The 144,179-nt window shown below is 37.1% G+C and overlaps 2 protein-coding genes and 2 pseudogenes across 8 annotated transcripts; 3 read left to right on the top strand and 1 right to left on the bottom strand.

Annotated features, from left to right (window-relative positions):
* Nucleotides 1–4,172: 4,172 nt before the first annotated feature.
* GJB7 (gap junction protein beta 7) lies at nt 4,173–9,082 on the top strand. Its single transcript, XM_045188540.2, is given in 4 exon segments — nt 4,173–4,874; nt 8,197–8,740; nt 8,742–8,867; nt 8,869–9,082. Coding segments are annotated over 3 exon segments (792 nt in total). The 5' UTR covers nt 4,173–4,874; nt 8,197–8,231; the 3' UTR covers nt 9,026–9,082.
* Nucleotides 9,083–29,300: 20,218 nt separating this feature from the next.
* ZNF292 (zinc finger protein 292) lies at nt 29,301–128,038 on the bottom strand. 7 transcript variants are annotated; one of them, XM_045188536.2, is made up of 9 exons: nt 127,951–128,038; nt 127,281–127,477; nt 71,729–71,883; nt 71,456–71,534; nt 69,086–69,221; nt 52,863–53,065; nt 48,963–49,099; nt 46,412–46,553; nt 29,301–37,366 (listed from the first exon to the last, which is right to left on the bottom strand). In XM_045188536.2, the coding sequence occupies exons 1-9, from the start codon at nt 127,952–127,954 to the stop codon at nt 30,230–30,232; spliced, it is 8,190 nt and encodes a 2,729-aa protein (XP_045044471.1). In that variant the 5' UTR covers nt 127,955–128,038; the 3' UTR covers nt 29,301–30,229. The 7 variants fall into 7 exon arrangements, with proteins under 7 accessions (XP_045044471.1, XP_045044472.1, XP_024407447.1 ...); XM_045188537.2 differs by lacking the exon at nt 127,951–128,038 and adding an exon at nt 83,599–83,671 and having other exon boundaries at nt 127,281–127,368; XM_024551679.4 differs by lacking the exon at nt 127,951–128,038 and having other exon boundaries at nt 127,281–127,550.
* On the top strand, nt 85,366–86,237 carry LOC112296933 (large ribosomal subunit protein uL30 pseudogene; annotated as a pseudogene).
* Nucleotides 95,519–101,557, top strand: LOC112296934 (non-histone chromosomal protein HMG-14 pseudogene; annotated as a pseudogene).
* Nucleotides 128,039–144,179: the final 16,141 nt, after the last annotated feature.

The following is a 144,179-nucleotide window of genomic DNA, read 5'->3' as shown; positions in this document are numbered from 1 at the left end:
GTGACTTGAGGACAACCTTTGCATGTTCCTGAGAAGTGATCCTCTAAAAATGACAATGCCTTTATTCAATAGGAAATTAAAATACCAGGCAAGTGGAATATGTGTACATGTTTCGGACTGTACGGGTATATTTTACTCAGCATTGCTCATGGAAACCTCAGTGTTGACAATTCATATTTTTAGTACACTTTTATTTACATGCATAAAACTTAAAATTAGGTGTAAAATCATTTTACATCTCTAGGCTAATCCTTAGGCTTATGGATCTTATGCAACCATACTTACAAAAGAAAAATCAAGCATCACAAAACCAATACAATGTAAAGTAACTAAAATTTAGTGAACAAAAAATGTTGCTTTGCTGAAATTCAATCACTACTTATTAAGAGAATAAGACACTGACTGCAGAAGCCCAGGTCCTTTGAGTTGGTCCTGCCTAGCCCACCGTGGCCTGGGTGATGACTTCTTCTTCCACCACTTGTCTCCACTCCAAGTACTTGCAACTTCATTCATGCTGCCCTCTCAACATGGCTTCACTTGGCTCTCTCATGAGCAGAGTCCATCATGTGTTGTTTCTCATCAGCCCACATAATTTAAGTTCTGCATCTGCAATGTGATTTTAAATATGATGTAACAATCAGAAGTCAACTGACATTTTCTGCAAAGGGTGAGATAGTAAATATTTTATGCTTTGAGAGCCATATGTACTATCTCTGTTACAACCATTCAACTCTGTTATTTTAGCATAAAAGCAGCCATATACATCAAGAAACACATGGGAATGGTTGTTTTACCCCCCAAAATCCTTATTTACAAAACAGGTGGTAAACTGAATTTGGCCTGAAGGCTGTGTATTTTTCCAAATTCATTTGAGATTTTTAATAAAATTATTAAATGGTTGAATCAATATTGATGTTAGTGATGAAAACTGTTGCTGTAAGTTCAACATTTGAATTATTTGAGTAAATAGGAATGAATGGATACTTCCTGTCCATATTAGATATGACAGCCAAGTAATATGAAAATTACTTTCCCTTCTCATATTTTTTAGCCGAATCTCTCAGTGTGGTTGATGGGAAGAGTAAAGGCCTTTGAAGACCGTATGAACAATTTATTCTACAGCAAAACCCACAGAAGTTGACACTGCATACTTCACCTGAGATTCATATTTGCTATATTCTAGGCTAAATGTAGCTAGTAGATATTTACTAAACAGCTACTTTATGCTAAGCACTTTGGAGGATACAAAACAAGTAGAAAACATGGTCTTCAACTCCAAGCAATATATAAGGTGGAGAAACAATCTATAAAAGACTAGTTAAGATGGTATATCATCAAATGCAAAAATATGTGCTAAGGCTTAGGGGCTACAAAATCTGAAGACAGAAAAGTCACAACTTGGAAGACTATGAAGAGGACGTAGGGCAGAAAAGAGGAAGGAGCAGTGCGAGCAAGTGCATGGAGATGGGAACCACTTGTGGGGTTGAGATGGGAGACGTGGGTAGGTAGAGTGGGGAGGATGAATCATTTGACCTAAGTGGGTGTTGGTGAATGTTGGTAGACAAGATGTTGGGGACATCTCCCACTTGCTTTTCTTGCAGAAATGGAACAGTATGGCCCAGACCCCAAGTCCAGCTAGGAGTTAAGGAAGTGGGGACCTCAGAACAGAAATGCTGAGTTTAGTAGAGAATGGAGTGACACAGTTCAGGTAGAAATAGAGAGGCTGGATATAAGGAGAGGCATGGCTGAGATTCCCAAATGTTTCTGGGGAAGTTTCTAAGATCTAAAGAGACTTAATCCCATTCATCTCTGAAGTTTGCACTGTTATGTAGGCACTGGGTGTGCAATAGTGGACAATCAAGGTACTTGCTTAAGTTGCCAGATAAAATATATGTATATTGCCCAGTTAAATTTAATTTCTGGTAAACAATGAATACTTGTTTAGTATAAGTATCTCAAATATTGGATGGCACACTTATACTAGAATTATATTCATTGTTTATCTGAAATACAAATTTAACTGGATATCCTACATTTTCATTAGCTCCATCTGGCAACACTAGTCCCTTCTCTCATAGACAGATATTGATCATATAAGTAAGTATGTGATTGTAAGTTATAAGAAGCATGAAGGATTGGTCATATAAGTAAGTATGTGATTGTAAGTTATAAGAAGCATGAAGAAAAAATAGCCAACATTGCAAACAAAGAAGACCAAATTTAGATTGGTAGGCTCAGGGAAGGCTTCTCTGATTCAGGTGAAGGAATGAGAGCACCACAGGTGGCAGGAACAAAGTAGAAGTAGGGTCTAAAGAAGGGAGTGAAAGAAAAGGAGTGTGCCTGGAATTCAGTGCACCTTGGACACATGCACAGTGAGGTGGGGCAGACAGGCAAGGGCACTGCTGTGCAGGGCTTTGTCATCCAGGGAAGTATTTGGCCTTTTTTTTCTATCTTAAATGCAATGGGAAGCCCTGTTAGGGTTTTAAGCAGAGAAATGAGACAATATAACCTCCATTAATCTGGTTATGGGATGGAGAATGAGTTGGAAGAGGCCAAGATAAGAAAAGGGTAGACAGATACCAGACAATGGATGAGGGAAGCTTGGATCGGAGTGGTGGCAGGGCAGATGAACAAAAAGTGAGAAGTTTTGGGCTGTATTTTTGAAGGTAGAAACTTTGGACTTGAACATAGATTGGATGTGGGGTTCGGGACAGAGAGGAGGTGAATGAAGAGGGGCAGCATTTTAGGGGGAGGTAGAAAATGGAGTAAGCAATAGCAAGAGTTCACTTCTGAACATTTGAAGTTTATGAGATGGCATCCTACATATGAGAAGGAAGCAGCTGGAGCTCAGAGATGAGCGGTCTGGATGGGAAACATAATTTGGGGAGTCGTTGACCTGTACATAAAGACAAGACAGATTGAAAATGGTTCAGCACACGATTTTCCTACATGGTAACCTTCCAGAAATATATTAATAGGATTGATTTGTATATGTTTATTCAATAAACAGACTTGCTTAACTGTTACAAAAACATACAGGCATAAAAGAGTGATAACTCTGATTTCTTAGCATTTTGTTTTTATTAAGTTTATTTTCTTCAGATCTGATTTTCTATGTTCTTTTTGTAAAAAACAATTATGGGCAACACAGAAAATCATGAACAAATAAAATCATATAAGAACTTTTTTGTCAATAAGCATTATTAATATTTTGTTATTCCTCCTTTTGTCCCTATTTCTATTCCCTATACAAACAGTTCTCCATAAACATTCAGATTATTTGAACTACTATTGTTCCCTTAAATTCTAAATAGGCTTCCTTCCACCCACATTTTTGGGGAACTTTTTTTGTAAAAAAAAAATATATATGTGTACATATATATATATATATTGGTAAAAATATAACAAAATTTAGCATTGCAATTATTTTATGTTCACATAAATTAATTACTACTATTTATTTTCAAAACTTTTTCAACCTTAAACAGAAACTCTGTAACTATTAAACAATAACTCCCCATTTTTAATTCCTTCCAGCCCCTCCTTGGTAATGCCTATTTTCTAGATGCTTCATATAAGTGGAATCTCACAATATTTGTGTGTCTTATTTCACTTACCAGAATGCCTTCAAGGTCCATCCTTGCTGTAGCATGTGGCATAACTTCCTTCCTTTTTCTGACCGAATGCATTTGTTTATCCATTCATCTGTTGATGTAACTTGAGTTGTTTCCACCTTTTGCCTATTGAAAATAATGCTGTAATGAACATTGGCATTCAAATATCTCTTTGAGTCCCTGTTTTTAATTTATTTTGGGGGGGTATATATCTAAAAGAGGAATTGCTGGGTCATATGGCGATTTCATGTTTAGATTTTTGAGGAAATGCCAAACTTTTTCACAGTGGCTGCATTTTACATTCCCACCAGCTTTGTACAAGGGTTCCAATTTCTCCAACATCCTTGCCAACACTTGTTTGTTTACTTTTTAAAAATTATACTCATTCTAGTAAGTGTGAAGTGGTATTTCATTGTAGTTTTGATTTGTACTTCCCTAACGACTAGTGATGTTGAAATCTTTCCATGTGTGCCCATGGACATGAACTAAAGGGGGTGGGAATGTGGGTGGGAGGGGGTATGCAGGGCAGAGGGGAATAAAGGGGGGGAAATGGGACAACTGTAACAGCATAATCGATAAAATATATTTAAAAAAAAAAGAAATCTTTCCATGTGTGGATTGGCCATTTGTATCTTCTTTGGAGAGATGTTTATTCAAGTTTGTGCCCATTTTTTGAGTTGTCTTTTGTTGTTGAGTTTTAGGAGCATATATATATATTCTGAATATTAAGACCTTACCAGATATATGACTTACAATTTTTTTTTCATTTTGTAGGTTGCTGTTTTTACTTTCCTGATAATATTCTGTGATGAACAAAAGTCTTTTAATTTTGATGAAGTTCAATTTATTATTTCCTTTTTGTTGCTCATGTTTTTGGTGTCATGTCTAAGAATCCATTACCAAACCCAAAATCATGAAGATTTACCACTATGTGTTCTTTTAAAAGTTTTATGGTATTAGCTGTTATTGATTCATTTTGAGTTATTGTTTTTAATGATATGAGGTAGGAACCCAACTGTATTCCTTTGCATGTGAAAATCTGGCTGTCCCAGCACCTTCTTCTCATTTCCACTTTTAATTTAGATCAAATGTTTGGTGGAATTTTGAAACTTTCCAAAATCATTCCTGATATTGAAAATATTGAATATTTACTTTCTAAAAGTATTAATTAATCAAATTTTCCATATTGAATTCCTGTGCAGTTAACTGGTACCTCTTAAGAGAAAGGAGAACAATCATAGACTTGCTTCATTAGAATTGGTAAGTGGAAACTCTTTAAAAATTGGGAGTAAACCTTGGTGATTTAATAAAAGGAATACATTAAAGGTCCTTATTAAAATAGGGCAACAACACAAACTATTAACATATAAAAATATTTAGCCCTGGCTGGTGTAGCTCAGTGGGTTGAACACTGGCCTGCAAATCAAAAGGTTACCAGTTCGATTCATGGTCAGGGCACAGGCCTGGGCTGTGGGCCAGGTCCCTAATTGAGGGTATGTGAGAGACAACTAATTGAAGTTTCTCTCACACATTGATGTTTCTCACCTTTGCTTTCTCCCTCCTTTCCTGTCTCTAAAAATAAGTAAATAAAATCTTTATATATATATATTAATATTAATATTAATATAAAATTTTAAGCTAATAACTTCACTGCTTTCATATGCTTCAAGGGCTGTTAAATGGAGATTCCAATTTTCCACTTTCACAGTAACAGAGCTAGAGAAAAAAATATATTTAACTTGCAACTAGAAGACTTTACTTTGAAATCAAGAAGAGGTTTTCATGACAAAGAAGAAAATAATAATAATAATAATACTTATTGAGCACCTACCATATGTCAGACTCTGTTTTGAGCTCCATGAGATAGGTACTATTATCACAGATAAACTTGGACTTGAACCCAAGTTCAATGCTGTGCCCAGGCTCCCCTACTATGCTAAACCAGCTCTATTAAAAGTGATATAACATTAGAACACTCCCCACCCTGAGAAAGACCATTGCCTCTCCATCAGCAGAGAATTTCAGAATAGGTTGAACATTTATCAGTCAAATGAAATTCATAATCCTGACACATTGGATGGCACCAGTCTTTGGATTATGTTCAAATGCCCCCCCCCCCGCCCTTTTAAAAGTGCTTTTATTTTAGCAAAACAGTCTGTATCTACTTTACCTTCCTCCCTTCTCTAAAATGCCCAACAGAGCACTTTAAAATGTTCTGTAACATCACATAAATACCTGCCCGGGTAACACGAACAGATGCCCAATGACACACGTCATACAGAAACATAACGCCTTTTATTCTTGTACAATCTTTGGGGCTTCATTTTAATAACTCATGGAGACATTAACCTTTCAGGTGGATCTGAGGCTCCTTTTTACTTAATAGAGTTTTGTTTGTGTTCTGAAACCAAGGACATTGGAGAATTTATTTCCTATTGAATACAGAGCATTGTGTATATGTATCTTTGTTTTCTCTAAAAATAGCTCTTAACCTTCACCCATCTACTCAGGGCTCTCATGTGTGGGCTTGCTACATACTCTTCCCTCAGGAAGAAATAATGTGATGTGCTCCAACAGGTGTCCTGTTATAACAATATCCCAATTTTCCTAACCTCCTGGTTCCCCTCACAGCCACTTCCATGATACTCTTTTGGCTGGGTCTATGAAGAGGCAATTATTTCTGTAATAGGAAATGGGACCTGAAATGGCAAGCTTTTCACGTGAGACATCACAAAGTATATTAATGGCAGACCTGGAGCTCCAACCCATATCTTCTGCTTAAGCAGTTTTCAACTGGAGAGATTTCACCTTATTTCTCCAGAGTACATTTAGAAATGTCTGGAAACATTGTTGGTTGTCACAAATGGGGGTGGGAGGTGATGATACAAGTATCTAGCTGGTAGCAGCCTGGGATGTTGCTAAACACCCTATAGTGCACAGGACAGCAGCAACAGAGAATGACCCAGCCCAAAATGTCAATGGTGCCACTGTCGAGAAACTCTGTTTTAAAATAGTGGAATTACTTTGTGAGGCATGTGATTGTCTGGCTACTGTGCTGTACACCTGTGCAATAGTGTTGAAGATGGACTGTGGTTTAAAAAGAAATGCACCACAGTTTGTCACTTCTACCTAGCCTTCATTTCTTCCTTCCCTGGGGTCAGACTTGCATCAAGGTCTGATGGTTTTCTGAACTTCTCCTGGCTTCCTTCCTGTTTCCTTTCACAGGCATTTTCCCTAATAAATTTCTTGTGCTTTTAACCAAAAATAATGGAAACTGGATTTGAACCCTGCTCAAAAACATTAAACAGAGAGTGGAAATCATATAATGGGCACAACTGACAAAAACTAGGGCCCAGCCCACAAAGTTCAATTATAAACAAGACAGAAGCAGAGAGTGCCAGAAAGACGATGTCACTGAAATGAAACAGAAAGTTCCCCAGGTTTTTATCAGCTTTTACAGGAAAGGAAAGCAAGAGATGGAGAGAAGTACAAGAGAATTAAGCAGAACTGAGTATGTACTAGGATGATAAGGGAAGAGATGATGAGAATTAAAATAGAAGTCTCATCATTTGTACTGTATAGGGGACGACTGTATAGGTGATAAAGGTTTCAGCAGTAACTTGGAGATAAATTTGAGAGATAATTAGGAGGAATCAGAAGAACTTGGTGAGCAATTACAAAAGGGTCGTGAGAGGAGTCCAGAATGAACATGAAATTTCTCGGTTGGGTGCTTGGATACTGGTGATGACCTCAACTAGGCAAGGAATGTGGGCAGATCAAGAATGAGATGTAGAGCTGGAATGATCATTTTGAGGCAAGAAGAGACTGACCTTTCCCTCCAAACTTGGTAAAAAAGGTAACAGGTATGGATGTAAGTAGGTCTGGAGGGATAAAGGAGCACAGCTTGAGAAAGTTGATATTGTAGAACCTCACTTTTCACTATCAGATTGTAGGCAAACTCAGCTGCTAGTATGGGACACCAAACATGGAAGGTGGTAGGGAATAACCTTGAAGGATGGGGGAGGGACATTGACAAATTAGAGAAAGTGAGTAGAGACTATGACTTCAGGAAGCTGGCATGTTTGAAAGTGGGTGTGTGGGGGGCGGGCAATGACCAACGAAATTCCCAATTACATTGGGCATGACATCAGTTACATCTGTGAACTAGTTGTAGCATCTCCTTGTATGAAAGCGAGCATGTCCTATGGCAGGGGTGTCAAACTCATTTTCACCAGGGGGCCAAATCAGCCTTGAGATTGCCTTCAAAGGGCGGAATGTAATTTTAGGACTGTATAAATGTAACTACTCCTTAACTAGGGGTAAGGAGCTCAGCACTGCTTCCGGGTAGAAACAAGGTGCTGGGTTGGATAAAACAAGGTTGAAGACTGGATTTGGCCCACGGGCCTTCTGTTTGCCACCTGTGTCCTATGGGATTCTTAAGAGAGCTGTCAACATCCAGGGTTGTGATAATGCAGAAATTTTCATATAGCTCCCATAACCCCATAATCAAGTAAGACAGTAGACATACATGGTCAGTGGAATAGAAATAGGTGAATCATGATGAAATTGTTTTCTTTTGTAGAATCTTGCCTTCTACAAAAGCCATGAGCCTAAGCCATGAGTTGGATGTTCCTCAGAGATCTCCTAAGTGGAGTGAATAAACACTCAACCAGGACTGGGCAGATTTGGCTAGCTGTTGTGTTCATCTTCTGCTTGCTGGTCTACATGGTGGCAGCAGAGCATGTGTGGAAAGATGAGCAGGAGTTTGAATGCAACATTAGACAGCCTGGTTGTGAAAATGTGTGTTTTGACTATTTCTTCCCCATCTCCCAGGTAAGACTTTGGGCCTTAAAACTGATCACGGTCTCCATGTCTTTGCTGCTCATTGTTCTACATGTAGCCTATCATGAGGGTAGAGAAAAAGCACAGAAACTATATGTTAGTATAGGTACAATGGATGGGGGCCTGTGGTACACCTACCTTATCAGCCTCGTTGTTAAAATTAGTTTTGAAATTGGCTTCCTGGTTTTATTTTACAAGCTGTATGATGGCTTTAGTGTTCCTTACCTTATAAAGTGTGATTTGAAGCCCTGTCCCAACACTGTGGACTGCTTCATGTCCAAACCCAGAGAAAACCATCTTCATCCTCTTCATGGTGATTACCTCATGCCTGTGCATTGTGTTGAATTTCACTGAAGTGAGCTTTTTGGTTCTCAAGTGCCTTATGAAGTGCTCTCTCCAAAAGTGCTCTAAAGGACTCAAGTTGTGTGTGTGAAGGCCCCAACCTTATATTGGTTGAACGTGGTGAGACAGGGGCCCCTCCACCACACCAGAATCACCGTTCAACCTCTGCCATTAGCACACCCCAGCCAAGTGAAACAGAGCTTCCTTGCAACACACAAGGAGGTTAAACAAAGAATATCTGCATCCCTCCTAAGCAAGACCTACTAGGCTGGGTTGGAAGATAGGTGGTGTCAGCTTTAATGTAATTTGGGAAGAATTTAAAAATTTTTTCAGTATGTGCTCAGTCATGTACACCAGACAGGGGTCTCATCATTTTGTTTCAGACTTCGTGTGGGTACATGAACGGTGTTTGAATAGTTGATTGTAAATTAGTCTGAAGAAACCCAACAGCATCTTTCTAAGGGGTTGGATCTCTCAAGTGGAAGGTATGAAAAGTGACATTTCTGACAAATGTGATGGCCTCCCAGCTACCATTGAGGCATTGGCAGTCTTTCCAGGGTGGCAGCCAAGGCTCCACTCACACAGCCCTACCCAATCTTTGCAGGGAAAGACTATGGTGAGGGTGGGGTGGCAGCTAATCAGGGGCATCCAGAAGCATATCCAGTGAGGAGGCCCAGCCTGGGGAAAAGACCAAAGAGCCCATGACTCTGCAGTTTGTGTGTCCCTGGATATAAATGGGTGAGGGGAGAGGGAAAAAAGAGCCATCATTTAGTGGTCTCCAAGTTAAAGACACACTTCACTGGGGGATACCCCACTGAAGCCTGAACAGACACCTGAAAGGGTCACCTTAGTGTCACGATGGGAGGCAGGCTCCACAGATAAAAGCACATTGATAGGGAGTGGGGGAGGACCCAGAAAGAGAATATGCCCATTTAACACTTCTCTTTAACCACAGAACTTTAAAATACTTTGTAAATTTCTGTACTATTGGACTGTTTTTATAATCAGGAATTCACAACGTATCACACTATTGCCAGTTTCCTTCAATTTACTAGTACATCCCCCCTACCTCTAAACTAGGTAATTGTGTACTATACAGTTACTCTCCTTTTGAAAATAACTCTTTGGATTTAATATTCTAACCTATGTACCTTTCTCCAGAATAAAATTGAAGTAGTTTTGCAGTGTCATTTGGCTATTAGATAGCTTTGCTTGGCTGCACTGAGTACGGTGATTCTGTGAAACTTGTTCTGACAAGTTCAGAACAGGATTTCATTATAATTCATGCATAATGAAGGTCATTTGTGTTATTATGTAGTCCGCAGACTGTGTCACCAACAGGGCTCATAATCTGCCCTCAAGACTGTGTCCTTGACAATGGGGAGGAAGGTTAACTTTGTAACTTTTTCCCTTCCTTCAGTGGCCCAGATCACTGCTGGACTCCTCGTAACCTTACATCCATACACTTTACCATTTTACAGGAAAACCTCTTGCCTTCACAAATGTAGGTAACCACTGAAGGACTTAAAGGATTATCTTTTTTTGACAGTGATAGGCAGTTAAAGAGGTTTAAGGATTTTGAAGCCATGATCATGACATGAAATCTAGAAAGTAGGATTTTAGTGCACAGAACTGGAATGTAGACAAGGGAATTTTTCAGTCTGGATGGGTTTCTGCCAAAAACATTCCTGGGAAGCTCAGCTTCTCCTCATTAGTGACCACAGTGAGCCTGGCTCAAGCCAAGATCAGATGGATATGTACATTCCCTGCTTTTCCACTTTGCACAGAGCGAAGACTGAAAGGTAATGGGAGTAAGGGCTGTGAATGAAGTTGTTTAGATAGAAAGGTTAATTTTCCCCTATAAGCTTAATTTACAAAAATGTGTTTTAAGAACTTTGAGGCTGTCTTGGTGTCAGTGAAAACCCAAAGTATTTCAAAGTTGGCAGTTAACTTTTGCCATATTAATTGTTTCTTATCAATACATTAATATTGAACCATGATTGAACGGAGTCACTGTTTCATGCACCTTTAGAGATACATGATTCTTGTCTCAAGAAGATTTCCACTTTCATTAAGGAGCATGGATGTGAAGATGGGGTGCAGCACCTTACATCTGTATCCTGTATTTATGTGGTTGCCTCACTTGACCTTCCTACGTCTTTCTGGAGCTCAGAAAGCAGAGAGTAACCTTAGAGATGAAGAAAATGAGATCCCAAAAGGCAGTCACTTTTTTCAGGAATGTGTATCTAGAAAAGCATATATCAATCAACCATTGATTGGTCTTCCTTAAACTATTTTTTCACTACATTAGGCTGCCTTAATCACTAAACAGACATCTTCCTAATTTCATTCATCTCTGATTTTCAGTTATTTTGACTCTCTGGCACTTGTCCCCCAAATCTTTCTGGTTACAGACTTTGCCCCTGGCCACAGTGTTTCTTCTAATTGGAGATGGAGGAAAATTTTTTTCAAGTGCTTGTACAAAAGAATCCCTAGGACTGCAAGTGATTACGGTTTCAGTCTTCCGGAGGAAATTAAGCCCATTTCCTTCAGACAGACAGACTGCAAAGATGAGAGGGGAGGGGAAAAGGCAGAGACCTGAAAGTGTTTGAATTCCTCAGTTGTGCGGTCCGACCCTGGCTCCATCCCCACCCTTTCTGCAGTTTAGTTACGTTCTTACTTCAGCTGGTTTAAATAGAGTTTCTGTGTCTTGCAACTGAGTCCTAATAAAATCATAGTCTTCATAAGTCTCTTTCTTGTATAATAGAAAAAAGGAGGTAGGACATTTCTCTCATACTGAGCCTTTCCTTTTTCGGCATTGAGCATACTTTTATAAGTATGTACATATAGAATGTTTGTGTAAATCAGGGAAAGATGTGGAAGGGTCTAGAGACTGATTGCAGTAAAAGAGGAAGAGATGAACTTTTTCTTTATAAATCTGTTCATTGTTTCACATGTTACTTTTGTTTTTAAAAATTTAATAAAGAAAAACCATTAAAAAGCCCAAAGCACCTCCTCTCCCTTTTCTAGCACATATCCCATCACATGCATGTAACAGTTTCCTTAAGTAGTGATGCCAGTTGATTTCTAGGTTACATTTTACTGTGTTTGCATGTTTAATACTATATAAGCCACAAGAGTAGGGATTTCACAGCTCTGTAGAAAGTTGGTGAGAAAAGCAAGCAGCAGCGGGGGAGCACATGGAGGCAAAAAATGCCAGCATTCAGTTGAACTTTATGACAAAAGCCCAAGGAAGGTGTTAGGAAAGAGGCCTTCCAGAAGCACTTTAATATAAAATTGGGTCTTTTTTCCAACATAAATCTTTCTCCGGCTGTGGAAGACATGGGAGATTGTAGGATATTTGAAAATTTCCCACAGACCTATCATGATTCCTCTATGTCAGGGTGTCTAATGAACAACGCTCCTATTCTGAGATCATGAACATTACCTGTTACAATACTATAACATACTAATATAGTATGCTATATTAGACTTCCAGTCAAGATGGTGGCATAGGTAATCATAGCGTGCTTCCTTGGACAACCACATCAAAATTACAACTAAATTATAGAACAACCATCACTCAGAACTGTCAGAAACCAAGTTGAATAGAAGTCCAACAACTACAGAATTAAAGAAACCACATCCATTCAGCCTGGTAGGAGGGGCAGAGACACGGAATGGGCTGGTCCCACAACCACATGTGGTGGATAAAAATTCTGGAGAGATATCTTGGGTGTGAGGAGTCCCAGCACCACAGCAGGTTCTCCAACCCAGGGTTCTAGTGCCAGAAATCTAAGTGTCCTCAACTTCTGGCTGAAAAAACCAGCAGGGATTGAGTCTGTCGAAGAAACAGCTGGAGTCAAAAGCAGTTCCTCTTAAACAACCCACACACAGACTTACTCAAAGACTCACTCCCAAGCTCCAGCACTGGCAGGCATAGCAGCTTGAAAGGCACCAGTGGCATACAGGGAGGAACTGGAGTGTCTAGCATGAAGGCAAGAGCTGAGGGACAGCTTTCTCCTAAACAGAAAGGCAGGCAGGGGCCACTGTCCCTTTTCTGAACCCTCCCCACAACAGAGCCACAGAGCCGGCAGGTGGGGGCCATATCTGAGACTCCATCAACCTGGCTAACACTGTTTGCCCCACCCTGGAGATCCCTTGAGACTGTCCCACACAAATTACAAGCCCACCCAAGCTGTTAACAGAGACATTTCCATATGAATGGCTGGTCTTGGGTCATGCTCCACAACTTCCTAAATCCTCTCAAACAAGCAACAGTTGGCCTCAGTGAGGCCCTGAACCTTGTACCTCTTGCTAAGTGGCCCCAGGCCTGGCATTAGCAGCAGCCAGCCTAGACTCACAGCTTGGCTTTGCTTGGGAATCTCCACACCCAGCACAAGTAGCAGCCATCTCAGACTGCTTTATAGCCAATGGCAGTGTGGCCCCTGGCAAAACACAGGTGGGGCTGACCTTGGCCCGCACAATCTGGGAAACTCAAGCCTGCACACCCAGTGGACAGCAATGGAGCACCACCACCACCCTGCCCCTGCATAGCTGATCCTCCATGGAGTGTGGCGGTTGGTTGTCAATGGTCACAGCCCTGGGTAAATCCCACCCACTGACCCACTAACAGCAATCAAGGCTCAACTACAAGAGCAGAGTGTACTCAGCCCATACAAAGAGCACACCTCAAGTACTCAGCTTGGGTGATAGGGGAGGCTGTGCCACTGGACCCTATAGGACACCTACTACATTAGGTCATGCTACCAAGATGGAGCCATAGCAGCTCTACCTAACACATAGAAACAGGCACAGGATGTTTCCAAAATGAAAAGACAAAGAAACATGGCTCAAATGAAAGAAGAAATCAAAACTCCAGAAAAAGAACTAAATGAAATGGAGATAGGCAATCTATCAGATGCAGAGTTCAAAATACTTCTTCTAAGGATGGTGAAGAAACTTAGTAAGAACCTCACAGCCTTAAAAAGATCCAGTCAAAAACCAAGGATATACTAATTGAAATAAAGAACAATTTACAGGGAATCAACAGTGGAATGGATGAAGCCAAGAACCAAGTCAATGATTTGGAACATAAGGAAGCAAAAAACAACCAATCAGAACAAGAAGAAAAAAGAATCCCAAAAAATGAGGATAGTGTAAGTAGCCTCTGGGACAACTTTTCACATCAATAGGGGTGCCAGAAGGAGGACACCAAGAACTTGGAAATCTATTTGAAAATATAATGAAAGAAAACTTCCCTAGTTTGGTGAAGGAAATAGACATGCAAGTCCAGGAAGCAGAGAGAGTCCCAAACAAGATGGATGCAAAGAGGCCCACTCCAAGACACATAATAATTAAAATGCCAAAAGTTAAAATGAGAATCTAAAAGCAGCAAGAGAAAAGCAGTTATTTACCTACAGGGGAGTTCCTGTAAGACTGCTAGCTGATTTCTCAAAAAAAAAAAAAAAACAAAAAAACCCCACAAACCCAAAACCAAAAACACAAAAAAACCAAACTGCAGGCAAGAAGGGATTGGCAAGAAATAATCAAAGTTATGAAAAGCAGGGACCTACAGCCAAGATTGCTCTACTCAATAAAGCTATCATTTAGGATCGAAGAGCAGAAAAAGAGCTTCTGAGATAAGAAAAAACTAAAGGAGTTCATTATTACTGAAGCATTATTATATGAAATGTTAAAGGGACTTATTTAAGAAAAAGATTAAAACTCTGAATAAAATGGCAAATAATACATATCTATCAACAATTGAATCTAAAAACAAACTAAGCAAACAAGAACAGAGACAGAATCATGGATATAGAGAGCATTTTGATGGTTGCCAGATGGGAGGGGTGTGTGGAGAACAGGTGAAGAGGTGAGGGGATTAAGAAGTACAAATAGGTAGTTAGAGAATAGCCATGGGGATGTAAAGTACAGTATAGGAAATAGAGTACAGGACTTAGATGCAACTCATGGATATGAACAATGGTGTGGGGACTGCCTGAGGGAGTGGGGTTGCTGGGTGCAGGGGGGATAAGGGGGGAAACTGAGAAAACTGTGATAGCATAATAAATAAAATGTAACTAAAAAAATACAATACCATAATGCACCATATATCCTGTTTGAAAGCAAAGTGAATGAGCTCTGGATGTTAACCAAATAGGTCAACATTCCCATCTACTTGGAGGTGAAGTATCAGACCCATCCCCTCTATGGAGATTTAATTTTTTATTAAAAAGGAAAAGAAAAATATTCAGGGAAAAGTAATATATGTAATTTGTTAATTTTTTAATCTTTTTTTCATAAATTAATGCCTCCCATCAGAGTTCATATACACAGAATTATATAGAAATAGTGGTGAACCTACTTGCCTATACAGAATAATAGAAAGTTGAAGACGTAGAATCTAGATTCCTATCCTTCAGTAAAAAGTCACTGTACAGCGGATTGTGTCCAGAGACAAATATTAAGCAATACAATTTCCATGTTTTGGCTATAAAAACGTCTTTATCTAAATTAATAATCATTAATCCCATTAATAAAAGGAATATTAATCACTAAGTTAACAAGTGCTTTCATTTATAGAGCATATAAATGAAAGTAAATGCAGTAACTTGAGACTTGACTTTCTGTGAAAGGTGAGCAAATGTGAGAAGATTGCCCCCAATTACATTAATTTGCTGACCACAATAAAGCTACTGACTGTGGCTACAGTTAAAGATCTTGTCTCATTCATATCTTTGTATCCTTGTATCCCCACAACTTAGGTCTCCGTACCTAGGAGCTCAATCTTTCTTGGAAAAAATATTTGTGTTCCTTTTGCCTCGTCAATCTTTTGTGTACCCAATATTTCCTCCTTTTCACCTAAAAGAATTCTGATTTTGTTGGGGTGGCAATGGGCTCAGCTATAAAAAGCCCATTTCCAAGTCTCCTTTGCATGTAAATAGTGTAATTACCTTCATATCAAACCCACGAGATTGATTCATACTTTGAGAAATGCATGAATCTCTTCATTTCTGCAGTGAACATCTACCATGAAGGGATTTTGAGGATGGAAGCTAGACCTTCTGAAGCAATAGAAACCCCCGGGGACATTGATGCTATTACGAAATTGCTATCAGCCCTGAACCACTGAGCTTCATGATTTTGTTTTGTTTATGTTAGAGAAAACTTAATTCTTACCCGATGAAGTCATTTGTTAGTCTCTTACTTGTAGCCAAAACCAGTTCCTGACTACATTCATGTTAGTGATTAGTAAGACATAGAAGACCTATCTACTAGAGACAAGAGAAATGACCAGGATTTTGGATGACAAACAAAACAGTGATTAAAAATCTCAGTAGAATTTTGTTCAGATCAAGTCAGGTAAAATGGAACAAGTAATCATTCTGCATCAATATTTAAAATCAGCCCTAGCTCGTGTAGCTCAGTGGATTGAATGCTGGACTGGGAACCAAAAGGTTGCCTGTTCGATTCCCAGTCAGGGCACATGCCTGGGTTGCAGGCCAGGAGGCCAGGTCCCCCATAGGGGGCCATGTGAGAGGCAACCACACATTGATGTTTTTCTCCTTTTCTCCCTCCCTTCCCCTCTCTCTAAAAATAAATAAAATCTTAAAAAAAAAGTTAAGATCAACATGAGACTAGGACTATTAATTCATGACGTAAAATCCTTGGGAGTTTTAGCTGTCCATCATCTTAACATGAGCAAAGTATAGTATGGAATTATTGGCCAAAAGTAATTAAATCCTGCTAGTGGACATCTGTGTGCAGACTTATAAGGAATGATTTCCACAATACTTGAAACACAAATAGCTTTTTGTTTTCCAAGGTTTCAGGAGTAAAACCAATAGCTGAAAATCAAAGAGATAAAAATCCTTACCTAATATAGAAATGGTCTATTAAATTGAACTGCCCCATAATAAAGTAATTGCTCAACAAAGTAGTGAGACCCCTTACACTGAAAGGGATAATCAAAGATATTCCTGGCTGACAGAGGGAAGGGGGTGGAGGGACTGGATGAAAGGTGAAGGGATTATTCAAAGTACATATATGATTGCATAACTCAGACACAGACTAGTGTGGTGATGGCCAGAGGGAAAGAATGGGGACATCTGCAATACAGTAAACAATAAAAATAAAGAAAAAAGTGATTATTTCTGGGTTATATGAGAGGTACAGCTAGAAGACCTCCAAATGTCCTTTTAACTCTTCAAGACCATATGGTTTTCACACCTAGAACATATATTGGGTAACAGTAAAGTAAGTCTTTGTATTGGCTATATCACTATATAAAACTGATACCACAGAAAGATCTGACAATAAAGAAGTACCTTTATAAAAAGAAATTTCATGTGCAATAGATAACAAAACACCTCATTACAATGATCAATTTAGGCAGTTTCACAGAACTGGTTACAGGATTTACCTTCTTTAAAATCATGACATTTTAGTAACATCAAAGGTCGAAGGAGAATGAGATTTCATTCTCCTTTTCTACACCTTGAGAAATTCTAATTTCATTTCAAGGCTTGGATCAAATATTTCTAATAGAGAGCAAACTTTTGATGTAAAATAGGCATAAGTAATACCTGTCCCATAGGTTTGTTAGAGATTAAATGAGATGATCCATGCAAAGCACTGGCACATAAAGTTTATCTAAAAATGTTAGCTATTGCCCTGGTTAGAGCTCAGCTGGTTAGAGCATCATCGTGATACGTCAAGGTTGCAGGTTTCATCTCAGGTCAAGGCACATACACAAATCAACCAATGAATGCACAATTAAGTGAAACAACAAATCAATGTTTCTCCCCTTCTAAAATCAATAAATAAGAACTAAAAAAGAAAACAAGATGTGGTCATCGCAAGGTAGTTTAAAGATGTTAGATATTGTAATTCATAATAGACTTCATTAGGTTGCTTATCCCCATATTTTTTGCTTATACATTTGTTTCACCCTCTAAATTATGAGCATCTTGAATGCAGGGAAGAGCCACATCCTTCATCATACCCTCAGGGCTCAGCCCACAACAGCTGCTCAGTAACAATGTATTCAGTCTTACAGCATAACTATGTTGTACTAAAGTCATACTGAAATTGGAAGAAGTCTTTAACATATTTATAAATCAGAAGACTACAACTCAGGATGATAAACTGACTTGTCAGTTTGAAATTCTGAATGTAATCTTCCAGAGATTTCCTGTACAAAATTGTTTTAAAGATCTTTGGAATACTGGTGCCCTGTAACAACCAACTGTGTTATATCCATTAAAAAGAATCCTTATTAGACAACTAGGTATTAACTGATTTTGGGGGGGATGGCAATGTGCCCAGCTAAAAATAACCAAGTGCCTCTTGCATGTAGAGGTCGCAGTGTGACTATCTTCTTGTCAAAACAAGATTTTTGATGGATGCTTTGGAAAAAGTTAAAAGTATGTGTAATTCATACAAAGTGCTCAAGTCTGCTTCCATTAGACAGTTGTTCAGTTGATACATGTAACCATGTATCACAGTCCTCTCCCAATTTTTAAAACTGTACTTCAGTAACTATTCAGGTAGGTTACAAGTATTCAAAAATATGAGACCACGACATATTAGCCCACACCCATCATAAATAAAAAATATAAAGGCACTTTCTCACCCAAATTCCAGGCCTCAGCTATACACACATTTGTAGTGTTAGCTTGCCACCGTGTGGCCTCTTATTCCTGTGCAGTTTGGCATCTGAGCACCACCTATGTGAAGGCCTATGAAACGGATGAGCTTTATACACACACACTCACATATCCACTTTTAAACTGATTTTATATGCAGCTGTGAGTTAATTGTGCATCTCCAATTTCACTCCCCGACCAACTTCCTTCCAGAAAAGGCTTACAAGCCTTAACTCATAAAGACAGATGGTGGCTAGCTACCACTGAATGACCTAATTTTAAAAACGAGCTCTGTGAGACAAAAAACCACCTGATTATTATTGAATAAAACATTTACACTTGTCTCCTGAAGAGTGGTGTACTTTTTTGCTGAAGCCAATGTAAACACAGCATCTTATAATGATGGGAAAGCAACATAACAGGATTGAAATACAGATTTTACTAAATCCAAATGGTGACATATTTCTTCCCACTCTGGCCAAGATTATGAATCTAGAACAATGTCTGCTTACTCTGCTGGAGGTATACACACACAGGGTACTGTGATGGTAAGTTTTCCTTCAAGCAGTGTTGTAGGGTTTGTTAGCCCAAGAACACACGGATTCCCCATATAATCCTGACACCCCCATCCTAACCCTGCTTTGAAATGGCAATACCTTCAACCAGCAGGGCAGCAGAGAAAGCCTTCTGAACCAGGAGTCCTGTAATGTAGGTTTGGTGGTGCCAACCCAGTTTCCTCATGTCGGTATTTTATCTATAAAATAGGGTTCCTAATTTTGCTATTCTCATGGTGCGTGGGTTAATTACATTTTAAATCGCAACACCCCACTGCCATGGGTTTATAATATTTCCTTTGAGGGCATGTATACTTCAGTGAAAACTTTGTATTCCAGTTTTAAATAGCCGTAAGTGGACTGAGTAAATACATCCAGATTCGTTTTAAAAATTTCAAATGTGATGAGTTTATCTAAGTAGTTTTTTTTTTAGGGTTAGAAGTTGCAAACAAGTACTACTAAAATGTCTTAGTTGTTTGAACATTTGGATTGTATCGATTTCAAGTGTATTGGAAATAAGAGGTTGACTGATACCTGGAATATTCCATCCCCCTTTCCATACTCGTCGTCTAGGTGTTAACATCCTGAAGTATCCATATAAAAGGGGCTACTTCTGTTTGGCAAAGGGCAAGGGGCAACCTCACCCTTAGGACAACTCATAGGTACCTGTTTCCAATGAAGAGTTTCCTGGTGTGATCTGCTCCTGAATAGTTGAAACTGTCCTTAAAGCCCAGTGACTTCTTGAACTCCTCACTTCTATAGAGGGGCTTGACACATGAGGGCTACTGTTATCACCGATGCCCATTCTTCTCCAACTTACCCGGGGGATAGGAGTATTTAAGGGATCCAGGTGTGGTAGCAATAAAGCATGTGTAAGTGCAGCTTCCTATGAACATTCTTTTGCCATGCCCATAGCTGTTTGGGGGAACACAAGCACCTGGTAGCTAAGATGGCAGCAAACAAAACTATAACTACAAGTTTCAATTATAGTGCTCCCAATACACAACTGACTAGCATGTGGAGAGCTGGTCTGAACCCATTCAATATCTCTGCATTTGCTTCTCAGTTCCTTTGCCCTTAGCAAAGGGCAAAGGTTTAAGAGGGTACTCTTTGGTTTAAGAGTACACAACTGCAGTGGATGTCTGCAGTAGTGAGCCCTTTGTGCATCTGTGCTCCCTACTTTCATCAACAGTCACCTCTTTCATGGCTCCAGAAGTTCAAATTGTGAAATCGATATTAATTAAACTGTTAACAAAACATATAAATGTGGGTCTTAAAAGTCATCTATAAATTATCTAATACTGTTTTCTAATTACCTGGGAAGAATTTGCTTCAGTAACCACTTTTTACAGCATCATTCCAGCTAAAGACACCAAGACATCCACTACCTCATTTGGCTGTCGCTCCCCAAATCAAGGCGTGTACAAGTGTTGATCCAGTTTACCTGGTTACAACTCTCAGCTGTCACATACCTTTCCTCATCTTACAACAAAAGTAAGAGTACCTAATTGTTAGAGTTGGTTTCAGAATATATGGAAACATACAACTGCACTCCAGGAAGACAAACAACCCAATTAAAAAATGGGCAAAGGACTTGGACACTTCTCCAAGGAAGACATACAGAGGGCCCAGAGACAAATGAAAAGATGCTCAGCATCACTAGCTATCAGAGAGATGCAAATTAAAACCACAATGAGGTACCATCTCACACCAGTCACAGTGGCCAACATAAACAAATCCACAAACAAATGTTGGAGAGGATGCAGAGAAAAGGGAACCCTAAGTGCATTGTTGGTGGGAATGCAGACTGGTGAGGCCACTGTGGAAAGCAGTATGGAATTTCCTCAGAAAACTAAAAATGGAAGTGCCCTTTGACCCAGCAATTCCGCTGCTGGGAGTATACCCTAAGAACCCTGAAATATCAATCCAAAAGGACCTATGCACCCCAATGTTCATAGCAGTACAATTTACAATAGCCAAGTACTGGAAGCAACCTAAGTGCCCATCAGCAAACGAGTGGAACCAAAAACTATGGTATATCTACACAATGGAATTCTACGCAGCAGAGAGAAAGGAGGAACTTATACCCTTTGCAACAGCATGGATGGAACTGGAGAGCATTATGCTAAGTGAAATAAGCCAGATGGTGAGGGACAAATACCATATGATCTCACCTTTAACTGGAACATAATCAACAGAAGAAAAAGGCAAACAAAATATAACCAGAGACATTCAAGTTAAGAACAATCTAACAATAGTCAGGGGGGAGTGGGGAGGGGACAGTGAGGAGAGGGGATTACAGGAACTACTATAAAGGACACATGGACAAAATCAAGGGGGAGGGTGGAGGAGGGAGGTGGGTTCAGCTGGGGTGGGGTGGAGGGATGGGGAGAAAAGGCAGACAACTGTAATTGAATAACAATAAAAATAAAAACAAATATATGGAAACATGTAGTTCTTAGCAGTGCCTATCACATAGTAGCAGCCAACAAGTATTAAAGGTTATAATCATTTGCATATTTGATACATGAGACATATGCCAGGAAAGCTAGATACAGCAGATTCCTGTTGGACTAGCTTTGGCCTTGAAAAGTATTCAAAGCTTATCTTTCCTCTTGGCCACAAAATACGACTTTCTACTACTTATAATTATTATGTTCTAATCTCTTCCCAACTTAATCTGTGGAAGCCTTCCAATCCTGCTCATTATGCTCCTTAAAAAGGGTTCCCATTTCTGCCTCACAAATTTATATTCTGCAACTTAATCTGAACCTAACCTGTATCTCCCAAGACTGTTGGGCCAAGCAGATACTCTGAAGCTTTCCCAAATTCTTTACATGCACCACACAGCCTGGAGGCACTCTCACACTTGGTCTTCTTAACCCAGTTTCTATTGAACCCATCTTCTGTGTACAGTCCAATATATTAAGACAAAAGTTCTTTAACTTTCTCAACTCCAACCACCTTTGTTTACATTTTAATTCAGCAATCTACTTCTATGGCTTCTATTCCCAGACACTACAAGCTGTATCACTCCTAAAATCTTAAATTTTGATGCTTTAGTCTTTCATGCCTATTTCTTGGCCTTATTTCCATTATACCCTCCCTCTGACACCGGTCCCTTGGCCACTCTTTTCTTGTTGGCTCTGTTCCCTAATCCTAACCAGACTCAATTCACTGACCCAAAACCCATACTAGGACTACGCAACCTCTTCCTCCTCAAGCCGAGGAACCCAACTGGGTTTCACATAATCATGCAGTGCCACATTATGCTGTCACAGCTCAAGTGAACCTTGAACACTCACCAGTAATTCCTGTATCTCTTCTACGTAGCTCCCCCTCCCATTCATCTCATGTCTTCACCAATTATACTTAAGATTTCCTAATATTCCAAGGCTTGCTGTTGGGCAGGATTTTATTTCATCACAAAGAGCCCACCGTTTCTACTTAACAGACTTAGTCTAAGAGAAATGTCCTATTTTGTAATGCTGATACTTCCACCTACCTATGTTCTGGGGACTGGTTTCTATCCACTACTCTATTTCAACTTTGAGCTCTTTAATGGGTGCCCCTCTAGAGTCCACAAACATTCAAGACTAACCTTAAATTAAAAGCCTCCAAATATGGTCAGGAACTAACACATTTCCTTTTCTTTAGAGCAAGATACTTAAGTAATTCTACTGCCTTCACTTCCTTGGTGAGCTCATTCATCACTCAACTGAACATAATTGGACAATAAACCCTATTTAACAGCCACTAAAACTTCTCTAAAGTGGCTACCAATGGTTAATTATACTAGCCTCTTTATTCTTAGTCTTACTTGATCTCCCTGGGGCATTTGGTATGTCCACCTACCCTTCACCATTCTCTCTTCTGGCTCCCATAATGCTCCATACCTTTACCTCCTTTCCTGATTCTCACCTAACCCTTTCTTCTTGAGTCTTCTTTGCTAATTTTTCCCCTGTCCACTAAGTGTTGGTGTTCCTTGGGGTTCTCTTCTTGCAATCCATCCTTCACTACATGCTTGCTTCTTCTTTCAATTCCAGCAAATGTATTAAGCTCTTACTATGGCTCAGATTCTGGGCTAAATGCTCAAGATAGAAAAAGAATGCTTGTCTTCAAGGGGTTTAAACTTCAGACTGTAGTTTCAGACCCCTATAAAAAACCTGATTACCATACCTCTCTGCTTTCATGACCCAGAAGTAACTCAAACTCAACACTAACCTTTACTTCAACCCCATTCCTTCTGTACTACCGTGGTAAACAGCACCACCATTCACAATTACCCAAACCAGAAACTGAAGTATTCTATAACACATGCTATTTCTCTCATCTTAACCCCTACCTACCAAATCCTTCTCATTGGCACTTGGATATGCTGTTTGCCTAAAATTTTAAAAACTGGTTATGATACCCCCAGAATCTATCTTCTCTCCTTTGCAACTTAATTATTTCAAAAATAGGTGTTTACACACTTGCTCTCTACACTCCTAAAAATGGCTTCCATTTAAACTAAGTAACTGCAAAGGTCCTGCTCACTTTCCTACCACTAAATCCAAAGGATACTTTACAATCCTTATTTTTGCATAATGTGACAGAATTAAACACACTTCCTTAAAATACTTCCATCCTGCTAGTCTCACAATTCCCCCCCACCCTACTTCTTTTAATGTATTTTAAAATATTGAGTTGCTCAGAGTTATGCCCTGGATCCTTATCTATAGACTCTTTCCCTAGGCAACCATCCATTCACAATACTGCTGCTCAGCCTCACCTGCCTGAATAAACAGGGTTTCTTCAACCATGGAAATATTCTGGACTTCCCCCCTCCCCTTATTCCATAATGACCATGTCTTGCCAAATATTCTAGAATCTCCCAAGGCTGTCCACGTTTCTCTCTCAGCCAGTACAACTCTACAGCCAGACAGTATCCACTACTCCCTGATGAGTTGGGACAGCCTTCCTAGTTGTTTCTGAACCCCCATTGGAATGCTGCCTCACCACGGTGAACTTTTAAACTGCCAAGTATTAAGAATCTCATTTTTTTTGCTTACAACTCAAATGTGAACCCTACATCTAAAATACTGTGTGACCTGGCTCTTGCTTACCTTTCCTCATTCACTCTAAACTGTCTCTTTGCCAGCTTTTAGCCATTTCCTCAAAAGCTATTCGTATCAGAACTTACTTTGGCCTAGAGTTTCCTCTGCCTCCCCAGACTCTCCTTAATTGCTTTCCTTCACCAGACTACACAGCATCATATTCTCATCCTATTATATATTCTTATAATCTTCATATTGATTGCGTAGACTCTTGAGCTCCATGAGTCAGAATCATGTTCACTCCACCTCCCATTTAAGCATTCAATACATTTTTAAAAGTAATACTTATATATCCAACGTACTGGACTAGGCTCTTGGCATAGAATGGTAGGTGACCTAACCAGAAAGGATTTTGCCCTCGTACAAACTATAGTTCAATAATTGGGGGTGGGAATTAAAAAAAAAAGCAGGGAGAAAAAGCAATTATAGCTTGTGATAAATGCTGCCTTTCAAAGTCAATTAATTCAGTCCTGTAATGGAGTAATCAGTCATGGAGCTAGAAGCCTAAGACCTGAAGAATGAGTAAGAAAATGGCATTCCAAGCAGAACACCTAGCACAAGGGACTTGAGATATGAAAGAGCTGGGCTGGTTTGAGGAAGTCAAAAGAAACCAATATGGCTAGAATACAATGGACAAAGGAGAGTAACACAATATGCTTAGGAAGGCAGCAATTACAGTAAAAAATCCAAACCATATTTTATTCAAGGGCAGTGTGAAGATAATGAGAGTTTTTCAGACCTGCAAACTCAGCCACAAATATTAGAAAAGAAATCAACCTAGCTCCCTGGTGGTGATATTCTAGAATAAACTCTGTAAGGGGAATGTTATAGTGGTCTTGGCAAGAAATGAACAGTGATTTGGATAAGACATGAAGAGAAAGGGCTCCTTTTACTTAGGATGTAGAAATAACTGTAATTGTGACCAAACATAGGGTAAGTACATGCATTGATTACTATGACAACAACACTAAAGAACATCGATTGAGAAACTCAGGTAGTGACTTCACTTATCCAGATAAAGAATATTGAGAGAGGAACAGACTGAAGGCAGGGTGGGAACAAAACAATGATCTGGATGTGATATGTTTAACTATGAGACAGACAGTTGAGTACAAGGCTGAACTATGAAAAGTGTGATCCTGGAGATAATACCAAACTCCATAGAAGAGACTAAGCCAACCAAAGAGAGGAGACATACAGAATGAGCCAAAGGTCAGGTACTGGGTGGAGCAGCCAAGAAGCATAATGGGAAAACTAAAAGAAAATGTCAAGAGAACCAAGACTATTTCAAAGAGGAAGTCATCGACCCTATTGACAGCTCCTCAGGCAGTGAGTAAAGGCAGAAAAAAGAAACAGCACCATGAAGAGACTGGTGATGCGGACAAGAGCAATTCCAGGGTAGCTGTAAGGGCATATAAAGTGGTAGCAAACCAGAAGTGAAGAAATGGGGTGTTCTGAGTAGGCAACCTAGATTAACTATGATGGGGACCAAATAAAAGGCAGCCCCTTCTTTCAAGAATAGTAGATACTACAGCATATTTATAAGCTTCTGGAAAGGATATAGTAAAAGGCTGATAAAACAAGAGAACTTAATTAAAAGTTTTGAGGTGAGGGGACACGGGATCCAGACCCCTTGAGGAAGAGCTGGTTTGTACTAAGTATAAGACAGTGCAGATATAGACTGGCTTGTAAATTTGGTGGTGGAAAAGTTGAGAAAATTCCTATCAAATTTTTGTGTTTTCTCAGCAAAATGTGATTTAAAGATATTTAGATGAAGGGAGTGGGAATATTGGGTGGAGTATATAAATCATTTAAGTTTGTAGAAATTAGTTACAGTATAATCACAGAAAAATTGTCATGCAGTTTTTAGATAAGCTTGCCTGGTGAAAAAATTTTTTCCCTTTCAATTGCTCAACAGTAGACAGGTTTTGAGATTTTTTTTCTAGATCATCACAGAGAGCAGCCTGCTTTCAGGATATTAGCAAAGGAGCGTGCATAAAAGTGGGATCTAGTTTTTAAGCTAAACAAGCTGAGGACAGGAGCTGACAAACAGTTGGCAAGTGGTAGGATTAACTGATTAGCTGGGATAAAGTGTAATTATTTTTTCAGTGGAAGTATCTCAAGATGAGCTGAAAAACATTTGTGATTAAAGAGGATCTTGAATACAAGAATTGGAAGAGGTTTTGATTACAAGGTATAGGGCTCCTATCTATGGGAAAAAGATCCTTGACAGGAGAAATACCTTGATTGAGGAAGGACATTAGAAATATTTTGTCCTTTGAATGGTAGTGTTGAATGGCACAGATAATAAACAAGTAAATATAGAAGTTAAAAACATTTATAAAGAATGGACGTGAGAAACTTTATTATAGAGCTACGTGGGTATCTCTCTGATGAGGTGACATCTAGGCTGAGTATTGATGGATAAGGAGTCAGCCATACAAATACAGGAATAAGCATTTCAAACCGAGGAGGCAATATGAGTAAAGGCCCTCAGATGGGGGAAAATAGCTTGGTGGGTGTTCAAAGAGATGGAAACATTGGGAAAAGGGGAAGTAGGTGTGTGCTTGGAGTAATAGACAGGGACTTTAAGGAGATTAGAATTTATTCAAGTGCACTTAGTTGGCATTCAATAAATATTTAAATGCAGTAAATGCAATAAAATACTCAAAACATCAACAATCAATACAGTCAATCAACTGGAATGAATAAACTGACCAGTCAGAATCACCATTTGTAAACAGGCAATGCAGCCACATTGGTGCACACCTGCTGATTATCAATCCTGGCTGAGTAAGTGCCATTTTAGTTCATTTCCCAAAAGTGTGTCTCTTAGAACACTAATTTAGCGGTATATACCTAAATATTTAAAAAATTTGACATAGACCTCACCTTCCAGCCCTCTGGTCTCAGTGCAATAAACATTTTGAAAAAAGGCTGCCTTACTGCTCCGCTTTTTAACATCTCTCACATCCATTAGTTTCTTTCTCAAGTCCATTAACATTCTTCTCGCTCCCATGATTTTTTGAGTAGACAATTTCAAGTCTCTCTGCTTTTAATCTCCAACTTACCCAATTTATTCTCTTTATACAGCTAATTAGCTTTCCAAAACTGGTAGGTACCAATTTTGATCAAATTGTTCAACTTAAATGAATTAAGTAACCACTAAAATAAAAACATAAATAAAATAAAAACAAGATAAGGACTAATATGGCACACACAAGAACCTTAAACACATGGCCCATCTGCCTCATCAGGTTTTCCAACTGCCTTTCCACATGGACCACTTGCAATACCACAAATGCACTATGTCCCTTCATTCCTCCACACCTAGAATTTCTTTCTCCCCTCTGACCTTGTGATGTCTACTCATTCATCTGCCAAGACCCATCTTATCTACAAGACTTTTGTAACTGCTACCCTTCCACCTACCAAAAAAGTAGCATTTTCCCTTTGATGTCTCTAGCTGTACTCTTCATGTACTTTTATCTTAACAGCTATAGCAACTGTATTCTCTAACCTAATAATCAAACTTGCCTTCTTAAAACTCTACCTCTGTCCAGCTCTTTAGAATAATTTAACAATGCTGAATTTAACACTGCTAAAAACTTCCCAAACTGTTATATTTCACTGAACCCAACAAATTTAAATAATTAACACATTCTGATCTGCAAGATTCAAATTTTAGGGGGTTTGGAAGAGGGAAAAACCACAAATTTTTAATAATGAAATCTCAGGCAAATTTAGGCTGGAGGAAAAACGTATCTCAACACAAATGACTGAGAAAAAGTATACCATGAAAAATATGTAACTTATGATTATTTTTTTAATACTTAGGCATTACATTCCATATCAAATTTTACCAACATGCTATTCTATAAATTCGTATTTATTTTATACCATAATTTGATTTCTCTGTTTCATGCTAAAAAGCCCACTCTTCCATAATAACTTTTAGCATACAGAACCCAAATATAAAAAGTTTAACTCAGTATCGGCAAACTCTTTTCCCTAACATATAGGAGAACAGTTACAAAAATGTCTAGTGGTCAATTGTATGTTAAATGAGCAAAGGAAAAGCCCCAGTACATTGGCATTTTCACTTAACAGTGGTTCATCACTAAATTCATCAGAAATAAACCTACTTGCTACTGCACTATATAGGGCAGTTTTGCCAAATGCCTACCTTTAAGAGCTAGATCAACTTTGAAGAAAACTGTACGAAAACATAAGTTGTCAACAAAAGTTTAATATTAAAATTACTCAAAGTTAAGTTATTGTTAATTTAGGGAAAAAAACATGTATTTATCACCCATAAGAACTTTTATTTTAATAAATAACAATGGATTTACCAAAGGATAGGGATTTTAATGTATCAAGTTTTATGCATATTGGTAATAAACCTTAAGGAGGTAAAAACAACTATTCAATATAACCAATTAGGCCCTAGAAATAAAACTATAAAATACTTGCTTATTTATTCAGAGTACCAGCAATTTCAGTTAATGTTAAGTGCTTCATTTTTCCTGCAAATATGATGTTGCACAGGGAATAAACACATTTTCATACCATCACAATCTCATCAATATCTCAGGCTAATAATATTGTGAATGCAACTGGTTTATAACAAACACAAAGCCAAAAATCAATTCTACCATTTATGGCAAACAAAAACAAGTCAATTTGAAAGGATGTTTTCTTTTGTTTCCAGTACTGATTTTAGTTGGACTTCAAATGAAGGTCATAAACGCTCCTGAAATAACTTCTATCTGTGGCTGTGAATCCACAGTATAAATATGGTGAATAAAGCTAAACTATAAGAACTAACTATATACTGAATAACCAAAATAATCAACTATAACAACTAATACTGCTCTGGAAGACCAATCTAATGAAAAAAGCATCATTAGATATGGTGGGAAAATACAGACAAATCTGTACAATCTAACATCTATAAACAGTAAAATCAAAAAATCCAACTTCCTTATAGAAAGTGTTTCATCTATGTAATTATAAATGTTAAGGACTCTTGCATTTTATAAACACAAGATGGGCTCAATTTGATGATACCAACTTTAAGGTTTATAAAAATGTTTAAAAAAATTTTTCCACAAAAGTTTATACAGTTTAAAGCTATACACCAATCTATAAATCTCAGAATACGGGAAAAAAAAAAAACCCTTTATAAGATCACATGTATAAAAGAAATGAAATGAAATGTGATTTTATTTAAGGCAATACTGGGCTACTTCACAAATCACCACCTCAAATATTTACACTGCTCCACACTACTAGTTTCTATCACATTCACAAAGGATTTTTTTTAAATACCAAATGTTTGTAATCTTTGATGTAAATTCTTTATTCACATTTTCATTATATTTCAGCGACTCATATTATGTTTATCCAATTAGAAGCACTGGGGGGAAAAACTATAACTATAGGAAACTGCTAAAGAACCTGCTTTAATTTCACATGAATACCACCCCAAAATCCTGGATGGCAAATTTACAAAGTAGAGCAAGGTGTTTCTGTAATGTGCCTACTTTGTGAAAAGTAATTTTGAGATCTTGTAAATATATGCTCTATGTAAAAATCAATGAACTATGGCAGAGTTTCTAGTTTTCAGTCAAAAATTCTTAATTTAAAACAATGAAAGTTTTAAAAACCTGATTAGTTAAAAATTAAAATTCCAAATATAAACGTGTCATTTAATAGTTTAGAATTACATACTGCTGGTGGCAGCAAATGATTTACAATAATAAATATATACAAAAAACGGTATCTACAAACAGAGTACTGTTATACATGAGCAGTGACCTGGTGAAACATATCAATCACACAGATAATTCATTTTAGTTCATAAAAAGGACAATTGGTTGATAAAAATTTGAGGTTAAGCTCAATATTTACATTAACTGAAGTTTTGATTCTGTTCTTCAAGTCCCATAGGGATAAAAAGAAGTTTTACATGACAAAATGCCATGTGTGGTTTTTTTTTTTTCCTTTTTTTTTTGGCCAGGTTAATTCATGTCTACAAAAAATAACAAAAAAGTTTCACAACTCTAGCATGCTTGATGACTTTCTATTTAAAATAAAATTGTAAATGATTTATAGTACATTAGTTATCAGTACTGCCCTCTCCCTGTGGCTTTACCGATTTCTTTCATAACAGACACATCTGGATCATTTGAATGTACTTCAAGTTTTTTCAGACTGACAGTAGGTTTCATTTCCTGAAGTTGCTTTAAGACAAGCTCAGTGCAATCTTTCAGAGTCTTGTCTAAAACAATTTTTACATTGTCACTGCACTGGAGCTGTGATGGATTGGCAAACTGTACAAAGGTTTCACTTTCTTTGCAAGAACATATATGATTTCCACTATTCACAGCAGTTTTGTCAGTATTTTTTCTTGAATTTGAATGGGATCCTTTTTTATTTCCACTATTTGGATGATCTTTGTCGGTATTTTTCTTCTGCTTCACTGCAGACTCCTCAAGAAACTTCAGAAATGATACTTCAAATCCCATTGGTTTAAATGAGCTCCAGTCGAAAGATGCAGGATGCTCCTCAGTGGTTTGAATTGCAACAGCAGTTTCTTCTTCTTTATGCACATTACTTAACTCAACTGCTGGTGCTGGTTCAGCTTTTTCAACTTTCCTCTTTTTATTTTGGGAGACATTTTTTTCTTTATTAACTCTCTTCAAATTACTTGCTTTCTGTTTTTCTGACTGGCAGGGATTATCTTCCTGAAAATCATTCCTTACATTTGAAGAGTTATGAGCTTGGGTCTCCACACTTGTGTTGTCTTCATTTATTAATTTTGTAATAAATAATTCTGTTAGCTCGTCCATTTCATCTTTTTCATTTTTTACAACTTCCTTCTGTGGAACTGTAGTTGTTCTTGAGTTAACATTGCTCTCCGATGCACATGTGTCAGATTCTTTCACATCGTTCTTATCAATTTCTTGCTGAGAAGTTTCCTTTAATTGTGAGTTGCAACACCGTTTGAAGACAATAAGAAGATTGCGGTGTTGTGATGTAAACGCCTTAGATAATTTATGGCATTTATAATGTCTAATTATATTGCTTTCACTTGTAACAACTGATGTACACCCCTTTATCATACATGGATACTGGGTTACAAATCTGCTTGTACATTCAGATAAGGCATCATTTCTAGCCTTTATAGAATAGACATGCTTTCCACGTTTCAGAGAATAAGGCTTATTTTCTTCAATTTGTACAATCTTTGCATTCTTGTTTTCTGTATTATTTTTTTTCTTTCGTTTGGTCTTAGGTATTTTGGTTACTTCCTTTCCAGATCTGTGTTTTGTCCCCCGATGTTTAGACTTTGTCTTTTCTTGGTTTGCTTTGCTTGATATATTTTCCTGACCAGGTGTTAATCTTCTTGGCCGAATCAAATGAGCTTTATGTTTGTCATTATGCTTATTAAAAATGTGTCGAAGGAGATTAGACCGAGTTGCATATATACGGTCACATCCTTCACAGTCACACTTGTATATGCCATCTTCTTCAGTTTTACTTCCCCTTATCCCAATTCCATGGTCTGCCTCAAGATGAACAACATAGTTCAAATATGTCGTAAATGAAGATTTACACTCTAACTGGTCACATGAAAATTTCCCAACATCCACAGAAGCAGTCATACCTTCAATTTCCTCAGGAGTCATTTCATGAAGTTTCATATAGTGTTGTATCAGGCCAGTAATTGCTTGGAAAATTCGAGAACAGTCACTCACCTGACATCGAAATTCTTTCACAGTTTGTTTAGTTTCAATTTCTTCACTTTCTTTACCAGCTTCGCTTTCCTCTTCAACCTCTGCAGAAAATGCAGGTAGATCTGATTTGTGTACAGCCTGATAATGCAGAATTAAGTTTTGTTGTATTGTAAAGGCAGCAAAGCAACCCTGATGAACACATCGGTAAGGTCTGTAGGGACTGTATCTTGTTGGGAACTCAAGGGACTGGGAAACTGGCTTCTTATGTTTTTTCTCCTCCTTTTCTTTTTTATGTCTCCTAATTTTCCGCCCTTTAGTTTGTATGTTTGTGAGAGAATTTGTGTTACATTGTTCTGAAATAACTGTAATCACTTGTGAAGAACTTTCTGTTTTTTCAGGACTTTTTTTTCCTACAAGTTGTTTTTCTGGAATCACTGCTGTATTACTGAAGGTATTTTCCTTGATTGTCCCTAATTCCATAGCAGACTGGAGTTCCCTTTTATTTTCCTCTGTCATAACAAGCTGTCTTTTTACTTGTGTTATTCGTGGGGCTGACAAATTTTCACTCTGAGATTTTCTTCCATAAGGTCTTTTTATTTTTAACTTTACCATTTCCTCTGTTGTAAAGTGATGCACCAACTGACAGTGTGCCCGGAGATTAGAATTTCTTGTAAATGTTTTTGTACATGTAGGTACTACACATTTAAATGGAGCAAATTTCAATTGATTCTTCTTAATTTCAAGAATCATCTCTGGAGTGTACTGATGAATTTTACCATAGTGCTTAAAAAGAGCATCCTTTGTCATAGCACTGTAATTACAGCCTTGGTTTTGACACACAAAGGGTTTATTAACTTTATCACTAAACTGAATATTATTTAGCATTTCAGAAACTGGCTGAACAACTGTAACATTTGGAATTGATTTAACAGGAGTAGGAGTCAGTGTCACTGATGTATTTATTAGTACACACTGGGATGCTGGAGTGGATAGGTCATTTTCTAATTTTAATTTCTGTAACCTTTCTAAAATTTCCTGCATTTGATCCTCCTTATGTAATACTTCAGATTGAGGAATGTTACTCTTTGCTGTCATGACACCTGTGAGAGAGGAAAACTGAGATGTACCAGGTAATTTGTTATTTTGTGCAGTGTTCACTGAAGGAAGTTGAATGGTATAATTTATTTGAGCATTCTGTGATGTTTCACCAACACCCTGAGATCCATTTTTTACCTCAAGTATTTGAGAATTCATAGCACTTTTAATAATTTCAAGAGTCTTTTCAAAATTTTGTATTACACTGTCTTCAGAAATCTGCAAATCAGAATTTACTGAAGTTGTGCATGAATTAAAAGCCATCATTTGGGAATCACCATTTTCAGTTTTTAATGATAAAGGAGCTAACACTGTATGAGACTCAACACTGGTTTTAAAGTTTTCTTTCACATCAGTCATAAATAACTGATTGTCAACATTATTTAATTTCTGTGTTAGATCTTCCACCAAACCCTGAGGTTCACAATTTGGAATTACGTTTGAATGAAGGTTAGTAGTTGGTATTTCAATACTCTTTGCTCTAAGTCCCACTGCTGTTAGGTCATTTGTTACCAAGTTTTGGGAATCATTAGGTGCAATTAGTGGAGGAGTAACTTTCTTTCTTCTCTTAGAAGCACTGTTTCCCTTTTTATTTAAATGACTGGACCTTGTGTTCTGAGGACCACTTATAACCGAAACACGTGAACTATTATTGGTAAAATTTTGTGATGGCCCACTAGAATTAGGGAATGTACTAGAGCACAACCCATTTTCAACAGTTTTCAGTAGTAAGTCATTTGTTGGAAAAACAGGCAAACTGCTGCATTCCTCAATGGAGGGAGTTTTGGAGTTTGGTGGTCTATTCTGGTTTGTCAGCAGGGGATTAGGGTGGCACACAGTCTGCAACAGGGGTGGTGGGGCTGCTGGATTTGGTATCACTGTCGTATTTACTTGTGCTGCATCTGAGACACAACCTGTTGGAACATGGGGAAGTATTTCAGTACCTTCAAATGTACTAGGAATGCCAGCAGTTTCCAATGCCTGTTTAATAATTTCACTTCCTTCTTGACTAACACCTGTACTAAAGTTAGTCACACCAGTCCTAGGAAATGTATTTGGTAAAAATGTTGAACGATTTTCAGCAGCAAGAAGTTGCAGGAATGATGGATCTTTAAAACATGCTTCTGGATTGAAGGTAGACTGTTGTGGCTGCTGCACATTTACTGCATTTGTTGAGAGAATCATGCTGGCAAGAAGAGAAGGCTGTCCATTACTCTGTAGAAGTTCTTGAGCAATCTCTGCTCCATCCAGTGGTTTACAGTAAGATCGCTTAGATAAGTGTCCACCCAGAGATCTGGGATTAGTAAAAGCCCTGTAACACCTGCTACAGATAAATTTCCCATCTCTGATAATTGCAGGCCACTTAGCCCTTTTATTGTGCTTCGGTTTTCTTTCCTTCCCATTTGGGCCCCGCCCACGGTCTTTTTTAACTTTTTCAGGAGCAGACTGTTGGGCACTGGTGCTACTGAAGTCATTTGCAACATTTACTTGTGAGGGAAAAACTGCATTTTCACCATTGCCTCCTTTGAGAAAGGAAGAATTAGTGTTTCCCTCAATCTGTGAGGAAAAATGGTTTGCATTATTTTCCAGTTGGGAAAAAAGGGAATTAGTTCCACTATCTGCTGGTGAAGGGAAGAGAGACATTGAACTACTTTCTGCAGGTAAAGGTAGGAAAGGATCTGAGCCACTGTCAATATTCAAAGGTAAAACTGTTTTGGTTAAATCTTCCATTTGTGCTGGCAAGGTAGTATTAGACAAATTTTCCATCTGGGAACATAACATACCACCACCTTGTTCATTTTTATCCTGAGAAGGTATATTTGGATTTATGACACTTTCCACTGAGGGTAACAATGGAGTTGACACACTGGCTAAATGAGCTGGAAAAATAGAAGATGAGATGTCTTGCAACTGATCTGAACAAGTAGGATTCCCATTGGCTTTGGTCTGTGGTATAAAAAATGCATTGTTAGAGCTGCTCAACTGTGATGGCAAAAAATAAACAAACTTTCCATTATTTGGTGCATTTAAGTTGTTAGATTTCTGCCCTTTTTTACTTTTACACTGCATTTTAAATGCAGCATACTGGTCAGGATGTGCCGTCTTCATGTGTTTCCCAATACTCTGCGAAGAATTATAGGTTCGAGTACATCCTTCAACCTGGCAACTGAATTTCTGAACTGGTGCTTTTGGAGGCACTGATGGAGTTCCTAAAGAACTGCTTAGGCTGGGCTGCGGTGGAACAAATGTGATACTTTCTAATGTCTTTAGAGGTAAATTACAAAGATTGGACGAAGTTTTAACATTACCTCCACATTCAAACTTGGATGTTGGTAAACTGTTTTGAAATCCTGCCTGATTTTGCACAGAAAAGTTCATCAAGTTGTTCACTTGTTTTTCTAAGTTTTGTGGGGAAAGGTCTTCTATTTTGAGGGTTTCTGAATTTACTAAAGAATTCTGAGTAATCTGGGCTTCATTAAAGCAATCCTGTTCTTTTCTCTCCTGGAAACCTGGATGACACAAATCATTACAAGTATCTTCAACTACTGTATGTAAATTTGTGACCAGTGATTCACCAGTGTCTCCCACAGTTGAGTTTTCTTGCTTTCCAAAGTTATCCTCGATGCCCTGATTGAGGGACACCTTAATGGACACAGCTACTTCACTGGCCTGTAGCAGAGGAGTAGCAGCAAGGTTTTCCAAACCATTTGACAATGGTTCATCGGCATGCCTGAGCTCCGAAGTAGAAATCTGGTCTTGTTTGGCCACAGGTGATTCTGCCTTGTTTTTATCCCAAGCATCACCTCTATCTGCTGATAAGGTATTGTCCGCGTTATTTTCTGAAGAAAGCACAGACCTTTCTTTCTTGGTGTTCCCTTCTGAGTTCTGATTCACTTTGGTAGGCTGAACAGAAGCTCCAGATGAATTAAGCTGGTCTTCTGGAGGCAGCACTTTTTCAGGAGTACTGTGATCATCCAGATGCTTTTCTAACTCACTCTGAGAACGATACACTTTACCACAACCTGTGAACTTACAAGTATAGGTATTATAATGCTGTGCTTCATGATCATATAGTAAGTAAGCTTCTGAAAAAATTCTGCCACATTTAGGAAACATACACTTTGCTCTAAAGACTTGATGTTCCTTTCGGTGGGTCAAGAGCTCTGCATAACTATTAAAACCGGCCTTACATTTCATCTGTATACAGATATATGGTTTACTGCCACAGTGCATTTGTAAGTGATCATTAAGATGAGTAACACTTACAAAATGCCGTCTACAGTACTGGCAAATAACCTTTTTGCTTTGCATTTCAAGAAAGCGCTTGGCATCTTCACTATCCTTATGCCCCTTTACATGAGCAATTAGATTTTTAAAGTACTTAAAGCCCTTTTTACAAAAGGTTACAGGGCAATTAAATTCATTGACAGGTACTGGTTTCTGGGCTGGGATCACTTCTGGCTCATAAGATTTATCTTTGTCATCATTTTCATCATCCGAACCATCATTGTCATTAAATACTATAAAGTCTGTTGAATAGAGGCTGTTCTTTTTTATAGGCCGCTGTTCCTGCTTGGCCACAGCATTAGTCTTCTGATTTTCATTCGTAGTTGTGATCTTAGGAGGCCTTCCCAATCTTCTTAATGGTTTCATAGCCGCGAGTCTCTCTTTACTAGATTGTTTAACATGCAATGTGACATGAGGGACAAAAGTTTCTTTAGAATTAAAGTTCTTTGCACATATGGGACAACTGTAAATCCCATCTTTGTAATGTTTTTGAGCATGTCGTACTATTCGATGACCAAGGAATTCTTTGTCACATAGCACACAATACTGCATGTAGGCTTGCCAATTCCGAAACCTAGCAGATATAAACCCCCTCTCTCTTAACTGTTTTATCTCTTTCTTCTTCTGCTTTTCATCACAAAGAAGGCCAGAATTAGCACCAATTCCACCAGAAAGTCCATTCAAAGAAGTTTCTTTAATTTCTTCCTGGTAGTCTACTTTCTCATAAACTTCACTGTCATTTAGTTCATCAATTGAAGACACAATGGATGCTTCTTCCCCCATTAATGCAAGACATTGTCGTTTCAAGGTTTTCCAATCCCAGAATTCTGGATCAAAGGGCCATTGTGTTTTTAATACAAGTAAGAGCTCACAGCGTAGAGAATTTGGTATTGGAAGATTCTCTTCATCATATTTCTGGTCTGGCTGGTTATACAACATTTCCACAGCATAATATGCATCTACTGTAGGTTCAATAAGAAATTCACTTAGTTGACAAGCACGTTTAACTTCCAGATCATCAGGTAACAAGCATGAAATGGTCTTGCAAATAGATATTTTCACTTCGGTATTTTCTGTAGATTCCAAGCGAAGAGCTTTTATGCATAGTTCTATACAGGTAGCAAGTCCAGCCCCTTCAGTCTGTGAAAAAGCAAATAGAAAATGTTAACTTAATCTACACTCATCAACAGAGATTTGTTAATGTAGTAATTTACAATTGAGGTTTGCTTTTCTCAAATTTTCCAAAAGGCAATATATGAAAAGATGCTTCTTTACAGCATTGTGGCTCAGCCTGGGTGTGTGTGTGTATAAAGAACTATATAGAATAGCAGCAAAAGCATAAACATTGGCAGCCAAGATTACCTAATAGCTAGCAAACTGGGAAATTATTTAACTTCTCTGTTCTTTCATATCCCAATTATAAAATAAGAGATCAAAACAGCAAAACTTTGTAAAATTGTTGGTATAGTTTGATATAATGTCTGGCACATAGTAAGTGATTAATAAATGCCAGTACCTTTATCACATATCTCATTTCCTAAGTCTGCATTTATAACCCTTCTGAAACAAATTCTTTTTATCTCAATTACAATACTGAGAATGTCCCCATAACTCCTGAGTAATGAAAGGAGATTTTCACTTTTAACAAAATAAAGTTATTTGCTCCTGAATAGTGGAGACTCTAATTCTATCACAAAATTGAATGCCAAATGACCTACCTCAGGCCAGCTTAAGAAATTAGGAGGAGGAGGAGACATAAACACTCTTCCTTTTGAATTAGCATCTTGAGCTGTTATTATAAGATAGCAGTAATGAATGTAAGAGTCATTTGAAAGATATGTGTAGTGAAGATAAAATAGGTTTTAAAAGTCTAAAAGGGAACATAAACATACGAAAAATAAGTCAGTCAAAAGATGTGGCCATATTTATGAGAATGAAATATGCGTGGTATAAGATCAAAAGGCAAGAAAAGAAAGTAAGTCAAAAAAGCTGATAGGGTCTGTATTTTTGTAGATTAAGGAAGAAATAAAATATTTTACTCAAACAGAAGCTTAGATTTGTGGGCCAAAAAGAGAGTGAGGGAAGGAGGCTGGGACACCAAACTGGAGTTGACTTCAGAAAAAAGAAGGGCACAAAGACCAAGAAGAAAATCAAGGAAAAAAAAGGGAAAAAATGACAATATGAAACTTATTTTTAAAAGTGACAATGAAGAAAGGACAACTGGGAAAGAGATGGAACCATATGATTGTCTCTAGCTTTCATGGAAACTTGTATCATTATTTTATATTATTTTATATTATTTTGGGATAGATCTGAGCCAGAAAACTTTTAGAGTAAAAACATTTGCATTTCTGTTACATGCACTAGGGGCTAGTAATATGGATATCAATTCCTTTCTCCTGAGATGACAAAAACTGATTAAAAAGAAAAAACCTACTGGTTGCTTAAAATGAAACTAAAATTACTTCAGAGAGGAAGACAACTGACATTTCTATTCAAATACAGTCTGCTACTGGACTTAAAAGTTCATTTCAACTCCTTAAGGACAAATAGCTTAGAATAAATTTGCTTTAAAAACATCTTTATGTTGTAAATAAATCTGAAACCTTAACAAGTTAACACCAGTGAAACAATAAACCGTATCAAAATTTTTATTGTGACTTTTCAACTTAATGTAATTAAAAATTAAGTTTCTAAGTAATATTCAAATCACAAAATGGTTATAAAAGTATTTTTAAAGTTGAGTCTGAAATCACAATTTTCCATAAATAGATGTGATTAAACAATCAATCCATAAATCTACTTAATTGCCAGCCTCATTTGATAAAAGTACTGATAGTAACAGCTTAAATTTTTGAGCCACAGGAACAGAAGTGAAGCGGTGTCAATTCAAAGGAGGAAGAGACAAATCCCCATTTCTGGTACTTGCATAGAAACAGGAAGGCTTCTAAAAACTGCAAGTTTTACCTTTGGTATCGCTTTTCTGTTCCTTTCCTTTGGCTGCCTAGTATCTTTTTTTTTTCTTTAAGATTTTATAATATTTATTTTTAGAGAGAGGGGAAGGGAAGGAGAAAGACAGGGAGAGAAACATCAATGTGTGGTTGCCTCCGGCACACCCCTCACTGGGGACCCAGTCTGCAACCCAGGCATGTGCCCTGACTGGGAATCGAACCGACAATACTTTGGTTTTCAGGATGGTGCTCAATCCACTGAGCCACACCAGCCAGGGCTGCCTAGGATCCTTGACCCAAAGCTACCCAAGGCTTACACCATGGTATTAGTTCCCCATGCACATCCCATTAGCCCTTCCCTAGCCATCCACAGCATCATACCTTATCCTGCTTTCAAATTCTTAAATAGTTACTTATATATTTCAGAAGTAAACATAACTAAGCAAGGAATACAAAAGGGCCTTTACAATCTAACCCATGTCTCATTTCGTCCAGCTTCATTTTTTACCTTTCCCTCTACCCAAACAGCCTATAATTCCAGGCAAACTGAGGAAACTGTAGTTCTGCAAATACACCATTCTCTCATGTGTCTTGATACTAACTTGTTAAATAATAAATATATATATTTTGGTCTGTATCCACAGTTCTGAAAATCATACATTCATACTTTTAACTGCTTTTTTATGTGCTTTACTTCTGACCCCAATGTCTCTAGAAAAGCAATAATCAGCAGAACTGAGATGATGGAAATGTTCTTTATCTGTGCTGTTCAATACCGTAGTCACTACCTACATGGAGCAACTGCACACCTAAAATACGGCTATTGTGACTGAAGAAAAGAATTTACATTTTACTTAATTTAAATAGCTACCTTAATGTGTAGCGTTTAATCAAGTTTTTTCCCCCTCTCAACATCCTTCTGAGTGGGGTGTAAGGTTGAAGGAGGACAGTCACTGTTATTTAACCTTCTATATTCTTCTGATTAAGAAATGAAATCCGAAGTAGGTAAAGTTACCAGATGGTCAATAGCAAGTCAAGATTTATACCCAGTTTGTCTGACTTTTAGTTCCAAGTTTCTTCTACTTTATGATGCTGCTCTTAAGACAGATAAAAAAGAATGGCACAACATATTTAAAATGCATAGTAATTTCCTAAGAAACTTGTCAATCTCAGTTTATTTTTTTTAATCTGAAGCACTACAATATATAAAATAAAAAATAAGGCTGAGTTAACAAGGATGATAAGAGAAAAACAGGAGAGCAGAAACATCCATTCTTGCTCTTTATGCCTTAAAATGAAATTATTTCAGGAGGAATAATATGAAGATAGACTTCTGGTCAACATGGGGGTACACGTAGACACACTTAGCCTTCTCATGCAACCACAACCACAACTAACCTTAAAACAAAAAACACCCGAAACTGCCAGAAAATTGAACTGTATGAAGTTTGACAATCGAAGATTTTTAGATGCAATACTCATCCAGATGGATAGGAGGCAGAGAGGCAGAGATGTAGAGCCAAGGAGTTGGGGTAAAGAAGACGCAGTGTGGCACGGAGAGGCGGTAGCAGCGGAATGGGCAGACCCACATTCAAGTGTGGTGAATAAAAATTGGGAGGGATACCTTGGGAAAGAGTGATCCCAGGCCCAGGACAGTCTGTACAGCCAGGGGTCCAGTGCCACGAAGATAAAGCCTCATAACTTATGGATATATAAACCACTGGGGGTTGGAGCAGCGGAAGAAACTGCCAGTTTCTGTTTAAAGGGCCCACACAGTCTTAGAACATACACAAAACAACCAATTCTAGGAACCACCCAGGGCAGCAGCTAGAAGTGTGTCAGCTGCATACGGGAAGTGGGTGAAGTGACTGGAAAAGGGAAGAGTGCTGGGCAAGCCGTCGGAAGCCAGGCAGCGGCACTGTCCCCTCACCAACTCCCCCTCCCACAATGTCGTAAGAGGTGAAGCTGGATGCCCCACCCTGGTTATTACCTAAGGCTCTGCCTGTTACAACTTAACAGGTGCACCAAGAACAGGGAGTCAAAGCAGCTCTACCTGATACACAGAAACAAATACTGGGAGGCTGCCAAGTAGGGGAGACAAAGAAATATGGCCCAAATGAAAGAACAGAACAAAACCCCAGAAAAAGAACTAAACAAAATGGAGATAGTCAGCTTATTGGATGCAGAGTTCAAAACACTAGTGATAAGGATGCTCAGAAAACTCATTGAGTATAGCAGAAACATAAGGGAAGAAATAAAGGTTACAGTAAGTGAAATAAAAATCCACAGGGAACCAACAGTGAAGGTAGGGAAGTTGGGATTCAAAGCAACGATCTGGAAGACAAGAAAGAAAGAAACATTCAACCAAAACAGAATGAAGAAACAAGAATTCAAAAAAAACCCGCGTATAAGACGACTCTGTGACATCTCCAAAAAGTACCAACATCCGAATCACAGGGATGCCAGAAAGAGAAGAGTAAGAACAAGAAGTTGAAAGCTTATTTGAAAAAATAGTGAAAGAAAACTTCCCTCCTTTGGCAAAGGAAATAGACATACAAGTCTAGGAAGCACAGAGAGTCCCAAACAAATTGGACCCAAAGAGGACCACACCAAGATACATCATACTAAAAAGGCTTAAGTTTAAAGATAAAGAGAGAATCTTAAAAGCAGCAAGAGAAAAGCACAGAGTTACCTACAAAGGAATTCCCGTAAGACTATCAGCTGATTTCTCAAAAGAAACTTTGCAGGCAAGAAGGGACTGGCAAGAAGTATTCAAAGTGATGAAAAGCAAGGACCCACAACCTAGATTATTCTATCCAGCATAGCTATCATTTAGAATGGAAGGGCAGATTAAGAGCTTCCCAGAAAAGGTGAAGCTAAAGGTATACCATTATTTTTCGGACCATAAGATGCACAGGACCATAGATATACCTAGGCTTTAGAGGAGGAAAATAGGGGAAAAAACCCTGTTCCACCACCGCTCTGCTCCCCACCCCCGCCCCGCAAGCGAGCCAGTTAAGCTACATTGGGACTATAAGAAGCACCCCCCCAGTTTGGGAGGAAGATGGGGAGTGTGTCTTATAGTCCGAAAATACGGTAATTCATCATCACCAAACCATTATTACATGAAATGTTAAAGGGATTTATTTAAGAAAAAGAAGATCAAAACCATGAACATTAAAATGACAACAAACCCACAACTATCAACAACTGAATCTAAAAAACAAAAACAAACAAAACAAACAACTAGAACAGGAACAGGATCATAGACATGGAGTTTATTTGGAGGGTTATCAGTTGCAAGGGGGAGAGGAGAGAACGGAGGAAAAGGTACAGAGATTAAGACACATAACTGGTTGGTACAAAATAGACAGGGGGAGATTAAGAATAGTATAGGAAATGGAGAGACCAAAGAACTTATATACAGGACCCATGGACGTGAACTGAGTGGGCAGGAAGACTGTGAGAGAAGTGGGGTACCAGGCAGACAGAGTCTAATGGGGAAATACTGGGACAACTATAATAGCATAATAAATGAAATACACCTAAAAAAATGAAGATATATGTAAGATTTACTGACTACAGATTTTAAAAGGTACTTTAAAAAGAAGATAGGAAAGTATCTTTTGGTCTCTCCTTTCAAAACAAAGGTATTTATTAACTTAAAAATACTTCTTGTCATACTGCACCCCAGTTTTTAAGGATTGCAAAAACCTGTTTGGCATTCTAGGCTATGTAGCAGTGGCACAGTTGGAAAGTGTCCTATGTGAACATTTAAAATGGAAACTGACCGCACTGCTAAGAGAAAATAAATTTTATAAAACTTGATTTCTGATTTAGTTAATAAATTGAAACACATATACAACCTCTGATTACCGCTTTCCTCTTCAGTTGTGTCTGATCTGTTCAATTCATCTGTTGAGTGTTTTTATTTCAATGACATTTTTTTTAAAGTTCTTTTGACTCTTCAAATCTGCCTGGTCATTTTGATAGTATCTTTCTTTCTCATGCTTTCTTATTTTTATCTTTAAATATATGTATGCTATAGATTTATGCATAATTGTATTTACTGCAAAGTATTAGGGAAATAATTCTACTATTTTGTCTACTGAAATTCACTCCTATCAGATTGCGTCATATGTATTATAAATCTTGATAATTATTTCTTTAAATGTATGTATTTTATAGTTTTTATATCCTTGTGTGTTTAATCCCAATGTTATTTCTCTCTGCTAAAATTCCCTTAGCAGACTGTTTCCTCTTTGTAAATCTTGATCATAAACTCATCATAAGCATGGTTTTATCTGAGAATCCTACATATTGAGGGCTTGTCTAGTTCTGCCAGGAATCCTAGGTATTACCAGTCAAGACTCACTTTATCCTTACCCTCTTAAATGTTACTTAACTGGCATGGGGGTTCCTGGACTACACAGGTAAGGTGAGTTTGAACCTCAAATCTGTGTGTGGGAGGACCAATGGTTATACTTTCTTAGAGGAAATACTTTTGTCCTCTGACTCAGACCACTTGGACACGCACAAGGATCCCTATCATCCACATGTGTGAGAGAGTAATACTTTTCTAATCTACTTTTCAATGAAATTATAGTACTTCAAAGGCTGGTGGAGGAAGGGCAGGAAGCACAGAGCTCAGTTCTAACTGTCTAACTTGAGAGAGTCCAAGATCTTATCTCCTATCCCCATATACCTATCTGTTATCCCTTTGTAAATAGTAAAACTCAAACTCCTTACTGAAAACCATTACATATCCCAATATCAATGTGGCAAGGAGAGGACCAGAATCAGTTCAAGCTTTCCGCTATAGTTTTTAGGTTCCTCTTCATTTTTGGTCTGGGGATTTCCCTACTATTCTTGCAATCTCAGCTGTTATACATTTAAAAAAAGTTTGTTTTACTTTATCAGGTATTTCTGGGTATTCTGAAGAAGAGAAGAATTTGTAGATAATGTAATCTGCCAGATGGATGGCAAGGGAAGCTAACTAACTCTCTATTTCTCTTTACATTCTCTGAATTTCTATAGAGGCAAATTAACAAAACAGTGTAACACCATGAGTGCAAAGCCCCTGGCTCTAATTTGCATTTTTAGATTTCTCTGCATCAAATACCTTAAAGGACTTCTGGCCAAGATGGAGGTGGAGGTGGATACACTTTGCCTCCTCATACAACCAAAAGGACAACCACAAATTTAAAAACAAAAAATAACCAGAACTGCCAGAAAATAAAACTGTATGGAAGTCTGACAACCAAGGAGTTAAGAAGAAACATTCATCCAAACTGGTAGGAAGGGCAGAGACAGGCAGCCAGGGCAGAGGACTTGCAGCAAGGAGGCATCTGGAAGACCAGGGCAGGCGAGGCTCAGGCTGACAGACTGGAATGGGCAAGGCAGTGGACTGGGTGAGGTAGCAGCTGGGGGACCAGGCAGTCCCACATTTGCATGCAGATAAACGAGGAAGAACAACTGGGGAGTGACACAGACTGTGCAACCCAGGGTTCCAGTGTGGGGAAATAAAGCCTCAAAACCTCTGATTAAAAAAACTATGGGGGTTGCCGCGGTGGGAGAAACTCCCAGCCTCACAGGAGACTTCATTGGAGAGACCCACAGGGTCTTAGTACACAGACAAACCTACCTACTCAGGAATCAGCACCAGAAGGGCTCAATTTGCTTGCCGGTAGTGGGGGTCATGACTTCAAGCCAGCTAAGAGTTGAGAGTTGGCATTGTTCCCTCTTGGACCCCTTCCCAACATACAGCACCACAATGCAGTGACAGTGACATGGGTTGCCCCGTCCTGGTGAATACCTAAGGCTCCACCCCTTACTATGTAACAGGCGTGCCAACAAAAAATATGGCCCAAATGAAAGAACAGATCAAAGCTCCAGAAAAAATATAACTAAGCGATGAAGAGAGAGCCAACCTATCAGGATGCTCACAGAGTTAGTTGAGTATGGTTGCAAAATGGACGAAGTGGTAAAGACTATGCAAAGTAAAATAAAGGAAAATATACAGGGAACCAACAGTGATGGGAAGGAAACTGGGACTCAAAACCAAGGGTTTGGAGCAGAAGGAAGAAATAAACATCCAACCAAAACAGAATGAAGAAACAAGAATTCCAAAAAATTAGGAGAGGCTTAGGAACTTCCAAGACAACTTTAAACATTGCAACATCCGAATCATAAGGGTGTCAGTAGGAGAAGAGGAAGAGCAAAAAATTGAAAACCTGTCTGAAAAAATAATGGAGAACTTCCTCAATCTGGGAAAGGAAACAGGCTTCCAGGAAATCTAGGAAGCTCAGAGAGTCCCAAAGAAGGAGGACCCCAAGGAAGCACACACCAAGGCACATCATAATTATAATTATATTACCCAAGATGAAAGATAAAGAGAAAATCTGAAAAGCAGAAGGAGAAAAGGAGACAGTTACCTACAAAGGAGTTCCCACAAGAATCTCAGCTGATTTCTCAAAAGAGACCTTGCAGGCAAGAAAGGGCTGAAAAGCAGTATTTCAAGTCATGAAAGGCAAGGACCTACATCCGAGATTACTCTATCCAGCAAAGCTATCATTTAGAATAGAAGGGGAAATAAAGTGCTTCCCAGATAAGGTCAAGTTAAAGGAGTTGATCACCACCAAGCCCTTATATGAAAAGTTAAAGGGACTTATCTAAGAAAAAGAAGACGATCAAAACTATGAACAGTGAAACGATAAGAAACTCACAACTATCAACAACTGTACCTAAAAACAAACAAAAACAAAAACAAACTAAGCAAAGAACTAGAACAGGAACAGAGTCACAGAAATGGAGATCACATGTGGAGGGTTATCAGCGGGGAGGAGAGAGGATTGGGGGAAAAGGTACAGGGAATAAGAAGCATAATTGGTAGGTACAAAATAGACAGGGGGAGGGGTTAAGAGTACTGTAAGAAATGGAAAAGCCAAAAGACTTACACGTACAACCCATGCATATGAACTAAGGGGCAAGATTGCTGGAGGAAGGGATGGTGCAGGGTAGAGGGGGATTAAGGGGAGAAAAAGAAATGGGACAGTTGTAATAGCATAATCAATAAAATATATTAAAATAACATCTTAAAAGACTTAAAAAAACTGATGTTAAAAGCACTAAAGTAAAAAATCACTGGAAAAGGTGCCAAAATATTATAAAGTCTTTTATTAAAGATATAACTTATGTATTTTAAATTAAGGAAAGCTACCTTGATTATTCTTACCTCGGAATTAATAACTTTAATCAGGAAGAAAATGTGATATACCGTCTTGGTTAACAAAGAAAGTTGACGACATCTTTCTAGGTACACGTGTACAGATGGTTCTACTCTCTGCTGTAATTTACTCCAAAAGAGAGTGAGTTCCCTAAAAAAAAATATAAAAAACAAGCTGGAGCAGTAATGTAATAAACATGGACTATGTCAGTGCAGTTATTACTTTGGAAATTAAAACTGGTTTTACATTTCAATTCTACATGTGTAATTAAGTTTAAAAGCAAAAAAACCCCTCAATTTTCTAGAGACTAAATGAAATCAGTATACATTGCCTTGGCCAAAAAGTTTGTTCTGTTTTTAAGTAAAAATAAAAGACATTTTTCAATTTCACCAGTAACTTTATTGACCAATGTATTCACCACTTTGTTCTACTACCTTCTGTCATCTTTTAGGCAACTTTATAATTCTATCTTCCCAAAACTTTGTAACGTTTGAGCAAAGAATTGTTCCAGGTGCCTTTTGCAGTCTTCCAGGGAATTGAAAATTTTCCCATTAAGATAATTTTGTAAAGACCAAAATAAATGGAAATCCCAAGGTGTAATGTTTGGTGAATATGGCAGAACTGGGAATCAGAACTTCCCAGCCAGCTCTAACAGTTTTTGCCTTGTCATCAAAGAAACACGTGGTCTTGGCATTATCCCGATGGAAGATTATGCATTTTCTGTTAACTAATTCCGGGTGCTTTTCATTGAGTGCTGTTTTGAGTTGGTCTAATTGGGTGCAGTACTTGTTGGAATTAATTGTTTGGTGCTCTGGACAGAGCCCATTATATAGGACTCCCTTCCAATCCCACCATATATACAACATCACCTTCCTTGGATGAAAACTGGCCTTTGATGTTCATTTGTTGCATGATCTCCTGTTCCACATTACTGTAAAGTATCCACTTTTTATCACCTGTCATAATTTGTTTTAAAAATGGAACGTTTTCATTACGTTGAAGTAGAGAATCACAAGAGAGAATACAGTCAAGGTTTTTTGTTTGTTTGTTTTTGCTTAATTTATGTGGAACCCAAACATCAAAGTGATTAACATAACCGAGCTGGTGCAAATGATTTTCGACGCTTCATTTGGATATTTTGAGTATGTTGGTTATCTCCTGCATGGTATAATGTTGACTCTTCTTAGTTAATGTCTCAATTTGATTGATATCAACTTCAACTGGTCTTTCCAACAGTGGAGCATAGCCCAGGGAGAAATCTCCAGCACGAAACTTTGCAAATTATTTTTGACTTGACTGATCAGTCACAGCACCATCTCGTATTATATGCCACACAAATCTTTTTTAAACGTTTCAATTGCGATATCACCTTTCTTGAGATCATAAACCATAATATATGCTGAAAATGTTGCTTATTTTCTTCCATCTTCAATATTATCAAATAAAATGGCTACACAAAAATTCACCGATTTTGATAATTTTTTTAAAATGCCTGCTGCTATGACAGCTGTTACAACACATTCTAACAAAATTGTTTCGGATGAAGTTAAAGACAACTAAGTGCTATTAGAGCCATCTTACAGAAAAAAATGAAGAAACCTTTTGGCCAACCCAATACTTGTCTTAAATAAATACAGTTATTTATTCTCCCTTCACAATCTTTCTATCTGCCTTTTATATTAATTGTCTATATTGCATATACAATTTTTCCTGCACAACAAAGCTGAACTGCTCAGAAAACCTTTATAATTATGTACTTTACTATTCTTTGATTACATAACCATTTATTCAGCTTGTCTGTTCTATACTCATTTGTATGCCATGTATCATTTGGTCAACATCCTTAAATGTCAGAATTTTGTAAACTAAATTTCCTTTTTTGTTTCCACATACCACAACAACAATTAATAATAATTGTTGAAGATTAAGAATGTTGACTGACCAGATAAATGGTCAGTTTTAGTTAACACTAACTTAAAAAGCTGATCTTAAAGTTTCTGAGTTAACTGCCATCAACATCTCTGTTAGTTGTATCCCCTGCAAAAGATTATGTATAACAGGCTCTGCCCACTTGGAAATGTACTACATTAAAAAATGTGCATTGAAGAAGTTAGTGAAGTTGAATGATCTCTCACAGAAAGAAAATGAACTATATCTCCATACAAATGACTAACAGCTAGTACATAAAGTTAAAAATGTGTAATATGCAGAGGAAAAAATACATTCAATCACAGGTTGCATACATGTCCAAAAAAGTTTTTATTGTGGCATTAGACAATACAAACCTTTCTTTCATCCTACAATATTGCAAAATTTCCTGATCAATAATGATTATTACTGGTATATTAAGGAGTTATGTGGCACTTAATACAAAAAGTTTTTGAAGTTATTATATGAACTACTTGATAATCCGTTTAAATAGCATAATACCTGAAAATAGGCTTTTTGTCTTAAGATGTAAAAAGATTTAAAAAATTATGTTTTTAAGCTATCTGTATTCTCACAACCTATTTTGTATTCTTTTAACAAACTCCTCATTACAAAAGAAATACAACTCACCAAGCACAGTACATTTCTCCTTGTTGGAGCTGACGTGACAAAAATGCAGTACATAAAACAAGAGCACTTTTTTCATCACCCTCAGATTCTAAGTTACAGATCATTTCTAGCGCATCTTTGCAATCAACTTCTGAAATCTACAGAAAAAGGATATAGAAATATGCCATAAAATGGTTTTATATTAAGATATATAGTAACATACTTGAAAATTTTCATTAGATATTTACAGATCATTTTCACCAGTAGAAAAATCCTCATTAACTCAAGCACTATCAATTCATAATTTGTCATTACTAGGCTGGAGTTTAAAGAAATAATCTTTCTTCAAGCCAGAGAACCAACTATTTTCAAGAACTTTAGAGGCATTTGTTTATTTGTAAATAACTAATGCTAATTATAAGCACCCTCTACCCATTACATCTGATACTGAAAAAGAAAAGCTGCAGTACCTCTATTTTTTCCCCTTTACCCATTAATTTAAAAAGCATTAGAATTAGCAGAAAGACATGAAGGTCTACTGGATATAGACTAATAAACAAATTAACTTCATATGAAGGGAAAAAGTATAATATGAATCATTTTGTATAAGTATAACACTTTTAAATTAAGCTCACCTCAGTTTTCTATAAATCTCCAGTATTTTTCTTTTCATATAAAATCGTTTCATCTCAAAGCTTGCCAACAGTCATGCATGCAAAGATATAACCTAGATGATGGCACCTTGCTTCATTTAATTATGCACTTACATCTATTGCTTCTTAAATAATTAAAATTTACTACCTCATTATAATGATTTACTACACAAAACAAACAAAATTTACCTATGATTTCCATTAAGAATTTGCTCTAAGACAAGATTAACAAATAGGACACAATCATAAATCACTGGTGTTCCACAGAATAGAAAAATTAATCCCAACATGGTACAACTGACAAACAAAATTGAAAACCAATCCAGACCATCAGCACCCATGTACCACAGAGGTAACCATGCTCCTCCTTATTGATCTTCTATCTCTCCCCATCAATTTTTGAGTATGTGTGTGTTTAAAATGTAATATGTATATGATTTAACAAGTGTCTACTAGAGATGTGGATACTCTTGGGGTTGATCTTTGACAATGAAGATAAGGTTTCGTGGAGATTGATTCAGAAGTTCCATTTTATACATTTCACTGGGCTAGAAAACACTAAGACAAGAAAACACCCAACTAACTCTGAGTCTGTGTTTAACGACAACAATTTCTTAAAGTATGAAGTTAATGGCACAGTTAGGACTGAAGTAAGTCTTAGAACTTGTTGGTGCAGTGCTCTTTCTACTTCTCTGCCTGCCTCTTTCTTACAAAGCTTACAAAGTTATCCCATTTAAACAAATAAAAGGGCTGAACAATATATATAATAAATATTTTCAAATACCTATAATATTAAATGCATTGTCAGACATTATATGTATTACACTTAATCACAACTTTTTCACTAGGTTGGTACTGTCATAAACATTTTATATATAATGAATGTGAGGCTCAAAAAATTCTGTAATTTGCCCAAGTTACACTGGTTAGTTAAGTGGTAGAAATACACATAAGCTATGTCTGACATCAAAGACCTACTTTCCATTTTATCATAGTATCTTTTATTAAAAGCTGTATTACCTTAAAACTATTAACCTTGGTGCACCCATGCAGACAAACATTAGGAAGTCAACCCATGCGTTTTTTTTACTTCTTCGTAAGATGATGATGATGATGATGATAACAACAACAGCAGGATAATAATAATAGCAGGTACTCTTCATTTACTATTGTCAGGTTCTTCAGAATAGCATTGCTAATAAGCATAATAGCTTGCCTGGTAGATACTACTTCTTTTTAGAGATCGGGTTCAGAGAGGTAAAGTTACTTGTTCAAAGCCACATACTTAATTAGTGGCAGAGTCAATATTTCAACCCAGATATACGGTAGCTTCAAAGTCTGTGCACCTGCCAGAATTCAATAGGCAAAAGCATACTGAGGCCCTTTATTGTGACACATTGATTTTTACATGTTCAGGTTTAAAAAAAACTCTTCTATCTTAAAAGTCTGATTTATTTAGATTCTGATTATTTCTTTTGGTTCTTCTAAAACCTACGTCATTCTTGCTAAATGCTCAAATGATGCAAAATATGTACGTTAGGTATAAGAAAAAAATTATTTTCCCAATATTACCTACACTAGATTACACTTAGTAATTTATAATATATTTGTATATATGTAAGGTAGCCTTTACATAATTATTCACATACATACTGTATACTAATTGAAACATCTGCTATGTTAATACAGAAAACCTCACTTTTTATAGGTGTAAGAAAATTCTTATTGTACACTTCATAGCCTTTATTAAATCCCTGGTTTACTACTAGATGGCCCTCTTGAAAAAATGTGACACTAAAGAGAATGGCAGGGAAAATGAAACTATATTTAAACTAATGAATGGTGGAATCAAAATTGTGAAAGTGAAATACAGGTCAAATATAGACATCAATGATCAAGAATTACTTTTAAAATCCAAGGCAGCCTAAGTTAGGGATTACCAATATATAACCTATATAGGGACTATATATATATTACAGATAACTATTCTCTCTTGCTTTGACAAGTGAGCAAAGATTTAAATACCAGAAAATTTAGAACTCTGAATAAAATACTTAAAGCCAATTAGACTGATCTGTTTGTTAAAGACATACTACTCTAAATCCCCTTGTATAGCAAAATAATCATTATCTTTGTCATACACAACAGGGTGGCTTATTTCTAATCTTGGTCCAAGCCTACCATCTTCCTCTTCACTTTCTATCAAGAAAAATGACACAATCAGCATTAAAATTACAACCTCTAACTTCATATGGGCATTTGGATTTTGTCTGAGACTATCCTCCTTCTGGACTCTGATTACGATCTCTGTCTACTCAGGTAATCATGCATACTCTATTAATTGTCCTCTGTCTTGCATCTCAACATTTCCATTTATATATCCTTAAGTCTGTCCCACAGTCCCTTTGTTCTCCTTTTTCTACTGTTCTGAGGTTGAAGAATACTTACATTAGAGACACAAGACACTTGTGTAACAGTATGTTCTCACACAATACTGTCTGTTACAGTTTTCTTTATCTAAATACATAGTCTTTAAATACACATTCCCTGTTTTTTTAACAACAACATGTAATTCTCCTACAACTGTCTCCAATTTCATTTTGGAATTATCAGTCATTCAAAATGCAACATTCCCATTTAGATCATGATTCTACTCTCAGAATTCTGTAATATAAAACATAAAAATACACGAATACCATGCTTTACATCGCAGTAGAAGTAAAAAAAAAAAAAAAAAAAAGCCAATCATGTCTCATAAAGAAAATAAATTTTACATTAAATATGCAAATATAAAATTTATCTTTGCATATAATTAGAGGTATAGATATCTATCTAGTTTTCATGAGAGAAACACATTTTATGTGTGTGTGTGTATATGTATATGTATACACACACACACAAGTATATAAAGTATTCCATGGGATAAGTCATATGAAGATTATAATATTACTTATATTAGCCAATTAAAAAGATCTGCAAGTATTCTAAAACTAAGTTACAGCCCAAATGCTGACAAATGTATATCCTACTCAATTACCACCGCTGCCTTTCCCAAAATTTAGCCAAAGCAATGAAAAGATCCAAATTATTTAAAAATAGAAGCCGGATAAAGTAATTTTACACATATTTCTGAAAGTTGTTTAGACAATTACTATCTAAGAGCACACCAAAAAGTTTAAGATTGACAACAATGGTTCCTCACTATCTAAGAGAAAGGGAAGTTTCTTCACTTTTAAAAATAATTACTAACAAAAGAAAACATACTCACCTCTTCGATTAACTTTTCATTTGGTGATGATGTACAAAGACAGACAAGGTAAGTTTGCTTAAAACTACCTTTTGTACCAATCTCTGGATGGTCAGAACATAGCTTTGCTAGAGCCGTTGCTTGACTTAACTGATTTGTTTTGATTAGATGTTTAATTCTCATATCCAACAAGATGGGACCCTCAAAAGCTAAAAATTCATTCACTTTAAAAAACAAGACATAATTGATTATTAACATTTGGTGATCATTCATTTGCAACAATATACTTACAAAGAATATTATTTTAAAAGCACAGGAACTAATAAGCCCCTCCCCCATTTTTGCAGTTATCTATTATTGTTAGGCTATCACAAAATAACCTTTAAAAAAAAGGAGATAATATAGCTAACCTTAAATTTTGCATTAAATATTCTTGCTCTTGAGAGTACCATTTAGAATGAAGTAAATTAACTTCTTGATGATAAAAATAATTTCACATTAAATTCTAAGTCAATGTTTTTAAAATCATACTAATTATCCCCCGCCCCCAGCATTTATTCTTGAATACCAGGGATTAGCATTCCTAGAAATATGCAGTGATAGGGCCTTACATCCTTATATAGACAATCACAAAAGAATGTTTGGATACTCTAGAAAACAAGATTAAACTAAAACTGTTTTTCAATACTAATGATTAAAGTCTATTTTGATTTAATGAATGTTTTAAAACAAATTAAAATACATAAAAAATAAATAAAAGAGTGGGAGGAGTCTGTTGAATGTTCTGTGGATTTGTGCTTTATTTTTAAATAAATCAATAAACCTCAACATTTGCTCGAGTACCGCTTAGGCATAATCAATTTCTATTCAGTTCAAATCTTTTAATTTCCTAGTGCTTGTATGATCCACTAAAAATAAGAATTTAATTTTTTCTCTTTGTGAAGAATTTAAATTTTAACAAGCACAATTTTAAACTTTTCCCTAAAGCTTTCTTTACCAGGATGAAAATCAAGTGAAAAATTTACTTCATGATAGCAAGCCTAAAACCTTTGGAAAGCTTTTAATAATAAAACTTTAAATAAAACACTTTCAATATAAAACGATTTCAATACTTATGAACAGTCTGGCAGATATGTCTAGTGTGTATAATTTGCATGCTAGAAGATGAAGAGTGAGAGATGTTTTTCCCTCCTTTAAATATTCTTTGCTACCCACTAAGTGTCTGTAAGACAGTATGATCAATGCTTCTCAGTATTAAAACCGTGAGCATATAAGCAATTTAACACAGGATCCCAATTTCATACTTTTCTTAAAATCTAGACCTTTGTACTTACTACTCTACTCTCTGTTCTTACATTAAATTAAACCAAAAGTATAAAAACTGGTAGCAAATATAGTTTATAAATAGATAACTTTCTGGTGCCTCTGACTAAATGTCTTCTTATATATATATATATATATATACAGGGCATTACTTTTCTTTCTTTAATATCATCACATGATTCTGTTAGGTCAATTATACTGCAAATATTTTTCACAGTTCAGTTCACTGTCAAAGCAAAATGGGTGAGATTTTAAATGAAAACTTTAAGAAAAGTAAAGTTATTCTGCCTATAAATAAGTCATAGACTTGAAAATACAACTTCAGATTCCTAACAGTAATTCCCTCAAAAGGAAACTCTTGGTGTGGTGAACACACAATACAGTTGTACATCTTAAACACTGTCAGAGATGATGTGTTGCAGAATGATGCACTTCAAATCTACACAATTTTGTTAACCAGTGCCAGCCCAATAAATTCAATAAGAAGGAAAAAAAGGAAACTAATAATACAAAGTTGGGAGTTATTTCAAATACTCCCACAGAAACTCATAAACAAACTGAAGAGCATGCAAAGAAATTATATACAGGTAGCAAGCATTTAACAAAACTGATGACAATTTTAATAGGATAATCTCAGCCCCTAAAATCTCAAATAGCAACATGTAAGTTATAATGACAAATTGTACAAAATAAATGCTATGTTAACTTGATGTATAGAAGAATGTTAATATTATAAATTTCAAAAGCACAGTTGCATGTGTTTATTTTAAAAGCACAGTTTATTTTAAACATGGGAAACTACTGCCATACTTAGGGCAAAACTGACTTCAAAGAAATATAAAGTATTAGAGCACAAGGAATTTTACAGATCATTTTGTCCTGTTCCATCCTTTGGCAGATGAGTAAACTGAGGCTCACAGAAGGCAAGTGACTTCCTAGGTTCATCAAGCCAGTTAGTGACAGAACCAGGACTACAGTAATGGAATCTTCTGATTCAGTGGTGAGATGAGAAAAAAAAATTCTTATTTGACTACTATGTCTACTGAATAGAATGACACTTTATAGCAACAAAGAGCTATAAAGCAGCATTAGCTTCCAAAGAAAAAAAATTAGGTACTCTGAAGTTCATGATTCAAATGGATCAAAGTAGCTTATACTCTAATACTCAACTGAGAACTTGTTGAAAACTCACTCACCTCCCTCCCCATCCCCTTTGTCCATTTCTCTTTCACTGCTTTCCTTTTTTACCCTATTCTTCTTTGATTTTTCTACTTCTCTCCTATCCAGAACGTTTTTTTTTTCCTTATAGAATTATATCACATCAAAGACTAGTTCTTTTAGAGCTTGCCAGACTTACGAATAAAGTTCTATGATTTTTATTCTTTGGTATCTAGTCACACCAAATTTTATTCCCTGCTCTACTTTTCCCAATCCCATCCCAGAAAAATAAAAAAATCTTGAATTTTACTTGTGTGTAGTTTTTAATCTATTTTCTATATTTTTATGGAAATGAACAGAAAAGCGGAATTTACTACATTTGAGCCTTTCGAGAGAGCTGATGACAGAAAACAGCAATACAAACAAATGATACAGCCAGTTCAATTAAGAAACAATTGCCTTCTTCCCATAAAATGACTTACATAATAGTAAAAAAAGAAAATAATAGTTCCTAAAGTAATTGAATATATTACAATGAGTTGAATTTTTATGAGAAACCATTATATAACATTAACTGAACATCTACTATGTACCAAAACTTACATTAGGTCCTGGATTGTTGCCAAGTGGAGTCAATTTATTTATATTATTTCCATGCTCAGATTCGCACATAATTTCCTTTGCAGCATCTCTTACTAGCTGTTTAACAAGCACCTCAAATCCTGTATACCAAAATCTCTATACCACACTTACATGTTATCTCAGTTGCCCTTTAGTTGTGCTCAAGCCAGAAACAAATTGGCCTTAAAAATGCTCTTCTGCCTCCTTCTCACCCGAACATCCAACCCACCATCTAACTCTGCCATTTCTAACTCTGAAGGACCCAATCTCATTCACTTTTCTTCATCTCTACTTCTCCCATTAGCCCCCTCCTCCCAACCCAAATCATTAATCAGACCACTTTGTAGCACTCTACTAGTGTTCTGCACCCACTAGTACTCTCTCCATCATATCTCCACTGGGACCCAAGGTGTTTTACATCCAAATTGGAAAGGAAGAAGTAAAATCACCTGATTAGAGATGACATGATATTCTATGTAAACAACTCTAAAGATTACACACACACACAAAACAGAACTATCAGAATAAACAAATTCAGCCAAGTTGCAAAACACAAAAAGCAAAACAAAAATAAGTTCCTTTTTTATACATTATCAATGAAAAATCAGAAAAGAAAATTAAGAAAAAATTATATTTACAATAGCTACAGAAAGAATAAAATACTTAGGAATAAACCTAACCAAGAAGATGAAAGACTTATACACAACATTCTATAAAATAATGCTAGAAGAAATTAAATAAGACATAATAATGGAAAGATCCCAAGTTCAAGGATTACAAGACGATGTTAAGATGTACAACCACCCAAAGCAATCTACAGAGTCAAGATAATCCATACTATAATTACAATGGCATTTTTTTCAGAAATAGAAAAATTTATCCTACAATTATAATTTCAAGAGACCTCAAACCAAAACAATTTTGAAAAAGAACAAAGTTGGAGGTCTCACACTTGAAGTTACAATAACCAAAATACTGTGGTGCTGGCATAAAGATAAGACATATAGGCAATGCAATAAAATAGAAAGCTCATAAATCACATATATGGTCAAACGATGTTGAACAAGGGTGCCAAGACCACTCAATGAAAAAAAAGGACAGTCTTTTCAACAAATAGTGCTGGAAAACTGGATATCCACATGCAAAAGAATAAAGCTGCACTCTTATGTTAATAAAAAATTAATTCAAAATTACTAAAAAACCTAAATGTAAGACACAGAAAGTATAAAGCTCTTAGAAGAAAACAAAAGGGAAAAGCTTCAAGACAGTGGATTTGGCAATGATTTATTAGCTGTCACATCAAAGTACAGGCAACAGGAAACAAAAAGAAATGGGACTACATTATATTTAACTTTTGTGCATCAAAGTACAGAATCAACAGAGTGAGAAGGCAATGTACAGAATTGGAGAAAATATTTACAAACTATGTATCCGATAAGGGGTTAATATCTACAATATACAGGAACTCCTACAACTCAACAACAAAAAATCAAATCCCATTAAAAAAGTGAGCAGCCCTGGCTGGTATGGCTCAGCAGACTGAATGCTGGCCTATTAACCAAAGGGTCAAAGGTTTGATTCCCAGTCAGGGCACATGCCTGGGTTGTGGGCCAGGTCCCCAGTTGGGGGCACAAGAGAGGCAACCACCCACTGATGTTTCTTTCCCTCTCTTCCTCCCTTCCTTCCCCTCTCTCTCAAAATAAATAAATAAAATCTTTAAAAAAGAAATGAGCAAAGGATTTGAATAGATATTTCTCCAAAGATGATATACAACTGACCAATAAACGTAAAAAGATTCAGTATCACTAACCATCAGAGAAATGCAAATCAAAACCACAATGAAGTATCACTCCTCACCCATCAAATTGGCTACTATCAAAAACACAAAAGTGTTTGTGAGGATGTAGAGACACTGGAACCTTTGGGCATTACTGATGGGACTGTAAAATTGCACAACCTCTATGAAAAGAGACTGGGTGCTCCTCAAAAAATTAAAAATAGAACTACGAAATGGTCCAGCTACCCCACTTTTGGGTATGTATCCAAAAGAACTGAAACGCGGGTCTTGAAGAGATATTTGCATAGCAGCACTATTCACAACAGCCAAGAGGTGGAAGCAATTGAAATGTCTACCAACAAAGGGATAAATAAAGAAAATGTGGCGTATACATACAATGGAATATTATTCACCCATAAAAAGAAAGAAATCCTGTCACAGCTACAACATGGATGACTCTAGAGGACATTTGGCTAAGTGATATAAGCCAGTCACAAAAAAAGTAAATACGGTATGATTCTGTATTTAAGTGGACACTTAAAAATGATTAAATGGTACACTTAATGTTATGGTTTTTACCACAGTGAAAGAATACATTAAGAAAATCAACTCAGCATTGTTAGTATAGTAAAAAAAAATCCAAATTTGGAAATTTAATAAAAACACAACACTTCAAGCTCTAAATCAGTGGTTTTTAACCCCAATTGTACAATTATCTCAAACATCTAAAATGTACTAATGCCTGCGGCTCACATGCAGAGACTCTAATGTAATTGAGTAATGTAGTACAGGAAAGTCTAAAAAGTCTCCAGGTGATTTATGCACAGCCAGAATTGAGACAACTGCTCTAGTAAGTGTATTTCATTGTCAAAATTACCAATTACAGACAGACTTATTAACCTTCACCTATCTCTTGCCTTTTCCTGAGGAAAAACGTTCCACTTTAAGAAATAGAAGTTTCACTTAAAGATTCCAGAATTGCTTAAATCATGTTTCTTGCTTTTTAATTAAGTCTGAACGTTTATGTTTATGACCGATTATGTTAAACTGCATAATCATAAATGACTTTTGACATGACTGATATAAAACAATTTTTAAAGATTAAATATTTCATGCCCTAGATCTAACTAGTTAGTATGAGACACTAAAATTTATGTGAAATAACATTTAATTTTTAGTAATTAAATTCTGATATACTTATATAAAATTATTATAAAATACACTCATTCAAACATAAAAAAATATATTTTTAGAATGTCTCAAGAAGCCAATTGAGTATGTGTTTTAAAATCATTTTTAATAAAAAGAAAATTTTGGGGTCACTGTATTTATATTAATTTCATAATAAAATATAATTATTGTTAACAAAACAAACACAAAATGTCATGAGTATGAAATGGGACAGTGAACACTTTTATAAGCTTATTACAGTTAAGTTCTATTACCTTAATTCTACCCAGAGTCGTTGATCCCCAAGGATCTCAGGGTTCTACACAAGTAAAAGGCAACCTAATTTAGCAGCAATTTTTTAGCCCTGGCTGGTGTGGCTCAGTGGCTTGAGTGCTGGCCTGTGAACCAAAAGGTCGCTGGTGCGATTCCCAGTCAGGGCATGTGCCTGGGTTGCAGGCCAGGTCCCCAGTAGGGGGCACACGAGAGGCAACCAGACATTGATGTTTCTCTCTCTTTCACCCTCCCTTCCCCTCTCTCTAAAAATAAATAAATAAAATCTTTTAAAAATTTTTAGCAATTAAAAAAAACGAACAATTTACTTATTTTTTATAACAAGACGAGGATGGTTAAGAACAAAGAAAAGAGAAACAAAGCGAAATACAGTTTTTTAAAAAGACAACGGAGAAGGTAGAAAACTGTATTTGTAAGAGTAGTTAATATATAGTCCATAAGATGTTCTTTTAGTGATTTTGTGTAAGAAATGTCCTAATGCAAAAAACATTATCAACAGATTTAAGTCTAGGACTCAAAGTCACCCCTTTTGGAATTCTCTATACAGACAGGTAAAGATAAATACACACACACACACACACACACACACATACTGAAAGAACTGGAGATTTACTACCTGAAAGTACATGGAGCTGTGCATGCAAAATTAAATCTGGCCTTGTCCTATTTACCTGGAAAGTGTAAGTTATCACTTGCTCCGTGCTCCTATTTCCTCTAAGACATTACTCTATCTTATGCATGATAAAATCTGGGAAACCAGGCAGCAATTTTTCCATGTTCACTTTAAAATGCCAAGTTTATTACTGAAATAAAGATATTTTCTCATAAAACTCTGAAGGATTTATAAGCATTATGAAAAGCTGAAGCTTTAGAAATGTCCTTTGAAAACCAAGGGGAAGGAAGGAAGGAAGGAGGAAAGAAGAGGGAGGGAGGGGAAAAAGAAGAAAAGAAATGAAAAAGAAAACTACAGTGCTTTTACATTCAACAAAGGACTGGCAAGTGATAAAAATATAATTTATGCAATTGCAAATTATCCCCATATAGAAGGAGAAAGGAGGCCCTGGCCAGGTAGCTCAGTTGGTTAGAACTTCTTCTGATACGCCAAGGTTGTGGGTTCAATCCCTGGTCAGGGTACATACAAGAATCAACCAATGAATGCATAAATAAGGGGAACTACAAATCAAGGAATTTCTCTTTCTTTCTCTCACTCTAAAATCAATTAATAAAATTTAAAAAAAAGTAGAAAGAAAATGGTCACAGAAATTCAGTGTGACTGTGATAGGAAGCTCTCTCAGAATTTAGATTTTCAAATGTTGACATGTAGAAAAGAAGGCAAAGCAGGCTCAGGTCCAATGATACACCGTAAGTATGCATACTTATGTTATTAAAGCTAAGACCCAAGATGAACCCTAGTTCACCAAAAATGTTGAGAACAATGAAATTGGTGAAGGTGAATAATTTCTTGAGGAAAAATGAAAGGCCTGCTCCTTGAATCTAATTATGTATTATTTATAACAGAGAAAAAAAATTTCTCTATTCTTATGGTGGTTCTGATAAGCTTTATACTGGAAAGGGTAGAACAATAGAGCAAATAAAAACAAATGAGAAAGTGTAATTTTCAAAATGGGGCTGAAGGTACATTTATGAAACTGAGAGGAACAGCTATAATCCTAAGAGTCTCAAAATTAATTATGCTAAAAACGTGGTTTGTGATTGTTCAGAAAAAGAAGTGTGACTGTGAAGAGCAAAGGCAGAGTAACTAAAAATAATTACATTATACTTTTCACAAAAGTTATCTCTATGTATCACAGACCCAAATGTAAAAGGCAAAACTACACAACTTTTAAGAGAAAAATCCACATGACCTTAACTTTGGTAATAAATTTTTAAATAAAATGCCAAAAACATAATCTATAAAAAAATTGGTAAGCTGGACTTCATTAAAACTTGAAACTTCTGTTCTGTTAAAGACATTAAGAAAAAAGGAGGGAGAACCAAGATGGCGGCGTAGGTAGACACACTGCGCCTCCTCGCACAACCAGAACTGACAGAAAACCCAATGGCAAGGAAGTCCGACACCAAGGAAATAAAAAATAAACATTCATCCAGACCTGTAGGAGGGGCGGAGAGGACTCACGTTGCCGTGGAGGGACTGAGATTGGCGGAGTGTGGGGCGAACGGGTCAAGCAGTCTGACCACTAGCAGACCCTGAAGCCCCACATTCGCGCAGATAAACCGGGGAAAACGGCAGAGAGTGAAGCAGACCACGCAACCCAGCGCTCCAGTGCCAGGAAATAAGGCCTCAAACCTCTGATTGAAAGCGCCCATGGGGGTTGGGGCAGCAGCAGGAGAGACTCCCAGCCTCACAGGAGAGGTCGCTGGAGAGACCCACAGGGGCCTAGAGTGTGCACAAGCCTACCCACTCGGGAACCAGCACCAGAGGGGCCCAGTTTGATGTAGGTAGCAGAGTGAAAGATTGAGATCCAGTGGAGAGTGGAGCAGGCACCATTGCTCCCTCTCGGCCCCTCCCCCACATACAGCATCACAGCGCAGTGACCAGCATTACTGCCCCGCCCCGGGAAAACCTAAGGCTCCGCCCCTTTAAGTAAAAGACGTGCCAAGACCAAAAAAAAAAAAAAAAAATGGCTCAAATGACAGAACACTTCAAAGCTCCAGAAAAAATACAACTGAGCGAGGAAGAGATAGCCAACCTATCAGATGCACAGTTCAAAATGCTGGTTATCAACACGCTCACAGAATTGGTTGAATTTGTTCGAAAACCAGATGAAAAAATGAAGCCTATGCTAAGAGAAACAAAGGAAAATGTACAGGGAACCAATAGTGATGCGAAGGAAACTGAGACTCAAATCAACGGTGTGGACCAGAAGGAAGAAAGAAACATCCAACCAGAAAAGAATGAAGAAACAAGAACTTGGAAAAATGAGGAGAGGCTTAGGAACCTCCAGGACATCTTGAAACGTTCCAACATCCGAATTATAGGGGTGCCAGAAGGAGAAGAGGAAGAACAAACAATTGAAAACTTATTTGAACAAATAATGAAGGAGAACTTCCCTAGTCTGGCAAAGGAAAGCGACTTCCAGGAAGTCCAGGAAGCTCAGAGAGTCCCAAAGAAGCTGGACCCAAGGAGGAACACACCAAGGCACATCAACATTACATTACCCAATATTAAAGAGAAGGAGAGAATCTTAGAAGCAGCAAGAGAAAAGGACACAGTTACCTACAAAGGACTTCCCATAAGACTGTCAGCTGATTTCTCCAAAGAGACCTTACAGGCAAGAAGGGGCTGGAAAGAAGTATTCCAAGTCATGAAAGGCAAGGGCCTACATCCAAGATTACTGTATCCAGCAAAGCCATCATTTAGAATGGAAGGGCAGATAAAGTGCTTCTCAGATAAGGTCAAGTTAAAGGAGTTCATCATCACCAAGCCCTTATTATATGAAATGTTAAAGGGAGTTACCCAAGAAAAAGAAGATAAAAAATATGAACACTAAAAATGACAGCAAACTCACAGTTATTCTCACAGTTATTAACAACCACACCTAAAACAAAAACAAACTAAGCAAACAACTAGAACAGAAACAGAACCACAGAAATGGGGATCACATGGAGGGTTATCAATAGGGGATTGGGAGGGGGAGAGAGTGGGAAAGGTACAGAGAATAAATAGCATACATGACAGGTGGAAAATAGACAGGGGGAGGGTAAGAATAGTGTAGGAAATGTAGAAGCCAAAGAACTTGTAAGTATGACTCATGGACATGAACTATAGGGGGGGAATGTGGGAGGGAAGGGGTGGGCAGGATGGAGTGGAGTGAGGGGGGCGGGAAATGGGACAACTGTAATAGCATAATCAATAAATATATTTAAAAAAAAGAAAAAAAGAGAAAAGGAGAAACCACAGTCAAAGAACATATTTGCAAAGCTCATATCTGATAAAGTACTTGTAGCCAAAACATAGAAAGAACTGATAAAACTCAACAATAAGAAAATGAACAACTCAATTTAAAAAATAGGCAAAAAACTAAACATATGTCTCACAAGACATACAGATGCAAATATGGATATGAAAAGATGTTCAGTATCATTTGTCATTATAGAAATGCAAATTAAAACAATGTGCTATCACTACACACCTATTAGGTTGGCTAAAATTCTAAAAATAGACAACCCTAATTGCCAGTAAGGGTCTAGAGTAATAGCAACTCTCATTCATTGCTGATGAGAATGCACAATCGTACAGCCACTTTTGAAGAGAATTTGGCAGTGTCTTACAAAACAAGGCAGTCTTACCATATAATCTAGTAATATACTTTCCTAGGTATTCACCCAACTGATATGAAGTTATGTTCATACAAACATTTACATGCAACTGTTTACAGATGCTTTGTTCATAAACATCAAAAACTGGTAGTAAGTAAGATGTCCTTTATTAGGTAAACTGATAATGGAATATTATCCAGCAATAAAAAGGAATGAGCTATTAAGCCAAAGACATAGATGAATGTTAAATGTATATTGCTTAGTGAAATAAACTACACTGAAAAGACTATAATTATGACAATCTCAAAAAGGGAAAAGATGGTAAACAGGTCAGGAGCTGTCAGATGCTCACTCAGGAGAGGGTTGAGTCGGTGCAGCAGTTCTTTTAAGAGCAGTGAACTATTCTGTATGACACTGTAATGGTGGATACATGACACATGTGTTTGTCAAAATCCACGGAACTCTACAGCAGAGAGGGAATCTTAAGGTATGGAAATCTTTAAAAGTGTACTTAGTAAGTTTGGGAAGCTCAGGATGGAATGCAAAATACGGTAAAAAGAATCTAACTGTATTACGGATATTATGAAAGAACTTCACTAAAAGAGATGGGGAAATAAGGTGTTTATAGTTTAGTTAGAACTTTGGATAAGTAGTCTGTAAGAATAATGGCAAGAGTAAGCATACATAGCTCTATATTCTAATTGATAAATATATTTTCCACAGGGGTACAGATTCTCAATTCTGAAATCACTATACTTGTATACTAGGACTGATTAAGTATACAGATGGTCAACAGTAGGAAAAGCCAACCTGAAAAGACTACATACTGTATGGTTCCAATTATATGACATTTTGTTGAAGTGAAGGTAATAGATAAGCAAAGAGGAGGATGCTAGAATAATCAATGTGGTATGGATTAGAGTTAGAGACTCTATATGTAACTTGGTTACATATAGAAATGTTTATAGGTATGTGCACATACACAGATTAGTATACCAACATATTTTGTTGCTTTGTCCATGGAGAGGTCTTAGAAACAATGTCATCCTACTATCAATGAGCACACCCAGTTACCAGGTCTTGGTTTCTACTACAATTCTCATTAAAAGGAACCAAGGCTTCTTAAAGAAAGAGCTGATTTTAGGATTGGGGCAGGAAATATGCAAGATAAGCAACTTCTAGTGCCAGAAAGCAAGGAAGTATGCAAACAAAAAATATCACTCACAATGATGGGGTTATGTCAAAGGGTCACAAAAGTTAACTCAGAGTTCCCAATATTCAAAGCTGGAACAATTCGAGCAACAAAATAAAGTAGTATTAGATTATGACCAAAGTATACAGTAAGTATCCAACGAGGCTACAATGGTATAAATGACTAAATAAGTATATGGAAGAAAAGACAAATCTCCTGTGTAAAATTCCAAATTATCTATGCAGATAACTGCTCCCTCAAGGAGGTAGGTTAATTCTCCACCTGTGTGGGTGGCATAGGTAACCTCCTCCCAAAGAAGAGAGCATGGAAAAGGGGAAAAAGATAACTGTACAGTGGAGAAACCTGACAAACACACTACCTCAGCCAGGTGATCAAGGCTAACATAACAGTCAAAAGTAACATGGACAGCATGCATCCTTGATCAATGTAGTGGCAATGGTACTTTACCTGTGATCTTCCTCCCCTAAATCCACAAGATTTAATCACAAGTTTCTGTGATTAAATCACAAAAATTTCCTCCCCAGTTTTAATCACAAGAGCAACATCATACAAATCCCAATTGAGGGATGTGCTACAAACAACCTGACCAGAATTCCTCAAAATTGTCAAGATCATCAAAAACAAGGAAAATCTGAAAAACTCTCACAGCCAAGAGGAGCCTAAGGAGACATGATGACTAAATGTAATGTGGAATCCTGGATGGGATCCTGGAACAGAAAAGGGACATTAGGTAAAAACTAAGAAAATTGAGTAAAGTATGGATTTTAATAACACAGTATCAATACTGGTTCATGATTGTGACAAATGTATCATAATAATCCAAGATAATAGTAGGAAAACTTGTTGTTGAGAACGTTTAATTTTTCTATAAATCTAAAATAAAAAAGTTCATTTAAAAAATAACAACTTAGGTTGGATATTAAACAGTCTTACTTAACAGAACTCTAGCCAAGTATTATAGTTTTTCATCAAATCCTTATAGACAAAAAGAACTAGGGGCCAGACATAAGAAAAAAATGGGTGTGTTTGATGAAGCGATAATAACCAAAAGGTGTTGATTAAAGGACTAAAGGCAAGCAGAAAGATTTCTGTAAGTGTCCCAAGGGCTAGGTTTCTGGACATGATCTTTTCATAATTATTATCAAGGACCTGGATGCTAACAGAATGTATACTAGTAAGTCAAACCTTGAAAAACAAAATGAAGATTTAAAAGGATTTCGACAAGTTACAGAGACAGAATAAATCTTATTAAAGACAAAGTACAAAAATATAAATAATTTAATAGTAGCATTTAAATATATTTTCTGTGTGGTGTTAACGACCTCATTGAGTTGTGAGACAGATATGGCTACCCAAAAAGGCAATGTCATCTTAAGTGAACTTAAGTATAAATTGTTAGATGAAGGGGAGAAAGTACCAAAGTCCTCAAAGCTGGCCAGCTCATGTTTAGGGTACACAGTAAATTCTGAGAATTACACATTAAAGAGAACCACCACCAACAAAATGCACTAAAAATATTAGGTATCATGATTGTAGACACAAAAGCATGCCACACCAGATGGGCTTTTAGTCTACAGAAGAAAAGATGACTAAGCATTGACATGATAGCAATCTTTAAATATCTTGATTGATATGGTGCGAAAGACGGATTTACACTGTTTGGTATTGCTTTAGGGGTAACTCTAGATCCAAAAGATGTGAACTCAAAGAATATAGTTTTCACAATAAGTATTTTCCAATAAAAGGCTAAGAATGGACTGAACTATACAGTTACTATTCTCTAGGAGTGTTCAAGCAAAGGCCCATTATCTACCAGTAATGTTTTAGAAGGGAATTACGACTGAGTAAAAAATAAATGAGTATTCAATGCCTTTCCAATCCCAAGATTATAACTGAAGAAAGGCACAAGCAGTGTACGAGCCTAAAAAGTTCCTGTGGTATCAAAAGCCATCTATCTGCATTATGCTGGTTTAGTTATTAGAGTCACCGTAATTCTAGGAGGCTAACATCTTAAAGAGAAACCAGTATTTTAAATTTTGAGTCCTGCCAACTCTCAATCCCCCCAAATCAAAGAGCATTTCTTGGTCTAGTTGGGTTTTAGTAGGTCCAAAACTTAGTCATACAACAACCATACAAAAATGGAAACAATTTGGGATTAAATGGACTGTCTACTGTTGAAATATTACATCAAAGCTGAAAGGTTTCACTATACACAAACTAATGAGCAATGCCTATTAAGGTGTACTTATTGTTCTCTGAACTCTAGCTCTTCTCTTCAAGCTTGTTGCAGGTTAGATTAAGTTAAACCAAGGGGCTGCATATATAATATAAAAAGCTAAAAGTTCCCCATCTTTCTGAACCATCAAATTTGAAAATGTAAATAAATTGTGTGTGTAAAATGTTAACTCCTACAACTGTTTCAAAGGAGGAAATGATTATACACTTCTAGTATATGTGATTATACATAAAATGACTCCTATAAAAGAAGCATTCTAAACAACAGAAAACCATGGAAAAGATTACGGCTGCAAAAATCTTTTCATCATATAGTATCTCTCTGGTTGCTTCATGAGTTGTACTAAAGTCTGGCTACCTACAATTCACTTGCTATTAAAGAAACTCCTATTGGCTGTACAGTCCAAATTATTCCAGTGGTTCTATCAGGTGAAGACCAAGAAATAAAGCAGCACAGAGATGGGCAGACATTTGTTAACAGAAACAATGTTAGGCACTTTAGAACAAGTAAGAAAACTGAGTACACTTTCTTTTAAAATAAATTTTAAATCTCTGTTAAGGTAAATGTTTCATTTTCCTACTTTAGCATAATGTGTGAGTCTGCCAAAAACCCTCTTCACAAGTTGAAAACAGAAAAAAGAAGTTAATTCTTTATTTAACCTAGGTGGAATTTTATTTTTATTAGGCTAAGGTACAACAGGGCATATTCCAGAAAAGAGAGAGGTTGAGAGCTGATTTCAATTCCTGGCTATGCCTCACATCACTGGCAATGTGATGTAGAAAAGGCAAGTAATCTTTCTGAGCCTCAATTTTCTGATATGTGTAATAGGAAAACTAAACCTTTTTCATAGGATCGTTGTGATAGTTAAATGAAACCATGCACATAAACAACATATTTCAAACTGCTTGAACTGAACAATGTGATTTGATATTATTACTATATTACATCCACTATTTTTAAAAGCTGACAATATTAGAAAGTATAATTTGATTATAACAGTAAAAACATAATGATATCAATATAATGGAAATAAAAACTAATATGCCAAAGGCAAAAAACATCTAAGATTCTCAACTTTTAAATGTTCTTCTTATTTTAAATAATGAATGTCTACTCTCTATTTCTCTAAGATCTTGAAAACATTAGCTAATTCGTGGACATCCACAAAGGAAGGGGGTGCTAAAAATAAACTTTTTGTGTGAAAATTAAGAAAACAGATAACACTGCTAAGAACAATCAGGAAAGCATGGAGAAATGGTAAGAAGGGGAGTCAGGTAGGAATAACCAGCTTGAAGAGAAATTTGGAGATTAGCTGGGAAGACTTTTAGTAAATAACAAAGTATCAGAAGAGTTCATGAGCAACGGGCTTTATACTCTATTCTCAGAGTCTTCAAAATCTGCTATAACATTGCAAAATACTTAAGAGTTGGCCATCAAGCAACAGGAAAAGCAATAATAAACAACAGAGGCAGCTTGTTTGATACTCTAATTTAACCTTGGGAAAGGTGAGAATGAAAGCTGGGCACTTTCCAAAATAATCTCAAGAAAAGGACCAAAGATGACAACTATTCTTTTCATTATGGTAATACACAGTTTTTGAACTCTAAACACTTATTAGTGTTTTAGCCATCTACTTCCAATAGGTTACCTGCCAGTTTGAGTTTAACTGGGATCTTTATTGCCTCAGCTCATACAATAACAACAAAGAAGGATAAAATAAGACTGAGCAATAAGGTCCTTGAGAAAGAGTACTAATCTTAAGAGACAGAGATTTAAGAGTTCTAGCATTAATTTCTTATTCTATTTTGAAGAAAATCATTTAACCACCCTATTTCTGCATCTCCATCTGTCAAGTAAGTTAGTTATCAAATATAAGTCTGACTGCCACCTGTCAGGATGCTGCAGAGAGAAGTCCTCTATTAAAAAGATGTTGGGAAAAAAATGTAGTTTCTCTGTAATGTTAAGATTATAAAATCCTATAAATGTATCTTTTCCCCCAAATAAATAAAAATGAAGGGTCTCAAGCACCTCAGATAAAATTCAATCAAATGGTCCTTGTTTGGGATATCTTGAGATGAACCATATCAAAACAATTTTAAATACTTATTTTTTTCTGGTGTAATGATTCTTTTTTCTTCTCTCTCTCTCTCTCTCTCTCTCTCTAGAAAATTTACCTTTATCCTTATCCAAGGGTTCCTGGGAAAGAATAGTGCACAGTACCGGGTTTTTCCACACCCCAGTCTCTTGAGCTAGAGTAGCTAAAAAATGCAATTCACAGCTGCCATTCTCCATCAGCTTTTCATGAGCTACCTATAAATATTAAATAAACATCCAAAGAATTACAACAGATTTTTAAAAGCAAGCTTATCAGGCTTTAAATATAATACTAAACTTTTGAAAAATAAGACTTTTACCTTAAAAATTTCATGTCATATTACAAAGTGCTAAATTCCTTTACTTCTGATTTTTAAAGTCAAATCTCAAGGATAAGCATTACATCAATTATAAATTTTAAATAAATACAGTGTATTTTTATAAATAAGTCCATGTTATTTTCCCCCAAAATCTAAACCAAGAGCAAAGCTATTTCTCAAGGAAGCCATCAAAATATCTATAGCATAAAAGACTTTACTCATTCTACATCCTATGTTTGTAAAAAAAAAAAAAAACCCAAAAGTTCTATTATTAATAAATGACAGATCTGCATCAAGGCCCACGTGATCACTTATACATATTCCAGGTAAGAGACTTATGAAAAGAAAACAATTAAATGCATGATTTTTCATTTACTCACTACACAGCCCTGGCAAAATCCTATTACAGCTGACACGAACCTTGCTAAGTAGTTTTTTCCAAATGTTCATGTAATTGGCTTATTCTTCAGGCCACAAAGGACCAACAGTTTTTATTCAATATAGAAAATGTTTACTGAGAATTTCTATGGGTCAAGTACCAAAGTAATACTGGGGGAAGAGAACTAGTTCCTGTGATTATGGGGCTTATCCTCTAGTGGGGTAAAGAAATGTTTAAACAGTTAACACAGAGGCAAAATGAAACAAATGTTGTCAAGAAGGTATAAAATAACCCGGAGGAAGCTCCAAAATAAGAGCAGTGTCATGGAAACTCTTAAAACTCCATGCTATGTTTATATAAAACATCTATTCCTCAATACCGTAAAAACTCCCACTACAATGATTTCAAGTGCTTTAAGAAATTTTCTTTGAGCAATTGCTGAAAGCTACCACAGAGGAATTTAAGGAGTTATTTCCTTCTCATGAACTCATATAAAAATATCAACTAGTGCTATTATTTTAAAAAGTAAAGTTTAAAAGTTAATCTTATGCTGACCAAAAATAAATAAGTAAGTAAGTAAGTAAGTAAGTAAGTAGCGTGAGGGAATCGGTATTATATTTGTATATAAACAACTTATTCAATTCTGTGGTACAGTGTCTGAATTATTTACCTAAAGATAAACATGCTGGGAAATAACCCAAGACACAAGGTACTGATATGCTGAAGCAGAAATTGCATAATCAAAGTTAGCTGCAATTTGACAAGACACTTTTACTTCCACAGTTTTTAAGTACCTATTATGTGTAACACATAATAGAATGGTATTAAGATATGAATCCTAACTTCAAGAATTTTACACTTGATAAAGATTTTAATGTTTAATATTAAATAGGAAAATTGAATTCTCTAACTATAGTTTATTTCACATGCTTCTAAAATTTGAGACTAACTCTCTTTAATATATCTCCTGCAGAAAAACATAAGGCCAAAGGATATTTTGAGAACTCTAGCTAAAGAAAAAGACAACTATACTTTTTAAAACTAGCTAGCAGGAACACTCTTTTTAACCAATTAATGAAAATCTTCTTGATTCTTTAATAAAACCCAGCACAATCTAGTGCTTGAAACAAAATTTAATGTGCTTGAAAATGTTCCGAAACAACTAAATGCAAAATTGTATAGTACTTCATATAAGTAAAATAATAAAAGAGACAAAGCATGTGTTTTCAGCTTTAGGAAAAAAAAGCATGTACTTTGTAATAAAGAACCTGAGTTCAAATAACTATTCTTGGTATTAGCTGTGTAAGTACAAGCAGATAAATATTTTAGAGCATGAGCCTCAGTTTCCTCACCTTTAAAATGGGAAAAACATAACTACCCCACAAAGTTTTCATAAGAATTAAATGAGATATGTTAAATTCTCATAAATACTGCAGATTTTCAGCATTAGTTAAACTGTTTCTAAATACAAATGAGGACATTTTTCTTTTATGTTCCCTTACTGCTCTGGCAAAGCCTTCTAATTATATGGTCTTAGAGAACAGTGCACTATTCAACCAAACTAAATATATATACATTTAGTAAACATTTATTGGGTACCTACTATATGCAAGATACTAGAGCTAATAACAACAGCAATTAATGTTTCTTGCTACTAAGATGTTTTAAAGTTTAACCCAATAATTTATTAAGAATAAAGAAAACTGACCTAAAATGTACCTATATTAAAATTACTAGGTAAATATTCTTACCTGCACCAGTGTCTGAAATTGTTCCCACTGTTTATCTGGTAACTCAACAGGCAGACACAATAAAAGTTCAACACAGCTTCTAAAAAACAAAAAGTAGGTAAGGATACAAGTAATTATTAAAATTTGAAGTAAAATAAAATGAATAATTCTAACATCATCAGTAGACTTCCCATAACTAATCTATTTAAAATTAAACTATCATAAGAGCTGAGATATAAAGTTAAAACAAAAAAGCTAAATCTAATTTTTCATTTAACTCAAAAGTCTACTCACAATGCCAAGCGTTCCAGAACCAATGCTACATTTTCACATTCAGAGGTAAGATAAGGTCGGGCTTTAACATAACTTTGGATAGCCACTGTGTATACCTCCAATAAAGGTAAGGGATCTTCTGAAGTTTTCCATTTCTCTGCATATTCAAGGAGTGTCTGTTTTGGAAGGAAATAATAAAAAGTATTTAATGTAAATCCAAATATACATTGGACTAATCAACAGTTTTTCTTTCTTGCATGAGAAATTTTAAAAACAACATTTTTTTATTTATTAAAACAAACAGTTTATACTGATTAAAATAGTCAAAAGTTATAAAGCTATAGAGCTCTCTATAGGGAAAAAAAACAGTGTTAATTCATCCAACAATATTGTGTTATTTTATGAAGGCTGGTTTTAAATAGTGTTAACACTATCTCCTCTCTAGCCCAGTCGAATGCCACATTTTACTCAAAATTTCTAAAATATAAGTTATTTTAAATAGAAGAATTTCAAAGAATATTTGTTTTCTACTTTTTATATAAGGAGCATAAAATTCAACACATAATACATGAATCACATATGGTCAGAAAAAACATGTAATTTTTCAGTTAGTAAAAAATTACAGTGTATAACATATTACCATCTTTTTAAAAAAGATTTTATTTTATTTTTAGAGAGAGGGGAAAGTAGGGAGAACGAGAGGGAGAGAAAGATCAATGTGTGGTTGCCTCTCGCATACCGCCTACTGGGGGGGACCTGGCCTACAACCCAGGCCATGTGCCCTGATGGGAATCGAACTCACTACCCTGTGGTTGGCAGGCCGGCACTGAATCCACTGAGCCACACCAGCAAGGTCCATATTACTGTTTTTTTATGACAAGTTTTATAATTAAAAAAAAAACCCTAAAGACCTTCAACATATATAATCAGTATTAAAGACTATAAGGTCAAGTGATTTTTGTAATAAAGTGCTAATAACACTCCTCATTCCTTAATGAAGTACATATTTCAAATTCAGCTTATCAGAACCACTAAAAAGAAAAAATGCTATTTATCCTACAGAATACAGAGATGGAAGAAACTGGCTTCACTAGTTAAACACCCACATGTTATGACTTTAATTACTAAAATTGTGAGTTACTAAAAACTAAAAGGTTCTACAATTATGCTAAATGAAGTAGGACTCTAATTAAGTGCTTTTTATAATTTAAAAGACTGACAGAATTGATCCTCTTCACATTTCAAGGTTTAAGATTCATCTCATCACATGTGAAAATTCAGATAGCATTTTCTAGAAAAAAGGGTATCTTGAAGGAAAACTGTGAGGGCTTGTATACTCTGGTATACAGAAGCAGCTTAAAAAAAATAGTGTAGGTAGGTAGGATGAAGAAAGGTGGCAGGAAGGAAGGAAAGAGGAAATGATTTATATTCTACTACCAAACACTCAAAAGAAAACACTGTCTTGTTCTCTCTACTAACCTCTAACCAGCAGAAGTAGTTATGTGATCGCAGAGAGAAAGAAAGAAAGAACAGAAAAGGTAATCTGGTAAATTAAAAGAACATCATAATAACAACAACTCATTTTCTGAACAATCATATACTCATAGGCCCTGACACCCCTCCAAGTTGGATAGAAGTACAGGTAACCCAAAGACTCAGTATTTGTAACTGACATCTGAAGTTAGGGACACCTTGTGGGACTGAGCCCTTTAACCTGTGGAGTCTGACATTAAACTCCAGCTAGTGTCAGAATTTGGACTGAACTGTATAGGACACTGATTTGGTGTTGGAGTATTGGAGAAGTGGTATTGGGAAAGACACCATGTATTTGGTGTCAGCAATAAAAAAAAATGTATCTCTCAACAGAACTGATAAAAATCTAAACAAAACTTACCAAATGAACAGAAAAATGTGCATTCTGGGATTCTTTTGTGATTATCCCTCTACTTTTAGGAATAAAACTGAGTATGAAGTTCTGTGTCTAAGAAATGTTACATGGACAAATGTTGGCATGGTTGGTTTTAACATTTTCCTTGGGCACTTTATGATGACCTGACAGAGGATGACTTTGCTTACATCTTCAAAGATTTCAGAATTAGCATCAACTAAGCATATAATTCTTACTTGCCTTTCATCTACCTTTCTAAATAAGTTATTAAATAATATTTTCCTTTTCTGGAAAAACAAGTTTAGACATCTAGGGAACTTCATGCCTGGCAAATGCTTCCAATCTAATATAGATTAAAATGAACACCAATGGGTTACTTCTGGCCAAGATGGAGGCATAGGTAGATACATCTTGCCTCCTCGCACAACCAAAAGAAGGACAACAACAAATTTAAAAACAAAAAACAACTAGAACTGCCAACTAGAAAACCGAACTATATGGAAGTCCGACAATCAAAGAGTTAAAGAAGAAACATTCATCCAGACTGGTAGGAGAGGCAGAGACAGGCACCAGGATGGAGAGGATGTGTGGCAAGATGAGGCAAGGTAGACGGCTGGAGGACTGGGTGGGTGAGACGGTGGCTGGCAGTCCCACATTTGTGTGTGGGAAATCTGGGAGAACTGGGGAGTGAGACAGACTGCACAACCCAGGGTTCCAGTGTGGGGAAATTAAGCCTCAAAACCTCTGGCTGCAAATATGTGGGGGTTGTGGCAGTGGGAGAAACTCCTAGCCTCACTGGAGAGTTCATTGGAGAACCACAGGTGCCTAGAATGTACACAAAGTGCACCACAATGCAGCAACGTGAGTTGCCTCCACCTAGTGAATACCTAAGGCTCTGCCCCTTACAATGTAACAGCTCTGCTGAGACAAAGAAACATGGCCCAAATGAAAGAACAGATCAAAACTCCAGAAAAAGAACTAAGCAATGAAGAGATAACAACCTATGAGATGCACAGTTCAAAACTCTGGTAATCAGAACGCCCAGAGAAATGGTTCAGTATGGTCGCAAAATAGAAAAAGTGAAGGCTATGCAAAGCGAAATAAAGAAAAACATACAGGGAACCAACAATGAAGGGAAGGAAACCGGGACTCAAACCAATGATCTGGAGCAGAAGGAAAAGATAAACATTCAACCAAAACAGAAAGCAGCAGCAAGAATTTAAAAAAATGAAGAGAGGCTGAGGAACCTACGGGATAACTTTAAATGTTCTAACATCCGAATCATAGGAGTGCCAGAAGGAGAAGAGGAAGAGCAAGAAATTGACAACTTATTTGAAAACATAACATAATGAAGGAGAACTTCCCCAATCCTGGAGGCAAAGGAAATATACCCCCAGGAAGTCCAGGAAGCTCAGAGTCCCAAAGAAGTTGGACCCAAGGAAGCACACAACAAGGCACATCATAATTACATTACCCAAGATGAAAGATAAGGAGAGAATCTGAAAAGCAGCAAGAGAAAAGGAGACAATTACCTACAAAGGAGTTCCCATAAGACTATCAGCTGATTTCTCAAAAGAAATCTTACAGGCAAGAAGGGAGTGGAAAGAAGTATTCCAAGTCATGAAAGGCAAGGACCTACATCCAAGATTACTCTATCCAGCAAAGCTATCATTTAGAATGGTAGGGGAAATAAAGTGCTTCTCAGATAAGGTCAAGTTAAAGGAGTTCATCACCACCAAGTCCTTATTGTATCAAATGATAAAGGGACTTATCTAAGAAATAGGAGAAGATCAAAAATTATGAACAGTAAAATGACAACAAACTCACAACTATCAACAACTGAACCCCCCCCAACAAACCCCAAAACTAAGCAAAGAACTAGAACAGTAACAGAATCACAGAAATGGAAATCACATGGAAGGTTATCAGCAGGGAAGAGGAGAGGGGAGAATGGGTCAAAAGGTACAGGGAATAAGAAGCATAATTGGTAGATACAAAATAGACGGGGGGAGGTTCAGAATTGTATAGGAAATGGAGAAGCCAAAGAACTTGTATGTACGACCCATGGACATGAACGAAGGAGGGTGGAGGGTACAGGGCATAGGGGACTAAAGGGGGGAAAAAAAACAGGACAACTGTAATAGCATAATCAATAAAATATACTTAAAAAATAATAAAATGAACCTCTAAATTTTCCCTATTAGTTCTCTTGTAGTAATGAGTCAATTTCCACCATACAGGGTGGGGCAAAAATAGGTTTACAGTTGTTTGTATGGAAATACATTAATTAATTAATGATGCAAGAATAAACTTTCTCATACTCACAACTAAACCTACTTTTGCCCTACCCTGTAATTTTAAGTTTGCTGGAAAAGAAAATACAGCAAAGAAATTTTCCAAAAACTTTAAAATTATAAATTTCTTCCATTTCCTATTTCCCAAACTTCAGGAAAACTAAAAAATCATATATAGCTACATATATATACATTTTGCCCACGGTCTGCATTTCTTGATACATCTAGCTCTGCAAAGGGTACACAAACATTACTTCTTTGCTCTGAGTTCTACTGTCCTCAGATTAGAGTTTTTAAACTTAATATGTGATCAAAGATGAGTTTTTGTGGGTATAACAGGCTGAATTGATGAGAAATATAATTGACAAATCACAGAGTGTTAAACCAGAAAACACCTTAAAAATGATCTCCTTTCACTTTATTCTGCAGATGAATAAAGAAGAAAGCAGCTTCTGGTGCAAAGGAGACCTTTTAGTATGAGAGATGGTACCAAAAACAAAACTGATGACATGTTAATATGTTAAAAAGTTGGGTTAAAAAAGCAAATACCTGTATAAAGCTATGAGTTGATATTCATAGTCATTAAGTATACTGATGGTAGAGCTTCCCTAGTTTCTCAAGACCTTAGATCAATAGAACCATTGAGAAATTGGAAGTATCCCCAACACAAGTGGTTAATAAATTATGGTTTCTTCAATTAAGAGAGGTACTTATTTGTACCTACTACCTTATCCCACAATGATCATTCTTTTCATATAATTATAAAGATCATTTAATTCTTTTTTACAGGAGTAATTAAAGGGTCCAGTGACCTGCACATTATTAATATAATTGGTAACTAACAAAGCCAGTGAAACATTCTGTCCACTACAAATACTAATTGTGGTAATGTAACAGAACTATTCAATATAAATCTGTAGAATTACTTAAAAATTACAAAGTGCCTCTTACCTATATTATTTCAATTAATTCCTCCAATTCATTGAAATTTATCCAATTTGCCAGCCACAACAATTAAATAACTTGACTTCTTTATCAGTTAAGATTATTTTAGCTAAAAGAAAGAAAATCCAACCAAAAGTAGCATAAGCAATAAAGTGTACCACATAATAGGAAATTAAGAGGAAAGGCCAGATCCAGGATTGATTAATTCAGTAGCTCAACAATGTCTTTAAGAACCCACCTAATGTCTTCACTCTGCCATTGTCAGGTGATGCCCCCACCCAACACCCAGGTCTCAAGAGTGTGAAGTAGGCTTCTTACCTAGACTCAGCAATAACCAGAAAAAAAGACGAAACCATCTCTTGACGAGCATCTCTTCTAGGAACAAGGAAACCTTTCCAGAAACCCCCAACCCAATTCCCACCAATGTATTTCTCATCAGCTCTCAATGGTCAGAACTGCATCACATACCTATGTCAAAAGTCACACAGCCATAATAGAACTCCATGGCTAATTTTTAAACCAATCAGATCTCATTCGCCAAAATTAGAGATAGGGCCTGCTTCTCTGAAGTACAAAGCCATGTAGAAGAAATAAAAGGTGTGAATAAAATCAGGCTTTTATTAGGGAATTGGAGGAGGGGCCAAAGTCTCACACTGGCTGTCTCACCAATGGTTTTTACTGCCACATGCCCTTAAGAATGAATAAGTGAATGTGTGTTTACAGATGTTTATATTTATATACACATATAAAGATAAAAGTCATTGTGATCCAGTTTGGAGGATGGTACAGAGAATAAGAGATAGAGAAAGAAGCCCAAGTCTTCCTATAAGGCACCATATTGCTTCCATTATTGAGTAAACCATAAACTAAGTATGGTAAGAAAATTTAAAACTGTTTTATATGGAGAATGACTGATGGAACTAAGGTTGCTTCATTTGGAATAACATGTAACACTTACTGAATATTTCCTATATACTAAGTACTGTTCTGAGAGTTTTACATTTGTTACCTATTAGTAATTAGATAAATTATATTAATGTACTTCTTTTAAAAATGGACAAATTGAGGCATAGAGACGTTCATGTAACAAACCCCAAGAGCACAGAGCTACGTAAGAGGCAGAGAGAAGATTCAAACCCTAGTACTCTGACTTCAAAGTTTAAATTCTTAACTACTATGCTCTATCTACACTTCTGGACAAATGGAAATTTGATTCAAAGTCAAAATCATAAACCTGAAAACTTGTCACATTAGAGTTAGTCTTATTCTGTGTGGTCTCACAGGACAAACTAGGACCTCTAGGTTCAAGTCTGAAGATGACAACACTTCTGTTTCCCGTGAGGCAGAAACATCAAACAGAGTTAACCAAAAATAGAACAGATTAGCCTCCTGGGACAGAAGGCCGCAGCACTGAAGTCACTCAAGCAGGAGCAAGATGACAATGAGTTCAGATTGCTAAAGAAGAGTCATATTTGGGAGACACATTCCATCACTCCAGAAGAAACTACACTAGTGTGCAATGTGTGCATAAGGGATGGGGAGTTCATACTGGTTTTGATTGATGTACACATTGAGTAAAACTAATTTTAGTTAGTCTTCTAATATTTAAAAATTGTAAGTTATGTGTAAAACTTAGATTTCTGATTTTTCTTATTAAAATTTTTGGAAAATTAGGCAATCTATATTCCAGCATGGCAACAAATGGCTAGAGCTGAGTGATAGATGGAGTGATGGATGAGCAAAGCTCATCCACCAGGCATGGGCTCTCTGGTTGCTAAATGCCTCATCTAGCTGCCTTCCTCTTTAAGGTATCTATTGGACCCCTAACAAGGTTATTTGTGGTGACAGCCTCTATTCTATAGTGTGTATTATGGGCAAATCTGAAATAGGAAAAAAAAAATACAAGCAAATGAAAGGTTAAAGGATAATGCTCTAACAAGATCTCTAACAGAGTGTTTCTCAACCTCTTCTTCATTATCATCCCCTCCTAACGAGTCTTTTGACGTTTTTTCCTAACTCTCCCCCATCCCTAGTGAAATTTAATACTACAGATGTACTATAGTATATCTGTTTATGGGTCATAAACTACTGTAATATCTAAGATTTTCTTTTCTCCCCAAGAGCCAATCTTTTGCCTCTTTGGGAAAGCAAATGCACTATTTAACATTTGGCTCTTAGGATGATTTCTCATTGTCTAAACCACTAGAATATATATATATATACTCTAGAGCAAAAGACAGTATCCAGTAGCTTCCTTTAGTTCCTCTAAAGAATATTAGAAAACAAAAGAGGAACAGAACCACAGGGGTGTAAAATTTAATGAACCTAAGGATTAATTACATTATTGTTCTACATACAGATAAAAATAGTGGACTGTTGAATATGTCTACACTGTAATGCTTGTTTCAGTTCTAATTTATATCTAGGATTTCTTCAGAAGTTCTTAGAAGTTTTGGTCTCATGACTTTATTCTCTTAAAAATTACTAAGAATATCAAAGAGTTTTTGTCTATATGGATTACAATTACTGATATTAACCATATTAGAAGTGAAAACTAAGATTTTCAAATTATTTATTAATGAATTAAAATAACAATAAACCCGTATGTTACTATAATGTATTTTTAATTAAAATAAACATTTCAAAAAATTATAAGAGTGATATTGTTTTACATTTTTCAGATCTCCTCAATGTTTGGCTTATTAAGAAAAGGTATTACATTCTATTAGAAAACGGCAGGAATTGTATCTATTTCTGCATTTAATCTGTTCCTGTATCACACATCATGTAACCTCTGAATACTCTACTATACATGAGTTAAAGAAGGCAAATATCTTACAATTTTGACCTTTTGGACTCCTAGAACTTTTGGTGAATGTGTAATACTCTTCAAAATCTCAAAGTTATGAAAATTTATTTTAAGGTTCTTGTGGAAAAATTAGACTCAGACATTTTGCACCCTGCTGTCCCCAAACTTCATTAAAACAGTTAATTTTTTTAAAAAAATGGCATAAACTAGACTAAGAAAACTATAATGGAGAAAAAAGAAACATAATTTTAAACACTGGAAAATATGAAGATTGGCACTCTAAGTAGGCTTTACATAAAAACACCAACTCTGCAGAAATCACCAAAGGGCTCAAAAACTGTGAGCTTTGGGTGCCTCTGGAAATGAGGTAAAGGTGGGAATAAGAATGAGGATTGGCCCTGGCTGGTGTGGGTGAGTGGACTGAGTGCTGGCCTGCAAATCAAAAGGTCGCCAGTTCAATTCCCAGTTAGGGCACACTCCCAGCTGGGTGTCTGCTGGGCCCCCAGCTGGGAGTGTGCCAGAGGCAACCCATTGATGTATGTTTCTCTCCCTTTCTTTCTCCCTCCCTTCCCCTCTCTCTAAAAATAGACAAATTAAAAAAAAAATAGAATGAGGATTGGCTGAAAGTCTATTTAAGCAGTTAAGCCTCACTGATTTCCTCATCCCTCTCCATAGTGATGACCCAGGTGACCTAAGCTAGACACTACTCCTCTCTATCCCCAGCAGAAGTTTATTCTGAAGTTAAAAAACAAAACAAAGGGTGTCTATACATAATTGAGGGAAGGTATCTTACCTTTAACAAGGCATTAAGTCAGCTTTACATACTGACTGTATAGAACAGGGGTCCCCAAACCTCCAGGCCTGTTAGAAACTGTCCCCCTCCAGCATTTCCTCCTCCTGTGGAAAAGCTGTCTTTCACAAAATCTGTTCCTAGTGCCAAAAAGGTTGGGGACCGCAGGTATAGAGACAGCTTTCTTCTCAAGACCTTTTCCCCAAATCATGGCCAGAACCTCCAGAGCCCCTAGCTGAGTCCATCTCTGGAGAACTCAAAAGAAAAGACTCAAAAGATTCTGACACCAGACCTTCCCCAGGAAAGAATCCAGCTAAGTCTCTTTATTGTGAAGAATATAATACACGGGCTTGGAACTCTCAGTCAGTTTTCAGCAAGTATACCTTTAAATGTGGAAAGCTAAGGACTGCTAGACATTTGAGGATAGTATCTAACAGACGAGAGATCAAAACTAACAAGGGGAGGGGAGGGGGGCCAGAGCAGACATGAACACCTCAAGTTAAAGAGTTGGAAGATAAACTGAAGAAGTCTCCCCAGAAAATAAAGTAAAAGGGATAGGAGAGAAAAAATAAGAAAATTTAGAGAATAGTGCTAGAGGTCTACTTACTGGAAGTAGACCTATATACCAAAACACCTTTTCATAAAATTTCAGAGCTCCAATACAAAAATGGTCAAAATAAGGTTGTGGGAAGTGGAAGTGGTGGACGGTAAACTTCTCACCAGCAACACTGGAGGTCAAAGGAACATGAAGCAGTGCATTGAAAACTCAGGAGAAATTATTTCCATCCAACTACCATATAACTATTAAGGCAAAAAAGTTCTAAAAAATTTCACCTTTTAGGCACCTTTTTTTAAAAGGATGCTACTGAAGGGGAAATTCCACCAAAATGAGGGAATAAACCAGGAAAGGAATGAAAATGGTATCTAGGAAAAAGGGAATCTAACACAAGAGAGGGGTAAAGAAAGATTCCCCAAGAAGAGTTGTGTGCTGAGCTTGAAGAATAACTACAGCATATCAGCTAGCTCTAGGAGAAATTTCTTCAAGATGAACTTGAAAGACTACATAATGTACCTGAATAAGCTGAGAGGAAATATATACAAATGAGTTTGGATTGAATTAGTGATATATTTAAAAACTCAGCTAAGAAGATAATTTAAGTCTATAGAAACCTGCACTCAATAATTAGAGAATGCACATTCTTTACAAACACAAATAAAACACTAAACAAAAACTGACCACAATCTAGGCCACACAGACATCAGACATTTCACATTTTTTGAACACAGAATAATAAAGTTAGAAACTATTAACAAAAAATGCCCCTATAAAGAAAACTACAAACTTAAAATTTTTTTCAAGTACTTCCAAATCACGGGCGGAAGAAATCATAATAGAAATCAGAGAATACTTAGATTTGCACTACAGCAAAACCACAACATATCAAAGTTGGTAGGATTTGATTGGAGCAAACTTAAGAGGGAAATCTATAGATGCAAATGTTTATACTCTAAATTCTGCCAGGCTTAAAAAGCACACACACAAATTTGTTGCAACACAGTATGAGCAAAACATGAAATTTCATTTGCTTATGTATGATTTTTTCAGTGAGACACATTAGATAAAAGAAAACTGTATCCAGCTGAACTATGTAGAAATATGCAAAATATACACAACTCGAACACATGCCAGCTACCTTAGTTCACCAGGTGTAATGAGCCACACCCATCCACATATATTGTTACAACTTTCTGCCCAACTTCAGAGAACTTTCCTTCACCATCTCACAATAACTCATAAGCTGCATTCCTTCTGACGACTACTTCCATAAGCAAACTTCCTATCTCTTTCAAGGTAAAATACATTTATTTTAGCATTTACATATACCTTAACTTGAACAGGTTAAAACTGGACTACTGTTTTTTACAAGGTTTTATGTAGTTGATAATGTATGTGACCGATGCACTTTTTGAGTGTTGTGTCTCTACCCCCATCTTTTCCATAAGCGCTGTGATTTTTATTGTTAGGAATACCTACGCTGCAATAAAGCAAAACCGGCTGCATTAGAAAAAAAACTGAAGAAGAATCATAGAGGATATTACTAAGACTAATAGAAAAATTGTGTGTGTGTGTGTGTGTGTGTGTATATATATATATATATATATATATATATATATATAATTAGTATTATTGTGTCAATACTAAATTTCCGAAGTGTGATGATGTCTTCGGCCTTAGGAAATAAGTGTATAGGGGCAATGCCATGAGCCTAACTCTTAAAGGATTCAGAAAAAATACAGTAAAGAATTAAAGCATGAAAGAAGGCAAATATAGTAAAATGTTAACAACTGGGGACTACTGTGAAAGGTAATGGGAATTCATTGCCCTAGTCTTGTAACTGTTCTGAAACAAAAAGTTTGGAAAATGGGGCAGAGTGATGGTAGGCCAGCTATGTAAGGATCTTGATCCCTCCTATCAAAATGATAAGATATATCCAGATTAGTCTGCTGTCCCAGGAGAATGAGAAGTAGATGTCACTCCCGTTGCTCTAGTTGAGGCCAACCTCTGTCAGTTGATACCCAGCCAGCCTCAAACCTGTGCCTCACTCCAGTCAATACCAACAGATGCCTGGACAACTGTCCCCTGACCTCAGATAAGTAAGCAATACATGCTCACTATTACATGTCACTAGGGTTTTTGGGCTTATTTTGTAGAATTCTGTAAGAACTGAGTTAAGTAGCCAACTCAAAGTTAGACAAAGGAACAGAATGAACTCAAAGAAAGTAGAAAAATTTTAAAATAGTGAATATGAAGAATTTAAAAAAAACAGAAAATAAAGGTACAACAGAGAAGATCAACAAAACCAAACATAAGTAGTTAGAAAGACTTAAAAAAAAGCCTTTGGCAAAATTATTTAAGAATAAAAGGCACACACACAAAAAAAGAATTAGAAATGAGAGAGGAACCACAACTATAGAAACTACATGGGTTTTTTTTTTTTTAAGTCATAAGATGTTATGCTAAATAACCATGTTCTTTATTTGAATAACAGTCTTTTTTTTTTACTATTTATTTGTTTTTTAATGAAATAGCTTATAATCTGAATGTAAAAAAAAGAAAAAAATCTTTTAAAAATTGGAAACCAAATTCCATTTTTAAAAACTCACCTGATGGTTTTTTACAGAAAAAGCCAGCAAACAGTCCTGTAGGTAACAGATCATCTCTTTATTACAGAATCTTCTGGGAGGGAAAAAAAGGAAAATAGGGAGGGAGGAAAAGTTTCCCCAATTCATTTTTGAGGCTACAATAAACTTGAAAACTGGGTATATGTGGTAACAGAAAGAAAAACAATAAGCCAATCTCACTTATAAACTGAGATTTTAAAATTCTAAGTACTACCAAATCAAATCCTGCAATAAAATTCTAAAACATTAAAAAATTCTGAAATAATCATGAAGTTATAGAAAAGTTGAAAATACACTAGTACAGAGAAAATTTTTTCTAAACTACTTGGGAGTAGTTGTCAACCTGATGCCCCCACTGCCTCCAAATATTTTAGAATGTATTTCCTACAAAAAAGCACCTCCTACATAACCAGATTATGACCAAGAGAATCAGGAAATACATATTGATACATTACTATTACTTAATCCTCGGCACCATTCAAGTGTGCCAATTATCCCAATGATGTCTTTTATAGAAAAGGATACAATTCAAAATCATGCACTGTATTTACTTGTCACGTCTCTTCAGTCTCTTTAAATTCAAATTTAAACTTAAAGACTCTTTAGGACACTGGCATTATCAAAGACTATAGGCCAGGAAGGCCACCTTCACCTTGCTCTGGCTCAGAAGACCCATACCAGGCTGCTCTCTACCCCCTCCATGGATGCCCTACACATCTTGCTTGGGCTCTAAGCCCCACCCCCTATAGCCACCTCCCTATGGAGCTCTGATTACCCTAACTGGGCTCCGACTCCTGCCCCATAGAGCTGCTACTCTGTGGGAATACCCTCTTTGTCAAGTCTGGACTTTGCCACTCACTCTGGACCAATGCAGAATCCTTGCTCCCACCCCCAGATACCTACTTTGCTCCACCCTACATAATGGATTAAGGACTGAATTATTCAGGAAGGAAAGAGGAGGGGCTATGGTGTGTTTTTAAAATGTATTTTGGCCCCAGTAGGATTTATTCTAGCAATATGTCAATAGTTTAAAATTAGAAAAATCTATCTACTAATTTATCATAGTAACTGATTTAGGGGTTGAAACTATATAATTATCTCAGTAATTACCTAAAAAAGGACATAGTAAAAATGCAACCCATTCAAAATAGGGGGAAAAAAAGCTTTTGTAACAATAAACAGAAAAACTACTCCTTAACTTGACAGAGGATACTCAGCAAAACCCATAGCAAGCCTCATACTTCAGGGTGAAATGTTAAAAGCATTTCCCTGTAAAGTAAGAAACAAAATAAAAATGGCTGCTATCACTGCTTCTATTTGACACTGTAGGGCTAGTCAGTACAACTAGAAAAAGAAATGAAATAATAAAAGTTGGAAAGGAAAAATTAAAATGTTATTATTGCAGACAACGCATACAAAAGTCCAACAGAATTCAGTCTAGTTGAAGGAAAAAAATCCATTCTATTCACAAACAAGTAGAAAATATAGTTGTTTAATAGACATCAATCACAGTAACTAAATCCATGAGGTGCCTAAGAATAAATTAACAAAATATTTTAACATCTTTTCAGAAAGTTATTTAAATTCATTTAAAGACATAAAAGAATGCCTGCATAGATGGAAATACTACATGCACAGACAAAATTTGGACGATAGTCAAAGCAATGCCAATGAAATTCCCCATAGGACTTTCCATATAACTTAACAAGTTAATTCTGTAAAAAAATATATTCATTTATTCATTTATACATACATACATACATACATACACACATACATATAAAGCCACTTTAAAATAGAGCTGGAGCTCTTTTCCGGCTGGAACCATGGAGGGTACAGAAGAGAAGGTTCCTGCTGTGCCAGAAGTGCTTAAGAAAAAGCAAAGGAATTTCGTAGAGCTGAAGATCAAGTGTCTGAGAAACAAGTTTACACAAAAGATGCTTCTAAAGGCAAGAGGGAAGCTTATCTATGAGAAAGCTAAGCACTACCACAAGGAATATAGGTAGATGTACAGAACTGAGATCTGAAATGGTTAGGATGGCAAGAAAAGCTGGCAACTTCTATGTACCTGCAGAACAAAAAATTAATGAAATTCAGTAATTGGCATTTGTCATCAGCATCATAGTTATCAATGGTGTGAGCCCAAAGGTCCAAAAGGTGCTGCAGCTTCTTTGTCTTCGCCAGATCTTCAATGGCACCTTCGTTAAGCTCAACAAGGCTTCAATTAACATGTGGAGGACTGTGGAACCATACATGGCATGAGAGTACCCAAACCTGAAGTCACTAAATGAACTGATCTGTAAGTGAGGTTGTGGCAAAATCAACAAAAAACAAATTGCCCTGACAGATAATGCAGTTATTGCTCAAACTCTCAGTAAATATGGCATCATCTGCATGGAGGATCTGTTTCATGAGATCTATACTTGTGGAAAATGCTTCAAAGAAGCAAACAACTTCCTGTAGCTCTTTAAATTATCTTCCTCCATGAGGTAGAATGAAGAAAAAAACCACCCATTTTATAGAAGGCGGGAATGCTGGTAACAGGGAAGACCAGATCATCAGGCTTATTAGAAGAAGGAACTAAGGTATCTATCATGGTTGTTTTTGTAATCTGGTCAGGCAATAAATAGTGACTGCTGTTAAACTGAAAAAATAAAAAATAAAAAAATAAAACAGAGGTGGAGCTGACATCCCAGAGGAACTGCCTTGCATGCCATATGCCTCAAACCTTTGGAATGTTAAAACTGGGAAAAATAACTTTGGACTGGGCCTAAAGCAACACTGTGTCCCAAAGAACTGTTTGCACGGATAACAAGCAAGCAGATATTATACTACTAGACTGAAAATTAAAAACTGGCATCACTGGCCTGGCCGGGTGGCTCAGCTGGTTGAGCATCATCTTGTACACCAAAGAGTTTCAGAGTTCAATCCCTGGTCAGGGTACATAACTAGGTTGCATGTCAGGGCATATACAAGAGGCAAATGATCAATGTTTGTCTCTCTCTCTCTCCCTCCCTCTCTAAAAATTAATAAGCATGTCTTCAGAGGAGGATTACAAAAAAGGCATCACTGTTTATTGCACCAGTAGAAATGCCTTCCTTCTACTGATGTAGTTGTTCCCCTATGCTTCCTCATAAAAAGCGCTTGCCTTTGTCTCCTAATCAGAACACTATTTGGGTTTTTGCCTGAATCAGTCAGTGCTTCCCAAATAGCTATTGTTTTTGATCTTAAATAAATGCTTGTTGTCTCTCACTTTGGACTTTTATTTTTATATTAAAAACTGTAAAATCCACACAAAGGTCAAACCAATTTCGAAGAGCCAGGTGAGAGTACTTGCACTAATAATCTTATACCAACACTTATCCTAAAAAAACTGAAATTAAGAGGAAGTAATAGTATAGGCATAGGTGATAGAAGAGAACTAGAGAGAGCTCTAAAACTGAAAGAGGAATACATGAGAGCTTGGTATACAAGGGGGGATCCCCCCAAAATAAAACAATTATTTCTGGAGGGTGGGCCCCTTGTAGTACAGGCTATCCCCACTAGGAGAGTGTTCTAGGAACCTATCTATACCAGTGTACCAGCTGTTGGTGTTGTGAGAGGCTGCCTTTGGCTTTGATAAATTTTTTTGAAGACTCAACAAGTTTGCCCATTTTATGATGGGTGATTTATGAGCACACCTGCCCACACTGTGCTGAGTGTTCAGCAGTTTTTGACCCAAAATGGCATGACCCCCATACCCCACCCTCCCTATCACCTGATCTCGCCCCTAGCAAATTTTTTTTTGTTTGTTTCCCCAGATGAAAAAAAGTCCTCAAGGGGAAATGTTTAGCCGATGTGGAAGAGAAGAAACAAAAAATGGCAGAAGCACTAAAAGGCATCAACATAGACAAGTTCAAAATCGTTTTGGGCCATGGAAAAAATGTCTTGATAGGTGTATTGCATCGAATGGAGAGTACTTTGAAGGTGACTGGAGTTTAAACATATTAAGAATAAATACACAATTTTTTTATAAATAAATTCTGTTTAGGGTCCCCCCTCATATAACATAGGTGCTATCAAAAACGCTTCAGGAATGTGCAGACTATTCTACAGATAATGCTGAAATAACCAGCTATATGGGGGAAAAAACTACTCCCAGCATTCAATAAAATTATATCCCATATGTGAAGAGCATTACTTTAAAACTTTGAGAAAACAAAGTTTAAAGGGATGAGAATATCTCAAGAGGCAATGAAGGATTTCTTAATCAAGACACAAAACACACAACCATAAAAAGGAAGACGACAACTGCAGCTACATTAGAATTTAAAACTTCTGTTCAGCAAAACCTCACAAAAACAAAACAAAACAAAACAAATCAAATGAAAAGCTACAAACTGGGAAGAAATATTTGCCACACAAACTCCCAAAGAATACATATTAACATATTCATAATATGAAAATAACTGACAAATGAGGGAAGGAAGGAAGGAAGGAAGGAAGGAAGTCCGTCCACAAACAATCCAACAGAAATGGGCCAAGGATAGAAACAAGTAGCTAAATGGCTAATCCAGTGAAGGGGAGCAGAATATGCAAAACCAAGTTATGTCACTTTGGCACATAAATTCTTTTGAGCTGAAGGCAATCAAGACCCAGCAGACTCAAGAAAATCTTTAACTTCTTTCTAACTACCTAAAAGAATTAGATAGGGTACCTGGCTTAGAGAGCTATTACCATAGATAACTTTTATCTCAATGACCTATCTGTACGACAGGACAAAAATGTAATTACCAAATGTCTGTTCTTATTGTCTTATGAAGTATCTTCCTCTCCTTAGAAGTCCCAAGCCCCAATCTCATTCCTGAGCTCAGGAGGGCATACTAACCAACCTAAATTGCCCTACTGGCCCTTGGGTCTCATCTTTTCATGGGGCTTTCATATATGTACATAATTAAATGTGTTTTTCTCCTGTTAATGTTTTTTGGTCAATTTAGTTATTAGATCAGTCAAAAGAACCTAAAAGAGTACAGAAAAAATTCTTCCTTCCCAACATCAATATAGATAAAATTCTGTGATCAGCTAAAATCACAGGTTAACTTTAAGTCTGATTTCAAAGAACTGATGTTCATCTGCATCTCCTCTAACTCCCAAATCTGCCTCATCATCTCAGGTTTGAACATGTCCATCACCATATTTTCTTATGGGGTCTACTTTTTTATCATCTTTCTCCTAAACAGTGAGAATTCAGGAGTCTTTTACTTCCTCAATGTTCTGGTCCAGATATTTATTTCCCTACACCTGAATATACTGTCCTTAGCAAATGGCCCACAGATGTAGTTATTTTAGTAGGACCTAAACATTTTCAAAGAAAATCAGTTATGAATTTGGTGAAATTCACACTCCCATACACTCATTCCAGGGTGTGAAATAATCATTCAGAATGTGAACTTCTGACAGCTTTAAAACCTACTGTATTTCACCATGTATAATGCACTCCTGTGTACAATGCGCACTCACATTTTAGGCCTAAATTTTCAGGAAAAAAAAGATCTTTCATTGTAGTTTTTAATTCAATTATTTATTTATATTTAGATACATGTATTTTGCATTATAAAGGAATTTTAGCATTTATTTTTGAACATATTATGGTACAAGAAATTTTATGCAAATCTTTAACTTCTTTCTAACTACCTAAAAGAATTAGATAGGGTACCTGGCTTAGAGAGCTATTACCATAGATAACTTTTATCTCAACAAATAATTACAAAACACAAGAACAGATAAAAGGTGTTTCAGGGACTACCCATGTATAACACACATCCTTATTTTTCCCTAAAAATTTTGGGCAAAAAGTGTGCATTATACATGGCAAAATGCGGTAAATAATCTCCAATATGGATGCTATAAAAACCCACTTTCACTCTGGCCAGTGTGGCTCAGCTGGTTGGGAGTCATCCTGCAAACTGAAAGGTTGTGGGTTCAAGTCCCTGTCAGGGCACATGCCTGGGTTGTGGGTTCAGTTCCCAGTTGGGATGCATGTAAGAGGCAACCAATCGATGTTTCTCTCTCATATCAATGGCTCTCTTCCTTCCTTTCTCCCTGCCTTCACTTGTCTCTGGAATCAAAGAAAAAAAAATAAAATACCTACTTTGCAGAGTTTCTCAGACCCCAAGGCCTACTTTCTTTGTAGTATTTTGATGGCATGAACATCATGACCCCCAAATTTCCTATTCCCAACACTAACGTGGTGTGGTTCACTATTTCTCTAGTTCTTCTAGCATATATCCTTTGCTACAAGCAAAGCAGGGTTTTCAAAAGCAACCAAATTTCTCTTGCATAGGTCTTAAACCTGGACTAATATGAACATGTTTGACACTAACATGTTCATAATTCTTGCAAGGCTCTCATTTCTCAAGAAATATGATGCAATGGAAGTAGAAATTTTTTCTTTAAAGTCCTGTGCTTAACTTAGAGAAGGAATGTTTCTGGATTCCATCCATTAAATTAATTCTCGCAATGCTAAATAATTGTTTCTTTATATAGGACACTCTGAAACTGACAATTCTGACTTCAGTTTAGTCTCCACAATATTTCTAACTTTGTATTGATATTCCAAAAATCATGACAGCATGTCTAGTTGACCTGTACTATTATATCACAATTCCAACAGTCAAACAGTCACAATGTAGGTAAATACATGGCTCGATTCAGCAATGATTTCATTCCATCATACACCATATAGCAATCCAAAATCCTAAAGAGGAAACCCTCTACCCAGAATGTAATCCTAGTATTTCCAGGGACCTACAAGCCCAGTGAGTTTAGGTACATTAACCATATTCAAAGAAGCAGAAGTCAAACTGCCATAAATAGTAATAGCATCAGTTTCGATCTCAGCTTGCTAGAGCTCAGTCAGAAAGGGTACCACAGTGTACTGGCTATGTCTATCATGAGCCAATTGCCACATATATGGCATCCCTACTGCTATGGATAAAATGTGTTTAAATATTAACCCCAAAGTTGATGACATTAGAGGAGGAAGGGCCTTTGGGTGGTGATTAGGTCTTCAGGGTGGAGTCCTCTTGAATGGGATGACTGTCCTTATACAAGATGCCCAAGAAAGCCCTCTTGCCTCTTCCACCAAATAAGGCACAGAGAAAAGGCACTATGAACAACTAGGATGAGGGTTCTCACCAAATATTGAATCTGCCGCTGCCTTGATCTTAGACTCCCCAACCTCCAGAACTATGTGAGAAATGACTTTCTGTTATTATTAAGCCAACCAGTTTATGAAGTTTTTGTTATAGCAGGCCAAACCAACTAATATGTACACCTACTTTAGAACATGAAATACAATGTCAGAAAGCCCAGCTTAAAAGGTGCTCAATTCCTTTCATTTCTATAATCTATAACAACTATCCTGGGTGGTAATAAATTACTTCCCTTTTCTGGGAAAAATGTAAATCAATATTGGCTGAATTATGAGAGATTGTGATCCATTCTCAACATAACAAATGGTACTGGGACAACTGCATATCCACATGCATAAAAATGAAACGAGGCACTTAACATCATACACAAAATTTAACTCAAAATGGACCAAACTTAAATGAAGAGCTAAACCTATAAAACCTCTAGAAGAAAACCTCAAGAAGAAATTTTGGTGATGCTGAGTTAGTATTTGGTAAAATTCACACTCCCATATACTCATTCTAGGGTGTGAAATAATCATTCAGAATGTGAACTTCTGACAGCTTTAAAACCTACCATAAAGGGAAGTTAGGGAAAGAGTTTTAATATAAAGCTGAAAGTATGCTCTATAAAAAGAAACAGTTGACAAACTGGAGTTCATCAAAATTTTAAAACTTTCCACATCAAAAAACTCAAGAAATCAAAAAGACACAAACTCACTAAAGTTGGAAGATGCAAAATCAACATACAAAAATCAGCTGCATTTCTATACGTTAACAATGTATACAAAAGAAATTAAGAAAACAATCAAATTTATAATAGCAAAAAAAACATCAAATTAAAAAATGGGCAATAGAACTGGATAGACAAAGACGACATAAAAATGGCCAACAGGTTTATGAGAAGGTGCTCAACATTGTTAATCATCAGAGAAATACAAATTAAAAAAATACAATGAGATACCACCTCACACCTGTTAGGATGGCTACTATCAAAAAGACAACAGGTAAGTGTTGGTGTGAAGAGAAGGGCACCCACGCACACTGTTGATGGGAATGTCCACTGTACAGACATTATGGAAAGCAGTATGGAGGCTCCTCAAAAAATTAAAAATGGAACTACCATATGATCCAATAATCCCATTTCTGAATATATATTAGAAGGAAACAAAATCAGTATCTCGAAGAGATATCTGTTCTCATGTCCACTGCTGCATTATTCACAATAGCCAAGATACAGAAAAGAGTAACTGTCCACTGATGAATGAATAAGGAAAATATGGCATATATACAAAGTAGAATATTATTCAGTAATAAAAGAAGCAAATCCTGCTATATGCTACAATATGGATGAACCTGGAGGACATTACACTTGTGAAAGAAGCCAGACACAGAAAGAAAAATGCAAAAACTGTATGATCTCATTCTTACATGTAATCTTAAAAAGAAAAAATTCAAACTCACAGAGAAAGAGTAGAATGATGGTTGCCAGGGATTGAAGGTTGGGGGAAATGTTCACCAAAAAGTACAAACTTTCAGTTATAAGACTAATAGGTTCTGGGGATCTAATATATAGCATATTGTGACTAGACATACTATTGTATTGTATATTTCAAATTTACTGAGACAGTAAATCTTAAGTGTCCTCAACACACACACACAATGAATGCAACAAAATGAGAACTATGTGAGGTGGTGGATGTAATGAACTTCATTATAATCATTTTATAATATTTGTGAAATAATCATCTTGTACACCTTAAATGCATACCATTTTATTTCAATAAAGCTAGGGAAAAGAGCATTTCTCATTTAAAAAAGGTAAGAAAATGAAAAGACAAGGCACATTTTGGGAGAAGATGTTTGCAAATGATGTATATGATAAAGGACTTATTTCCAGAATACATAAGTAACTATTACAACTCTATAATAAAAAGACAATCCTCTCCCAAAATTAGCAAACATTTTAAATGGACAGTTCTCCAAATGGCTAAAATGAAAAATTTGCCTTGGCTGCTGTGGCTCAGTACACTGAGTGCCAGCCTATGAACCAAAGGGTTTCAAGTTCGATTCCCAGTCAGAGCACATGCCTGGGTTGTGGGCCAGGTTCCTGGGCGGGGGGCACGGGACAGTGTAAGAGGCAACCACACATTGATGTTTCTCTCCTTTCTCCTTCCCCTCCTCTCTCTCTCTAAAATAATAAAAACTTTAAAAAAAATGTTCAGTGTCATTAGTCAAATGCAAATTAAACCATGTGAAACCAATACACATCCATTAGAAAAGCTGTAATTTAAAAAGACAATACCAAGTTTTGGTGAGGATAGAGAAAAACTAGAACCCTCATGAATTGCTAGGAGGAATGTATAACAGTATATACAGCCACTTTGGAAAAACAATCTGGCAGTTTCTTAAAAAGTCAAACATAAATTCACTATCAAAAACAGCAATCAACTCTGAGCAATGCACCCAAAACAAATATAAACATGTTGACAAAAAGAGATGAACATGATGTTCATAGAACACTAACTGGGAACTAATCAAATGATATGGGTGGGTAAATAAAAGGTAATATATCCATATGGCTGAATATGATTCAACAATATAGGAATAAAAAAGAATGAAATACTTCACAGCTTTTATCCCACTTTGTGAGAACATTCATATCCTTTGCTATATGTCTATGGGATGCAACCCAAAGTCCCTCTGAAGGTATTGTGCTGTAACATACAGTGTATGTACCATATTACTTTTCTAAAAGCTACAAAATTCTGAATTCTGAATCCTATCTGCCTCAATGGTTTCAGATAAGGACTGTGGAATTTATAGAGAATTAATAACTGTACTAAGCCAATGTGACACATTTTATATCTTACAGTAAAATCTTTATTAACCAAAATCTATTTCCCAACTATAAATAAGTTGTTTCAATATTTTAAAAATGACTGAACATGAAGCACACAGTTAATATGTAGTATGGAGTAGTGACCGGTTCTTTTACGATTTAAATTTTAAGCACATTAGTGTTAAGACAGATCCCCCATGTCTGAATTTCCTACTGATTTAACTCATGAAATTTCTAGAATCAACTTGAAACTAGATGAAGAAGAAAATATCAATCAATACACTACGTTAAAAATGTCATAAAATATTGATGTTCAGAATCTTTATTGATTGATTTTGGGGAGGGAGAGAGAAACAATGATTTGTTGTTCCACTTATTTATGAATTCATTCGTTGATTTTTGTATGTACCTGACCTAGAATGGAACCCTATCTCTGGTATACTGGGACCACACTCTAACCAGCTGAGCTATCTGGCCAGGGCCAGATCATTTTCCCCCCAGAAAACATTAACTACAACTCAGAGGTAGCTGATGTAAAGGATTTAAAGATACTCCTAAAATAGAAATTACCTGAAAATCACTTCAACTGTAGCACCCTCATAACCCAGAATCAGAGTTGTAAAACAAAAGCTTCCAAAAAGGTTCTCCATCTCAAAGCATATGTCTATGAAAAAGAAACATCAAACCTCCCCAATTGTCAGGAATATAAAAAAATAAAGAATAAAACAGCAAGGAGAAGTCATTTCACCATTCAAAATGGAAAAAAAAAAAACCCTTTAAAAACAATCAGTGTTGTAGAATGTTTACCAGTAGTCTTTTGGAGGTCAATATGGGAATACAAACATTTTACCATGGGCATGCTATTGAACCAAAAATTCTGGTTCCACAAAAACAATACTAACCAAATACTGCCACATGCATGCAAATGATATTGAAAAGAGTATATTCACACTTTCTATCATCCAAAATACTAGAAACAATCTAGATGTCACTAACAGAAGATTGTTTAATAAATTATGGTATGCCCATACTATAAGAGGTTTTATTTTTTTTAAAAAAAATACTGGGAGCTTCTGGTCAAGAGGGTGGCATAGGCAGACATGGCTCGCCTCTTCACACAACCACATCACAATTACAACTAAGATATAGAACAATTATCACTCAGGAACATCAGAAATCGAGGTGAATGGAATGGTAACTATGGAATTGAAGAAACCACATCCATCCAGACTGGTAGGAGGGGTGCAGACACAGGATGGGCTGGTCCCACAACCACTTGGATAAAAATTTGGAAGACATCTAGGGAGCAAGGAGTCCCAGACCCATACCTAGCCCCTCAGCCCAGGATTCCAGTTCCAGGAAGATAAGTTCCCATGATTTCTGCCTGCAAAAACCAGCAGGGATTGAGTCAATGAAAGAAACTGCTGGACCACCAAGCAGTTCTTCTTAAAGAACACACAGGTGGACATACCTGCTCAGACTCACTCCCTATGGGCTCCAGCGCTGGGGTGGGGACTGACCAGGGCCTGCACCACCTGGGAAAACCCAGGGCCAGTACACCCAGTGGACAGCTACAAACCACATCAGAGCACCACCACCCTGCCCCTGCACAGCTGATCCCTACAGAAGGAGGCAGTTGGTGGTCAGTGGTCACAGGCAGTCCTTGCAGCAGACTGGCCTGGGTAAATCCCTCCCATTGATCTGCCAACAGCAACTAACGCTCAACTACAAGAGCAGAGTATACTCAGCCCACACAAAGGGTGCACCTCGAGCAACCAGCTTGGGTGATAGGGGAGACTTGTGCCACTGAACCTTACAGGACACCTACTATATTTGGCCACACTACCAAGACATGGAGTCAAAGCAGCTCTACTTAATATATAGAGACAAACACAGGGAAGCCGCTAAAAGAAGGAGACTAAGAAACATGGCCCAAATGAAAGAAGAGATCAAAACTCCAGGGAAGAACTAAACGAAATGGAGATAGCAATCTATCAGATGCAGAGTTCAAAACACTGGTTATAAGGATGCTCAAGGAACTTATTAGTGAGGATCTCAGCAGCATTAAAAAGTTCCAGTCACAAACAAACGATACACTAAATGAAATAAAGAACAATTTACAGGAAAATAAGAGTAGAATGGATGAAGCTGACAATCAAATCAATGATATGGAACATAAGGAACCAAATAACAACCATACAGAAAAACAAAAAGAAAAAAGAATGAAAAAAATATGAGGATAGCATAAACAGCCTTTGGGACAACTTCAAGATGTCCAACATTCACATCATATAGGCACCAGAAGAAGAGAAAGAGCAAGAAATTGGAAATCTATCTGAAAAAATAGTGAAAGAAAACTTCCCTGTTTTGGTGAAGGAAAAAGACATGGAAGTCCAGGAAGCACAGAGAGTCCCAATTATGACACGTGCAAAGAGACCCCCTCCAAGATACCTCATAATTAAAAGGTCAAATGGTAAAGATAAAGACTCTTAAAATGACCCATGGACATGAACAATGGTAAGGGTGCCTGGAGGGGTGGGGCGTGCTGGATGGAAAGGGGCCAAGGGGGAAAAATCAGGACACTGTAATAGCATAATCAATAAAATATAATTTAAAAAACTAAAAAATATATGGTTTTGAAGTTATTGATATGGAAGAATGAGGAGGATATATTATCAGCTAAAAAAAAAGCACAGTACAGAACTCTATGTATCATATGATCCCACTACTGTATGGCCATATGAAGGAATTATATTTATGTGAATCCATAGGTGAATGTCTACAAAGAAACTTAATTTTGTAACAGGTTACTTCTGGAGTGAAGAGTGGAACAGGATGAAGAGGGTAACACCTTTGTATTGCTTGTATTTTTAAAAAACAAAAATGTTATTTTTATTAAAAAAAATAAAAAAATGGAAAAAGACCATTAATATTATGTACTGGTGAGTTAAGAAAAACTAGTTACACAATGTTTTATCTATTTGACTTAGAAGACACTTCTATTTAGAAATCTGTGCTTAAATTGACTTTCAAAAGATGCTAATGACTAAATTACATTTCTATGGATATATTAATACCTCATCCCAACCAATGACTCAAACTCTCCACACATATTATATACTAGGGTTCAATTTCTGAAAATGAGTTTTATATCACCAAAAAAATTAAGAGTTGATCCAAAGTAAAACAACCATGTGCTTCAAAGGTGTTTATTAGCTATTTAAATATTCCTTTAAAGGAATTTTTCTGCAGTCTTCTTAAAAATATATGTCCACTGGCCTAAGAACTCTATTGTTTTGGTATATTTCCCTGTAGCAAGCAGGGGCATTTTTCATTGCTTCAGGAACTTCAAATTCCTCTAAGATCTTCTATCTAGACAATGTTCACTTCCAAGATGATGTTTACCAATGTCTCTGAAAGTACTTGAATAAAGAATGACAACAGTAGGGCATAACCATAATAGTTGAATTTTGTTATTTATTATGGGGTTTTAAGGTTAGCAAGAGTGTAAAACTGGAAGGGTTATCTATATATAAAACTTAACTTCTATTTTTAAAATTGTCTTCTAGAACAAAAGACATATGTGCTAAAACACACACAGATTTGGTGAGGGGGGCATGTCAAAGGAACAAAAGTCAACTGAAAGAGCTCCCAATGGCCGAAGCTGGAATAATTTGAGCAACAAATATAATAGTATTGAATTATTACTCAAAGTGTCAAAATAATCTACAAGTCTGAAATGATATAAATAATGACTGCACAAATAAAAAAATTCAGGAACAGAGACAAGCCTCCCATTTAGAAGATTTCCAAATAATTTATTTAGAGTTCACCCTCAAGGAGATGGGGCATAATTTCCCACCTCTTAAGTGTGAGCTGTACATAGTACATCCTCCCAAAGAGTACCATATGCAAGGGTGAAAAAAGTAACAACACTGGAGAAACCTGACAAACACTACTAAGCCAGGTGGTAAAGGGTAACATAAGCAGTGTTAGCTCATGTTAATGTGTACCCTTAATATGACTGTAATGACAATGGCACTTTACCTATGTGGTCTTCCTGTCAAAAAACAACCCCTATCTAATCAAGAGAAAATCATGATACAAATTCCAATTGAGGGATATTTGACACAATACCTGACCAGTACTCTTCAAAACTTAAGGTCATCAAAAACAAGAAAAGCTTAGAAATCATCACAGCTCAGAGAAGCCTAAGAAGATAGATAACTAAACATAATGGGGTATCCTTGATGGGATCCTGTAACAGGAAAAAAAAACAAAAACATTAAGAAAACTACTAAGGAAATCTGAACAGAGTATGAACTTCTGTTAATGATAATGTTTCAATATGACATGTGACTAATGTGGAAAAACTGGCTGTGGGGTATATGAGAATTCACTGCACTGTCTTCACGATGTTTCTGTAAACCTGAAACTATTCTGATAAAAATTGATTTTAAAAATGATCTGTATTATTTTAAATCTCTCATTATTATGTTTCACTTTCAAACTTGATATTTGGCTATTTCTACTTGAAAGGCAACTGAACTAAACTTTCTAAATTAATAAAAAGATGGCCACGTAGTAGAATATTGATATTCTAAAAACTAATTTTAACCTAAGTATATATTTTAAACTTTGTCACCTAAGTTTCAAGTCAACATGGTTGCAAGCTAGTGTTATCTGATTTGCTCTCCTCTGTCCTTCCACTAAATATTCATAAAATAACCCTTGGATATATATAATGTTCAAGTATTTCTGGAAACAGAATAGTGGTTAAAAATCTGTCAGACGGCAGGACCCAGCAGCTCTGGAAGCAGGATTAGTAGCAGTGGACAGGCAACCCAGCTTTGCTTCTCATAAGGCATTCAGTGCACCACTGACCACAGGCACCTGCATGTGCCCCCTCACTGCAGCCAAAATCCCCAAGAGCAAGGCTAGCTCTACTCATGACAAAGCAAAGGAGGACTCCAAGAAGAGATTTGTAAGGTTGTCAGCTAAACCTGACCCTGAAAGAGTGGAAACAAAGCCTAAAAAGGTGGCAGGAAAGGATAAACCTGCAGACAAAATAGTGCAAACAAAAGGGAAAAGGAGAGCAAAGGGAAAACAGACCAAAGTGGCTAACCAAGAAACCAAAGATTTCTCTGCAGTGCAGGGAGAAACTAAAAATGAGGGGAGACCAGCCTCTGATGAAGGAGAGAAAGCCAAGTCTGATTAGTTATCATCAATCCCCTGCTGCCTACCAGTCCATGGCCTGTTAGGAAACCAAGCCACAAGCAAAGCTGGCCTGAGTTCCACCTCCAGTCTCTCCTACCTGTTGGGGACCACAATGTGTGGTATTGTAAACTGTAGCCCAGTGGGAGGGAGCGAGGCCTTGTGGGAAATCAGGCCTGAAGAATAATACATTGTATCCTTCTGAAGCTAGCTTTGCTTTGCTTTAGCCCTGTTGGTGTATGTAAACCAGATGTTTAAGTTCAAAGCATAAGGAGTAAACTCCTGATCTTAGGAAATATGCCTTAACAACCATCTGGCATCAGCATGTCTAACAGACCCTGACTTGAGGCAGATATGTTTCTTCAATTGTCATCTATAGATAATATCAGCTTTTTTATAACTATAGCCATTGGACATTGAATGATGAGCTATATGCATGTATGTTGTATATCCCTGCACATACCGATCCCAATAAATGCCGTTTTGGAGAAGGGCTCAGGCCATTCTCCACTAGAGGGAATCATCACCCCGTTTCCCACCGGAACAACAGATTGTGTTCAGGACGACTTATTCTCATCCGTGGCAGCTGGGAGAGCTCCGTGGGACAGGGCACCTCATACCTTATTCTTTCCACAGTGGGACCAGCAGAGCTCAGAAGCTCACCAGAGTTTAGTCCCCTGATCCTCTCCACCCTGTCTTTCACAAAACCCACCCGTGGTGCCAAAAAGGTTGGCGACTGCTGTCATATACCATGTCTTACTAAGTGATCTCTGTCTCCCTTCTTGTACAATCCTGAGAAACATTTTTTAGCAACTATTTTGTAAGTGCAAGGGGTTTTTGTTTGTTTGTTTATTTTTTAGCAGCTCTAGAAACCTTTTTTAGAAGGAGAAAGTTTCACCTCACCCCATTTTTTAAGTGTAAATGCTTTTGTCCTGATCTGTGGCTCAGTTGGTTGGGTGTGCTACCACAAAGTGAAAGATCACTGGTTCAAATTCTGGTCAGGGCACATGACTAGGATGTGGGTTTGGTCCCTGGACAAGGCACATATAAGAGGCAATTGACCAATGTTTCGCTCTCATATGTGTTTCCTTCTCTTTCTCCCTCCCTTCTCCTGTCTCTAAAAATAAATAAAATCTTCTAAAAGTAAAAATACTAAAAAAGTGTAAATGCTTTAAAAAAGAAGTGAAATCACTTACTGGATGTTTAGTTGTTGGTGTAACCAGCAAATAGTGGAATATTGAATATGAAGGCTTTGACTGTCATGGGGGTTAGCTTAACATTCCATAGATGGGGGCAGTTTTTACATCCTATAATACAAAACATACTCACTGGCAATATAGAGTCAGTCATGCATTTAATATGTCTTGAACATTTTAAATTACTTCTATTCCCAAGTCTTTGGTAATAGACTGTTTCCTAAAGAAAATCACTCCTTGATCTTGGTTCTCCCTGTCAGAATTTTGTGCACTCTAACATCCTTGATATGGTAGTCCAGTTTCCGAGTAACTTTGTTAATGTGCTTTGAAAGACTGAAAATTTGATGATGTAGTATGTATGATATTATGAATTGGTAGGTCTTTGATATAACAAACAGCACATCAACATTTAAAGATATTGGTACTTGACATTCTATTAAAAAATTTGCCTCCAAATTTTAAGCTGGCAAGTCACCACAATAACTGTTTAGAAAAGAACCGTAACTACATGACTTTTTAGGTTTTTGGTCCACATGTTAACAAGTGTGTACGAATTGAAATGTCTGTGTACTTAACCTCAGAACCAATAAAATCTCAATTATGAAATAACTTTTTGAAGCACACACACACAAATCTGTCAGGCCCCATGATAAATTAAACAAAGCATGACTTCTACAGAGGAACAGAAGACCAGGAAAATGGTTGAGAGATTTCTACCTATTTTACCTGTATCTTTACCTTAAAGACCTCTCTAAAGAAGGTGCCAAAACAACCTGAGTTGCTTCCCTCCCCTTACCACGTAGTCATTTGTACATACACCCCTCTTTCCAGGTGTATTCAGAAGATTACAATTTCCAGGGATGCAAATGAAAGAGGGAAGCACACAGACCGTGATGTTATTATAATGAACAAAAACTCACTCTGGGGGAGGAGTTACTTTTCATACTATTTCTGGCAAACTATAGACTGCTCAAAATATCCAGAAATAAATTCTCCAGACATGTTTTATTTGGCTTTCATGGTGTTTTGGGGTCCCCCTCAGACATTTTGAATTAGTTGCCGACATTTCAAAATTGGGACATTACACATAAGCATCTGAGTTTCTAGTTTTTTTCTTGAAAAATCAGATCAGGCAACACTGGGCTAGTTAAATTCCATTCCTCATAGCAATAATAAGCACATAGGTAGCAGTTGGGTGAATCACAGTGGGAGCTTTCTAATTCTTTACTGCTCTTTTCCTATCCAAGCCACTTTGTTACTTTACATTCCTGGGGGTTTACAGGCATTTAATGTTGTCACAGCTTGCAGAGGCAAAAAAGTACTGAAAGCAGTTTTTAATCCAGGAGAACCAAACTACATTAAGATATCAGTAAATACCAATGATTTATTCACAGGACAGGTTCATCCAATAACCCTTCAGCTAACTACCTGGCTGTGGATATGTCTATTTTTCAGTATGAAGTGGCCAGGCTTTTAAATCCAGAGATTTAGTCAAGTGAGATATTGGACAAGATGATTTTAAACAGTTCATGATATTTGTAATAACTGGTTTGGACCCATAATTAACAGAACTTTTTATGTTATTTAAGACAGCTTGGACTGACAACTATGCTATATTTTTGTAAATAATACCCCCCAAATTTTGGATTATTTTTTATTAGGATCAGAAATTCAACAAAATGTCATTTAATTTTTTTAAAAAGTAATTTACTCAGCCCTGGCTGGTGTGGCTCAGTGGATTGAGCCCCAGACTGCGAGCAAAGGGTCACCAGTTCGATTCCCAGTCAGGGCACGTGCCTGGGTTGAAGGCCAGGTCCCAGTGGGGGGCTCATGCGAGAGGCAACCACACATTGATGTTTCCCTCCCTCTCTTAAATTAAAAAAAAAAAAAAGTAATTTATTTGCTCACCTAATAACCAAAAACACCAGAGTGATGATGGCACAACTGGAATTCTGAATTTATAAAACTACACATTCCAAAGGCTCTAGTCTTACCCTACTCATCACCCCATGAACCCTTGCTGCTAATGTAATGGGAGTAGCTAGGAGAAAGTTTTGAGTTCAAGTTTTCAGATGAACCATGAGTTCAGAAGTACAGGAACAATGATTTAAAAAGACTGGACTCAGACAGTAGCAAGAGGGTGGCTTGTCTTTTTGTAGACCTTTCTATTCCAAATTATCCTTCCTCAAGTTACGTATATTTTCCCAGTTTTATTATCAACTTGAAATCTTATCTACTCATGACATATCCACACATTATGATAAATTAGTCAATATTCCACAACAGCTAGTTGAATACTCCTATACTGATGGAATAGAATTTTGAGTACGGGTGCAAAGTAGGGCTCACAGAAATATGGGAACAGGGGCTCCCTGGGGAAAGAAGAAGAAATAAAAAAGCAATGGTAAGCAATGCCCACCCCCTCCCCAAATCCAACTGTTATCTCTAAATTGGACGGTAAGCTTGCCTAATACTCAGAAAAATGGTAGAAACCCATTCTTTCCTGCATGGCATCCTGTTCCTAGAATAAAAAATAACATTAAAGCATACATGGTGAATGGGAAAAAAAGACTTTTGTAATTTTAGCCTGGGAATTTTACTCCCATTAACAACAAAGAAAAGCATGCTTGAAGTTCTAAAAGAATGCAAATAGAACACCAACAAAATAAAAATTATTACTGTGTTAAACTGCCATACTGTGTCAACTAAAGGGGCCTTAAAAGCAAAACAGTAACATTTTTTAGTAAGATACAATATATACAATACACTTAAATGTCATATTACCTTTTCTTACATCAGCCAGACTGAAAGAAAAAATGTATTTGATAGAAAAAATTTATTTGATAGCAAAAAACATTATAAATATCTTCCTCCCTATTATTTTTACTGTTGCAAAGAATTCTATTTTCCTTTAAGATGATTATTAGATTGAGCTCACTGTAATTACAGTTTTCTCTCGTACACCACACCCTTACTAAATCTCACATGTCAAAGACTTGAATAAAGTGCCATTTTTACCACTGCAAGGGAAAAAAAATCCTATTTGTAACTTTATTGAAAAACTGTTATTTCCTGTATGTTATAATTATAACCTAACTTAAAAATACAATTGGCTCCTCTACAGAAAATATCATTTGATTTTAAAAATTTATTTTAAGTATTGGGATGGTCAAAAAGTTTATTTAAAAAAAAAGTTTATTTAGTTTTTCCCTATGATGGCTCTTGTAGTGCTTAGTTGTCTTTAACTTCATTTGAAACAATTTTGTTAGAATGTATTTTAACAGCTGTCATATCAGTGGCCATTTTAAAAAAACTTATCAAAATTGGTAAATTTTTTTAAATATATTTATTGATTATGCTATTATAGTTGTCCCATTCCCCCTCCCTCACTCCACTCCATCCTGCCCACCCCCTCCTTCCCACATTTCCTCCCTATAGTTCATGTCCATGGGTCATACTTGTAAATTCTTTGGCTTCTACATTTCCTACACTATTCTTACCCTCCCCCTGTCTATTTTCCACCTATCATCTATGCTACTTATTCTCTGTACCTTTCCCCCCCTCTCCCCCTCCCTCTCCCCTACTGACAACCCTCCATGTGATCTCCATCTCTATGGTTCTGTTCCTGTTCTAGTTGTTTGCCTAGTTTGCTCTTGTTTTTGTTTTAGGTGTGGTTGTTAATAACTGTGAGTTTGCTGTCATTTTTACTGTTCATATTTTTTATCTTCTTTTTCTTAGATAAATCCCTTTAACATTTCATATAATAAGGGCTTGGTGATGATAAACTCCTTTAACTTGACCTTATCTGAGAAACACTTTATCTGCCCTTCCATTCTAAATGATGGCTTTGCTGGATACAGTAATCTTGGATGTAGGTCCTTGCCTTTCATGACTTCGAATACTTCTTTCCAGCCCCTTCTTGCCTGTAAGGTCTCTTTGGAGAAATCAGCTGACAGTCTTATGGGAAGTCCTTTGTAGGTAACTGTGTCCTTTTCTCTTGCTGCTTCTAAGATTCTCTCCTTCTCTTTAATATTGGGTAATGTAATGTTGATGTGCCTTGGTGTGTTCCTCCTTGGGTCCAGCTTCTTTGGGACTCTCTGAGCTTCCTGGACTTCCTCGAAGTCTATTTCCTTTGCCAGACTAGGGAAGTTCTCCTTCATTATTTGTTCAGATAAGTTTACGATTTTTTGTTCTTCCTCTTCTCCTTCTGGCGCCCCTATAATTCAGAGGTTGGAACGTTCCAAGATGTCCTGGAGGTTCCTAAGCCTCTCCTCATTTTTCCAAATTCTTGTTTCTTCATTCTTTTCTGGTTGGATGTTTCTTTCTTCCTTCTGGTCCACACTGTTGGTTTGAGTCCCAGTTTCCTTCGCATCACTATTGGTTCCCTGTACATTCTCCTTTGTTTCTCTTAGCATAGGATTCGTTTTTCATCTGGTTTTCAAACAAATTCAACCAATTCTGTGAGCGTCTTGATAACCAGCATTTTGAACTGTGCATCTGATAGGTTGGCTATCTCTTCCTCGCTCAGTTGTATTTTTTCTGGAGCTTTGAAGTGTTCTGTCATTTGGGCCATTTTTTTTTTTTTTTGTCTTGGCACGTCTTTTACTTAAAGGGGCGGAGCCTTAGGTTTTCCTGGGGCGGGGCGGGGTAATGCTGGTTGCTGCACTGTGACGCTGTACGTGGGGGAGGGGCCGAGAGGGAGCAATGGCACCCACTCCACTCTCCACTGGACCTCAATCTTTCACTCTGCTACCCACAATCAAACCGGGCCCCTCTGGTGCTGGTTCCCGAGTGGGTGGGCTTGTGCACGCCCTAGGCCCCTGTGGGTCTCTCTGTCAACCTCTCCTGTGAGGCTGGGAGTCTCTCCTGCTGCTGCCCCAACCCCCACGGGCATTTTCAATCAGAGGTTTGAGGCTTTATTTTCCCGCGCTGGAGCCCTGGTTTGCGGGGTCTGCTTTTCTCCCCGCCATTCGTCAAGTTTATCTGTGCGTGAATGTGGGGCTGTGGGGTGCCACCCGCTGCTCTGCCTACCCCGTTCCCCGCCACTCTGAGTCCCGCCCTCTGGGTTTATCTGTGCGTGAATGTTGGGCTGCAGGGTCTGCTAGTGGTCAGACTGCCTGCCCCATTCGTCCCACACTCTGCCAGTCTTGGTCCCACCAGGGCAACGTGAGTCCTCTCCGCCCTGGTGCCCGTCTCCGCCCCTCCTACAGGTCTGGATGAATGTTTATTTTTTATTTCCTTGGTGTTGGACTTCCTTGCCGTTCAATTTTCTGTCAGTTCTGGTTGTAGGAGGCTCAGTGTGTCTACCTGTGCCGCCATCTTGGTTCTCAAAATTGGTAAACTTTTGTGCAGCTATTTTAATACTGAAGATGGAAGAACAGATGCAACATTTTCAGTGTATTATACTTTATTATTTCAAGAAAGGTAAAAACACAACAGAAACACACAAAAAAGATCTGTGCCGTATGTGGAGAAGGTGCTGTGACTGATCAAACATGTCAAAAGTGGTTTGCGAAGTTTCTTGATACTATTGACATTTTGTCCAAATAATTCTTTGCCATGGGGCTTTGTCTTAGGCACTGGAAAATGTTTAGCAGCACCTCTGGCCTCTACTGACTAGAAGCCAATAGCGGGAGATAGCCAGCACACTCAAAATATCCAAACAAGCAGCTATTGGTGAAAATAAAAAAATGTGTCCTCTATTTTATGGAAAAAAACTAAACGGACTTTTTGACCAACCCAATACTAACTGGATAAATACTCCAGTGGGAAGACTGTCATCTACAGATCCAGGGCTATCAGTACTATATTCAGCAATATCTCTATCCAAAGTTGCCACAAATAATGAAGCTCAAGCAGTGAGACCAGGAGGTAGGATACCCCTCAAGTAAGATTCTGGTACCCTTGTCCCAGCTGGTGTGGCTCAGTAGACTGAGTGCTGGTCTGTGAACCAGAGTCTCCAGTTCAATTCCTAGACAGCAAATGCCTGGATTGTGGCCAGATCCCCAGTTGAGGGTGCTTGAGAGGCATCCACACATTGAAGTTTCTTCTCTCCTCTCTCCCCCACTTCCCCTCTCTCTAAAAATAAAGAAAATTTAAAACAAAGACTTTGGCGCACTACTGTTTTACTTATTTTTTAAATAATAAAATTTATTCAATACAATATGCAGGTTCATTACTTTTGTACCACCGTGAAGCCTAGTAGAAATAGCGAACTAAGCAAATTTTGCTATTGAATCAATAATCTGATCCTTAATTTACTTTTAGTTTTTCTTCCTTCAATTTCTAGAAACATAATCATCATCCACTTTAAATAGAGTATGTCACAGCTTCAAAGAAAAAGCTAGAACAAGGGTGTACAAACACTGAAGAAATCAGAAATCCATTCATCACTAAATTGAGAAAAATTACTGGGAATGAGGTAGTATTAGAACAACTATATACTGAATAGAAATTACAGGAGGTATGTGGTTAATATTATTAAACATATGAAGGGAATCTGAAAATTAACAAAGCTAGTGATTTTGGGTTGTTTTGAATTATGGAGAATTTTTACTTTTTCTTTGTATACTACATTATATTTCTTTTTTATTTCTGCAACCATCAGGCCCAAATAGTTTTACAGGTGATTTCCCAACTCAAAAAAATCTGTAGTTGGTAACTAAGACATTATTGTAAGTTACATGGGCTTAATTGTGTAAAAAAAAAAAACAAAACAAAAAACCTTCTATCTATCAAAAGCCAAAACTGTGACAAATTAAAATAGAAATAAAAAACACAATTACTGTTGAAGAATGCATCGTATCAATGATATCAATCAAGCAGACTTTAAAAACAGAACATTGAGTACTTTCACACAATTTTCGACCCTTTTCATCTAACTGCACATATAAATTACTAAAATTCTGCAGCACACCATAAAATACATTATATTTTTGGACAACCTGACCAAAAAAAAAAAAAAAAAAAGGCAAAACAAAACAAAAAACAGGTGTCATTTTGATTCATTCACACCAGACAGCTATTGTTGTGTTGACTATTATTTCTTTATTTGAAAATCTAAGGGAAAAGAGGTCAGTGCCCCTGACTAAACAGGCACTGCACGTTTTAAAAGTTTTTGTGGCACACCAGTTGAAAACTGCTGTTTTAATATATTAATGGCATTAATTTATATGATTGGGGTGAAAGCCAAAATCCTTAGTGACTGGCTGACCAGGACAGAAATCAATGCAATCAGAATGCAACCAGCCCGGACACCCTCACCAGCTATAGGTCTAGAAACAGTGAAAGGTGGTTAGGATGATCCTTAGGAAAATTATCACTCCTCTCTTCAAGGCAACCACCTCAGAGGAGGTCATTACAGGTTCCTCAGACAAGGAGAGATGAAACCTCCTTGGGGAGGGTCAAGCTTAACCTGCTGCTAACAAAGCTAGTAATTTTAAACATGCACAAGAAATCTCAAATATGAAAATTATACACAGAATCAAATTTAGATGTCTACAAACAAGCCATTAAGTTAGAATTACTAATAAATTGGTCACAGTAGCACTCTGGTGTCTTGTTGCCTTACCAGCTCCACATCCTCTGAGAGTGTGGGTATGCATCTCTTTTAACCTTGGGAAATTTTAAAAAGATAATTCACATGACAATAATTTGCTAATTTATTCAAAAAGAAATGACCAGGTGGAAATTTTCTGAGAACCAAATATGCTAATAACATAATAGGGTTGAAAAGTTCTCACTTGATATTTCCTGACTGTTTAAATTAACATGATGCATATTTAGTTATGAAAACACACTTACACAATTATTCCATTCCCTCATCTCGACAATTTTGGGGACCAATGACTTTTAAGGACCACTCTTCCACAATTATAATCCTACCAGAAACGAATAAGTGAATTTATAACCATTTTTTTAAATACCAAAGCTAGTTTCCATGGACTAGAGGTGACCCAAATATACCATGTGTATGAGGAGGAAAGTATTGGTACAAATCTATAGTTTTTATCCATTAATACATAATACATCTTATTTTAGCCCCATGGCATCAGATAGTGTACAACGAAGAAATGGAACCACACAATAATTTCATCAGGAAAATCTCACATAAAGAATAATTACAGCCCTGACTGGTGTGGCTCAGAGGGCTGGGTGTCAGTGCATGAACCAAGAAGTCCCTGGTTCAATTCCTGGTCAGGGCACACCACATGCCTGGGTGTAGGCCAGATCCTCAGCTGTGGATGTGAAAGAAGTAACCAACCGATGTTTCTATCCAGATGTTTCTGTCCCTCTTTCTCCTTCCCCTCCCTTCTCTCTAAAAATAAATATTTTTTAAAAAAAGAATAATTACTATAGGGCAGCAATTTGAACCAGTGTGCCACAAGAATTTTTAAAACATACAATACCTGACTATTTAGTCAAGGGCACTGAATTCTTTTCTCTTAGATTGTCAAATAAAAAAAAAAAGACAATAGCCAAAACAACAAGAGCCATCCAGTGTGAATAAATCAAAATTATACCTATTCTTTTTGTCAGATCAGCAAAAAATGTATTTTTTAATATGCCACAGAATTTTAGTAATTAGTTTATATGTGCCATGAAATAAAAAAGGTTGAAAATCACTGCAATAGGGGAGTAACATATATAAACATGTAAAGAGAATTCTAAATTATACCGGAGGGGCTGAGTGACAGTATCCAAAGAAGAAACAAAGTTGGAAGAGGATCCTTCCCCAAAGCTAGGGTTTGGACCTTGTTGGTGAAGGTGTAGTTGCAGCCTACTGGATTTCAAAGTTGTTCTTCAGGTTGGCTTGGGCTGAAGAGGCTGGTAGGTGAGCATACAATGGAAGTTAGGACACCAAGAACCTGACTGTGGGCAGCACCTGCATGCATAGGAAAGGGCAGAGGGAAACAACCATCTGTGACACCACAGACATGCACGAGGAATTGTCGGGAGAAATGAGATGAGGTGGTCACTGAGTTGGGGCTGTGAGCTCACAGAATCTGTTTACTCTGCACTCACCTGGGGCAAAGGACCACTGGATGGCCTCATACTGGTGCCCCTTGCAACCATGCAGGGGGAGCAAGAAACAAAAAAGAGGCCCCTACCTTGGGTAAAGTTCCTCCAGCAACTTCTACTGACAAAGCTTAACCTCCTGCAATGAAGAAATGCCCAAAGGGTCAAGCTCCAACATTGAAGAGCAAGTAATAGAGTTGATTTTGAGCTGGGAGGGAATCTGATAACTGCTGCACTCATGCTCAAGGATCTTCATAACGAGTAAAGCATGACATAAACAATAAACTATAAATATGTATTACATTAAATTTGACTAAAAGACAGCATAAAAAAGTCTGATTGGGTCACTTCTGTCACTACTTCTGTCACTCTGAAAATGAGGAAAATAACTAAGGCAGTTATTTAACAAGATGAGGAATGACTCCAAAACACCCAGAATTTATTTATTAAAAAACTGTGTATTTATTCCTACATGTTTAAACTTCAGTCACCTTCAAAGTACTCTCCACTCGATGCAATATACCTATTGAGATGTTTTTCCCACTGCTCACAACGGTTTTTGAACTTGTTGATTTTGATGCCCTTTAGTGCTTCTGCTGGCTTTTGTTTCACCCTCAGCAAAGTGTTTCCCTTTGAGGTTTTTTTTTTTCATCCAGGGAAACTAAAAAAAAGTTGCAAGGGGTGAGATTGGTTGAATAGGGAGGGTGGGGCATGGGGGTCTTGCCATTTTTGGTCAAAAACTGCTGAATACTCAGTGCAGTGTGGGCGGGTGCACTGTGCACTTGTAAATCACTCATCATGAAATGGGCAAAGGTATTGAGTCTTCAAAAATTCACTGAACTGAAGCCAAATGCAGCCTCTCACAACACCACCAACTGGCTCACTGATACAGCTGGGTTCCTAGAACACTCCTCTAGCGGGGAAACCTGTACTACAAGGTGCCTGCCCTCCAGAAGATAATTCCAGGGGTTTTTTGGGGTCTCCCTCATACAGCTCAGAAACTTCAGGTACTCACAGCACTATAAATATTGGTTTACAAAAAGAATACACAATGAAGTACAGAGGGGGAAGCTTTTTCTATTAAATTTACCTAAAACTTTATTACTTAATAAACAGACTCAAATAACTGTAAGTTGAAATAGTATAGATGTGTATTAATATGTGTGTATGTGTGTGTATATATATATACATATGATTTATAATTAAACATTCCCATATTGAGGTTTGAAATTCAAATGTTCACTAGTAGGACACCCAATCAAAAGAAGTTCAAAGACCACTAACGTAGACAATGGCCCTACTTTTCCCCATGGATTTTAGGTACTTCTTCGCACCTAAAGAGGCCAAACACTTAACAAATGCAGATTTTTAAATTAATCCAATAAAATCAAGAATTGTACTTAGTTATTATATTTGGTGATTAGAAACTGACTTCAACAAGTTGCTCTGGTTGTAGTTCATATGTACTGACTACCCTTCAAAGACCCCCATATTACTCAAAAAATTCAAAACAAATTCCCTCTACTGCTAAAAAAAGAACCCTAATTAACACATTCCTTAGTAAGGCTATTACTCAAATTCTCCACTACAATGCTCATATTCACTGTCCTGCTTTCTGAAGTTTAGTTTCAAATGATTAAAATTTATTAATATAAATACCCTCTGTACCCTGTAAAACAAATTTCAACAACCAGCAACCTACATACTCCTTCCAGAAAGAAAAAGCGATGCTTTGGGGGGAGTTGGGTTTTGCTTGTTTTTAAAAAATTAAATCCTAGTTAATTGACTTGGGTAAGTTATTTTACTACTCTGTGCCTCAGCAGTCTGCATATAAATAGGGACAGTACCTACTGAAGAGGGTTGTTGAAGTATAATTGATTTTCTCTCTCCCCCTCCCCTTCTCTCATACACTTATGTTTGTTTTATAAAAACTATACATATTTTATCAACCTGAATCCTTGCCTGCCCTGAACATAGGTATCAATGTCAGAATTGAGAAGCAACAAGAATGGTCAAGAGAAACCTAATTTCAAAAAGTAATGGCCTCTTAATGAGCACAAAATTCACTCCTCCCTCTAATAATTAAAAACTACCTATTCAAGGAAAAAAGGGGAGACAATCATTCAACAAAATTTAATTACTTATGATTTAGTAAAATAAGGAATGGCTCTTTCTTTTAAGGAACTCCAATTTGTGGGGAGGGTATAAAGAGACAAACACAATCATAATACAGAGAAACTATGATAAAAGCCAGAAAACACACACAGGCGAATAAAAAAGGATAAGGAATATGCCATTAAATTCATTCAGGACTATAGGAAAGCCTCATGAAAAACATATTAATACCTAATAATCTTATCAAAGACTGAGGAAAAGAAATGTGCAGAAACGGAGTTGATAACACAAGGAAACACTAAAGGAGGAAGCTAAAGCCAAAGCAAAGGTGTGGGAATATCTATAAACTATACTATAAGAACAGACTGTAAAGGGCAAAGGCAACAAAGAAAATAAGAGATATGGCCGCCAATCAGCCATGTTGGCCCACTGGAAGTCCTTGATATAAGGATACCAGTGAGCTTAAATGTTATTTTTCATGGAATAACATTTTATGTGGCACTTACTTATGCGATGGGCACCGTGCTGATGTCTCATTTAATCCCCACAAACCTATGAAGTAGGTATTATCATTTAACAGGTTAAGAAACTAAGCCCATAGCTAGGAAATGGTAGCACTGGGATTTCAACTCATGGTGTCCAACCCAAAATCTGAACTCTTCAATACTGCACTGCCTTTTAAAGTCTTTAAGGACAGAATATAATATTCATTCTTTGAAAAGATAATTAGTAGATAATCTTAGTGACAATACAGTAGATTGGAGATAACAGAAAAGTACCTTCATTTAAAAAAAGTTTTTGTCGTATTTTCTTGTTGAAAGAAACTAAGTGGCCATTGATAACATACCAGATATAACCAGAGAAGGATACAGTAAACAGTGCAAGAAAAAAATGGACAGAACTTGGCAACTGGGCTGTGGAGATGAAAGGAGGGGGAGCTAAAATGGCTCAAGATCCCAAAATTTAAACTTTGAGGTGGGTGTGGGGGGGGCTGTCACCAATAACAGCAGGCTTTCTTTTTGGTGGAGGGTGGGGCAGTGGATCAGTTCAATTTCAGACATGTTTACTTATAAGTACCTACTGAACAGGGCATGGAAGAGTGGTTTGCAAATAAGAGCCAAGGGCTAAGAAAATGGTTTGCAAGTAGGAGCCAAGGGCTAAGAAAAGTGGTAACGTTTAAAAGAATGGACATCTGGAAATCCTGTCCAGAGTGACTGACAGAGGATGTTCAGAGTGTATAACTGCTGAAGATTAGTATTTAAAGCATGGATTATCAATCAGGGCATTATGATCCACTTGAGGGAGCCTTGTGTCAGGTGCCATAATTGTTGATGTTCACTAATGAAGAATGAAGAAAAAAAGAACACTGCCAAAATCTCACACACACACAGTGAAATTTTTAGTTTAGTCCTCTTAAATATATTAATAATAGCTAATAATTGCTGTGGACTTCCAGCAGGCAAAATAGTTACTGAAGAGATGAGATAATAGAAAATATATATTGGTCTCTGCCCCTGGTTTCTGACAAAGAGCTCCTTAAGCCCTTTAATTTCCTCAATGATAAGACCACTACAAGCATCTCTTGATCTAATATTTGTCTTTGACTTCATTCCTGACATATGACTCCTTAAACTCTTGTAAATCCCTAAGTGATAAGAGCACTTTTGTTCTATTGTGGGCCTGGAAGGCTCCTGGAGAGGGAAGGGGCTAGTCACCAGACCAAGTCATTATTAAAAGCTTGGAAGTTTGAGTCCCACCCCAAATCCTCCAGAGAGGGGAGAAGGGCTAGAAATGGAGTTAATAATTAATCATGCCTCCATAAGAATACCAACAGTGTGGGGTTCACAGAGCTTCCAGGAAGATGAACACTTCCACATGGAGAGGATGACACACCTCAACTCCACAGAGACAGAAGCTCCTGCCCTTGGTACTCTCCCAAACCTTGACCTATGTATCTCTTTATCCAGTTGCTTATATGTACTCTTTATCGTATCTTTTAATAAGCTGGTAAACATAAGGACAGTAAATCCATCTCCGAGTTCTGTGAGCCACTTTGGCAAACTAATCAAACTGAAGAGGAAGATGTGGGAACCTCAGATTTACAGCCCACCTGGTCAGAAGCATGAGTGATAACCTGAGTTTATGACTGGCCTCTGAAGTGACAGTGGGAAGGGGCAGTCATATGGGACTGAGTCCTTAACCTGTAAGATGTCTTGTCACTTCCAGTGACAGATGAATTAAATTATAGGTCACCCAGCTCATGTCAGAGACTTGCTTGTTGTTGCAGGACAAAGCCCTCATATATTTGGTGACCAGAAGTGTTTTGTGAGTAGTAAAGGAGACTCACAGGGAAAAAACTTACAATAGCAAAGAACTGAGTTTTCCCTTTAAATAAGACAACTAAGGAGCAGCCACAAAGGTAGTTATCAGGAGAGCAGTGTAAATAAATTGAAGGAAGATGAAATTAAGATGGGGTCACAAATATTTTTAAATGACAACAGGGTCTGAACTGGTAGCAACCTTAGCCTATAGCCTTGAGTCCAACATTGCCAGATCTTCTGATTTTCTAAGAAAGGCCAAACATCCTCATTTCAACATGAAAACATGATTTTTAAAATGCTGACAAGTAAATATTTTTAAAAACAGTATGTAGGCACATGAAGTAGTCGGAGCTTCTGGATTGCTACTTAAGTCTACAGTTAATAAAGTATTAAAGATATGCCAAGCAAGTGACCTTTAAAAGAACACTTACTTAAGTGTGGTGAGACATAAAGTCCAAACTGCAAGGAAAGGTAAGAAATGAAGGCAATAAATATGGTACCTTTCCAAAAAGTCTGGCAATAATGATTAGAAAACAAGAGTGAAAGAAAATATCTTTTAGAATAAGTCTCAAAAGTGGAGAGAAGGGATTAGGGAAAAGGGAGAAATCTGAAGACAGATGACCAAAGTGAGAGACACACACACACACACACACACACACAGCCCTATAGGCTAAAAGACCAGAGTGATGGAAAGAAAACTGACGAAGACAGAGGAAAGTGGATACGTTTTCTGAGGGAGTGAAGGATCAAGTGCACAGATAAAAAGATCCACTTTCCAGAGAACCACTTCTTCTTTAGAAACCCAAGGAAGAAAATGAAAGATCCAGAGAAAATGTAAGATGATGATAATTTGGGGGAATGTACATGCCTAGGCCTTCTTAATAAATTTTCAGAAAGAATTAAACATTAGCACTGGGTATATCTGTGGAACTGTTTGTGCCATAAGCTTCACTAGTACTTACCTGTATTTTGCTGTGTATAACGCACACTTTTTTTTGGTCCAAATTTTTGAGGGAAAAATAAGGGTGCATATTATACATGGGTATAATCCTGTGTATAATGCACACGAAACCATGAGTACACATTATACATGGCAAAATATGGTAGTATTTATTGTTCCTCTCATAAGGTACAATTTCTCCATTATACCATATTCATGTCAAGTGCTATGCTTCCAGAGAAATAAACCGATTTTAAATCGTAGGTACAATAAAATTAGTTTACTTAATGTACCTTAGTATGTAAGACAAGAATAAGCAGCACAACCAAGGTCTTTCAAAATTAAATATATGATTATGTCTCTAAAACAAACACATTTCATTATCTTTGGGAGAGTACACAGAAGGAAGCAGTAAAATGAGGAAAAAGAAGAAAAACCCCTGTTTAAGAAGAAAATGTCACACAAGAAGTATGCTTGAACTCCCTTTACATCCTCTAGCCATGATGCTGTTATATTCTAGATTAAGACTTCTCAAACTGTTCTGCAGAGGTAACTTTTCTGTTGTATACATCAAGCTATCAAATAAGATTTTGGGGGAAAGGGAGATCCCCTAATTTTTTAAAGTTTGAAAACTACTACCTACATGACAAGAAATTAGAGTACATTAATGTTCTTTTATGAGGGAAAATTTCAGATCTAGTCCTTTTAAATGCACTAATAGCTAACATTTACCGTGTATTTCCAGCCTTATGATATGCAAAGTGCTCAGCACTGTGTGGTAGTTGATGCTCCCTGCCCCAAACCTCAAGAAGCTCTTGTATAGATCTTGTGTTACTTAATGAAAAAAAATCTATGCTCTAAATTCTTTTATATATACTTTGACAGCTCATCAGATACTGTGAATTAAAGGCCTAGGATTCTAAGGACACTTGTTTTAATTTTAACAAAGTTGTCTTTTGACTCATGGCATGCACTTTTAACTTTTCTTTGTTTCTTTATCCTTGAACTAGAGATGATATAGACCTCTGTTGTTGTTGTTGTAAGAATTGATCAAAGACAGTTATTTAAAATGACTGTTGTAATATAAAATGACATTTTCATTTGCACTTAGAAACATATTTGATGTTTTATATATAATGGCCCAGTATAATTTTAAAACATTAACAATTCTGTAATTTTCAAGTCATCTATTGTCATTACTTTGAAAAATAACATTAGATAACTTATTTACCAACTTGTTTGAAGTCTACATTTTAGAGAAGGCAGGATTAGATTTCATTTTAAAATATTTTTTTCATTTTGGTGGTGGAGGGCAGAGTACCTGCTGTGCATGAATGTGCATCAAATTATTGGCTTTACAACTTAAAGGTTTTCTCTTTCCAAAAATTCTATTTATTTATCTTTAGTTTTTGTGCACATTTTTTAAAAGATTTAATTTATTCATTTTTAGAAAGTGGGAAGGGAGGGAGAGAAACATCAACGTGTGAGAGAAACACTGATCAGCTGCCTCTCACATACCCCCAACTGGGGACCTGGCCCACAACCCAGGCAGGGAACCAGCAACCTTTCTGTCTGCAGGAGGACGCCCAATCCACGGAGCTACACCAGTCAGGGCTTGTGCACATCTTTTAATTATTTTCCTAGAACATACCTCCTTTTTCCAAAATTTTAAACCTAGGATTTGACAGTCCAGGGATGAGAGAAGTTAGTATTACACAGAAACTAAAAGTATAAATTTTGAACTATGATTTTAATTCTAGCTATGTTACTTTCTGTGGGACTTAAAAGCTTGGCTTTACGTCTGTGTCCTCATCTGTCAATTGGAGGTATTAATACTGTTTGCTTTAAAGGTATTATAAAGGTATAATATTTTTCACTGGGCTCAAGCTTAAATGTGTATTTTATCCCATGCGCCAGTATTTCTCAAATTGGGTTCCTTGGAATGCTGGGTTTTCTAGCATTTACTCTGAGAAATTTAAAATTGTACTTTAACTTTGATGTTCTTTGTAAATAAAAAGTAAGAATGCTCTGAATCAACTCATCTAGAAGGGCACCTTATAACCTACCACTGCCTGCCTCTGTGCTTACTACTAAATTGAACTCAATAACCCTCTAACAGTAGTGTTTTCCAAACTGTTGGTAACATGATAAAAATCAAGGTGCACTTTTCAACTCTCAATGCCAAAAGAGAAACAATGAATCAAGAAGCTTTCCAGGGAAATACCACATAGTTAAAGTTACATGGGGTACTAGACAAACACACTAATGAAAAACAAACTTTCCATTTTATAAATTAAGCTACTCACATGTTGTTGTTTTTTTAAATCCACACCCCAGGACATTTTTTTTCATTGCTTTTAGAGGAAAGGAGGGGAGAGAGGGAGAAAGAGGAAAAGAGAGACAGAGAAACACATTGACATTGATGGTTCGGTTGGCTTCTCACACCACACACCCAAACCAGGGATTGAATCAGCAACCTGGGTTTGCGCACAGTCCGAATCGAACCTGCAACCTTTTGGTCCGTGGGACGATGGATGCCCCCACCAATTAAGCCACACTGACCAGGGCTTAACTAGCTAATTTTAAGAACTAGATTTAACTGGTGAGTGTCCGCACCTCATCTCGGAAGGAGCTAAGACCACAGGCACCAACCAGGGGAGTATGCCCAGCAACCAGGGAGTATGTGCACCACCGGACACTGTGCACATACCAGGGAGTGTCCGCACCTCATTTAGAAGGGAACTGAGACCACAGGAACCTGGGAGAGTGTGAATCAAGGAAGACTCAGCACACACAACCATAGCCCGGAGGAGGCCTACCATAAAAAAGAGTGGGTGGAAGCCAGGAACACCAGGATACCTCCTGGAAGAGGAAACAACAACAGGTAAGAACAGAAGAAGGTGAAGGAGGGAGTGGAAGTCACACTAAGTCAACCGAGGAACTATCTGAAAATACAAATAAATAGTGAAGAAATTACTAAGAACAAATAATTGAACAAGAGCACGAGAAAAGCCTCAAAACTTTGTACACACGGAAGAACCAGCTCCAACACAACCTGCCCACACCTGCACAAAGAAAAAAAGAGGTGGGGGACAAACCAACCCTCAGATAACCAGCTGGTGGGAAAGACCCACCAAAGAAAGACCCAACAAGAACCAAAAACTAAAGACATACACAGAACCAACATAAACCACAGCCTAAGATGAGTAAGATCGGGAGATCAAGGAAACTGTACCACTAAATCTCACAAGTATTCTATCACAGAAGTTTACACCAAAAACCCAGGGGGTCAGAACAGAGCAACTTAAGAAGCAGAGGTTAACAGGAAGGGTCTCACAAAAAATGGGAAGACAAAGAAACAATCCCCAAATGAAAGGAAAAGAGGAATTGTCAGAAAGAATGCTAAATGAAATAGAGACAAGTCAACTATCAGATACTAAGTTGAAAGCATTGGTTATAAGGAAGCTCAATGAGCTAACAGAGAATGACCAAAAACAACAAGGAAACTACAATGAACTCACTGCAAACTATATCAACATGAAAAAGAAAATAGAAACTATCAACAAGGGCCAAGAGGAAATGAAGAATACAATTTCTGAATTGAAGAACACAGTAGAAGGAATAAAAAGCAGGCTCAATGAAGCAGAGGATTGGATCAGCGAACTGGAGGACAAAGGAGAAAAAAACACCCAGAATGGGCAAGAAAAGGAAAAGAGGCTCAGAAAGAATGAAGAGGGATTAAGGGAAATGCAGGACAACATGAAACGCAATAATATCCGTATAATAGGGATACCAGAAGGAGAAGAAGAAGAGCAAGGGATAGAAAACCTGTTTGAAAAAGTAATGATGGAAAATTTCCCTAATCTGATAAGAGAAAAAGTCACACAAATCCAGGAATCACAGAGAGTCCCAAGCAAGAGGAACCCCAAAAGGCCCACTTCAAGACACATCATAATTAAAATGGCAAAATTCCAAGACAAAGAAAGGATCTTAAGGCAGCAAGGGAGAAACAGGAAATAACATACAAGGGAGCCCCGATAAGGTTAGCAACTGACTTCTCAATAGAAACGCTCCAAGCCAGAAGAGGATGGCAAAAAATATTCCAAGTAATGAGAACCAGAGGCCTGCCTGCAACCAAGACTACTTTACCCAGCAAGGCTCTCAATCAAGATAGAGGGCCAAATAAGGAGTTTCCCAGACAAAAGAAGTCTAAAAGAATATACCTCCACCAAACCAGCTCTGCAAGAGATGCTAAAGGGGTTGCTGTAAGGAAAGGAAGGAAAAGAGAGAGAGAGAGAGAGAGAGAGAGAGAGAGAGAGAGAGAGAGAGAGAGAGAGAAGAACACAGGTACAAAAAATTGGCAATGAATTAGCACCTATCAATAATAACCTTAAATGTAAATGGATTAAATGCTCCAATCAAAAGACATAGAATAGTTCAATGGATAAGAAAGCATGACCCACCCTTATGCTGCCTACAAGAGACCCACCTCAGGACAGAAGACCTACACAGACTGATAAAGTGAATGGCTGGAAACAAATTTCCCAAGCAAATGGACAGGAAAAAAAAAGCAAGGGTAGCAATACTCCTATCAGACAAAACAGACTTCAAACAAAGGGCCATAAAGAGAGACCCAGAAGGTCACTTCATTATACTCAAAGGAAGAATCCACTAAGAAGACATAAACGTTGTAAATACATATGCACCCAACATAGGAGCACCCAAATACATAAAGAAAATCCGGGAATACTTCAAGAAAGATATTGACAGCAACACAATTATAGTAGGGGATTTTAATACCCCACTGTCAAAGATGGACAGATCTTCCAAACAAAATATCAACAATTGTATTGTGGCATTGAACAACGCTCTAGATGAAATGGACTTAACTGATATATAGAGAGCCTTACATCCCAAAGAAGCAAAATACACATTCTTTTCAAATGCACATGGAACATTTTCAAAGATAGACCACATCACAGGACACAAAACAAGCCTCAACAAGTTCAAGAAAACTGAAATCATATCAAGCATTTTCTCTGACCATAAAGGACTGAAACTAGACACAAATCTCAAGGAAAAAAAACCCTAAACACTAAAAAACATGGAGATTGAATAGCATGCTATTAAACAGTGAATGGGTGAATAATGAGATTAGGGAAGAAATCAAAAAGTTTCTGGAAACAAACGAAAATGAACTCACAACAATCCAAAACCTATGGGACACAGCAAAGGCAGTCCTGAGAGGGAAGGTCATAATGATAGAGGCCTACCTAAAAAGAACAGAAACATCTCAAATAAACAACCTAACACTACACCTACAAGAACTTGAGGAACAACAACAAGGACAACCCAGAGCAAGTAGAATGAAGGAAAGAACCAAGATGAGAGCAGAATTAAATGACATAGAGACTAAAAGCACAATTGTAAGGATCAACGAATCCAGGAGGTGCTTCTTTGAAAAGATAAACAAAATCGACAAGCCCTTAAGCAGGCTCCTCAAGAAAAAAAGAGGACCCAAATAAACACGATCAGAAATGAAAGAGGAGAGACTACAACTGATACCACAGAAATAAAAATGATTGTAAGAAATTACTACGAAGAACTATATGCCAAGAAATGTGAAAACCTAGATGAAATGGACAAATTTCTAGAAAAATATAACCTTCCAAAACTCAATGAAGAAGCAGCAGAAACCCTGAACAGACAGTAACACCTGATGAAATTGAAACAGTAATCAAAAAGCTTTCGACACAAAAAAGCCCTGGACCAGATGGTTCCACAGGAGAATTCTACAGAGCATTTAAGGGAGAGCTAACCCCCATCCTCCACAGATTATTTCAAAAAATTCAAGAAGATAAAAGACTCCCAAATTCGTTTTATGAAGCCAACATCATCCTAATCCCAAAACCAGATAAAGACATAACAAAGAAAGAAGACTTCAGGTAAATATTGCTGACGAACATAGACGTTAAAATCCTCAAGAAGATATTGGCAAACCGCATCCAGCAATACATTAAAAAGATCATACACCATGACCAAGTGGGATTCATCCCAGGGATGCAAGGATGGTATAATATTTGCAAATCAATAAACATAATACACCACATAAATAAAAGTAAAGACAAAAACCACATGATCATATCAATAGATGTGGAAAAGCATTTGATAAGGTACAGCACCCATTTATGATAAAAACACTCAGCAAAATGGGAATAGAGGGACCATTCATCAACATAATAAAGGCCATACATGAGAGACCTACAGCCAACATCATACTCAATGGACTAAAACTTAAGAGCTTTCCCACAAGATCAGGAACAAGACAAGGATGCCCTCTCTCACCACTCCTATTCAACATAGTATTGGAAGTTCTAGCCACAGCAATCAGACAAGAAAAAGCAATAAAAGGCATCCAAATTGGAAAGGAGGAAATGAAAGTGTCACTGTTTGCAGATGACATGATAGTGTACATGGAAAATCCTGTAGACTCCACCAAAAAACTACTCAACCTACTAAATGAATTTGGCAAAACAGCTGGATACAAAGTCAATACTCAGAAATCAAAGGCATTCCTGTATACCAACAATGAAACATCAGAAACAGAAATCAGAAAAAAAAAATCCCATTTGATATAGCAACAAGAAAAATCAAGTACCTAGGAATAAACCTAACCAAGGAGGTAAAAGACCTGTACTCAGAAAACTACACAACACTGAAGAAAGAAATTAAGGAAGACACAAACAAATGGAAGCATGTACCATGCTCATGGACTGGAAGAATTAACGTCATCAAAATGGCCATACTACCCAAAGTGATTTATAGTTTCAATGCAATCCCTATTAAAGTACCCATGACATATTTCACAGATATAGAACAAACATTTCAGAAATTCATATGGAACCATAAACAACCCTGAATAGCTGCAGCAATTATGAGAAAGAAAAAAGCAGGAGGGATCACAATACCTGGTATCAAACTGTATTACAAGGCCACTGTAATCAAAACAACCTGGTACTGGCATAAAAACAGGCACACAGACCAATTGAACAGAACAGAGAGCCCAGAAATAAACCCAAGTCTTTTCGGTCAATTAATATTTGACAAAGGAGGCAGGAGCATAAAATGGAGCAAAAACAGCCCCTTCAACAATGGTGTTACATATATAAAAAACAATGGTGTTGAGATCTGGACAGCTACGTGCAAAAAAATGAAACCCAATCACCAGTTTACACCATACAGAAAAATAAATTCAAGATGGATAAAATACTTAAATATAAGTCATAACACCATAGAAGTCCTTGAGGAAAACATCGGCAGGAAAATCTCAGACATTCCATGCAGCAACATCCTCAGAGACACATCCCCCAAAGCAAGGGACATAAAGGAAAGAAGAAACAAATGGGACCTCTTCAAAAAAAAAAAAAAAAAAAAAAAAAAAAAAAAGCTTTTCCATGGCTAAAGAAAACACCATTAAAATGAAAATGTGCAGATAAAGTCATCAAAATGTATCAAATAGATGAAACAAAAATATACAAAGAAATATTTTAAATACAGAATTTAAATACTCAGTGGTTCTCCTAATAGTTTAATTTAACTTTTGTTTCTTATACCAATAAGGCACTAAAAATAGTAAAGGCACTACAGTCTAGCTCACATTCTATGTCAGTAAAATCTTCTCTGATACCTCAGCCTGAAGTGCTTACCTCCTACATTGAACTCTTTACTGAAATTACTATACATAAAATTATCTTATTCCTCTAGCTACCAATAATTAAATGAATAATTAGACACAAGAACAGAGTAGAATTATACTATTTGAAACAGAAAGTCATGGATTTTACACGCGCAGCTATGGAATAACCTCAATGACACTTTCTTGGGGAGGGAGGTGAAAAAACAAGATGCAGTGTATAGTATGTCCTCACCTTGATTTTTTTTTTTTTAAAGAGCAAACTATTTCTGGAAATATACCTAAAAAAACTATTAGGGGGACTATCTTTGTGGAAGGTGACTGGAGGTCTAGGGTGGGAAGGAGATCAATTTTTTGTTGTATTCCCTTTCTCCATGTTTGATTTTTTAAAAACCACTTATTTCAATGTACTACATTTTCAATTTTAAAAATAGAGAATAGAAAATAAAGCAAATGTGTTATTTATACACTATCTTTTGACATCTCTTCAACTGTCATCCTGAAGTGGTATTTAAATTTTACCTTATTAATTTACTTGGTCTGTCCAGAAAGTATCCAGCCATGTACTATGAAATAAGACATTTATTGAAGAAGATACAAGAAACATTGTACACAAGGTGATGATGCCTCAGTCCCCTCCAAAGTAGGCGTCTTGGGACCTCACAAAATCCTCCCAGTGTCTCTTCCACTGTTCAAAGCACTGCAAAATCCTTTGTCAGAATCACCATCACCTGCCCCATCATATTTTCCTCAATCTCATCAACAGTCTGAAATATCTTCCCTTTAAAGCACTTTTCATTTGCACTTAGTTTTCATTTGATTTTAGTTTTTGGAAAAGTCAGAAGTCGCAGGGTGCCAAACCTGGGCAGTAGGGGGCTGAGTCACTTGGGTCATTTGACATTTCACCAAAAAACTCTGCACCAGACGGGATGCAAGAGACGATGCATTGTCCTGACGAAGCTGCCAATCGTTAGTTGCCCATAGTTGCAGCCTTCTGAATCATCTGAATAGTTTCCAGGGAGTAATGTTCAAGCTTAACACAATTTTTGATGGAGATTTGTTGCCCTACTCACTCAGTTACTTTGAGTGTGAAAAGCCACACAGTACACACACGCTCACTCAATGGGATCTACCATCCCCACTGACTAGTACACTGAAGTCATTGCTCACGGCATGCACATTCCAATCCACTCTCCTTGGCTGCCAGGTTACATCCATGTCGTGCAAACCTCATTATATTCACAATGGCTGGACTTTTTCTGGACAGACCTTATACATCCTGCTGGCTCTCCTGTATCTTATATCCCTTGCTAACATCTAAACTTAGTTCCTGCATTAAATGCCTTCTTAAAAGTACAGATTAAATTACATCAAAAGGTCAAATATCTGTTTAAGTCAGGACGATTAAGTATGTTGAATTTGCTACCCTCTTTAACCTAGTAAAAGTGAGTTCTTTTAGTAATTTTTTAAATAATTGCTTATAATTCCTGCTAATGAAGTGTTAATTTTCTTGATCTTGCAAGCTCAGTGTGAATTTAAATATAGTTGAATAGCAATTACCTGGACCTGTTCCAGATTAACTACATTTCTTAATATATTATTTTAACATGAAAAGAACATAATGATTTAAAAAAAATCTTAATATATTCTTTTTCATTCTGTTCACTTTCTCAAAAGGACATTGTTGGTATTTAGAGAGAGGGATAAATTTCAATGGGGTGAAACTGTCTTGTTCACTAAAGAAAATTTAGCATCCATGCCCCACAGGTACTAAATGCCAGTATCACATCCCCAGTCACTGCAATGACCAAACAATTGACCCCACTTACTTCCAAATGCCCTTGAAGAGAGAAATGCAGGAAGAAAAAATACTATGCCCAGTTAGTTGAGAAACACTGCTTATTGAACTAAGGTATAAAAAGTGTATGTGTGTGTGAAACACACACACACACAATTTCCACAACTGTAATTCAACCTTTTAAAAACAATGCTCAGCCACCAGAAGAGAAATGACCAGCAAAACTCATAATTCATATTAATCAACTAGTCATCCACCCCACTATATAATATTAACAAATATCAAGCCCCCCAAAATGCTGAATGAGTGAATGAATACTGGCTTAATCTAATATAATAAATAGTTCAAGAAGTTCCAAATATAATCAATTTTTATATATAGTAATGATCCCAAAACCAATGCAAGAAATTATTTTAAGAAAACTAATGAGTCAAGTACATTACCCAGATTAAAGCTAGCTTGTAAAGTTATAAGGAAATTTAAGTTTTTTTGACAGCCACTCCCAATATGCCCATCTTCCACAACGTTCCTCTCCTCCCAATTAAGCTTTATGAAAATGGTGATGTAAATAAGTGGCACACACTTCCTGGAAGCAACCCAATATAAAGAGCAAACAATACTGATAGCACTAAGATAAATGTAGTATCTTTCATTGCTACTTTACCTTTTAGAATTTGAGAAACCTGTTATTATCCTGACTCACTCAAAACGAAAGAAAATCAATAAACCAGAAAGTGTAAGCAACTTCTATACTTGTAGGTTTCACTATATTCTCCAGAAACTCACCTTTTGCTGAGGCAAAAATTCAAAACAAACTGAATTCATTTTAAAATAAATGCAACAACGAGGATTATGCAAGCTCAAAACCCCAACACTTACAGAATATTAAATCTGAAACCCACTAACTCTGACAAATGTGTATCCTTTCACCTTTGCCTTCTTGAAGTATTGTGAGTAACCCAATTTTACAGTAAAAGCTCAGACAGAAAATGTTAAACGATAATCTTAGGGTTAGAAAGCAAGACAATTTCTAGTACTGCTTTTAGACTGTTCCAATAAATTCTATAATTGTTAATCACTGCTTTGCTCAACTCATTAAAAGGTTAAGCAGTAATGGCTAAGATACATTTTTAAAGATACGATAATGTTTCAAGTTACTCCCACTTGACAAGATCACTAACATAAATAGGTTACTTTTAAAAAATTATACAAAATGTTCTAGAGGGGAATCAAACATCAAATACACTCAGTACCTATTTAAATAATGGAGACCACTTCCAAATTACCGTGGGATTTTGCTGCATGAAATCTTTCATTATTTTTCAAATCCACAAACCCAGCATTTGCTTTACTAGTGTTTCATGTAGCACGGGTTAATAAAAACAATTTATGTGTTCTAACACTAATCACTTAAAACTAATAAGGAAATTACTTTCATACTGATAAAAAAAAATGCTGTTTCATCCATTTTCAATATTTTTTAAGTGATACCTCTATAATGTTGCACACCCTTAAAAAGTTCAACTTGCCTAAGGTTCCATTTTCCCAGAAATACTAATCCTGCTTATAAATACTGCTGGCCAAGAATATTTAGAATAATTAGCCTTAAACCCATCAGTGGACATTGTTATCTGGGGAAAAAAAAAACTTTCAGCAAAGCCAGACTTTTAACACTTTTCACTGATTAAAAAAGCTGACCTAACTTATAAATGAAAGACTTCCTTTTATGGGCATCTTACTGAAGTGTATTTTTGTATCTAGAATAAGTCTTTACATCTAAAAGACCAATTAAGAATGAGTGGGTACTGCCAGGATAGTGAAATTGGAAAATTCCAACAATTCTCTGAAAAAAGGATTCAAAAGAATGACAGGATCTCTAATTTTGCCCCAGGTATTTACCACACTGTTACCCTACGAAGGCTTTTTTTACATTGCCTATATATACATCCTCCTAGACAAGCCACTTAACCACACAAAGTTGAGTTTTTTATGTTTTTGTTTTAAAATAATGAACCACCACCAAGTAATTAGTGACAATAATGTACATACAGCAATGGAGAATTTTTTGTATGGTATCAAGTATTCCTGATCTTATAAAGCGAAGATTTTAGAACTTGGGAGGTTAGGAATTAAGTGAAATGTAATCTACTCTGAAATGCTAAAATGATCCACCATTGTTCCACCTTAAATTCAGTCTCTTTCCAAAACAACTTCTTTATGATGTATTCAAGCTAACTCTAAGGTGACCTGTATAAATCGTGTCTTTTTCCTCAAGACAACCTACCCAAAATCTTCACCATAACCAGAAGGAACTCCTTGAAATTTCAGACATAACTCGAAGTTTTGTAATCAAGTTGTAATCAAGTCCAAATGTAAACCCACAAACTCCGATTTCTACCAAAATGTTAACATTCTAAATCCTGGTTAGAATGCAATTACTGGAAAGCACTGTTCTTGTGCAAGAAAAGAAAAGGTCTGAAACGGACCAGAGCACAGGTCCACAAGAACCTCAGGCCTCTCGGTTTCAAAATAATGGGGGGGGGGGGGGGGAGGTAGGACGGAAGCAACCGTACTACTCGAAGGGTGAAAGCAAAAGAGAAGTGGACTATGGAAAAGCCGACCCACGGGGACGTTCGAGCCCTGGGCACACATAGAGACACCTCCTCTCTAGCGGAGAGAGCAACCTTTACCGTGAAAGTGGTGCATCAAGCAAAGGCAGAAGGACACTTTCTCCACACCCTCACCCCAACCTCTCGCCTAGCAAGCAGGGGTCGGCAAGGACTGCTCCTCCGAACATCAACAAAGGCCCCTTCAGTCCCAAGGCGAAACTCGAACAACAAAGGCCCGCAGACAGCCAGGGCCCGGCCGGGGGCGGGACAGATGAAAGCTGGAGTTGAGGCAAAGGAATAAACCAGAGGGGGCGGAGGCTGGTCGGAGTGGGAGACAGAAGCGCACAGACGGGGGGCGCGGTAATCCCCAGTGCACAATAAGGAGGAGGAAGATGGGGACCTGGCCTCCATTCCACCCCTACCCTCTCCCTGCGGCGCAGAGGGCTCCAGTCTTCTCCGTCTACATCTCCTCGGCTTCGGGGACCGCAGAGGCCGAGCTGGGAGAAGGAAAGGGGAGGGGGATTTTCCGCCCAGACCACGACTCCCTTCCCCCAGCCGGGAGCTACGGACAACAGCAGCCACAACCGCACGCACACAAAGGCGCCTTCCCCGTACTCCCCGCTCCCACCCCGGCAGCGGCTACTACGAGTCCAAGGCAGAAAGGACCAACGCTCGGCCACCAGGCGCTCGCTCGTCCTCTTCTCCTGGCTGGGGGAAAGGGGGAGGGGACCCCCAGGCACTCTCACCTGGCACAGCTGCTGACAGTATTCTGTGGCCGCTTCCACGGCCGGCACCTGGCTCTCCCGCAGCTGTCGCTCCAGCTCTTGGAGGCGCTCTCCCAGGCGCTGCAGCTCGGCGACGCAGCCGCCTCCGTTGCGACTCAACCTCTCCTGCTCGGCCTCTTCGTCCGCCATTTTCACACCCCGCTCCGTCGCGTACGCACCTGGGTCACGTGATAACACAATGCCACGTTCGGAAGGGTCACGTGCCGAGCGCGCTCGCACGCTGCCGAGCACGTACAAAGGGCCCGTCGGGGATGATGAGGGGCGCGGTGGGCAGAATGGCGCGAGGGAGCTGGGGTGGGGGGGGGGGGAGGTGAAGGGAAGGGGAAAGGAAGAGGGAGGGGTTGGCGCGGTGCGGAAAACCGCGGTTTACTTTCCCCCGGCGGGAAGTGGGCGGCAGCGGCCGAAAGGGCGGGCCGGTTCAGGCTCATTCTCGGTCACGTGGGCTCCTCGCTCGAGGGAAAATCCTGGGGCGGGGCTGCCCTTTAGATCGTCCCCGCCCCCGGCTTGGCTTTACCCGCTCTCGGGAGCCCTCCACAGACGTGTGCCCCAGTTCCCCAAGAGGACTAGTGTGGGTCGTCTGGGGCAATGGCAAGCCAGAGACAGGGGAAGAAAGAGAAAATGAAATACCTACACATGGACCTTGAGCGTGAGAACCAAAGCGAGAGTCTGAATTGTCAAATTTGTCTGACTTCTCACCAGGCTGGGGAGGAGGGATCTAGTGTCTGAGGTACCAGCTCTCGCCCCACTCTCTTCTCCAGCCCTCCAAATGCCTCTCCCCTGAAACGCGATTTCTAGGAGGTGGAGGCAACAAAGAAAAATAACAGTTGCGTCAGAACAGAATGAAATTCAAATCCTCATCGGGAGAACGGAGCAAACTCCTGAAAAGCATAGCTTGAAAAATTAGACCATGAAATTGTGCACATTGTAACAAGAGGACTTTAAACCACGAAAGAATTTCTAGAATAAGTGATAGCTAACTAATCTGTTTCACTGTGATTTAAGATTCTTTCTCCTACACACTACATAAATCACTATCACTGAAAACACGCTATATATGAAAGGACTTAAAAAGAAAGTAGGTCATGAGAAGAAAAAAACAGCAATAAGGACTCCATTAAAAACTACAACAGAGGAGGAGAAACTGATGCTAAAATAAAAGAATATTATCCAGAATTAGAAATTCAACAGCACTTTTTCCTGGGCTGCAAATAGAGCTAGCCTTCCGGACCATATTTTATTTACCAGCTGGAAAGAATAAATACCCGGCACTTGAACAAAAACGGTGTAGGTACTACAAAAATTCAAATGGTTAACCCTAAAGTTCAGAATAAAACAAATACTTTGTTAGGAAGCACAAAATAAGACAAGAGGCTTATCTTTCTTACAACCGAATGGTCTACAGAAATTCAGATATAATGATATTGAAGAGAAACCTAATCTTTTCACTGTCATATACCAAGAGAAGCATATTTTTCTAGTACAAGCATTTAAAATAAAAGAACTATCGTGTGCAGCATCCTTTTCAAGAGCTTTCTCGTGTTAATAGAAAGTGTTCTACATAGTATGTTGTCCAGAATGAATGTTTTGTAATGCATCAGTGGTACATTGTTTTTGAAGTGCCATTATGTAAGGTGAGTGGACACAAACTGAACCCATTATGAAAACCAGTATCAGCTAAAGCATTAGTACAAAACGTGTGCTGATACTACATATTAACAAGGCAGGTTCTTCGCATATTTACTCATGGAAGAAGCTAAGGAGAACACTCAAAGGTAAAGTACAAGGATGTAAAATTACCACCGAGACCTGGCTGGCGTGGATTAGTGGATCGAGCACCTGCCTGCAAACCGAAATGTTGCCTGTTTGTTTCCCAGTCAGGGCAGGTGCCTGGGTTGCTGGCCAGGTCCCCATGTGGGGGCATGTGAGAAGCAACTGATAGATGTATCTCTCACACCTTGATGTTTCTCTCCCTCTCTTTCTCCCTTCCTTCTCCTCTCTATAAAAGTATAATAAATAAAATCTCCTGTAAAAAAGTGTCACTGTGAGCTGAAAAAGCAGCAATTGGGACAGCTAATGGATTTTTAATATTTGCAGCTCACTTTCCCAAGTACTTTAGATATCCAAATCAGGATTCTCCAATTTATGTTATCTTAGGATGCCATTGAAAACATAAAAAGTGAAAAATATGGGATTAGCCAAATGTACCAGTAAATCCAAGGACAGATAAGGCATCAAAGGTTAGCAAAGCATATTTTCACTTCAAGTATAATGGCTTATACCACACCTAACTTATAGAAAGGAAAAAAAAAGAAAAGAAAGGAAAATATATCCAAATGTTAATTTTTTAAAAATAACCTGAGAATGTAGGTCATTCCCACCTCCTGCCCATGATAGTCCTAAAACCAAGGAGATTTGATTAGCAAATTGATTCTGAGCACTATTACTGTCTTGCAAATGTCGCTCAGCATAGATGACTTAAGTCTTCCATTTTTATTTGGTATCTTTAAGAGTTATCTTTGTTGGGGATTGGTGGGGGGGGATGGAATGGTGGGGGAAATGGAGACTATACTTGAACAACAATTAAAAAATAAATAAATCTCTGAAAAAAAAAAAGGGACCTATCTTCCTGTTCCTTCATCCCTCTGTTTCAGAGTGTAGAAATGTAAGAACTAAGAGTGAATCGTGTAATTATTTAATAATTATTTATTGAGTACTTAAGTGCAGACATTGCTTGGTGGTAAAATCAAAGGTGAAGAAAAACTATCCCTTCCTTGAGGAAACTTTTACAGTTTTGTGGAAGAGTGAGCTGCAATGGCAATACATATAATATAAGTGTTGTATTAAGAAAATGCATGTAGATGCAGAACATCAAAGTATTCTAAGGTGCTAATTAGAACGTCCACCAAGTCTCTGTAGAAGTGCAAGTTTTTAATTAAATGAGAAGGATTGGATATACTATCCCTTGACGGTTACATTGTCTTGGAGAGCTCAGAAATAATCATTATTACCCATTGAAAAGCCATATCAACAGGTACACATGACTTACTGTACTTAAGTCCCAAGCTGTCAGTTAATGGGAATCATTACATATATACTTACTGAGCCGTTCCTGAGGGAATTCGGAGGCCCATTCCATCCAGAAAACAAAAATAATCTCCGGGGCCAAGAGACTGCGTCTCAGGGGAGTTCTGTGTGGCTAGCGCCCATACCCATTTGGACACAGTGCGACTGCTACGGACGTGATATAACGGTATCGCTTCACTAAGAGTCTTGATTCCAGAGTAAATCTGTGAGAGAGAAACAGACCTCTACTCCACCCCTGCTATCACTAAGGCTGGGAAGACCCAGATGGGACAAATGTCTCTGCGTGCAGGCCGCGCGTGCCTGCTGGCTTCACGAGTTCTCTGGGCCGCACAGATCCGTACTCGCCGGTGCACATTTTTTCCCCCTAGAATTCTTGAAATAGCAGAGCCTACCAGGGACAGGAATGTAGCTGGTTTGTGCCTGCTAACAGAGTCGGGGGCCGCGTCAGGGATGCAGCCAGAGCGGCGTTTGCAGATGACGGATCGCTCAGGACCAAGGCCCTGCAAGTCATTCCGGCCCTGGGCTCACGGAAACCCCGAAGCCCGGCCCTGACCCTGCACGCTGGGGGACAGCGCGAAGCCAAGAGGTGACGGAGAGTGCGCGCCTTGGGCTGCTGTTTATCCTTCCCCGACTCTGTCCCTGGGTGGGCCCTGGCCACCAGGAAGGTCCTCAGGGTTGTAGCCGGGCTAAAGGCTGGCTCTGCTCCTCTCCGCTAACCCTGTTTGCGGATTCCCCACTTGGCCGAGGCCAGACTGGGCTCCCCTGGCAGCCCGGTGCTCGCTCGTCTGGCAGCCGCGTAGGTGCTCGAGCCGCTGGTCCCTGGTCTCCAGGCATTTGCAGCCACTGGCTGTTCCACCCAGAGCTGTCAATCAAGTCCGCGGAACAGCTGTGGCTCCTGGCCCGGCAGCAGCGGCCATCCAGGTCTCCAGGCGGAGAGATTCTAGCTCCTCTCCAGGGAGCGGCGGGGCGCCGGGCCTGTTAAACCGACCCGCGGAGTCTGTCCGTCGTAGGCCAGGGCGCGGGGTCTGCTGCTGCGGCTCGCAGACTCGGTCTGCACACTTCCCAAGGGGTGGCCGCGGGCCCCACACAGGTCGACTCCCAGATCTCAAAAAGTGAGGGCTGGAGTCTGTCTGGAGCTCAGTCCAGTTGAAAGTCCTCCCCAGCGCCTGGGAAGCAGTGCCCGTGCTCACAGACACAAAGAGGGAGCACGGGTTAAAACTCTAGTGGAATCAGTTAAGTACACCACACTTTTACAAGGGGCACATTTTCCTTGACGGGAGTAGTAAAGTGGAGTCTAACAAAATATTGAAAATATGAGGCAGGTGCTATGTCACAGAACTGAAATTATTCCAAAGACACTGGAAACGTTGGACTCACATTTAAGAGGATTAACTTTAGTCCTTAATGTCTTCCCAGAAAGATAATAGCATATATATTTAAATGAGCAGGTAATTAGCCCTGGCTCTTGTGGCTCAGTGGATTGAGCACTGGCTGCGTAGGAAAGGGTTACTGGTTGGATTTCCAGTCAGAGCACATGCCTGGGTTGGACCGGTCCCCAGAAGGGGGCGAGCGAGAGGCAACAGACACACTGACGTTTCTCTTCCTCCCTTCCCCTCTGTCTAAAAATAAATTAAAAAAATATTTTTTAACAAATGAATAGGTAATTAAATGAAGAGGGATATTTGTATTGCCTATTTCACAGGTGGCAAACACAAGGTCCTCAGGCGGAATCCCGCCATCCACCTTGTTTTATCCTCCCGGCACCTTGTTTCTACCCTGTTACAGCACCCAGCTCTTGGTTAACTGTTAAGGAGTAGTTACATTTATACAGTCCTAAAATTACATTTGGCCCTTTGAAGGCAACCACGAGGCTGATGTGGCCCTGGGTGAAAATAAGTTTGACATCCCTAGCCTATTTGGATTTTTTTTTCTTTCCATATGAGGAAAAACCAGTGTGGATGAGAAAGAGTAATAATCTTAAAGAAAAATGGTTTTAATAGAGCCTCAGTCACTCAAACTTATAAATTAGTCAAGTGAAAATAATTGAGAAATGAAGCAAAGTAAAATCTGGTAAGCATAAAAGTGTTATGCTACATACTGTTTCTCTAGAAAATTCTTGAGTTGGTTCCTAGCATCTCTTCAAAGAAGCAAGGAAAGAAATGTAGAAAGTGCCTTTCTTTACTTATATTTCTAAGTTTTAATCATTGTATCTCATTTACCTCTTTGAAAATCTGTCACAGAATATCACTTTTGTGGCATCTGATTTTTAAAAATAGAACTGTCGAAGTGTGGTGAACTTGGAAATGTACAGGTCTCTCTTCACACTTTAGGACATCAACTTCTTAGTTTTGCTTAGTTCAGTGATTCTTACAGACGTATTCTTCAATATAACAACAATAATGATAATAATAATTCAATTTATATCAATTTGAGCACTCAGTATTATATTCATATACTGGACCAGGGTCAGTCTCACCAAACACTTACCCTCTATCACACCTTTACAAAAATGTTCTTACTCACTATTCCTCTTTCCACAGCCTCATCCTCTTGAGTTCCTCTCTCAGAGCTCCTCTGTGAAACCTTCCTTTGCTTGGATTCAGTGAAGTCTGGATACAACATGTCACCAGAGTGGATTTGACTTATTTGTTCTGTTTTTGCTAAGCCCCTCTTTCTATAAAGAAATGACCACTCTTTAAAACTCTGGTATCTTTGATTTATAACTTACTGTATTTTGATTTGGAATCTGTCATCTTGCCTCTTATCATAGTCTATAGATAAGCCTTATTCACAAGCCTGTAAGCCCTTTGAGGGTTCTCCATACCCTTTGGCACATTGCAAAGAAATGATAAATTAACTCTGTATAACATTAATATGAAATTTCATGATATACTGCTTGTCAATAAACATCCATTGAACTAAATTCAATTCAGTTTACATTTGGCAGTTATAGATATGTATTTATAACTATCCTCATTATATAAAATATCCTGACTACATAGGGAGATCAGAGATGCTTTCCAAACTTAAGGAGCTATTTACAACTGCCTGTTAAATATTTAGAGGATCTATGTTTTATTAATAAAATTGTCTGTAATAAGAAGTTACAATAGTATAATCAAAATGAGACAAGGGATATGCTCAGTTGTGTCACTGTAACAGATGAATGACAAAACTGTGGGCTCTAGTTTTCTTTCTCTTTCATAAAGTTAATCTGTGCTTTAGGTCCAGTTTAATTTTGTCTTTGCTTTTACATTTTGTCACAATATTGATTTTTTAAATTTTCTTCTCAAGAGATTCTAAATCTCCAAGCCAAATGTTTTCTTAACATGACTGAGTCTTTTCTCAATTTTTTCACCATGAGTTTACCCACTAATATCTAGTGCACTGTTTAATATGGAACCTGCTACCTTCCTAGAAATCTAAGGAGAAAATAAACGTAAGAAGATTATCCCTGACTTTTTCTTCAGGGTCTGAATTATCTTGGAGCAGAACCTCTCTAACTTTAGGCCACTTAGACAATTTGACTGAAAAACAGAATCTCAGGCCACATGTCTAGAAAGTCTGATTCAGTGGACTGGGCCCTGGAAATCTACATTTCTAACCATCACCTTAGGGTGTTTCAGATCATACTGTTGCAGACCTATAGTTGTCTAATTCTGTCCTCCTTTCTTTCTTTTCCTTCAACTCACGGCCCTTGTGCCATTTTTATAAAAAGTGCCTGAACTCCTTTCTTCTTGCTCCACCCACCAGTGGGCACAAACCATTAAAAAAAAAGTTATTGTCAATTCTTCATAATTTGTTCTATCCAACCTAATTATCCAAAGCTTTTGTTCTGTGAATCATTTGAATGTTTACCACATAGTAGATGAGTTCTCAGTAAATGTACATTTTTCAACCCCTTACTCATGCCTTCTCTAGGAATGCTACTTGTTAAGCAGATGAACTTGTTTACTTCTTAACAACCCTATTAGAAAATATGTGCAAGGATAAGAGGAAGAGACTTCAAAACTTTTCCTGTATTTATCTGTTTTATTAGAATGCATTTTTTAATACATGTAAGGATAAGTGGAGAAGAGAGACTTGACTTAAAATTTGATCTGTGAATTCCATGGTTCCAACAGTTCCTGTAGTTGCTAATGGGTACCATTAATTTTAAAATTATAAACATAATTCATGTTTGGGGAAAGATTTCAAGAAGTAAGGAAAGACATGAAATTAAAAAAATTAAAAATCCTACATTCCTAACCTCTAGTTCCACCCTGTCACTAGAGTCAGTAATAGTTTATTTATTCTTGAGAATTTTTCTTCTGTGTATACAGGTATTTGTATGTATACACAGAAGAAAATATGCCACTCCCCTTTCTTAAACAAATTGACTCATATCACCCACCTGGGTGGTTTTTCACTTTATTTTTTTCCTTAATAATTAATTTAGAAATGTGTCATATCAGCATTATTTCTAATAGCCACATGGTATTCCACAGTATAAATGATTAATTGATTAATCACTTATACTGTGGAATTAAATTCCACAGTAAATTGATTAATTATTTAACTAATGAACAATTAGGTTATTTCCTTTTTTTTACTATATAAATCCTGCAGTGACCTTCCTTGCTCAAATATAAGATTATTCGAGCAAGTATGTATCCATGAGATAAATTCCCCAATGAGGAATTGTTGGCTCAAAACAATATGTGATTTTAATTCAGTCAGATGTTGCCAAATCGCCTTTCCAAAATGTTAGACCAAGTTATAGTCTCATCAACAGTGTAGAAAGGAGCCTGTTTTCCAGTAATTCTTAGTAGTACTATGGTTTGTCAATCTTTTAAAACAATTTTATAGTTTAAAAATAATATTTCACTTTGATGAACATTTGTTAAATTTGAGGTCATATTGAGCATCTTTTGACTTGTTTATTGCTGTTAATTTCTGAAGAACATAATCAATTAAATCAGAAATTATTTTAATCAGTTGTTAACTCTGTATAGCATTAATAGGAGGTTTCATGATATACTGTGCTTGAAATTGATTATTAACATAGATGTTAACATATACCCTTAAGGGGATTATAACTGATTGTCTTAAGTCAGTAGAGGAATAATAAAATGGAGCTACTGTTTATTTCTTATTTAATATTTTTTCCAACAGAACAGCTCTCTGGTATATTATTCTCCTTTTGAATTAGTGACAAAAGGTAAATGACATGATTCCAAGAAGAGTTACTTATTTGAGGCATGAAATACTCAGTGAAGCAAGGAGACAACTTCCTCTACCTTTTGCTTCAGGATACCTGAATCTTGCTCTCATTTCCATTCCACTGTAGGATTTCCTTCTTTGGTGCTCTGCTCTATTTCAAGTGTAGAAACTAACAGAACATTTACAAACACTCAACTGTCTGCTACTCTGCTGTATCATTTAGAAAGCAAGACTCATTTCTCAACAAGCACTGACTAGCATAATGCAGCAGGAGAGTAAAGCTGAAAGAAGAAACCATGAGAAGTTTATATTATCTTTCTGCTTGGATTTCCTGACAAATGCATAAGACCAGGACTTAAAAATGAACCAAATATGCTTCGAATGAACTTTCAAAATTAAAGCCAAAATATTTTACCTTCCAAATGATCAGTATGTTTTACTCCTCACATGATTATTAGCAATTGCTCTGTGCATATTTATTTGAGGTCATAGGCTGTAACTATGAAAACTAGTTTTATGACAAATTCAATCTTTTGGAATATTTTGCATCTTTCATATAATTGAGCTATTTACACAGGAAGCAAAAGATTATTTTTAAAAAGGTAACTGATCATCATTACTTCCCTGTATAAGTTTTTTGCACTGAGAATTTTCAGTTACTCCAAATACTGTCCCCTCAAAGCACAGTGAAATTAGGGCACCGGGTTTTGATAAAGAGGACTGCAGGTTCATACATGTCCTTGCAGTGTATAGTGTAGGGTGGCCAGTAAATCTGCAGTGAAGACCTTTATCAATTGAAAGCCAAGCTCCTCACTTTCACCTTTGATCTCATAAAGCCATTTTCTGTACAATTATTTTGGAAAAGAACTTCCTTGTGACATCTTTATACTGTCAAGTTTCTATTTGGGGGGCATATCTTCTAAGATTCTTAAGACTCAAACTTCTGTCTTAATTACTCAAGATATCCAGTGATTAATTATTTTCTTTGTTTTTGCTTCCAGTGATGTAGTATGGTTATATTACATCAGATCTTTGATCTCACCAGAAGCTCCTTCAGGCTGCTAAATGTTTTTCTAAGTTTCTGCCATCAACTTTCTCATTATATCCTCTACTTTGGCAAACTCATCCATTTTTATGGCTTTAGTTTTAATTTTTACGAATGTGACTCTCAAATCCGTATCTCCAGTCTGAACTTTTTCTAGTTTCAGCTTCGCACATCCACCTGCCTGCTGGACAGCTCCACTAGATGTTATGCTAGCATCTTAATCCCAGATAGACACATTTAGGCCCCCTCCCACCCTTGCTCTCACCTACACTGTTTTCTCTTGCTTTCCTATTTCTGTACAGGGCATTGCTGTTCTTCCAAGTTTTACATTACAAACCTTGAGTTCAATTTTGACCCTTTGCTTTCCCTTTCCTTTGTTTTTGCCTTCAGTGATAAAATGTGGTTCTATCAGTTATGCAGACTTACCAAAGAAGTTTCATATCACTTCTCTTCTTCATTCCCAATGGTGTCCTCCAATGGCTCTCATAAATCTTTCTTAAGGAAAGGATTCTTAACTTGTCTTTTTACCTTCTTCCTCTTCTTCTGTTTTGTGCTAAGGCTTTCCAGCTAGAGCTTCTAAAGGACAATGCTGGCTTTAAGGCAACTCAAACTAGAAGAGTTGAACCCTCAAATCTGGAGTGAGCTAAGTGTGGGGAATTGGTAAAACCATTTTGTTTTTTATTCTCTATTTCCTTATCTGTATTACGGATAATAATAATTCCTCCACTGTAACTGTTGTGATTGAATAAAAATATACACATAGAATGCTTATCCCTGACATTTAATTAGCATTCATTAAATGTTAACAGTTATTATCATCATGTCAATTTACTGCTAAAAACCGTCAGTGGTATAAATTAAAGAAAATACAAATAAATGGAAGCACATAGTGTGTTCATGGATAGGAAGAATTAATATCATTAAAATGTACATACTATCCAAAGCAATCTACAGATTCAATGCCATTCCTATCAAGTTTCCAATGACATATTTCACAGAACCAGAACAAATTTTCAAAAATTTATATGGGAACCATGAAAGGCCTCACATAGCAACAACGATCCTAGGAAAGAAGAATGAAGCTGGAGGAATCACACTACCTAATATCAAACTATACTATAAGGCCATAGTAATCAAAACAGCATGGTACTGGCATAAAAACATTCACATAGATCAATGGAACAGAATAGAGAGCTCAGAAATAAGTCCACACCTTTATAGTCAATTAATATTTGATAATGGAAGCAAGCACATACAATGGGCTAAAGATAGTTTATTCAATAAATGGTGTTGGAAAAATTGGACAGATATGTGCAGAAAAATGAAACTAGACCATATTTTTACACCACACACAAGAATAAATTCAAAATGGATTAAGGCTTAAATATTAAACTTGAAACCATAAAAATCCTAGAAGAAAATATAGGCAGTAAAATCTCAGACATTGCTCATAGCAATATTTTATCTGATATATTTCCCTAGGCAAGAAAACCAAAAGAAAAAACAAACAAATGGACTATATCAAATTAAAAAGGTTTTGCGCTTCAAAGGAAAACAACAAAATAAAATGACAATGCACAGAATGAAAAAAACACATGGAATGCATTATGATTAGGGGTTAATATCTAAAATATATAAAGAACTAACAAAACTCAATACCAATAAAACAAACAATCCAATTAAAAAATGGGCAAAGGACATGAATAGACACTTCTCCAAAGATGACATAAAGACGGGCCATAGACATATGAAAAAATGCTCAAAGTCATCTCACACCTTTCAGAATGGCTATTATCAATAAATCAACAATCAAGGGCTGGTGAGGATGTGGGGAAAGTGGAACCCTTTTGTTCTGTGGGTAGGAATGCAGAGTGGTGCAGCCACTGTGGAAAGCAGTACAGAGATACTACAAAAAATTAAAATGGATCTGCCTTTTGACCAAGAAATCCCACTTCTGAGAATATATCCAAAGAAACCCAAAACACTAATTTAAAAGAACATATATTCATTGTAGTGTTATTTACAATCATCAAGATTTGGAAGCAGCCCAAGTGTCCACCAATAGATGAGTGGATAAAACAACTATGGGACATTTACATAATGGAATACAAATCAGCCATAGAAAAGAGGAAAATTTTACCCTTTGTGACAGCATGGTTGGGCCTGGAGAACATTATGCTAAGTGAAATAAGCCAGTCAGAGAAAGACAAATACCATATGATCCCGCTTACACGTGGAATCTAATGAACAAACTGAACTAACAAGCAAAATATAGACAGACTCATAAATAGAGAGCAGGGTAATAGTTATTGGGTGGGGGGAGGTTAGAGGGTAGAGGGATCAAGCAAAAAGGAAAAAGGACCCATGGACATGGACAATAGTGTAGTGATTGTAGTGCAGCGGGGTATAAAGGGGTATAAAGGGGTTAAATGGTAATGGGGAAAATACAATTAAAAAAAAGAAAGACAATACAAAATATAAAATAAATTGTCTGTGGTGCAATAATGCCCAACAAATGGTGCAGCTCTAACCTACCTTTCTAGCACTGAGTCCCACCTACTGACCTTCACAAACTTTTTTTTGAAGTCATGCATACTGGACTGTTCTCTAGACACAGTTTATTCATCTAAGATGTTGCTTACTTTGAAGTTTGACTTATTTATTTAATTCCCTATCTTAGTTAATAACCAGTTAGTCACAACTGACCTATAATCTTTCACAGCAAGTTAACTAAAAAGGAGGGAAGTTTTTAACTCATATGCGTGGGCCAACCAGGGTCTAGAAAGCTGTTAGGAATCACGAAGGCACTCCCTCAGTCACTCTCCTGTGGGGCCACATGGGCTGCAGTTCTTTCTGTACATCAGCTTCATTTTGTACCCCTGCATGTTGGCTTTCTCTGCTTCTCCTTTTACCAAGCAGCACCATACCTCTCAGATTTACACCTTGTTATTTCCATTCACTCAAAGGACCCTGTACCCCAATCCAAATTTCTGGGGAAAAGAATCAGGTTGGTGTCCATTCCAATTCAGTCAGTTATACCAGCAGGGCAAGTCATCTCAGACAAACCTGGCTGCCAGGACCCTCCCCATGTATGCTGGGCAATTCTCAGAGAAAGTCCATTCAGGATAAGATGCTCCACAGATGTGTAATATATCAGAAAGTAAGAACATTAGAGAAAAATTAGTGTTTTATCATCTTTTTTCATCTTTATATTTTCTCATTGTTCTTGCAACTGTGCTTTCAAAATTTATTTATAGAAATATCTGAAATATTTTATTTTGAAGTTTCTAAAACCAATATTGATATTAAAAGTACAGTTAAATTTATAATTTACTTTTCTGCAGAAAATGATATAGGCTTGATTACAGCAGAAATGCAATAAAAGTCATTGCTAAAAAGTGGAGGAAATACTTGAACGTGTCTAAACAAGGGAACTTGGAAGAAATGCAGGATCTCATTTCAATTCACCTTTTGTAAAACTCCAATTTATGTAAGGCCGGTTAGGAGAAAGCCGTTGATAGAGTAGAAAGTATCCACACAGGGTCAATGGGTGTGATAAGAAGAACAGGGAGTATGTATTAGTTTCTTAGGGCTGCTGTAACAAAGTAGCAAAAACGGTATGACCTAAAACAAGAGAAATGCATTGTGTCACAGTTCTGGAGGCTAGAGGTCCAAAATCAAGATATTAGCAGGGCCACATTTACTCTGATCTGTAGGGGGAGAATCCTTCCTTGTCTCTTCCTAGCTTCTGATGGAGGTAACTGTCAGTCCTTGATGTTTTTTGGTTGGCAGCTATATAACTCCAATCTCTACTTCTGTTATCACTTCTCCCTGTGGATCTGTGTGATATTTTGTCTATCTATCCATGTGTCACATGGTGTTTGCCTCTTCTTTTAAGGATACCAGTCACATTGGATTAGGGTCCCCCCTAATAACTCCATCTTAACTCAACTATATAAGCAAAGACCTTATTTTCAAGTAAGGTCACACTTACAGGGACTAGGGGTAGGACTTTAGCATATCTGTTTGGGGGACAAATCATGACAGATTATGACCTACAAAGATCTTTTAAAGTTCAAATACATTTTCATACAAATATGAGTCTGTGAGGATATGCTAAATCACAATGAATACTACTCTGCTGTGGTAGTCAAGATAATGCCCTTGTCCCCCGATCTTTGTCTTAGTCCCTAGAACTTAGGTATCTTTGTCTTAGTCCCTAGAACCTGTGAATATGTTAGGTTACTTGGTGCGGGAGAATTAAGGTTGCACCTAGAATTATAGTTGCTAATCTGACTTTAAGATAAGGTGAACACTCTCAGAGTAGGCCCAGTGTAATCACAAGGGTACTTTAAATGTGGAAGGTTGATGCAGAAGAGGAGGTCAGAATGATCTGTTGTGAGAAAGACTTGAACAGCCATTGCTGACTTTGCAGATGATAGGGGACTACAGCCAAGGAATGCAACAGCCTCTAGAAACTGGAAAAGGCAAGAAAATGGACTCTCCCCTAGAGCCCCCAGAAGGAATGCAGCCCTGCCAAAACCTTGACTTTAGCACAGGAAGACCCACTTAAGACTTCTGACCTCAGGACTGAAAGTTAACAAATTTGTATTGTCACGAAGTTTGTGATAATTTATGACAGCAGTCATAAGAAGCTAATACAAATGCTAATGTTATTTAAAAAAAAGGAAGATAGTCTGTAAACTGGTTAATTTTAGTATAATTGGGAAGAACAGCTTAAAACTTTAAAATAGACATTTAAAGTAGACATTTGAAAAAATAATAGTAATTTGCTTTAGATAATAATTTATCAAAATACATTGCTAATGTGTTACCACTCGAGGTAAATGATGCTACATTAAATTGACAGTTTAATTTCCTGTCAATTGCAGGAAATTAAATTCCTGCAACATTTCTTGCAGGAATCTCTGCAAGAGATTCTTGATGCAGAGAATTTTTCAATAGCCTATGTTTAGAAGCCAAGGAAGCCTTTCAATCATATTATTTGTGCTTTGCTTTACCAAAATAAAACTTACTAAAATGATGTGTGTGCCCATTAGACTGTGTTAAATTCAATCAATATAGCTGGATTTAGGATTCAATTTCACTAGCAGTATCAGAAAGTTCACCTGTAACCAGCTCCCTCTGGGGAAGATTGCCTTCCTGTGTAATCTAATTTACATAGTTACAAAGAACGAGAACCTGATCCCTTGAAAACAAAGATTGATCTGGTAAGAATCTACCTCATTCTTATTCATAAAAGCTGTTTTTGGTTGCAAGCATTTAATATTCTGAAAAATCATCCTATTTGAAAGGAATACTAACTAAAGCTTGGAGTGATGCTGGTTACCTTCATTTTGTTTCTACTTTTTATAGATTGCTATATACTAAAGTTATATTATATTCTGAAAAATAATACTAGCCATAGAGAAATCAAGGAGTCTCTGGTCTGGACTAGAGGCTCTAGCTTTCCATAAACTGCAAATTTTAAATGGGCCTTATTCCATTTTGATTTATTGGTTCTTTCAATAAAATACCTCTGACTCTAATTTATAATCCAAAAGGCAAGAGAAGGGGGGAATAGCTCTCTGAGAGCTTTTATGGAGAGGTCAGAATGACTACAGAAGAGTTTATGAACAGAGATGTTATGGTTGGTATTATAAAATTCCCAATTTCTTGCAGAGATTTATTTCCAATTGTTAAACTTTATTCTGTGCAAAGTGTTTACTCCCTTCCTTCCTTTTCCTTCACTGTCAAAACATTGCCTTAGAAGTTTCATCTACAACCTAATATACATGCATGTACATGAAGCATTGCCATTTCAAACAATACCGAGTTCAATTTAGTGAGAGTAATGTGCAAAAACAATTGCAGCAAGATTCCTAAGTCTAAGGAGAGTGAGTCTAGCACTGTTGATGATGTGCCATGTTAGTATAAGTGAGAATTATTCTTTGGTAAACACTCAGCCATAAAATTCTTCCTGGCAGGTGGGAGAAACATGCAGGTAGGTGGCTTCCAGAACCCAAAGAAGTAGTGCAGGTTGGACTACAATGGGCTGTGATAAAGAAATAGGTACCCTTACTAAGGGGGATTAGACTAAGAAACTGATGTATGAAAAATATGAGGTCTGGGCATAGTAGCTCATTTCTATTGCCTTTGTATATTCTATACCTGGAGTAGCCTGGTTTTTATTACCAGGGCCTCTAATTGCTGGCTAGATTCTTTTGTGGGCTCACCGATAGGTGTATTTTCAACTTTGCTTATTTTTAATTATATATTTTCCCTTTTAGTCCCTATTTTAATACATATCATTCTACTTTAGGTGCTACAATCACTTTAATAATTTGACCTTTAAGTTTTTAGTTTGTCTCACTTCAGTTTCTTTACTTGGGGACAGATAGTATTACACATAATCAAAGGCAATTTCACGTTTCAAGTAGCTTTTCCTAAAGATATTAATTTGGCTTTGCCTTCCTGCAAAGCAAACATTCTATATCCAGCCCCTTTTTCTAAGTGACAGTTTTCTATGTAAAAATTACACAAAATCAAACTAGTCTCCAAACATCCTGCTATCTTATATTGCCAGAGGCAGGGCAAGTGCGGGGAAAAAGAGGGTTCCATATTTTCATGTTCTAGCTGTGCAGTAAATAATTTTTTTAAATTATAGTTCTTTAAATCTTTTGTCAATTAGTATTGAGAATTGCTTTATTTCTTAGTAAAACAAACCAGAGCCTCTAAAAGAGGTTGAATAAAATATAACAGCAAAGATTAATTCAAACTCAATGTTAGAAAGTGCTGTGTTAAGTCCTTGGGGGTTTTTGATTGATGATAAACCTATATATATGACCTGTTAAATGTTTATTGATTTCAGCCCTATGGTAAAACTCATTGCTTAGTGGAAAAATAATAGCTGTAAAATGATAAAATGAAAACCAATATAATATTTATTTTGAAAATAATTAATTGGAATCAATAAATGTAATAAATTCCTTTTGTAACATAGTTGGCTAGAAGTTAATAAGAATGTAGAAAATATTAAGGGAAGAATGTAATATTAACTATTTCTTAATAAAAAGCCTTACAACATATCTTCACAGCTATATATATCTTCCTGTAGCTCTTAGTATATAAATAATTTTTACTCATACAAACATTTGCGCTATTTACAATTAATTCATGAAATTATGGTGATAGAAAATTTGGCAAGAAAATATTAACTTTTTCCTCTATAACTCCCCTGAGATCAAGGGCTTGCAAATACAGTCTTTATTACGGATACAGTCTCCTTTTTTTCTTTCCTAACACCAAGATAACAGCTCTTTACACAGCTATTCTCTAACTTGATTAGGAGTAAAATGTCATCTTTGCTAAATGCAAACCACTGCTTTTCACAGCAATCAAATGATCAAAATTTCATTTTACAGATAAAAAGTGTTCATGAATTTTCATAGGAAAAAAGTTGTTGATAGGGTAAATTGTTGTCTGAGCTAAGAATTGGGGAAACCTGAGGGAATCTAAGATAAATTTAA

Source organism: Desmodus rotundus, chromosome 11 (genome assembly GCF_022682495.2).
Source record: "Desmodus rotundus isolate HL8 chromosome 11, HLdesRot8A.1, whole genome shotgun sequence".
In the NCBI taxonomy this organism is placed as follows: Eukaryota; Metazoa; Chordata; class Mammalia; order Chiroptera; family Phyllostomidae; genus Desmodus; species Desmodus rotundus.
Note: the sequence above shows the minus strand (reverse complement) of the source record. Positions and strands in the feature narration are given on the sequence as shown.

Excerpts from the sequence above, each read along its gene's own strand:
- ZNF292 (XM_045188536.2), bottom strand. Across the intron at positions 71,535-71,728 it reads GTTCTGGAACGCTTGGCATT|AAGCTGTGTTGAACTTTTAT; the intron begins GTGAGTAGACTT and ends TTTGTTTTTTAG. Across the intron at positions 69,222-71,455 it reads AATTTCAGACACTGGTGCAG|GTAGCTCATGAAAAGCTGAT; the intron begins GTAAGAATATTT and ends TAATATTTATAG.